This window comes from Phocoena sinus, chromosome 7 (assembly GCF_008692025.1).
Source record: "Phocoena sinus isolate mPhoSin1 chromosome 7, mPhoSin1.pri, whole genome shotgun sequence".
NCBI classification, from domain to species: domain Eukaryota; kingdom Metazoa; phylum Chordata; class Mammalia; order Artiodactyla; family Phocoenidae; genus Phocoena; species Phocoena sinus.
In genome coordinates, this window is record NC_045769.1 from 76,521,200 (window position 1) to 76,665,378 (window position 144,179).

Genomic DNA, 144,179 nt, shown 5'->3' on the forward strand with positions numbered 1-144,179 from the left:
CAAATTTCTTCATGTTTGAAGAAAAATGTGTTGTATTTTTCACTCCTTTACCTGTAGGTATTATGCTTGCTGAATAATTTAAAGGTAAAATCAAAACTTATAACCATCAATGATAAAATACAGCTGAATTGTGCTTAGTTTTACTTTGAACAAAGAAATAAATTATGGCTAAAAAAGGGACAAAATTTAACTATGACAAATTAAACAAAATTCCACATTAGGCATGGCTAAATAGATTAAGACAAGTGATTATGATTTTAGTATCTTTCTGATTAGAAATACTTGTGATATAACCTTCAGGAAATTAATTTACCAGAGCTTTACAATATTTGTGGGTTTTTTCCTCCTAAATCCAACCACCAAATGTGCTTTAAATATTATTAATGAAAGAACTTGTGTTAAGTCGTAGATAATAGCCTTTAATTTATCCTATTTTAGTCATTCTTAATTTTCTCAACCATAAAGAGAAGTTATGTTTCTAGATTGTCTCATAGGTTCTTCCTAAAATCAAAGTATTACATCTCATTCTTAATCTTTAGACAAATTCTGTTGCTTCTATTTCCATAATGCCTTGACTCATTTCTATAACCCCGTGCATTTTCTTAAGTTTGGGACACTTACCTGTATTTTTCAATAAATATTATTATAACTTATTTCCCTGTCTCCAGTATGCCCTCATTTTAATTGTACCATCTATTTCTAACACATTTTTGTTTTTAATACAAAAATTTGATAATATCACTGTTAGTCATTTCTTTAAACATTAATAGTGAAGTTCACCAGTTTAATTTAATTTTATCATGTAGGAAAATGACTACAATTCATGCAACCTTTTTAGGATTATATAATTTCTATAAGCAGAAATGGTAATGGTTAAAACATTCTTGGATAGAAAATGTTGTAAACTTCCAATTATATAGTCTAGGTGTTGATAACCAATATTCCTTGTAAATTTGGAATTACTGGGACAAAATCAATACCTAATTTTGATTAATAACTCTGGATAATATGAGGTTTCTGTTTTATGTTTTTCAAAGCTTAATGCAATAAATTTTCCACTTTGATGTTCTTTGACATTTTGCAAATTAAATGGAGCCTTAAATATGATCCTCTTCAGTACAAAAGTGGACAGAATCCTTTGTGACTACTTTATTAACTTCTGTCAGAGCGCTCAAATGATCCTACAAGACAACTGTTCGTTTGACAAATGATGATTATTGTTATTATATTTAAGATACATAGTGCTTTAAACTTTGTTTCATGGAATGGTGAATAAGCACACATAAATGAAGGCTCAGTAAGAGATTTTAAATGGAGGAAGAATAAAGCTTATTATGATGCTATCCTTTTATTAAAATTGTACAACCACTACTTTAAACCAGTTAGAATTGTACTTTCAAAGTGCAGATCAGGGCTTCCCTGGTGGCGCAGTGGTTGAGAGTCCGCCTGCCGATGCAGAGGACACGGGTTCATGCCCCGGTCCGGGAAGATCCCACGTGCCACGGAGCGGCTGGGCCCGTAAGCCATGGCCGCTGAGCCTGCGCGTCCGGAGCCTGTGCTCCGCAACGGGAGAGAGCACAACAGTTAGAGGCCCGTGTACTGCAAAAAAAAAGTGCAGATCATTCTATGATTCTGACATCCACAAATAATAATAATAATGATGATAATATAATAATAGTAACAATAATAACAAAATAGTCATAATGACGCAGTGCTTACTAAGTGCTACACATTATTCTGAGTGATTTACATGCATTAACTAGTTTAAACCTTACCAAAACCCTAAAAATTAGGTACTATTATTAGTCCCTGTTGCAGCTGTGGGAAATGAGGGGCAACTTTATCACGTAATATTTCCCCAAATCACAGAGCTAGTGAATGGTGGAACTATGTTTTGAAACCAAACGATCTAGCTACAGAATCCATGATCTTGATCGGTATGACATACCTTCTTGTAACTCAACTTTTAAGATCATACTGTGCAAAAGGAGTTATGCAAGACAATTGGGTATTGTAAGAATCCTACAACATGCTCTCTTAGTTTTAAAAACTGAAATCTAGTTTACGAAACGTCAGAATATCTGGCCATATAAATGAGACTAAAAGGTAAAAGATAGCTCTCCAAGAGTGTTGTGCATTTTTGCAATCTTTTGACTTTATTCATGCTACTCTACATTCTATATAGCAATCTGTATGTTCTCTATATTCTGTATTCTTTCTGTGCTATTTTCCCCTAAGAATCCTTCATGTATAATGACCAGTTTACGTAAAGTTGTTTCTGTTCCTCCTAATAGCAGAATGCACTCTTTTTTTGTGATCCCATTGTACCTGGTATTTTTGCTTCTATTTAGGACTTTGGGCCTACTATGTGCCAGACACCGTTTCCACAAATGAAATCTAGAAGTAGCAATAGAGCAACACATTAGTAATAATCCTAGTAGAGAAATTCATGAAAAGACATATTTGTTGGCCTGGCAGTTAATGGTGGCAAATTGAACACATTTATTAGCCTCCATTTCCTCCAATGTCTTTGGTAAAACGAGAGAAAGATGTTTCCCTAAATAAAGGGGGGGGAGGGGCTGGTGATGGATAAATCCACAAAATTAAAATGAATATAAAAATAGAAAAATAAATTTGAAACTTGAACACAGATAGATGAATGGTCACTGTCAGAAGATTCCAGAAAGATGAATCCAGTAGTCTCTTTGGTAAGAACCAAGAAGCCTATCGACACTTCCAAGGTTTACTAGCAGAACTTTGAATTCCCCTGCTCTTCTAGTAGCATAATAAATATAATAAATACATAAATAGTATAATAAATAATATAATAAAAATGTATTTTATTCCTATTTGTTCTAGAAATTCTGACTATTCCAATCACCTTAGCCTAATTTTCTGATTCTGAACTTAAACGGCAAATGGTTGAGAATTAAAGAAATAAAGTTTGTTAAAGCAAACTTCAAAATGTAGTAATGGGAATTTTAAGTAAACTATTCATATTTTTTGTGAATTCTCACCCTCTCTTTAAAAATTATTTCTGTTTCTTCAGATATTCTATTGCTATTTTTTCAAGTAGATCATTAATATCTTTTAAACCTTGTAATGTAGTCATATTACATTGTTATTAGGCATAAGTGCATATTAACACCTAATAACAATAGCAATATTGACAACAATAATAATAACAATATAGTTGTGAGTAGCATATAATACTGCAGTTCTGAAATACATAAAGCAAAAAATTGGCAGAAATGAAGTAAAAAAAATATAGAAAAATCCACAATTGTAGTTGGAGGCTTTAACTTTCATCAATAAGTAATTAATAGAACAAGTAGATAAGAAATCAATAAGAATAAAGAATTGAACAACACTATCAATTAAGTTGACCTTATGAATGTTTACACAAAAAGAGATCAGTAACAGCAGAATATGAAATTTTTCTCAAATGTGAATAGAACACTGACTAATATTGACCATATGTTGGACCAAAAACAATATTAAATATATTTCAAGTGAACAAAGTCATTCATACTGAGCATGTTCAAGGACCACCATTTGGTATTTAATTAAAAATCAATAATAATGAGATATTTGGAACTTAACAACCATACTGCTTACTAAGTAACCCAAGGGTCAAAGAGAAAAATCACAAGGAACTTTAGAATATAAATAATTAAATGATACCCAAAACACAACCTATAAAAATTGAAACAGATAGCTAGTGGGGACCTGCTGTATAGAGCAGGGAGCTCAGCTCCGTGCTCTGTGGTGACCTAGATGGGTGGGAATGGGGTGGTGGGAGGGAGGTCCAAGAGGGAGGGGATATATGTATACATAGAGCTGATTCACTTCGTTGTACAGCAGAAGCTAACACAACATTGTAAAGCAACTATATCCCAATTAAAAAAAAGAAAATTCATGGGCAGCAGCTTAAACAGTCCTTAGAGATAAACTTTGTGACAACATTCTCCAGGTCAACCAACACCTCTGAGAACTCCTTTTTATTCTCCTCTGCTGGAACCTACTTCTCCTCTATATTCTTCATGTATCTTGGTATGTTTTAAGCCTCTATCCTAATCTCTTTTTCTTCTTATACTCTTCAATATCTAGGAGATCCAACACATCTCCAGTTATTAAGGACTATCATTATTTTTCATTTACAATGCAACTTCTTGAGCTCTAAACCCCAAAACGATATTTTTGTGAGCAAATACGATATCGTATTTATTGATGACTTAAAAATTAAAATATTTTGAATCATTTCAATATATGTTTAAAATAAAACATGACATTTTGGCCTACAGTCTTTTTTAAAATAATTTTTCTTCCAGTTTTACTGAGATGTAATTGGCATACAGCACTGTATATGTTTAAGGTGTATAGCATGATGATTTGACTTACATCATGAAATGATTACCCCAATAGGTTTAATGAACATGCATCATTTCACATAGATACAAAAGAAAAGAAAAAGAAAAAATCTTCTTTTCTTGTGATGAGAACTCTTAGGATTTACTCTCAGCAATTTTCATATGTAACAGAGTTAATCATATTATTCATGTTGTACATTACATTGTAATTTTACATGATAATTTATCTTATAACTGGAAGCTTGTACATTTTGACTGCCTTCATCCAATTCCCTTCACCTGCACCTCCTGCTTCTGGTAACCACAAATCTGATCTTTTTTTCTATAAGTTTGCTTGTTTGTTTTTTAAACTATAATTGACCTTCAACACTATGTTAGTTCATGGTGCACAACACAGTAGTTAGATATTTCTATACCTTACAACAGCTTTTAATGTATCTTAACTAGGGGGTCTCGTAGCTCTCCAAAGTCAATTTATAATGAAACCTGATTTCACCATATTATTTATGTTTTTGTATTACCTTTATTCATTACTGTCCCTTTCATAAAACTGAGTCATCTATAATTGTATTTTCCCTGCATCTATTCATTCTCTTCATAATATAATCTCCAGATTAAAGGCAGGGTGATAATTGTAAAAATGTAAATCTGATCACCATTCTCCCTTGTTTCAATTATCACTGAGAGTTTTTTAAAATTCTGAGATAAGTAAACATTTGAAATGTTTAAGCAGAAATAAATCGGCTTTGCAATGCTAAATGGAAGAAGACAGAAGAGAAAAGTTTATTTCAGAGAGAAGTTATTTATGTGTGAATATTATAGAAATATTTATTTGAGCAGTAGCCCAGAAGATATATCCTATGTACTTTTAAAAAAAAGTTGACAATTTAATAGATAAATTAATATTAAGATTGAAAAATTAGAAGATCTTGCTATTAAAAAACAACTCTGAATAAGTATATAAAGGATTGAAAGGGTGAGTATACATATATTATATATATAATATATTATCAAAATATCATTTAGATACAAATAAGATGAAAATAAAAATGGGTATAAAATGTTTCAGAACAATATTGTAAGCTGATAAAAATAAAAATTGTGGTGCACACTTAGTTGTACGTCCCATGTCCCCATTGAGGATGGACTTGTAGCAGCTTCTGGCAGACAGATTCTAGTTGTCAGCTACTTCAGGATCTACCTTGGTGGCAGAGAGCAGCCTTTTGTAACAGCTCACACTTCCTAGGGTGATCCACATCCAACGACTGACAGAGAATATGGTATCAGGACAGCCATTCTGGAGAGAAACTAGGATGGGTCATATATGCCCCAGAGATCCACATGGAATTGCCTAAGGCATGTTAAGCTTATATCACAGTTCAGCCTCTCTCAATCCTGCTTTCCACCTTTCCTTCCACAGGTGTTGAGCCCTAAGAAATATCCTGCATGCTCAAGTCTGTATTAGTGACCAATTGCAAAAAGCCTAACTAACAAAAGAAGATTACTCATAATTATGAGGAAATGGGAGCCTTTTCACTTTTTATACACTACTGATTCATTTTGCAGTGAGCATATCTTTCCACTTTCCTTTTTACATGTAATTATATAAGAGGATTACATTAGTCACATTCTTTATCATTATGTAAAAGTTTGGAAATTATAAACACAACTTTAAGCAGCAAAGAAAAATCCAACCATTTAATTAAAATGATCAATTCTACCTGACACTTTGAACAGAAAGAAATCAGAACTGCAACTAAAAATTATTTTGAAAATAATTATAATGGGTGGCATGTTGTCTACAAAAAGTTATGCCAGTTCTTCCAAAAGTGCACCTCATAGCAAATTCACAGACAAAAATGATTTTATTTTTAAAGAACACAAGTTGAAAATAATCAACTAAGCATCCAACCCACAGAGTTAGGCAAAAAGCGTCTAAAAAATAGGAAGAAGAAATAAACTATAGAGAAATCAAGCCATCAAATCAGAAAAACGGAGAAAAATAACTATAAATATTTAAATAGACCCAAAATGTGGATATGATACATGGATAAATATCATCAGGAAAAAACAATAATAAACAAGCATGTGACTTAGGGCTGTATATATGAAGTGACTATAAACAAATAATTAACTTACAACTACATGCTAATAAATGTAGCAAGCTCTAATGGGCTTGCTACCAATGGGCAAAGGGGGATTTCTCTTGTGGCTCAGTGGTTAAGAATCTGCCTGCCAATGCAGGGGACACAGGTTCGAGCCCTGGTCTGGGAAGATCCCACATTCCGCAGAGCAAGCCCGTGCACCACTACTACTGAACCTGCGTTCTAGAGCCCACAAGCCACAACTACTGAGCCCGTGTGCCACAACTACTGAAGCCTGTGTGCTTCAACTAAGAGTAGTCCCTGCTCACTGCAACTAGAGAAAGCCCGTGCGCAGCAACGAAGACCCAGCACAGCCAAAAATAAATAAATAAAATTTTTTAAAAAAAAGACAAAATAGGGGAAACTAACATGTAATGTTACCAAGTCCAAGCTTGTACTGCTCACCACAAGACAGGCCAATAAATCAAGAGACAAGTTTGTTGGGGCAAGGAATAGTGACTTTATTCAGAAAGCCAGCAGACCAAGGAGATGGTGCACTAGTGTTCCAAAGAACCATCTTGCCCGGGTTTGGATGTTAGCTTCTTTTATAGAACAAAGAGGGGGAGGTGAGGTGTTAAAGTAAAAAGGTGACATGTTTTGCAAATATTTCCTGGTTCAGACAAACTGCAGAGGGGATGTGTTAATTTCTTCTTTCCTTCAGCCATTCACAGGTGGGCCTGGTCAGGATGTTTCCTGTGAGCTTAAACAAAGGTATTTTAGCTTAACACTCAGACATGGGAGCCAGGGTTCCAGGGCATGGGCCATTATGTATACTTTAAGCTATAGGCAACATCTCTTTAGTGATTAACTTGTAGCAAAAGCAATAGATAGAATACAAAGATTAAAAGAAACAGATCCAATATGGAGTCAGATTTGTGTTTTTCCCAATGACAGTCACACTTATGACTATACAATTACTGGGCATGCTGGCATCTATGCTAAGTAATTTACATGCGTTATACCACTTAATATGCTCAACCATCTGAAAGAGTAGGTTATTTCATTATCTCCACGTTACATAAAGTACTAAGGCTTAGCTAGTATGGACACTTGCCTAAGATTATAAGACTAAACTAAGAGTGAAATGGAATATAAATTCAGATTTTTCTGATTTTAAGGCTTAAACTATGAACTTCTGCATACTACTGACTCTAAATATCAAAAATATAATATAGTAAAATATCAAGTATCAAAAATATTGAGTATCAAAAGTGATGAAATCACTGTGTCCTATTTTCTAAAAAGAATAGTCCAACATTCAGATAGCTATTTGTATAATATTTCACATCAATATTTCAAAAGGAGAGAAATATTAACTCCACTTAACACATGCTAAGAAGGTTATTGGAAATATTTGAAATGCTTTTCTAATTTATACAAAATGCTATTATTCTACAAAGCTATCAGTAATCTAATTTAAGTTCTAGATAACAGATTATTTTAACCATGGGTTTTCTAGCACTTGACACAATAGCTCTTTATCATTTGCTCATATCAGATAATATTACCTGTATTGATAAAATATAAGTGAATTTCCTATTAAAATTTATATTTCTTATATTCCCATATTTATTGTTTAATATCAGATATATCAAAAAAAAGGAAAAAGCTATAATATTAAGAAAGGGAAATAGTATTATGATTATTTACAGATGATACAATTCTTATCAGGGCAAACCAAAGTAAATTAACTGAACAATTATTAGACTGAGTAAGAGAGTTTAATAAGATGACTGGTAAGAAAATAAAAGTTCAAAAATTGAGTTTCTTAATGAAAGCAATAACCATATAGAAATATAATGAAAATAATTTTTCACAGTGAAAAGAAAATCTGAAAATTCAAAATAATAATCAATCATGTGGAGTCCCTAGAGAAACAAAACCATCAAATTTTAATGAGGAAATTATAATAATAATATATATCTTACACATATAAGGTATATATTATATACATATATATAATAAAATATATCTTTACCCAAAATATTACTTTTAGTAATCTTAGATATATAATTATTCAATTGTACAACAGATTAGAGAAGAAGGTATAGAACTTCAGTTTGTGAGCTTGAGAAGGAACAGTTCTGTACTTCATGGTATACCCATCTTTATTAATATGTACATTGTATGTATATTTGTGTGTGTGTACACACAGACACAAACATATATGTATACAAATATACACACATGTATATATGCCTCTGATGTGTTTTTTTGCATTAACAAATTTTATAATTCAATATTATCTTTCAGTAACAAAATAAACGCTGCTGAAACTAGAAATAGTGATTTAGAATAGCAACAAAAGAATTTACCAAGAACAAAAAGTAAACAAACATTAAAACCATTAGGAAGGTTTCTTTTGAAAATATTATAAATGCTCTTTTACAAATAGTATGCAATCTCTTGTCATGCTTGCTTATAACCCTCAATGGATCCCCATTTCAGTAAAAGTAACTGCGAACCTCCTTATACTGGCCTTCAACTCACCTTATCTCTTCTTCAATTCACCTCTCCAACCTCATTGCTTTACTGGGTCGTCCTCACCCCTTCCTGTGCTTCACGTACACTGGCCTCCTTACTTTTCTTCAGCAAGCACTATTTGCATTTGCTCTTCTCTCTGCCTAGAATTTTCTTCTGCTAGATAGCCACATATATCACTTGCTCATCTCTGGGAAGTCACCTTCCAGCAAGGCCTGCCCTGACCACTGTATTTAAAAGTGCAATCTGTTCCAGTTCAAAGATCCTAAGGAGGAAGTATACTTGACATCTTCTAGGAATAGCAAGGAGGCACTGTGGCTGCAGAAGAAAGGAAATGTCTAATCTGTTAACAATTGTTATTACTTCATGAAAGGAATTGGTTATAGAGTAGTTATACCTTACATTTTCCTGTATACCTGTAAGGTATAACATTTTCCCGTATTTTTGAAATTTTCCATAATAAGAATTATTACCTTAATATTTGGAAAAAATAAAATTACAATAAACAAATACAAGTTAAACTGATAACACAATTAGGTGACCCCAGAAATTAAGAGTCAAAGACTATATACAAGCATTGATGCAATGTCCTTCTTCTCACTGTGGATGAGTATTTCTAATGGTGAAATGTCACTAAGCCTTTTCTGCATCTGGGACCACTTCCCAAGCTTTATGCTGCATTTGCTCTGTAAGAATCCTTGGTTCTACCTCCGTGTACTCTGGGACAAAAGAAGTGAGAGATCACTCCAGGAATCTATGCATCACTAATACATTTCTGTTCATCATAAAAAAGAATCACCGTATCATTCACAACTTTTTAATTTTATAATCATTTGATCTGTCGACATCAGGCATAAGATAGAAAGTAACCAAGGTAGCATTAGGTCCTTACAATAGTTTATAGAATAAACCCAGCAGCATTCTGAGGAGCGCACATACCAAAATATCCAGCCCATTCCAAAACTAAATGTAATTATCATTGTGCAACTTTTGGGAAAATAAAACTTTATTATCTGAATAAAATTTGATTTGTATAAGAGATGAAATGCCAAATAATGAATGAAATATTGATACTGATTACTATAGACAGTGCATTAATGTGTGGGAAATGAGTTTATGAGAAGACACATTGATAGATAGGTAGATAGATGATAGATAGATAGGTGATTAGATAGATACATAGTAGAACTCAACAGATTTCACACACAATTAAAAGAAATATATTATTGCCCCTATTGTCAAGGCCATTAAAAACTTTTTTTCTTCCTCAAGTTGGAAGCATAAATGAATATACTGAATATGACTTTTGCATTTGAAAATGACCAGGCAGACATATAAGAAAAAAGGGAAACTTTGTGTTTGTGGTATTTGCATTTGTTGACTATAGGTAAAAAGACGCCAGTGTTTTTCTTCTACTCTCCTCACTGAAGCCTTTGCACATGTTAATTCTCCCAGAATAAAATATGAATTAGAAAGACACTCCTCTCACTATGTAAATACTGCCTCTCATCACATAACTCATAGGATGCTTGAAACTTGTTTTTGAGAAGATTCGACTGTACTAAGTGTGTTTTTTGAAAAGTAATCCTGAGGTAAGTTTCTTTAAAAAAAATAAAAAGGTAAATAATAATTACCGTGAGAAAAAAATGACGCTTTTAATTAGGTTTTTATCTTTAGCTTAGAGCTTTATTTAAACTCTATTTTTGTCTCTTTTAAACAAGATATTCATACAATATTGCTAAATTCAAATCATACTCTATGTAAGGCACTGTACTAAAAGCTGGGCAATATTCTTAATCTTTCGTCTTGGTTTCAAGAGGAAACACAGAAACTCACACATTCTCAGAGTTCAATAAGCATTTCTTAAATGGATATATTTATAAGAAAAAAAAATGTCAGATCGTGTTATGAAGAAAAATAAATGAAGATAAAGGGATTAGAGAGTGCTGCAGTAGAGGGCAGGGATTTTATTTTATAGAGAATAATCAGGGAAGGACTCAGAGATCAACAACCTCTGAGCAAAAAAGGAGGGCTTGCGAGCGTGAACCAAGCATTTCTCGGGAAAAATCATCATAGGCTCAGAGAAAAGCATACACAGAGGCCCTGAAGCAAGAATGCATTTGTGATTTCCAGGACAGAAAGCAGGGAAGATAACCAGTAAGAGATTGAATGTGGACTAAACAGGGATTAGTCATGTAGGACCTTGTGGGCCTTGGAAGACTTGCAGTTTTACTCTGAAAGTCATGAGAAAGCATCAATGGCTTTAAGCAACAACAGTGACACCATCTCACTTAGGTTTTAAAAGGATCACTGGGTTTTGTATTATGAATCAACTATAGAGGAACAAGAGTACAGTTAGACCAGTCGGGAGGGTATTGAAAGAATTCAGGCAAGAGTCCATGATGGTCTAGACCAGAATGTCAGTCATGGAGGTGATTAGAAATGTCTGGATGTATTTTGAAAGGCTAACAGTGTATTGTGCTTATGCTCAAAACCCAAACTGGCTTCTCATCGGACCTTGGTCTGCAAGTTCTTCCAGGGGCAGTGTCCTGACTACTTCTCATGTCTGATTTCTGTTACTCTCTCCATGAATGCTCTCTTGTGTGTCAAATCTATTCACAAATGTCATGTCCTCAGAGAAGACTTCTCAGAATACCCTCTTAAATACACCTACATCATTTACTTTCTCCTTGCCCTGGTATTTGTCACTTCATAACACTTATTACTATCCATCATTATATTACTTATTTATTAATTCTCTGTCTCCCCTTTCAGAACATAAACATAAAAGAAAATATATTTTGAAATAGATTCAGAAAAATTCAAACAAGCTTGACATGAAATTGCTGTTAGTCTATAGATGTCAATTGTGTTACACTGCTGAAAAAAATCTAAAATCTTAGAAATACTAATTGAATTCTAGCTTCATTATAATTTGTGCTCCATACCTTATTCATTATGCTGTTTTCCACGATTAGATAATTACATTTTAATCGTCAATGTAAGGAAAAATTACTAAGCCTACATGTATTTTCCTTCACATTTATGATTCCATCACACTTAAAAAATAAGTACAATTTCTGTAAAAAACAAGGGTATGTAATCATGACATTGTTTCACTACATTAATGATCTAATACTATAAATGTCTTGGCACTGATTATGTTGCTGCAGTCCTAAATTAATTCAAAAAGTTTTCTGACGGCCAAATGTGCAAGGCTATGAAGTTAAATTAGACATTACCCTGCCCTTGAAAAGCTTATAGTCTAATAGAGAAAAGCACATTGCTATCAATTTGGAGAGAAATGACATCTTGACAATATTGAACCATTTCATCCATAAACACAATTTATTTCCACTTAGTTGGTATTCTTTAATTTCTTTAATGAGTGTTTTAGCATACAAATCTTGCACATATTTTATGAGATTTATATCTAAGCATTTCATTTTTTTGTGTGTGCTATCAATTTTATGGTTCTTGTCAACAGCTAGATTTTGATTTGATTGTATTGAATTTTTGTTATCAATTTCATTGATATATAATAGTATTTTAATTATTTTCTTCTTTCTGCTTGCTTTGGGTTTAATATAATTTGTTTCTAGTTTCTTAAGGTGGAATCTTAGATCACTGATTTAAAATCTCCCTCTTTTATAATTCATATTATCATTTATACTAATTTTATAATTTTACATTTAGTATAAATTAATATGTATTATATTTATATGCTATGTTATAGAATATATGTGTATATAATTATAACATTTAATTTACTTAATTTTTCTACTAAGCACTGCTTCAACTGCCTCCCATAAATTTTGATATGTTTTGTTTTAATTTATATTCTATTCAAAATATTTTCTACTTTCCCTGTAACTTCATCTTTAATCCATGCTTTTATTTTAAAGAAGCCTGTCCATTAATTTCCAAATATTTTAGGATTTTCTCAATATATTTCTGTTAATGATTTCTAGACTTGAGAAGAAGTTTCATCTGACTCTTTGCAGTGTTCATGCCCCATCTCTCCATGAAGGAAACTCTCTTTCTGTAGTTTTCAGAAAAGGTGGTTGCCTTGAGACTTCAGTTCTCTAATAGGTCCAACAAAAGTGATTTTGCAGATTAACTGGATTTTTCTTTTGATTAAGTTGAAAGATACACTCTTTCCATCTTTCCCTACTCTGGGTAGAAGCCAGAACTACTTTTGTTGTTTGAAATTTCATACTTCCTACTTTAACCAATATATTAATTTTTTTCTTCTTTATTTTCTTTGCATCTACTTTTTTCTCCTAGTTTCAATTTCCTTCTGTCTGAAGTAGATCTTAGTATTTTTATTTTTAATCTATTTTATGTAACTGATAAAGTCTTTCAGTATTCATTTGCATGATGTTGTCAATAAGCAGTTTAGGGATAGAGATCTAAGTTGAGAGTTATTTACACAGCAAATTTTAATGATACTATTGCGTTCACCCTTGCTATTTGTTGCTGCAAGGAGACATTCATTGCCATCCAAATTATTATTTATATTTTCTCCCTGATTGTTTTTGTAATCTTCTCTTTGCCTTTAGAATTAGAAATTCTATTACAATGAAACTGAGTTTTTGTTTTGTGTTTAAGTTGTCCATCTCAGTGCTCAGTGAGCTTTCTGAACCTGAAAACTCATCTTTTTTGCTGGTTTACAGTTTGGAAAATTCATAATCATTATTTCTTTCAATGTATCTTCTCAATTTTTCATCTTCTCTTTCTATAATTCATAAGAAATATAACAGTGGATTTTCTCATTCTACTTCCCATGCTCTTACTCTCTCATATTTTCTTTCATTTTATCTGGATTCTGTTTTATTTCCTCAAATCTATTATACAATTTGCTATTTTCTTTCAATTTGTATCTATTTTAATCCACCCATTGGATTTATTTTAATCCGTCCCCTGGGTTCTTCATTTCAATGAGTATACTCTAGTGTTTCTTCTATGCATATTTTTCATATTCAACATCTCTGAAATTTTATTCCCAATAACATATTAAAATTATCCCCAGGTGTGTGTTATTATGAAGTTGTCATTGTCTCCACATGTATAAGTAAAAGCATTAGTCTCAAAACTTGCAGAATACTTGTTAGTCCACTTATTAGAAAATCTTCAAGGAGATTTTGGATTTAAAAATAGAAATATATTGCCAGTAGCTAATGCCAAATAACTGGCCATGCCTCATATCTACCTCTTATTTTTCTTAGAGTTACACATGATAACTTCAAATGGTATTTGAAGGACTGAACAGATTATATTTTACTTTTGTTAAAATACTCAGGTTTTTAATATAAGCTAGAATAAAATAATATAATTTTCTATCAATTATCATTAAGCTGAAATTAATAAAAATCAACTAGTCTTTATCAAGCAGCTACTATGCATATGATATAAGGCACTATGTATACATGATGATAGTTAAGAATATGGCATTTGGTTCAAACAGGCTGTCTTCAAATTTAGGTTCTACCATTTAACAGCTGCATGACAAGCAAGTAGTAAGTCACTAAACCTCTATGTGCTAGAGAATACCAGATGACTCTTAAGTCATCTATTTTTCCAGTCTTCTTAATGATGCAAACCTGATGTTGAGTTTAACACATTGCTCCAAAGATTAAAGTCTATATTACCCAGCCTATATTATAGTTATATGAGGCCATGTGGCTAGGTTCCTGCCTGTGTGATTTAAGGAGAAAAGCAGCATGGAATTTATTGAAAGCCTTCTTAAGAGAATGGGGCAAATCCTTTTCTTCCCTCCTCACTTTTCATACTGGTTGGAAGATAAATGTAGTAGCTGAAACTGTACCAGTTAGCTCTGATTATGTGGTCATCTGCTGAGTAAAGCAGCGTGGAAAGAGGGAATTCTGACTTCTGATGACACTTCGAAGTTACCATGGCAGCTCTGGTCTTCTTTTATATGAGAAATATAAATGTGATGTTATAATATTGATATTTTTTTTCTGTAATATGCTGGTAAACTAATCTTAGCCAAGTCCTTGTTTAAGCTTTCTTCTCATGTTTCACATTTGTATAATTATAGTAACTTTTTCATTAGGTTATTTGTTGCAAAGAACAAATAACATATGAAATTGTGAAGGTCACTGTCTGGAACATAGAAATTGCCTTAAAAACATTAGCTATTTTTATTCACTGTAAAATAATTGATAGGTGGTTTCTTCCTTTGAGAACCTCCCACATAATGACGCCCACTTTTTCTTTTTATCTTCTACAATCCATGTACCAACAATAGTTGATTCGTAAATAATTTCAATATATAAAATTTATCAAACTAGCTAAGGAATATGTGAAAATCCCTTTAAAAGAATTTGATTAAATGTATTGCTTGAAAAAAAGTTATTTCTTGTATATGATGCATTTATCATCTATGATTATAGTAGAAATTGATCATTTCATGTATAAAGTCCACCCAGATATTTACAGAGGTAGCTAAGAGAAATTTATTTGACCTTTTTAAAAGTGTGTGTGGTAAGATTCAGACAAAGAATTCAATATGTATTCTGAAATTTTTGAATAATGTACGGTTCTTTAATGCCTAATAAAAAATTGTTCCATTTACATGTGTTGTACTACTATTTTCTTGAAAACATTCCTGGGAGATCAACCCCTCTTTAGATTGTGTGAAAAAGCTATAGACCTCAGAGATTTTGTTTTAGCCTACTTGAAAGCAATCATTGAAATTTCGCATCTCTGCCAGTTGTCCCAGGTTTACAGGGATCCAAGCTTATTGGCGACCCTGGAATTCCACTGTTTATGAGATCACATATTCTATTTGGACCAACAGGAGAGATCTGGATGTCAAGCATGAGTTGCACTGTTGTGATTAACTAAGTTTCCACAAGTATTGGAAGCAGGGTAAGGAGAATGGAGAATCCAGAAATCTTTTCTTTGAATCCATATAACAGATATGGTGTCCTCTGAATTAGTCTAAATCTCAGTAGGTGCTGAATCACAGAAGCTTCTGCAGCAGTTACCTAAAGAGACCTAATTTTTTTGAGAACAGAATATGCATGTTTTATTATGGAAGTTGTCTTATCACAGTACCTGCATATGTATGATGCAATTCTGCAATCCTAAGAAGTACTACTCCTTACTTTATTAAAAAACATAGTGAGTAGCCACATAAAACCTATATAATTTGCTGGTTTGTGAGTCAAAGCCTTGGGCAAACCGTTTTTTCTTTTGTTTCCTATACTCACAGGGCAATCCCAGTGTTAAATTGCTGTACATTGAGAAGACATTTTTACACTCTGACCCCCTAAAATAATAACTGTCAAACATGTTTTATTTTTTCTGTATCTTAGATTTTATCTCGATCCTATTTTTTCTTTATTGTGTTATTAATGAGTGAGGTGTATATGTAAATATTAAGATGTACGATTTGGTCAATAAAAGACATACTTTTAAAACAACAAAAAAGTAAGATGGAAAATAATGTTTTACTAACTTGGAAACTGAAAGAGAAAGTGTTAATTATTCTGTGTTGGAACAACACTTACCTTAATACTGATGTAGAGACAGATACCATATTTATCTTAAACTACCCCAGAGCAAAGAACCTGTGAAGAAGACAGTTACTTTTGGAACCATATTTATCATGTAAATAGCTCAGAAAAGGATACTGCCAGTTACATCTTTAAAATACAAAACTGCATGCATTTCACTATTTTGTAAATGCCAGAGAGATGCAGCATCCGTTAGAGTTAACGGTGCGGCACTTTTGTGTTCAGTAGCATGAATCATTAATCATGAGACAGGCCATATTCTTGTACTGCTTCTGCTTTCATTACTTGGCCTAATTAAACAGTTCTCTGAACTGGAATCTCAGATTCCTCTGTTACAGATTATCATTAATTATGGTGAAAGTGCTCAGAGATGTTGGACTCAATTATATTCTACTCAACTCTGGCACCGTGTGATTCATTGCGCAGCCTGCTCTGCAGATGTACTCTTTTCTTATCTCGCACTCTCACTTTTGTAAATTGGGCTCTGGCAGCCAACAAACTAAGAGTTATGTGCTGCGTTTTCATTAAAAACATGTTGGAGAAGCACAGACCAATTAAGGATTCTGTATTTTATAAGGAGTGATGAGATGAACAGTGGATTCTGGGAGAATCAGCTCAGTGAAGAAGCAATCTCAATCCCATTGTATTGCAAAATTCGGTGCCTATTTTCTGTTTGGGGTTCAACTGGTTAAGTCACTGGCTCAAAACTTTTTAAAAAATAATTTAAAATATATCAATCTATTGCTAGTCAATAGGAAGAAACTCAAAATTTTGTTTGGTGCTTGTGTGAGCTACTGGAAAACATTCCTAGCGACATATGCCAAGCACATTATAGCTCAAAAGATACTAATTTCATCAATTTTGACAGTCATTTTCCACGCTATGTAATGAAATCTGTTCAATAGCACTAAGTCTAGGCAGACTGGACTAATAAATGGCATAGACAAAGCCAGAGTATCAGGATTTGCAGGCTTTTGGTAATGTGAAATGTGTGTGAGGAAAGAGTGTATAATTTGACATATAGCACGTGCAAATCATATTATCCCAAAGTACTTCTACTGTATTTAGAATTTATTGGTTTAAGGATTCTCTTTTCTTCCTTCATTTGTTTACTCCTTCCTCCCTCCCCTCCTTCTTTCCTTCCTTCTTTATCTCTGCCTTCTTTTCTTTCTTCCTTCCTTTCTTGTAGGAGAATCAAAAGATTTTCCTTTTGTTTTGAATATTATGGAGATTGTGTGCACTTCAAACTGTATTTTAACAATTAAAATAAAACAAAGCTTACAACAAAATCATTTCTTCAGTTTTCCCATTGGCTACAAAACCACACACAAAATATAATGTCTAAAATCATGGGTATTTAAACATTTCATAGAAAGTTTACCTAATTTAAATTAAAACTACAAAGAAAAGAATGATATGAACTTTTCTTTGGAGATTGTCCATTAAGAAGTTGGAAGGACATTGAGACATCATGGCTCATAATTGCAGTGTTAAGTGTGCAAACACATTTGGGAAGAGCCTAAGAAGGATATCTAATTTTCTCTTCCTTTCCTATCATGAGTTTTAAATTATAATAGAAATTATCTGTTTATAGAACATCTGTTCTTAAAGTGAAATCCACTGTCATTTAATTTACTTCTGCTGTCATTTTTTAAAAATAACAAATTTTCAAGGTTTTTACCTGAAAATATTTATTTAATAAAAATGAGTATTGAGACTAATTTGTATAATGTGGAAAGTTTGTGTTATTGATAAGAAGAGATAATAATCTAGTTCAATAAGAAGTTATGTTGGTTTTTTGTGTTGTTGTTCAAACAATTATTATTGAAGGATATGATTTCACAATATCATCTCCAGGGACAAAAAAAAAGCTTTCAGAGCTGTACTTACAAACCAATCATTTATTTAAATACAGCAAATGGCTTAAAGCCAATACTTGCTACCAGGTAAACATATTATTCTAATCAATATATGAGAAAAATATATAAACATTATTTGTTCAAAATAAGTATGAGGTTATTTCCACTTGAAATGTATGGTGCCAAAGCAGTCAAAACTGGTGTGTTTGTTGCCTTTTGTTTCTCATTTGAGAGGTTAACAGAAATAACACACGGTAGTAACATATCACAAAGCTATGCTCAAGGGTGAAATATAAACAGCTCTGTAACATGTTTGTTACATGATGAGTAACATGTCTCATTATTGCTAGTTTTCTACTTTTACAGGCATCACCTTTGTTTATCTGACATTAAATTGTCCTCAACCTCATCTTAAAACCTATTTTCTACAATGTAAGATATTAACTGTGTATATTCACCCACAAAAGCAGCTCCAAAAATAAAGGGCACATCCTTTCTCTTACTTTCATATTTTCTAGAGTTTCTATTTTGATTTTTCCTAAATGAAATTTAATTTTTATATATTTCCATTGACTATATGTCCATTTCTCCTGAATGCGGTCAGGAAGAGAATAGAATTAAAACAATGTGGAGGGAAAAAAAGTTCTAGACGTAAGCCTTTTGGCTTAACAGTTTGTAGGTTTTCATATCCTGCAGTAGTTTCAGGTTTTAATATATATGAAAATCAGTGGTCTTGTATCTATGCATATGTGTCGTCTATAATATAATTTTGACAGATGGTGAGCTGGATAAATCTAGTCCCTGGCTTGTCTTGCACTCTACCAAAACTTGTTTAAAAAGGCATTCACATGTATTTATTTTTTAAATAAAGATTCATGTTTTTGGCCTGCTCTTATTTCTCATTGAGATGCTGGCATCCCGATCTTTGACGGTCCCATATACACATTTTACCTGAGCTGTTGTGATTTTTTTTTTTTTACAGGGTTATTCCATGCATAATACTGATGCCTATATTATTCTACATCTTCTCCTTATTAAAAATAAATATGTTACCTTGCCCCTGTTTGCACTATCTAAAATTCTGACAACAATATCTTACTTAAAAAAATAAAAACCTAGAAACCAGGAAGCAGTTTCTCCCACTAGCAGCCCCAGACAGACTGCTCATTGAAAATGTAATACACTGCTGCCATGTCACAGGTCATCTGGCAAATGGCAATCTGAATTTTAAAAGGAATATGAATAAAATTCTGTTTTATTTTGAAAATGAACTTTCTGCCCTCCATCATGAATCCAATATATGTCTTAATCTTCTATGTTCTTGAAGCCTGCGGCTCCTGGCTGAGTCCTTTGACTTCTGAACCTAATAAGGAAATAGGTTGTTTTCTCATCCTCGTCTCATTTTTAGAAGGGCTGAAACAAACAGTCCCCTATTTCAAATGTAATTGACAAAGCACAAAAACATGTATGTTATATAATTTTAGGTTTACAACCAAGCTCAGCACTGGGATGTTTTATTTTTAAATTTGATTAAGATGTTATACCTTTGGAAATGTGCTGTCAAGATTCAAAATCAAAATTTCCAAGTGTATGATTGCATGTTTACCTTAGAACCGTACATGTGAAGCTGATAAAGGGTAGAATGGATAACGGTACACTTCAATTGGGAACATTTTCATTTAACCTGGACATATTTATAGCCAAACAGAGAGCTGTATAGACAGAATTTAAAAAATATATTTATGGCTATTGTTCCTGCTTAAAAATCAACTGGCTGTGTACTGTGTCTGTATCTATGTTTTTTTTTTTCCTAAATAGAAGTTAGTTAATAATTATGCTCATACTTTTCTAAATTGAATGTTTCCACATTCAGTTAAATTTATGACTTCTAATTAAAGAATAAAATGCTCTTATTTTCAGAAAAACATTTTAATTTTTCAGTGTGTTTGTTCTTTTTTATTTAAAATCCTAAGAATTATATATTGCTATGCCTTAATTATGCTTGTTATTTTTTAATGAAATAATTATGGGAATTACTTTTTAAGAAGAAAAATGGTAGAATGTGAAAACACTTAAAATAAATGCAGTTAGGCATGCTATGCTGCAACTGTATCTCATAATCACATTTGTGCAGCATCATCACAACCTAACCGATCATTCTAAGGAAATAAATGCTGACATTTCAGTGAGTGTGTGTATGTTGTGTGTGAGATAGAGAGAGAAAAAAAAGAAACAGGTACACATACACACTTAAGCAGAGTTAATAGTTGGACTTTTTTAGCTTAAAACTTGTCCATGCTATTTTTCAGATCATAGTTACATTTTAAATTTCTTTGGGAATTATTTGGCCATTCTAAGCTTATAGTAATTAACATATTACCAATGATGCTCTAGTTATTAAAGTTCACAAGGACAGAAAACTTTTTGAAACTTTAATTTAAATAGCTGGTTTTAGTCTGCACTCCATTTCTTGATATTCTGATAATAGGCTTAAAGAAAACATGAACTAAAATAGAATCACTTGCAGTTGAATTACAGTTCAACAAATAATTATTGAATATCCAATATGGTCTAAACATTGAATTCACAATTAATGTACACAGTGATGGGATAACAACAAGATAGATCTTTTAGTTGGGTAAACAGACAAATAATATGATAATTGTCATAAATTGTGACAAGTGAAGCAATAAATGTGGGCAAAAAATAAGTTAGAAGCACAGAGGAGGGCAGACATGGCATGGGAAAAGAGGAGGCCGGGGAAAGCATTGTGGGTAAAGTGATACCTAAGAATATTCTTTAAGGATGATGTGAAATATGTTAGATGAAGTGTAGCTTAGATTATCTTCCTATAGATTGCGTTTACTGAAATGTGTAAACGAGGGGAGGGATTCATATATTTTTTGGGTAACTGAAAATATGGACTATAGAATCCATATTTTAAGTGACTCCTGAAATATCCATTTTATTGCTTCCTCATTGTATAGCAGCCATGTAGTCTGGAAGAAATTAGTGCCAGGTCCAGAGACACATGTTTCTTAGACTAAGCCAATTAAGATACATGCATTTCCCTAGAGAGTTACTGTTCCAGGAACTTAGGTTTACATAAAGCATCCTTTAATAGTTTATAGACATTTTTTCTTGGTTCACGTGAGTACATGACCTGATTGGCACAATCATACTACAGGTTAGTGATTTAATTTATATCACATCCACATTCCGAGTAGGAAGAAGAAAGACACAAAGCAAAAGTTATGCAGGCCAGCTGGATCATCTCCAATGAAGAACCTCCCCAGAAACCATTTCCAATAAATTGTGTTTACATCTCAGTGGCCAGAATTGTGTCAAATGTCTACTTCTAGCTGCAAAGGAGCAGGGCATGTATTCTTAGCTGCCATACATCCACTCCAAAATAAATTGGAATTCTGTTAATAAAGAAGAGGAGAGTGAATATTATGTAGGGTACTAACATTTTCTAATATACAGTTCCTGACCTCAAAGTGTTCATAGTCTGCTATGGGAAATAGAAACACAAAATACTTACAACCTATTTTAAATTCTACTTTAATAAATGTACCAACAAAGTATTGTTAAGGAGAGAATTATCTTTGCATGGTGCACTTTTACTTGTAAGACATACATAGATTACATTTTTCTGTATAGAAATTCAAGGAAGTTTCTAGCTTCAAAGCCCAACAAACCCCAATATTGTAGAAAAGAAACAAAAAAATAAACTAATCATTTTTGAAAACCAAGCAAGGATGTCATCTGTGGACTAATTCCTGGAAGCATTGTTTTAGAGGGATGAGCAAAAATAAAACCAAGGTAAAAAACAAGACTGTGGTAAAAGTTTGAAGCTTTTCTTAGAAGTACTCGTCTGCTTCACTGGGAAGATGGTGAAGCATAGTGCCTGGTTGTCTCGGTGGCTGAATTTTCTGGGGCTTACAAGGCACATTGTATTAGAAAATCTTTGTAGCCACCTTATAAGAAATATCCACAGCTGTACACAGAGAAGGGCAACCCAGTCTCCTATTGCTCCAGAGGACTAATATCTTCTGCAGAGTTTGCACAACCCTCGGAAGTTTTAAGCAATAGAAATATCACCAAACGTCTGATGTTGGAAATACCTTGATGTTAATTGAAGGTAGCAACAAAGAAAACATAAATAATAGGGAAATCTGAAAAAGATGTTTATTTAATACTTAAAACTCATACATATTAAATAAGAATAGATGAGTATAAAAAATCGGAGATTTTGGAAATGAAAAATTTTACCTATTGTAACAAAAATTTTAACTTGATATAAGGCCTGATAGCAAAAAGGATGTAGATAAAAGCTAAGAAAATCTTCCTGAACAACATAAAATGATGTAAAAATATGTAAAATATAAAATACAAGCCAAGAGACATAGAGGATATATTGAGACATTCCAATATACATCCAAGAATATAACCAAAATAAGAGAATAAAATGAATAAAAGAGAAAAAAAGTGTAGAAGATTGCCTGGAATTTTTCCATAAAACAAAATAATAAATGGATCTTTATTTTTAAATATTTACTAAGGAACATGAGATCATTTTTTCAGAGCACAGTTTTTATAATTTATATCCAACAGAATAATTTGGGCCACAAATTTCTCAGCAAGCACTAAGGCAAAATAAAAAAGATGTTTATTCATATAAGAACTCAGAAAGTTAACCTGTTATATATATTAGTGTATAGAATAGTAATGTGTATACTATACTATACTATACTATACTATACTGTACTATACCATACTATACATGGATAAACTAGACTAATAGGATAGTAGGGCATCAGAGAATGTACTTCAGGAAAAAAAAAAAGAACAAAACAGGATAAAAAGTCGGTTTCAGGGCTTCCCTGGTGGCGCAGTGGTTGAGAGTCCACCTGCCGATGCAGGGGACACAGGTTCGTGCCCCGGTCCGGGAAGATCCCACGTGCCGCAGAGAGGCTGGGCCCATGAGCCATGGCCACGGAGCCTGCGCGTCCGGAGCCTGTGCTCCTCAACGGAAGAGGCCACAACAGTGAGAGGCCCACATACAGCAAAAGAAAAAAAAGGTGGGTTTCAAGGAGCACTAATGAGCATACATATCAAGTAAACATAATGTTAAATATAAATAAATATTGATAATATTAAATAATTACTTTAATTACAGTGTGGAATTACTATTCCAGATTATAGTAACATGAGTATTGGTCAGGGAGTCTATGGGGGTAAAAACCAAGCAAAATAGGTGTTTCAAGATCCTTGCCTTCAGTGGAGTGTGTGGGAGGTGTAAAGTATTTTGACAGGCAAAGGAACAGGCAAAGATTTCTTAGGACACTAAAAATATAGATGAAAGAAATACGATAAATTGACTTTATCAATATTAATAACAGTTGCTCTTTAAAAGACAGTGTTGTGAAAAATGAAAAGACAGGTTAATAGGAAATATCAGCAATAGAAATGACAGGCAAAGAACTATCTAGAATATGTAAATAACTCATAACTAAACAATATGAATACAAACTAGCCAATTGAAAGATGAGTAAAAGGGTTTAATAGACACTTCACTAAAGAAAAACTTAACTGGATCAAAATCACATTAAAAAATTCTCAACATTAATATTCATCAGAGAAATGCAAATTGAAAACATGATGAGATACTACTATGCATCCATTACCATGGGGATAAAATTGAAAAGACCAACAAAACCAAGTGTTAGCAAAGATACAAAATTAATGCATTGTTGATTGGAATGCAAAATGGTACAGATAACTTGGAAAACACTTGGCTAAAAGTAAAAATAACAACTATGCCAATTGTTGAGAGGAACTAGAACAGGCAGAAATTTCATAACTTTTGATGGGAATGTAAATGGCAAACTATTTTGAAAAACTGTTTAGCCGGCTTTTTAAAAATAAATTTAAATATACACAAATCCAGTCCATTAATTGCATTACTAAGTATTTCTCCAATACAATAAGAAAATTACTACAGACCCAGCAGATATTCAAATGATAAAGGAATACTATGAACAACTCTATGCACATAAACTTAAAACTTAGATAAAACAATTCCTTGAAAAGCACAAACTATCAAATCACCTAAGATGAAATTGATACCCTGAACAGTCCTATACTATCAAAGAAATGGAAATTAATTTGTAGTTAAAAAACATTCCAATAATGAAATCTCCAGACCTGAAGATTTCACTGGTGAATTCTAACAAATATTTAAAGAACAAATAAAACTGATTTTGTACAATATCTTCCATAAAATAAAAGAGGAGGGAAAATTCTTATCTAATTTTATGAGAGCAGAATTATCTTGAATCAAAATTCAGATAAGGAAAGTAAAAATAAAGAAAAATGACATCATTAACTCTCATGAAAATAGACATTAAAAATCTTCAAGTATTACCAAATCAAATCTAACAATTAAAAAAGCAATGCATCATGACTTAGTGGAGCTTATCTCAGAATTGTAATATTCAATATTCAAAAATTAATCAATTTAATCTATTATAATCTACATGATCATATCAACTGATGCAGTAAAAACATTTCAGAAAATTCAATACCATAGCTGTTCATGATAAAACCCTTAGCAAACAAGAACTAGAAGGGAACTTCTTCAATATAATAAAGGAATCTAAAAAAAGAAATCTTACATCTAACGTCATATTTAGTGGGGAAAGACTGAATGCTTTCCCCCTAAGACAGGAGGCAGGGCAAGGGCATCCATTCTCACTACTCCTATCCAATATCTTACTGGAAGATCTAGTCAACTCAATACAGGAAAAAGAAAAAATAAAATACATACAGATTGGAAGAGAAAAAATAAAACTCTCCTATTCATATGGATATGACTGACTACATAGAAAGTCTCAAGGAATCTATGAAAAAGAATTATAGAACTAATAAAATTTGGAAACAAATTTTAAAAAATAACATTTATGATAGCTCTAAAAATCATGAAACTCATAGCTACAAATCTTATCAAATCATTTATAAGATCTATATGCTTAAAACTACAAAATGCTCAGAAAATATATCAATGAAGATCTAAAGAAATGAAGGGATATACTGTGTCCATGAATTTGAAAACTAAACTAAATAAAATAGTCAATTATCTGAATATTCACATAACATTTTAACACAATTCTTATCGAAATCCCAGCAAGATACTCCATACATATAGACAAGTTTACTCTAAAATTTATATGGCAAAGTAAAGGAATTAGAATAGCTAGAAGAATTTTGAAACAAAAGAATTAAGAGGAATCTTAATCTTAAATCTACATGATTTCAAAACCTATTGTTAGATAGCTACAGCAAATAATACTGTGTGATGTTGGCAGAGGGACAAGCATATAAATCAGTGGGGTGAAATAGAAATCACCCCACAGAAAATGGACAAATAACATTTGATAAAGAGCAAAATCAATTCAATGGAGGAAAGATAGTCTTTTCAACCCTTAGTTTAGAGAAATTCAATATCCATAGGCAAAAAAAAAAAAAAAATTCACCTCGAACTAAACCTCACATCTTAAACAAAAAATTTACTCAAAATGAAAATCACAGGTTTAAATGTAAATATAAACTTTTAGAAGATATTATAATATTTTTGAGACCTAGGGCTTGCTAAAGAGTTCTTAGACACCGAAAGAATGGTTTATAAATGAAAAAAATCAATGAATTGGGCTTTATTAAAATCAAAGACTTTTGTTCTTTGAAAGACCCTGTTGAAAGGATGAAAGAGCTACAGACTGGGAGAAAACATTTGGAAACCACATATATATGACAAAGGACTTGTATCCAGAATATATAATAATACTCAAAATTCAACAGTAAGAAAATAAATAACCAACTTTAAAAAATGGACAAATGACTTAGACACTTCACCAAAAATTATATACAAATGGCAAGAAAGCACATGAAAAATTTTACCTCACATGCCATTTAAAAAATGCTAATTAAAACCATGAGTTAGTACTACACACCTAATATAATGGCTAAAATATATTTCCAGAAAATATCGAAAAAAACAAATGCTAGCAGGAACTCTCATTCTTTGCTGGTGGAAATGTCAAATGGTACACTTGGAAAACAGTTTGGCAGGTTCTTACAGAATTAAATCTACTCTTTATGACTCAACAATCTTACTCTTGGGTATATAAAGAATACCCTAGAGAAAGGAAAAATTATATTCTCACCAAAACGTATATACAAGTATTTATAGCAGCATTATTAATAACCTCCAAAGCAATCTAAATGTGTTTCAGTAGGTGACTGGGTCAACAAACTATGCTGCATCCATACAATGGAATACTATATTATTCAGCAATAAAAGGGATGAATTAGCCAGATTATCAAGGTTAATATCAAAAGTGCTAAGCCATGTTAATAGTATATGGTATGATGTGATGTCATGAAAATGGTATTGTACCTTTGTGGTCTTCTCTCAAAAACCCATTACCTTAGTCTAATCATGAGAAAAACATCAGACAAATCCCAATTAAGAGACGTTCTACAAAATAACTGACCAGTACTTCTCAAAACTGTAAAGATCATCAATGTAAAGTAGTAACAGGAGTGAGATCTTGGTACAGAAAAACATTAGGCAAGATGAAAGACATATAAATAATGTATAAATTTTAGTTAATAATCATATATCAATATTGGTTCCTTAATTATGGCAAGTGTATCATACAAGATATAAGACAAAGTAGGTATGGAGTTTATGAGAATACTGTGTATTATCTTTATAATTTTCCTTTAAATCAAAAAGTTCACATTCGACTGAAATATTTTTTAAAATATTTTTTTAAGTGCATGGAAATAAACCTTATAATTAAGGTCAAAAGTGAAAGAAAATATAGAAAAACAAAACAAGAAGCTAACTATTGATATGTAAATTTGGACGAATCTCAAAGATGTTACTCTGAATAAGAGAAGCCAGTCTCAAAAAGTTACATACAGTATGGTGCCACTATGTTCTCAAAAACACTTTAGTGATGTAGACTAGCTCAATGATGGCCAGGAGTTAAGAGCTGGTGGAGGATTTGACTACAAAGTGACAGCAGCAGGAAATTTTGTGATGCTAGGGAACTATTTTATATCCCCATTCTGGTTATGGTTACACAAATCTGTACACGTGCTGAAATTCAAATAACTGTACATAAAAAGATCGTTTTATGTTTATTTTTAAAATAAAATAAATAAAAACATAAAGACATAAGTTACAGAAATATATATATAGTATGTTGCCTTTGAGGGGGAAAGAGAAGGAAAAAAAGGATTTACAGTTTTATAGGTTTCTGTGTGCATAACACTCATCTGGAAAAATAAAGAGCCCACTAATCATGGTTACTTGTTGGTGTGAGCTGTAGGGAGACATCATCTATGTCTAAAGTTTATACTAACCAATGATGTTAGATTTAACCTTAGGTATTTTACAGTCTTTGTTACATTTCTAATATTATCTTTATATTACAGCTATATTTTCTAATAATGTTTTACTGGCATAAACATGTAGTCATGATTTGGGATAACTTTTTGTATCTATTAATATTTCTATATATTTGCCTGGATTTTATAGGTAGTCAACTCCTTGTCGAAAACATTACCGTTTTTTCTTCTTCAATTTCCAAATATTTTTCCTTTTATTCGTTTCACTGTTTAGAATATCTAATGCAATGTTGAATAGAACTATGATAGAAGGTACACTTATTTCCTACATGGATTTAAAGGGAGCTATTTATTTGCTTTGAAGAATAATATTTTGTAAATTTATAGTATTAATAAATAACCTCTATCAACAAAATTGTATTTTTCTATTTCTAGAGTTTTAAAATGTTGTAAATTTTATCTAATGGCTTTTCCTTTATTTTCAGTGTTATATAATGTAAATATTATCTAATAGTTTTTCCTTCATTTATTGAAATTGTACTTTTACCTTGTACTTCTACCTTATCTTTTAATGTGATGTCTAAATGGATGTAGGTTTACATTAAATCAACCTTGAACATTCTGGTTTGGTGATTTTTTTTTAAATATATTTTTACCTATGTTCATAAATGAGGTTGGTCTTAATTACCATTTCTCATATGCTTTTGCACTGTTTGCTATAAAAATCTATACCACCTTTAGAAAATTATTTGGTAAGCACTGAAGTTTTTTCTTCTCTACATGAATTTTTATAATATTGGCTTTTATGGTGCTTAAATGTAAAATACAGCATACCTATAAAATCATCTACAGAAGTGTCTACTTTTTGAGGAAAGGGCAAGGTGTAGGTGTGTAGATATTCATATGCAAAAGCACTATTTTATCTTGAGTAGTTTTGGTAAGTTATCATTTTAAGGAACTCCCTATCTTTGTTTTTACTTTATTTCTTATATAAATATGCAAAATTTTGGATTTTTCTGTCACTTAAGCAACTTTCCATACTTACCATTTAACATTTTCAATATTGTATAATCCTGAGTGTTTTCTAATTTTCATTATAATTTCTCACGTGACCGCAAGTCATTTAGAAATACATTATTTAAAAGGTTATGGGGGTTGACTGTTATTTAACTCTATCTTAGTTCCTTCAAGGTTAGAGAACCTATTCTAAGCAACAGTTACTCCCCCGGACCTTTCTGTTGTTGTAAAGATTTATTTTGTGGCCTAGTATGTGTTCAATTTTCATAAGTGTATAATGTGTGCTTAAAAAAAATTCAAGTTCTCTACATGACAGTTATAGATATTATATACGTCCATATGAACACATATTTGCTCACTGAGTTGTACAAGTAATATATATTCTAACTAATATTTTCCACTCAATCTATCAATTACTGAAATAAGTATATTAAAATCCATAAAGATAGACTTATTTATTTCTCCTGATAATTATGCCAATTAGTGTTTGTATATATTTGGAACTATGTTAAATGAAAGAAAAAATCATAAGAGTTATATTTTTCTGGTATGTTCTTTCTATTTTATCTTTAAAGATCCATTTTAGATCTATATATTAGTTTTATAAGTATATTTTTATATTATTGGAAGTATATCATTTTCATTTAGATTAAGGTAGGTTATTATTTTTAAAACTACGTATTTAAAAACTTTTAAATACAAAGTTCAGTCCATTTATACTTGCTATGTTTACAGACTTTATTTCCACCATATTATTTTTGTTTTCTATTTACCATCATTTGCTTTCCTTTTCCCCTGGCTTTTATTTTCATGGATCGATCAAGTTTTCTCTATTCCATATTTTGTTTTACTACTATGGAAATTAATCATTTTGTTTCTCTCCTTTTGATATTTATCATCAAATTCTTAATATATATGTAGCAAAATCTAATGATACTAGTTATTACTCCCATTCTCACAAAAACCACAATTTTTGAATCCCCAAGTCCAAAAGATGCTTATATTTTACATGATATTCAGTATTCATTAGCCAATTAAAAGTCATCATTGTTACAACAAAAATTCTTTTGTATTGTCAGAGATTATTCAGATTTTCTCACATATTTATCAATTTTTATTGCTCATCTTTGCTTTATTTATCTCACTCCTTTCTTCTCTTAATTTCTTCTTTCTGATTTACATCATTCCCTTTTGGAAAGGGTGGGAGAGTGTTATTCTCCCTCTATCTCATTTTCTGAAAATGTCTCTTTTCCTCTCTCCAAATAATAAACTAGCAGTATATAGAATTGAGGCTTGACAAATATTTTTTCTCCACATTTTAAAGATATTTTCCCCCATCCATTTATGGTTTTATGTTGCCCTGGAAAAGTTACATATAACCCTAAGTGTCATTCTTTTACATGTAATCCTATTAATAATCTCTGGTTATGTTTAAGACTGTCTCTCCTCCTTTTAGTGAACTTCCCTACAATATTTTTAATTATCTTATTTAGGATTTTGTATATCCCACTTCTGAGAATTCATGGGTTAATAATGCTGGGAAATTTGCTTTTGGAACACTGTGTAGATATATAGAGGCTATTCACTACACTTAACATTTTCCATTACCTCTCCTTCATGTTTTGTATTTCATTTCATTTACTCTCAAAGCTACATATAAAATAATTTATAAAATTTTTATCTTTCATTTTACTAATTCTCTGTTCAACTCTGTCTAATTTGATGGCTAACTTTTCCACTAAGTTTTTATTTTTATTTTTTTCATATCTTGGCTTTATTTTATGTTGTCATGCTCTATTTCTGTTTTCTATTCTGCTGTTTTTCAACTTAATCAGTTTAAACATATGAATGATATTTTCTGAAGTCTAATCCTGCTATTATTTTTATTTGTACAGACTCCTAATCATAGTGTCTTTTTTATCCCCTCATGTGTCTTGTAATTTTTAATTGTGAGCTAGACTCTATCTTTTAAATTATTTGCCATCTTGCATGGAACATATTTGCTTCTCAAAATATTAGCAGTGAAGAATGATTTTTTCTTTCAAATCCATCACAGATTTATACTTTTCTAAATAAAATTAAAATGAATTGCTAGAAAAAATGAAATAAATGGAGACATAAAAGTACTAGGTTTAAAAAATATTAGACCAAATTTTTATTACTTACTCCATTAAATTGCTATAACCATTTCTAACACTTTCAATTTCTGTACTTATCTTGTCACCACTGATGACAAGGTAAGTCTCTAAAATATTTTTGTATTTGTTCTGTCTTGTACAGCATATTTGTTTCTGGTGTGAGAGAAAATTTTACCTCTCACTGTTGATTAAAAAAGACTGTCAGATTATGTGGATAACTAAATTTGAATTTCAAATTTACTTAAAGTATAGGCCAATGTTCACAAATTCTCAGGAGATGTTTGTTTGTTTGTTTCCCAAAAATAAACCAGGTACGGAAAGATAAGCTTCTTTTTCCATCTCTCATATTGAAGGATGGTTATTTTTCTCAATCATCCCTTTCTTCAGGGTACAGTCTTTTGAAGTTTACTGCTTTTTGTGGAGCTCCCAATGATAACAGCCCACCTTGTGTGGGCACAGACTCACAATCCTAGTCATACAACTACAGAATTAAGTGAAAAGCTTATTTCTTTAATATTGTCTTGTCATAATTTTTCACCTCTGCAATGAAAAGCAAGTTAGACATACTATTACCTTGCAATAAGTTCTTTATATTATTTAGTCAAAAATAATCTAGAGGCTGACACATCCCTAGGAACCTAATCTTGGATTTGAAGAGATTTCTTGGCTTGTTTGAGATTTACTCTTCAATGCTTATATTTTCTTTACAGTTTTTCTCTACTCAGAAAACTGGGTGATCTCTTGTTTACAATCACCCAATTCATAACTGACACAAATATATAATTTTGGAAAATTACCAGATATAAACATAAAAAAAAAATAGTAAAGGACAGAAAATAAATAGCTAAAAACTTATGCATTCTTCTAACTCCAACAAAGGTTGGAAATATAGCCAACTATGTGTTATGTACAGGAGACATCTAAAACAAAACCATACCATGGTTTGAAGTACAGAGGGAGAAAAATATATTATTTAAATTCTAAAAAAAGCAAGAGTTACAATATTAATAACCGATCAAATCTACTAAATGAAACAGAGAGAAGGACTACAATTCATTCAATTCAATTCTAGATATTGTACTAGGCATTTGGGTCACAAAAGTTATAATACATGGAGGATATATATTAGCAGAAAAAATAAACTATAATAAATGGATAAAATATTTTTGGAAGTGGTATGTTCTAAAAAACAAATAGATATCTATATTAAGGTTGAGGGCTCACAATGTGGAGGTACATTACATAATATGGTCAAGAAAGATTTTTCTCAAGTTATTTTTGACTTGTTATATAAGAACAGATAGGAGCCAGCATAGGAATAAACAGAGCAATATACCTCTTTCCCAGTTGCACACTGGAATTACTACAAGAGCTCTTATTTTGTAAAACACTTGAGATACACTATACTTGAAGATCTAAGTGAATTATAGGAATTTTTAGTAAAATATACATAAACATTTAATAAACCAATAAACAAAGATGAAAAATTATCAAAGGGCTCCCTATAAAAAATAAACAAGGTCTGGATTGTTTTGTTTGTAAAGTTTTTCAAATAAACAAGTTCAAATACTATTTAAACTTACCTAAAATATTACTTTCAGAGCAAAGTTTCTAAATATTTCCTAATCTATCACAACCCTGCTAGCAAAACTTGACAAAGATAAAAAAGCCAGACAGCCAAAATAACCTTAGACATATCTCACTTATTAAAATGATACCAAATTCTAAAAGAAAATATTATCAAACTAAATTAAGCTGTGTGTATAAAATGACATTCTGTGGACTGGTGGGTTTCATCCCAGACAGGCAAAGGTCATTTCCTTTCAGAAAACATACTAAAATAATACATTAATTAAGACACAAGCAAAGATATTTAGAAAGATTGAGATGATGTCAACATAAAACAAATAAATATTTAGTCACTTGCTCCTCACTCACACTACACAAGTTCTATGGGTTGCTGTATGACTGAACTCTAAAGAGCTCTGCTGGGCTATGTTGAGCTGGACTGGGCTGACTGTGTTTTCTAACTGGACCCAGTCTGAAGGATTAACCCATCTGGAGTATTCCATTCTAATGGCATAGGACACAGAGGTAGGGTTGGGCGTAAAAAACACAAACCCAATTTAAAGCTTCTTCATCCATGCATCATTGGTCAAAAGCAAATCACATGGTCAAGCCCAAAGTCAATAGAATGAGAAATGATGCAAAGTGTGAGGAGAAAAAGTCACTGGGAACAAACCATACAATCTACCACCCAAAATAACATACATAAATTAACATATAAAAAATGTTAATAGCCTAGAAATAGATGTGTTATTTTTGATATAATAATATAGAGATAGAGCTATAAAAACCCAAAAGCCAACATATATCTGTAGTTTAGCACTAAATACATTTTTATTTAAGTGTTAGAAACAGAACAGATGCTTACTTTATCAGTATTATTGAACAATATTCTGGAAAATCTAGCCAGTGCAATTAAAGAAGAGAAAAAAATAAGTAACACAAATTTGCAAAGAGAATAAAAATTTAACACTTTTTGCAGATGGTATGACTATATAAGCAAGAAAACTCAAAAGAATAAACTATAGTCAACAAGCAGTAAAATAATTCAGTCAAGTGGATGTTTTGCCAATTAATATAGAAAGTAGCTGTTCTATATACAAACAATGTCAAGTTAAAATATAGGCAAAGGAAAAATCTATTGTTTTATATTAACATCAATAGTAATAATAACAATGATAATAATAATTGAGTATACCTAACCAGATATGTAGTGAATCTATATTAAAAAAATTATAAATCTATGATCTATTTTATGCCAGACATCATACAAATTATAGATCACAATAGTCTTGAATGAATAGTAAAAAAGACAGTGTTCTTTGTTAAGAAGTATATTGTCCCTAAATTAAATTCATAAATTCTACTCAATACCAATTAAAATTCCATCAGCCTTTTTACATGGGGGGCATTTGACAAAATGACACTAGGGTTCATCTGGGGGAATAAATGTGTGACAATATCCAAGATATTTCAGAATAAGATCAGTAATGAGAACCTTATCAGATATTAAAAAGGCCACTAATGAGGGACTGTTTAGATAAATTTTTGGTCTTTTATATAATAATTAATAAGAAGCTATTAAAATAGATATGAATGTGTCATATGCAGAGTTCCATGATACATTATTTTAAATATATAAACATTTAAATTTAAGAACACACACACATCAGAGGATTATAACCAAACACAAACAACTATTAAGTGGTTACATATCCAGAGAGGCACTAATGGTTTTCCCCTAGGGGAAAAAATTTGCCTTTTTCATTGTCTGATTGCCTTTTTGCCATATGTGTGCATTATTTTAGGTTTTGTTCTTAATTTGTCAAAAAAATTCCTAATGCTTATGGCTTATGATGTGTCCAGGAATCTCAATGAAATTTATACCCATAGCAAACACTATAGTAAAACTTATTACAGAACAAAATGTGTTCAGATCATCTATGAAACTTTAATAATTTATTTCCTTAATGTGTTGTACTGTACTTACAATTTTAAGGTACACATTTGCCCCGCCGAATAGATTTCACATAGATTTCTCTGATTATAATATTAACCAGTAAAATATGAAGGGATCCCATTTCACAATAGCTGAAAATTATTTGAACTTTCCATTAATTTTGATGAGTTTCTACTCTTTTTACTTTGCCATGTGGATGTATTACTTTTCAAAGGAGACAGTCAAAAATATATGTAATATTTTAATTTAGTAAAGAGCTCAATAACATCATTCCTTTGAGACACTATAAGATTACAAAACTCCGAGTGAAAAGTGTCATAATTGGGTGTACAATAAATCTCCCCTCTTTGCTTAGGGGCCTGATAACTGCAGATTCTACCATAAAAAAAAAAAATCCAAGTATTATTTAAACCTCATTCTTCACTGGTGTTTCAAGACTCTTAACTAAAAGGATCCAAGCCATTGTGACTTTCAAATATGAGTTCTTCAAGTATCTGAAATGGATGAATGCCTGAAATAACTCCCCAAAAGAGATGGAAAAAGTTAGCAAAGACTTAATGCAAAGGAGATATACCACATTACGTTAGTTGTAGCTGCATCACTAAAACAACTTTGCCCAGGAATCTGGCCCTATGGAAACATATTTGATGTTGAAACAAGGTCTCTTTGCTAGTTATTTCATTGCATGTCCATCTGCTATGTTGAGATTTTGCCAGCTCACAAACTGGTCTGCTATTTTCAGTAAGCATGTGCCAAAGCAGCACATGGTTTAGACTGGCAGATTACATAAGGCTGTGAGTATCCACTATAATAAAAATGTGGTCTTTTGCCCAGTGTGTTTGATCCTTAAGTTGCTCACTGTGCATTCATTAACTCTCAAAAATTCCCTTGAAGGAGGTGACATATCATTAGTTTACTTTATAGTTAGGGAACCTTGACAGGAGATGAAGTGACTTAACCAGATCCACAGGTGAAGACTCAGTAGAATGTCTGGGTTTGTTTACTTGGAACTACATCTTCTCACCTGTTTTTGATACTTACATTGAGGGGAAAAAAGGTCATGTAATTCACTATGGTATAGACTGTGCTCAGCATGGTATGATACTCTTGAAAAAAGACAAAAACACGTATTACTACAATAAATTCTGATGTATTTATATGTCTAGAAATCCTTACTTTCAAACAAATAACTGACCTAATATTATATTTTCCTCTTACAAGTCTACTGTGGTGCTTACTTAGGCTTTATTGGACTGGTAGTCTCTGTGCCAGAAAGGCCATTTAAGAAGCTTTAGAAATATTACCTAGTCCAGGACTTCCCTGGTGGCGCAGTAGTTAAGAATCCATCTGCCAATGCAGGGTACACGGGTTCGAGCCCCGGTCCGTGAAGATCCCACATGCCGCAGAGCAACTAAGCCTGTGCACGACAACTACTGAGCCTGCACTCTAGAGTCTGCAAGCCACAACTACTGAGTCTCCGTGCTGCAACTATTAAAGCCCGCGTGCCGAGAGCCCGTGCTCCACAACGAGAGAAGCCACCACAATGAGAAGCCTGCACACCACAATGAAGAGTATCTCCCGGGTCTCCTCAACTAGAGAAAATCTCGGGCACAGCAATGAAGACCCAAAAACAGCCCCCCAAAATAAATAAATAATAAATAAGTAAATAAACCCATTCTTCTTCATTTAAAAAATATATTACCTGGTCCAATAGAATTGTTCAGAAACCTTTGAACATATCAATAATTTCTTTGGAAAGATGTCAAATAATGTTTCAAATTTTGTCAGCTTTTACAATCTTTTTAAAGCTTAAAATTATACAAGAAAATAAATATTTATGAAAATGCATAAACTATTTCTAAATATAAAAATATGGTATTATAACAAAATTTCAGTATCACCATAGTTAAATATAAGAGTTTTGATATTTTGGGGTCCTTTAGATTAATTGAAGCTTATCTTCTTGATCAAAACAAATTTCTATGTTTGTTAAAAAAAAATCAAATTAAAAATTTTTCTGGAATATTTTATTAAGGACTTTGATAAGCACTCAGTGTACCAATCACATCTGTGAAGGACCTAAGTCTGAACAAGATATAGAAAATATTCACTTGTCAATAACTAAAAAACTCTATGGGCAAAAAATAGACAAACCAATATAGTTATAATGGGGTACTGATTAGTTTAATGTCACCTTGCTTCAGAGTCTAAAAAAATCCAAGTTTACAAAGACAGAATAAAGAAGGCTTGCCTCGGAAAAACCTGTATAAAAATCACAGTGAAGTTTTAGTTTAGCTTCATAATCAGTGTGAGGTGACCAGAGCATCATACTCAGCTTGGGGCACCACATTTTGAGGGGAATTTTAATAAACAAGAATAGAGAGCACAAAGCATGATGGTGAAAGACCCAATGCTTCGTTTAAGGAGTGAGGTTATTTAACTTAGAGAATTTAGGCAAGACACAAATATTTAAAATTTTCTGAAAGTCTGCATGTGAACATTTATTTAGCCGTGATTTGTATGATTCCAGAGGCAAGAATAAAATCCAACAATTGGATATTACTGAAGGACAGATTTCAATTTAAGTTAAGGAAGAACTTTCTTTAAATATAACTACCTAAAAACTGAATGGGTTTTCTAAGAGAAAAATGGTTGAACGTCTCTTTGCAGAGGCTAGAAGACTATTTGTAAGTAGCATACAAAAGGGGATTCAATCATCTATCAGGAGTCGGGAAGTAAGGGATTTGGAGCATATTACCATCCATTTAAAATTCATACATGATTTAAATGAAAATTTTCTAGAAGCTAAGGCCAATTGGTTGTGCTGAGCTGATATGTAACACATATTATATATACATATATGATATATATATTACACTTATTAACATTTGGATAAAACCATGTCTGGTGAGTTTGAATTGCAAGGTTTTTATGGTGTAAGAAGTTAAATCTTAGTAAATATATATTACTTCTTTTAAATGAAACAAAATTTGTATTCTCTTCTTTTGAATCTCAAGCACTTTGTCTTTGATATCATTTGACTTCCTACTTAACTGTTATAATGATTCTAACCATTGACCAGAGATAAAAGTGACAGCTAGGACTGCGTGTACAAGGACAAAAAGGGGAGACAGAGGTTGGTTCCTTGAAGATGACAAGGGGAAGGCTGGATTTGCTGTAGGAGGCAAGAGGCCACGAGTAAACAGATTCAGAAGGTAATGGTTTGGTCTGAACAACAAGAAACGGGGAAATGTTAAGCTCTCAAAAGCTTTCCAAAATAAAAAGGACATGGAGAATACAAGATTTGATATGTCCTAACCCTGCTATCTAACTGAGAAATGCACAAAAGAAAGGGGCCAGATAACACTGGCATTTATCAGGAATGGAGCAGATACACCCTTTAACCTGATGACTCCATGGGCAGACTACAAGGAAGAGGCTTACTTGTTCTGGGAGGCGAGTTCAACATCGACGCGGAGGGATAAGACCTGAACAAAGAAACGCAGAAGTAAATCTAAGGACCTGAGGCGGAATCCTAATGGGATTGGGCAGCAATTCCCATTTCCTAGAGCAAAAATGACTTTTTCAGTAAGCCTTAGCAAGAGACTGCATTTTCGACGTCCCTGGGCTACCTCGTGGTGAGTCATGACGCAGCTGGATATAGAACACGCCGCGGATTTGCAGATTTCTAGTAGGGGCTACAAGTAATGCCTTTTTCTGTAGGGACAGATATTATTTTGAAACAAAAAAAGAGAGAGATTCTATTATATATGCATTTTTGCACACCAACCGGGTAAGCGATTTTGAAGGGCTTCAACTCTTCTATTTTTTTTCCACATATGTAATAGAATGATATTCACTTGAAGGAGTTCTTTGTTTAAAATGTTAATATTATTCAGATCTCTCTCTCTCTCTTTATATATGTATAAATATATATATAACATATATATATATATATACACACACACACACACAACACTATTAAATGAGTTCTATCAGACAAGTGTGTATTCAGGAAATAAAGTGTGCGATTACTCATCACTATTATTCAAAATATTGCTAGTAAATAGTTGACTAAGTTAACAGCCTTGATTCTATTAAGGTAACATTTCGTATTCTAAATGCTCTTTATTGAATGCATAAAAAAGCTGAAGTTCATTTGCAGGAGCCAAAGGTGATTTCAACAAACCTCACCCCAGAGGGGCTAGCTCCATGAAAGAAAGTAGTTCTTTGACCATCCTCCAGTTACCAGTTCTCAGTGTTCACTGTTTATGAAACATTGCTTTCAGGAAAGAGAGAGCAAGAGCGAGAGAGGAGAGAGAGAGAGAGAGAGAAAGAGAGAATTCCAGTTGTCTGTTCACCTTCTAGAGTAGGATACCCAGAGACAATTACATAAGAACACTGGGGAAGGGGTGGGCTATAAAAAAAGGGCATCAAGCTAATGATACAATGTAAGTAAGTGAATATAGACAATGTTCAAGTCCTAAAGTTATCCTGAAGAAGAGAGCAAGAGAAGATCTCCAGGTTGAAGAATGATTTGTAGATCGATTCTGGGTCTCATAAAAATTGTTTGATTGAGGGGAAAGTTGAATAACCCTAAAAACAAACCAAAAAACAAACAAACAAACAAAAAACAAACCACCTGAGATAACCCCACTACAAAGTAATGCTATTAAGGCCTTTTTAATCTCTTCACTCTTTACTTCTCCCTCTATAACCTCCATAAACCAACATAAGATAGTGACTGTATAGTAGTCTACGGCAAGTGGGTGGCAGGTGCCTGGCTCTCAACATGGGATTGTATAAATGAAAATGCCCTGATGGAAGGTGAGGGAGAATCCCATCAAACACCTGGGTGCATAGATGGGCAGATAATTCCACAGACCCACAATTTAGAGAGTGTCAAGTCAATTTTCCAAGCACTAGAAAATTCTGAAAATCCACCTGTTGGATGATGAACCACACCTTCTGCATGTTTTATGTGAACATACTGGAAAAAAATTCATATTTTTTCTAACTATAGGCTCTGTGCTTTATTTTTCCTTTTAAAGATTAGCCTAGATTTAAATTTTAAAATACATGGTCTACAGCATAAGTATTAATTGATTAATAAGACATCCACAGAGATAGGAGAAACACACATAAAATAAATTCTCATTGCTTCTTTATCATCATTTCCTTTATTTAATCACATTATCTATGGTTATACTTACAATCTTTAATTTTTAAAACATTCCTATGCCTTAATATTAAGTCAACTGAATCATCAGGCTTATCTTATTCTTAAAATACAACCATGTGGTTTGAGATAAATTTTTTAGTGAGTCTGTAAAAAAATTTTGAATAAAGGATCATTTATAAATGTATGTGCTAAACATTCTTTGACATTCATTTCTATTCATCTTGACAGTAAAAAAGTTTCAAATATGAAAATGGACAGAAAAGTACAATGAGCAAGTCTAACAAATAACCACTTAAACTTAAGTCATGCAAGGAACGTTTATTATAACAGAAGTACTTGAAATTACATGGGGAAAAGCTATGACAATTGGCAGATTATGGTTCAAGTACCTGTAAATTTTTTATGACACTGTAATGTTTTAAAAAACGTAAGAGTAGGGAAGCCATATGCTATTCAGTTTTGGATAAATTAATAAAATTCTGCATATTATTATCTACTTAACTGGTATTTTGTGGTACCTTCAGTTAAATTCAAACTACTGTAAGTCAATTCAGTAATATTTACTGAAATAACAAGAAAGAAGATAAAACCTTGAATAAATGTACCAAGAAAAAAACATTACAATCTTGTCATGTTTATAGTTCAACAGGATATTAAGTTAGCAATTCAGCAAAAAATGAGCCTTCCAAAATATTTAAAAGTACTGATTTATTCTTTCATACAATCAGCCTAGTGATTTCTTTAAAAATCTCATCCATATGTGGACATTTATTTCTTGCTGAAGCCATTGATAGTTTACTACACTTTAACTAGGTAACTCAAGACCTATCTTTTTTAAGCCAGCAAAACTATAGTTTTCCTCAAGATCAAGCATATGGTTTTGGCGGTTTTGCCGTATGAAATAAAGCAAGGCTACTTTTCCAGAGCCTGCTATTTATCTCTTTAAAAAAAACGCACTAAAGTTTGACTGACACTAATTTCCTGAACAAGATACCCTAGAAACTCCAGTTTATCTCATAACATCATAACAGACAGGGTTTGTGATGTCCCCTCTGCAAGATTCTTTATTCTGTCAGTTTATAGCATTTGAAATGACGGAAAGAGATGCGTTCCTTTCATATGCCATCCAGGAGAACAGAACCTGTCACCAGCAGTGTAACGTGCTGTGTATTATCACTCTGAGTGATCCAGAGGCCCAGAGACTGTCATCTTTTTAGACTGTACAAGTCAACACAAATAAAACTGAGGAGGCAAATGATAATGTCTGAGACAGAGCCAGGCTCATTCGGGCCATTACTTTTTATTCAAACCTTAGAGATGACATGATGTGAAAAATGAGCCTGTGTCTAGTTCAGTGCCCATTAGTGTGTGAGCACATTATCTTCCACTTTTCACATTGAATCTCTCTGCACTCCCTCTGCCAGTTAGAGCTTGGCAGCCTGTCAGCTTAAGGGAGTTTGACTCCTCTTTTTTTTTTTTTTTATTAATTTTAGGTTATTATAAATAAACAGTAATACTACCTCTCTGATGATAAGTAGCAGCCATTTGAGTTACTCTTTCAAAAAATTATTCACAGTATTTCCTAGAGCTTATGTTTCTTAGAGATTATTCTTCTGTACCTAAATAATTAGAGATGGCATCTGGCCTGTTATTTTGAACCAAAATACTCATGGAGGATAATTTTTTAAAAAAAACAATAGAAATTCCATTTAAATAAATAAGCTGAGTATTTTAATCTGTATTGAAAAAGCATTTTGAGATAGAATTGCGCTGTCATTTCCTACCTATGATAGAGTCCACAGTTTTCTATACCTAAATACCTCAGATATTTCCTATCAAAAATAGAATAAATACTATACTTTTGTGCTGTGTAAAAGACTCAGGAATAATTTTTTTCTGTAGAAACTTAGTGCTGAAGAAAAACCTGATGAATATTTTTACAATCCTGCCAGTTGCCAGAACTTCACATTGCGTTCCATAGACATAAAAGAAACATCTTTGTGTCTGGTGTTGTGAAGAAATCAATTAATTTATCATATCACTCTTTATGTGTCACATTATTTTGGCCAATGGTAGCAAATTGAACTATGAAAATGTACTTTTCAACAACTCTATTGCATTGAAAACCTGACAGCCCTCAAAGTGTAGATTTGCCATCTTCAAAAATAGCTGAAAGCACATAAGCACACACACACACACACACACACACACAATTTGAATATAAATCCATTCCCTGAAGGTTTTTTAACATTGTTCACTAGCATAATCAATAGTTCGTTAAAATTCCTAATTTTCTATTTGCAATCTTCAATTATCCCCAGTATCCTCAAAATACTCTTCAGTTACCTTATAGATAGAACTAGGCACATTTTAAAAGTTTTCTGAAGGATATAAACACTAAAGATGAGATTTCTGTGGTTCAATTATTTAAATTACAATGTACTTCATTGAAATAGAATAAAAAGTTAGTATTGCATATGACTTGAAAGATATGACTTGTGATTATTTTAATAGTTAATGAATATTTAGTTTTCTATCACACCATCACTTGCTATTGCCTTCACGTTGAATTATATTCCATCTTGTAGCCTGAGAAATCTGAGAATTTTAGAAAAAGAAGCTGAATTTCTTGTTAGCAAAGTTTCACATGTTTCCTGTAACAGGAAGTAATGGCATGCTTTATGATGAGCTTTGTTTTATGTTAGAGTCATCAGCCTTTCCCTTTTAGACTGAAGCATTGTTTGGATACCATAATTTCTTACAACAGAAAATGGTTTACAATGTTTTCAGTTCTTTTCTGAAATGTCAATGATAAGCATTATTGTCTGTGCAGAAGTTAAATGTTACAGCATTGGAACAATGGTAGATGAAGAGTATTTATTTTAACTTTGTCTTCCATTTTCTTCTGCATGGATTATCATCGTTGGGTTATTTATGGAGAAAATGATGGGGTGAATGTACAAAATTGTGTGTACTGCCTGAGTGAGATATTAGAACAACCATGATGACTTTCTATGGTGAATATTTTGTTCAGATATCACAACAATGTTGGTGGCATTAGTTGAGGTTTATTTTAAAATTTCAATTCAAGTAATAAATAGCTTTGCCTTCAAATGATGACCACCTTTGTGGGAAACCAAAACATTATGTTATGGAAAGGTGATACTGATATATAGTGCATGATAAAATAAAATATTTTACCTCTTTTGTTTATTCAATATTTCAAAGAGTTTTATGTGAACTATGTAACTATTTCATTTTATTTTGTCTAAAAGCCAAACCATCCCACATGGACTAAAATTAAATTGGAATATTTTATTAGGTTTTGAATTGTTCTCTAATGTCACATTTTTTTTTTTTTTTTTTTTTTTTTTTTTGGCGGTACGCAGGCCTCTCACTGTTGTGGCCTCTCCCGTTGCGGAGCACAGGCTCCGGACGCACAGGCTCAGCGGCCATGGCTCACTGGCCCAGCCGTTCCGCGGCATGTGGGATCTTCCCGGACCGGGGCACGAACCCGTGTCCCCTGCATCGGCAGGCGGACTCTCAACCACTGCGCCACCAGGGAAGCCCCTAATGTCACAATTTTTTAAGAAACAAAGATCGAAATAGTAGCAGTTTCTTCAAATGTTAAAGTTGTATTTCCTAAAAAAAAATAGCTTTTTAAAATTTGAGGATGCACTTAAACCCCAATTGAGCTATTAGAAGTGATTTTTTTCCCCACTCTTTATGATGAATCCTAATGCTTTTTACTTTCTCGCTGTGATGCTGTCCTTGGTACATATATTTTTTAGAGTAGCTACTAATACTAAATTAGAGTGATATATTGGTTACCAACAGAAAGATGGCCTTAAGTTTATTCAATTCATTGGCAAGATCAATTTGTTACCAGAAGGCATCCAAATTACAAATAATCACTAGTAATTTAAATTTTACTCCCAATCTCTTTTTTATTCAGAATGTACTTAATATATGTGGATTATTGTCATATTTGGTTTTCATATGACACTCATTGAATTAAACACTGCATTTCTATACTTTCAACCTCTGTGAAAATGGTTTGTCTGCCTCTTAAAATATTTCTAATTTATATATATATTTGTCTTGGTTTGGTCTTACATTTTTCTTTCATTCTTTCAATTTTCCGTGTTCAGAAAAATGTCAAGTACTTAATCCGTTTGTTATACTTACATTTTTGAAGGAAATATCCAACTGGTGACTTTCTAATCTTGAATAAGCCTAATTTTTTTTTAAGTGGAGGTCCAATATTCTTCCAGGTTTTTATATTCTCTTTGTTCTTTACTTAGTTATTAGAAATTTTGCAAATTTAATTTTACCAAAGAACATATTTAGAACATTGATTGATATTCTATAGAAATAAAATCAATTGCAATAGACTTTATGTATTTATACTTTTTATAAGGTTTTGATATACTCAGAGGAAGAGATTAACTGTTCAAAATGCTGGGATTAAAGGAGAACAGGAATGGGAGAAGGGATCACCTGTTCTAAGGGCTAAATTGTAGCAGAAATTCTTCATATCAGGAGCACTTATGACAGTTAAAGAGACCATCCCTTGGGGATACTTTTTTTTTTAATGTTACTAACTCTTACTCTAAGGTTTTTATTTCATTAACACTGGTTTCATAGATTCCTCAATTTCAAATAGATCTTTAGCTTGAATAACTTTATGCTACTAAAGTAAGTCATCTTGCCAAAGATTAATGGATAATAGAAGGGAAGGGCCAGTTTTGTGCATCTCAAGACTATTGTATTATTCAGGGCAGAGAATATCTGAACAAATCTTAAATACGTTTATGCAAATAGTCCAAAATCAACTGGAAAAGTTTATAATAAGTTAAAATTTTATTATTCTACCAGTGTCCACATGGGAAAGAGTGTTGAGTGGTATCTCCCTTTTCAAAGATGAAATGTAGGGGAAAAAATGATAAAATTAAATAACCAAAAGATGCAAATTTTCAATGCAAGTGTTGTCTTAACATAGTCTCCTGCCGGTTATCACAATAATAGTGGAAGTTCTATACTACACAAAGATAGAGAACCCATCAAAAAAATATTCATTAGAAGTATATATTTATAACTCTGGGGAATTCTGAGTCAGGACAAGATGATTTCAATGGTATTCCACTAATAAAATAGACAGAAAAAACAAAATAATAAGGTATACCTAGAAAATATAAAATATGAGTTGATAAGGTCCAATCACCATCAAATCAGAACCCACAAAATTTTGCTTCTGAAGAGTTAATAGAATAAAGTAAATGGGAATTGAGGAGTCTAAGAACCTGAGAACACAGCTATACCCAATACACAGCTACCTCTAAAAGGAGAATGGGATCCTCTCAGTATGGAATCCTCAGAAAATTGATCTGAGTAAAAGAACAGTAAAATTAGAAAATATTCCACAAGCTCTAATTTGCATGGAAGTGCAGAAAAGACTAAAAGGATTCACTACACTATGGAACTGTGAGACTATCAGAGTAGATTTGACATCAAGTCGATTATGGTACTACCCTGGCATTGGAGAAGAATGAACATTAAGTTTTGGGTGACCAACATTCTCAATTTGCCCTTGACTAAGGGGTTTCCATGGATGTAGGACTTTCAGTGTGAAAATAGTCCCAAGAAAACCAAGACAGTTTGTTACACTACATTAAAGACATTAGAAATATTCCAAAAATTCTTCTGCAGAAGGACAGAGACATAAGACTACAGGAGAAAAAAATTCTGAAATTTGACAAAAAGAGCAAAACAGGAACACTGGGTGTACAGAAGTGAAAATGTTCAGGCATAAGAGTTACAGAGAGAGTTTTATGAGAACAGGTCTCAGATGTATGAAAGTGTCTATGAGAGGACTCTAAAAATATTCATATTAATAACAGAAGATGTAGTTCTTAATCAGTGAAACTAGAAAATCTACCACTTTCTTTCTTCATTCAGGAAATTTCCCTTAAAATTTTGATGAAATGCATCTCATATAAACAAGGACAAATTAAAAGATTATTGTCAAGATGAATGGATAAAGAAGATGTGATATATATATACAATGGAATATTACTCAGCCATAAAAAAGAATATTGCCATTTGCAGCAACATGGATGGACCTAGAGAATATTATACAAAGTGAAATATGTCAGCCAGAGAAAGACAAATACTATTATTATATCACTTATAAGTGGAATCTAAAAAATAATACAGATAAATCTATTTACAAAACAGAAACAGACTCACAGACATAGAAAAAAGGTTGGGGGATATATTAGGAGTATGAGATTAACAGATACACAGTACAATATATAAAATAGATAGGGAACAAGGATTTATTGTATAACATAGAAAACAATGTTCAATATCTTGTAGTAAACTATAATTAAAAATAATCTGAAAAATTATATATGTATAACTGAATCACTTTGCTATACACCAGAAACTAACACAATATTGTAAATCAACTATACATTTAAAAAAAGATTATTGTTATACTCTCTAAAATATATATAGTTGAGAAAAAGATAATAAACTGGATAATGTAGTGCTAGATAATGAAAGATGAATAGAAAAAATTATGTCAGAAAAGTAGATGAGATTATTGCCTATAATTTTTAAATGAATTTAAAAGTGTAAGAAGACCAATAGAACCCCCAAACAAGACAAAAATAAAATAAAGAAGTTTAAAGATGAGATAACCAAACAGCAGCAAGATAAGAAAAGAAAAATGATAGTGTTCAGAAAAAAAATAAGAAACATTTTAGAAATCAAGTTTAAACTACAAAATATAGTAATGAAAATTGAAAATATAAAGAAGTTAAAAAAAAAACCTCCAAGTATATAAAGAGATAAAGAGATGAGAAATAAGTACAGAGAAAAAAAGTAAGGAAAATTTTAGAAATCAAGACTAAATTAAGAGCAACCTGTGTGAATGAATTTGAGGAACAGCAATGTGAGCAAGCAGGAGAAATTGCTGGAGGATCAGGAACCTTGGGTTCTAATCCTAACCTCTGTGAAAAATTACTGCATAGTATTAGGCAAGTAATGCAATCCTTTCCATTCCTCAGTTACGCCACTTACTAAATAGGAGTAATAATATTTTGTGCCTATTTTGGATGGTTTTCATAGCACCATATAAGATAGTAAGGGGTACAAAGCAAATATAACACAAGAGATTTTTTGTTTATTTTTTGTTTATTTTGCTTTTGAAACCCTTTGAACTTAGACTGCTGATCAAAGGAATAAATGAATTATCTAAACCTAAAAAAAAAAAGCTAAATTACAATAAGTAAAAGAGCAAACATACTACTGCAATGGAAATAGAAAGTGAAAAGTAGTATAAAAACAGGGAAATAAAGGATAATAAAAAGAAAAATGTTTGAGAAAAAATATAGATTATGAGGAAAATGAAGAGAGAAGACATGAAAAAATCCACTGTGTATAATTGAGGTCCTTGAAGAAAAAATGTCAAACAATTGAATAGAGCATATTCTCAAAATTATAATGCAACAAAACTTTCTGAAAAAAAAAATTGAATGTGCAAGTGGAAAGGACTTGCCATGTACTACAGAAAGGACACTCAAAACAATCAATGCCAAGGGCTTCCCTGGTAGCTCAGTGGTTGAGAGTCCGCATGCCGATGCAGGGGACACGGTTCATGCCCCGGTCCGGGAAGATCCCACATGCCGCGGAGCCACTGGGCCTGCACGTCCGGAGCCTGTGCTCCACAATGGGAGAGGCCACAACAGTGAGGCCTGCATACCGCAAAAAACAAAACAAAAATCAATGCCAAGACCAATTTTAGTCAATTTATTGGACTTTAAAGGTAGAGAAAAATAGTTTTTTAAGCAACCAGACAAAAAGATCAAGCCACTTATAAGTTCAAGCCAATGTTATGTACATTTATGAATTTAGGTAGCACTGTTCTGACAAGCATTTCCTGGAGAATCTTCAAGAGGATAACTATCAGACAAAAATATCACAGAAGCAGTCTTGGCATAAGTTTTGGTGTTGAGAATTGAATATAATTAATAAATGTATAACATTAAATGATGTAGGTAAAAATGATAGAGTACTATGCAAATGCCAAGCAATGAAAAATGTATATAATTTAACAAACAAAAAGATAAGGATAGAAGGTATGGGTACGTAAATGTAAAATAACCTTTATGAGAGTTATTCATAGATATTAACTGGAAGTAAATTAGATAACTGGTAAGGAAAGAAAGGGAAAGAAGATGTTGTTTATAAATCTAATTATTACTCCTAATAGAAAATAAAATATAAAATATTTTATAGAGAAGATTATAATAATATAATATTGTGTATATGATGTGATAATCTTTGTAAAAATGAACTTTTATTATTCTCTCAGGGACTACCTGAAAGATAGCATTGAATTAATAGAAAATATATTTTAATAAATAGGAACTATGCATATTATATAAAGGCACCCCTAGAAAAAGATGAAAATCTTCTGAAATATTGAAATATATACTAAAAAATAAACATGGAGAAAGCATGTTTATAGTATATTAATTGTATATTACATTATATATTTAAAAGTTTCACCTATCTTCTATAAATGAATATAAGCAAACAAAAATGAATTAATGAGTCATTTTAGTAATTAAGTGATCTATCTCCATAATTAAAAGAAAATCATGCTTAGATTTGCTTAAAATAACAGCAAAACCTAACTTGGCTGAATATAAAAATGCATATAAAGAAAAGGAGATTCAGAATGATTAAAAATGAAAGATGGGCAAAAGTATACTAGGGAAACACAAATGAAAACAGAGAATCCCAATCTTGATTTTGTAAAAAGTGTAGAACACAGGCTTTAAAAAAGAAGGAAGGAAAGAAAAGAAGGTAAAAGGAAGAAAGAGGGAGGGAGATGTGGAGAAAGAAAGATAGGGGGGAAAAAAGAAGGAAGGAAAAAAAGAAGGAAGGAAGGAATTATTTTGGCTAAGAATTTTCCTTTGAGTACTACTTTAGCAGTATATCATAGATTTTAGTATTTATTTCCTATTTTCTTCTAAAAACTATTAATGATTTTAGAAAAAATTAAAACTTTGACAGAAGAGTCATTTTATAAATGGCTTTGTAATGATCAGATGGAAAAAACTTGCTTAGGATTTGTTATTAATTTCTTGTTTACTTGTAGTGTTATTTATCATAGTGCCAGTATTTTTGCATTCAACAAAATTAAATGAGACTTTATATATGACCAAATATACCTTCAATGTTTGTATATTTTCCATGGGTTTATGAAAAGAAGACATGCTCTCTATTATGAATGTGTACAATCATATTGGTTAATTATATAGGTATTATTTTATAGGTATTATCAACCAACTCAGACTGGTAGTGATAAATTAAAGTCTAATATTAACAATACTAGTCTCTGTTTGGGTCCCATTTAACTTTCACTATATCAAAGTAGCTTCTAGGTTTTGTATGTATAAAATATATATTCATAATTGTTATGCCTTCTTTGTAAATTGTAACCTTTAACTTCATGTGCACTTATTTCCTGAATTCATCTTAATTGATAAATTCAAAATATATTTCTTCTTTCTGTTTACATTTGCCTAGAACATGTTACCCATAATTTTATTTATTTATTTATTTATTTATTTATTTATTTTTTGCAGTACACAGGCCTCTCACTGTTGTGGCCTCTCCCGTTGCAGAGCACAGGCTCTGGACGCGCAGGCCCAGCAGCCATGACTCATGGGCCCAGCCGCTTCTCTGCGTGTGGGATCTTCCCAGACTGGGGCACGAACCCGTGTCCCCTGCATTGGCAGGCAGACTCTCAACCACTGCGCCACCTGGAAAGCCCCCATAATTTTATTTTTAATGTTTCTAAATCATTTTTCTTTAGTTATGGTTCTTGTAAATAGCAAAGATTTCAATTTTATGAATCAGTTTGAACAATTTTTCTTTAATAGGTGAACTAAGGCTTATTTCCATTATTGTCATGACAGATATGTTTGGTCTTAGTTCTGTTGTATTTATATGTACATATATATGTGTATGCATAAAATACATATGTATATATGCATATATAACTATGTATGTAAGTATATATATACACCCCAAAATTTATATGATCTATGACTTCACTATTTTAGTTCTCATTGTTTTTTATTTGAAATTTTCTTCTAGTTGCTTATCTTCATACTTGTATATCATTTGAAAACATACTTTTACTTATAACAGTTCATTTGTCATCTTTATCCTTTGACAAATCTGTAAGTGTATTATAGTGCTAACATCCTCCCCTTTTCTCTCAACATATAGACTAATTATAAAAATCCAAGGTTAGTCTCTTTCAGAGTTTCTTCTTTTGGCCTCAGATGTGGTTTAAAGCAACAATTAAGATAAAGAGAAATGGGGACAGTTCATCTAGCACTGCCTGACACCTACACGTTAAAGCTATATGTTCAATAGGGCTCTTAATGAATATAACACAAAACTGTTTTTCCATTTAAAGTCCCTGGTCTCTCTGCCAGCAAATACGGAAAAAAATGCAAAAAAAAAAAAAGAAAAAGAAAAAACACTCTAAAGTCTAAAAAGCATGCATATCAACTTTCTTTTTTTGTATGTTTGACTCAGCAGTTTCTAATTGCTAAGGACTCAGAAAGCCAGTCTCGCGTTTGCTAAGGCTGTCACGTTCTAACATCCATGTGCTAAGATTGTAATTCAAGCAGTCATGAGTCCTAAGGTCCATGCCTACAGCTTTAACTTAAAATAAAAATACTGTGTAGAGAGCCATCAGAAGCTCCAGGTGTCCTGACAAGGTCTAAATCTCATACAACAATCCCTTAAACCAAATTCTGAATTTTAAAGTTCCCGTTAATATGGTTCAATTCCAGGTATTTTGCTTCCCAAATGGCTCTCTGTGCCAATTTATTGAAATTCCTAGTCTTTGCACTGGAAGTTGATAATATTTCCTTTGTAAATAACCAATTTGAAACCAATTAAGAGATAAAGTCAAGCAGATAGGGACTAATCTGGAGTCAGGTAGTTTAGTACATTATATAGCACTAGTGATGTTAAATGGACAACATAGCTTATTGTGTCAGGTCGCCTTCTTAGCTCTCTCCCAAATTGAATTTCCCCTCTAGTCAGAGAAAGTGCAGGGAAACTACAAACTTCTCTCACAGATGCCTACATTGCTTATATCTTGGAATAATAGAACTGGCTACGACTATTTTGCAGACAAGAAGAGCCCCAAAGGAAAGAAAGAAGCTGAGCCAAACACAGTTTATCAACATTTGAAAAACTCACCGATCTTGTAGCTCATGCTCTCACCAACTACTGGAATTGAGAGAATGAGGCAAAGGGCCAAGAACATGGTAGACGTCTGTCAACATGGAAACGTAAAGCATGAGCAAGAGACATCCTTTCATAATATTTGCCAGTTCCCCTCTTCTGCCATGCTTCCTGTTTCCCATTTCTTCCTTCTTGATTCATTTCTTCATGAAAGATATCCTTCAGAAGTCCATTTAATGGAGTTTCATGAGGAACACTCTCAGTACTTTTTTGTCTGAAAATGTCTTTATTTTTCCCTCACTCCTGAATAACAGTTTATAAGCATATAGAATCTGTAATATAATTATTATTTTCTCAGCACTTTATATATTACTGAAGAATCTTAAGGTATCAGCTGTGTAAAGACACTTGTTAGTATGATTGTTATTCTGTAAAGATAATTTAAAATTTTTTCCTGGTATTTTTTTTAACACCTTTATTGGAGTATAATTGCTTTACACTGTTGTGTTAGTTTCTGCTGTATAACAAAGTGAATCAGCTATACGTATACATATATCCCCATATCCTCTCCCTCTTGCATCTCCCTCCCACCCTCCCTATAACTCTGGGTGGTCACAAAGCACCGAACTGGTCTACCTGTGCTATGTGGCTGCTTCCCACTAGCTATTTCACATTTGGTAGCCTACATATGTCAATGCCACTCTCTCACTTCGTCTCAGCTTACCCTGCCCTCTCCCCGTATCCTCAAGTCCATTCTCTACGTCTGCATCTTAATTCCTGTCCTGCCCCTAGGTTCTTCATAACCACTTCAGTACCTTATTTCATTTGAAACCATGGAAACACAAAAGGCAACTTGCAAAACAATTTGTATATCTGTTAAAACACAACTGGTCTGTGCTGTCCACCATAGTGAACTGCAAATGATTCCACCACAGAACATTTTTCCAGATTGTTAATTCCCTTCCCAGATGGTAGTGCAGACAGCTTCATGGACTATATGACTTTTTTTAGCCAATTCAAGAAAAATTCTATTCTGAGAAGACAAGCTCTATTCTAAGTAGTGACATGAAATATAGAAGTCTTAGACTAGACTCCTTCTCATCACTCCATGACCCAATCTAGCTCATTATTCATCAACAGCATATTCTTTCTTATGGAAATAAAGGTGAAAGAAGTCCCTTATATTCATCAGCGATATGGCATTCATGAAACATAAAGTATATTTGTCAACTATTCAATTTTCTAATCCATTTTATTTATTTCTCCATCATTTTATTCTCTTTCTAAATATATAAAACATAACAAGAATGCCATATGGATACTAACATGCAAATACAATATATACCTGTCCACATAAGCTCTAAATATTTTGTATATTGGTTTCTGTTATAGAGAAAAAATTTTATTCATTTTTAATTGGGGGGGGATCCAGAAGATTATAAAAGGAGAAACCTTGACATTTTGTAAGTTCTAAAAGAAATACCAATTATACATATTAATACTCACTATTTTCCATTTTATGGAGGCTTAGCTTGGAAGTCAGTTCTTTGCCAGTCTCAAAAGAAAATTAGTAAATATTACTAGAATATATATTCTTTAAAAAGTAAGTTTGGTTCAACATTAAAAATAATATACTAAAAAATGTAAATGTGCACTTGTAGGTTTTAGATTAAAATATCCAAAGAAATGTTGAACTACAAAGTTGCCTTTATCTCCATAATCTCAGACCAAAGGCAGAGATGCAAGCAGCCTAGGGAAGAAACTAGGAAATACATACCTTAACCATTTGCCCAGTATTTTTCTGGTGTCATCCATTGGTCAAGAACAAGGAAGCCAAGAAAGCAAGGAAGTCCACTTTGCAGATCAGCATACCTGAAGAAGATGAGATGAGAAGGAAAACTAATAAATCAGAAGGGGCACAGAAAGAGTGAAAATGTGGAAAACATTTTTTGTTGTTGGCAATGAAAATCCATGAATGTTTCTAGTTGTTCTAGGTTTGTTTTCTATATTTTTGTTCAAAGTAAAAACCAGTTTCGTATGAGTCTGCACTTTATCAACTGTTGGGATCATATGACTTAGGTGTCAGCTCTAGAATATTAGAAAATAGAAGGAAAATAAAGAGGTATACAATTTGATGAAGAGAACTGTCTTGAATGTAAAGGTAGCTTGTCTGATCTGAAGGGAAGGGATTTATATGGAACACAGCATTATCCTCTAAATCAAGGGTCAGCAAACTTTTTTTTTGGTAAAGAGCCAGTAAATACTTAAGGTTTTGTGAGATATAAAGTCTCTGTCACAACTATTTATTTTTGCCATTATAGCCACAAAACAGCCATAGATGTTAAGTAAGCAAATGAATGTTACTCTAGGCCAATAAACTTTTATTTATGGATACTGGAATTTACGTTTCGTATAATTTTCATATGTCACAAAATCATATGTTTCTTTTGATTTTTTCCAACCATTTTAAAGTATAAAAAGCATTGTTAATTCATGAAATGTACAAAAATCAAATGGCAGGCCAGATTTGGCATTCACTCTATGGTTTGCTGATGCTTGCTATATATTAATGGTCTTCAAAGTCAGGTATGCACATTGTTGGGGTGAGAAGGGGTGTGGTGACAATCCACTGGAGAGTAAACAGTCATACATAATTTTTCCACACCTTTCCAAATTTCATTTTTGTATATTTTATAATATAAATATGTGTTTAATATAACAATGGATAATAAATATGTTTATTAAGTGTACTCAAAATTTGTTTTAACTGATAGAAAACACAATCCAAAAATTTGCTGACAGTATCACTAATATAACATCATCTATTGGTATAAGTAACACTTGGACCCAGAAATATGTATTCTAGATAAGATACAAACTTTTCATAATATTACCAACAAGTGCTGGTCTCTCAATCTCCAGGAAAATTGCAAGGGTGACACATGATCTTGAGCCTTCCTTGTATAGTTCACATTCTCCATCTCTGTTTCAGATTTTAGTTTGTCATTCAGTGTTTTGTTCATTATGCAATATCAGAAGTGTTTTAATATGTCTCTTCCTATCAACCCCTTTTCTAGAAATTGTCCACTGTGCTTCTCCCTTATCCATTCTCCAATTCCAGGCTGATTGGAAGAAGGCACAGTTCTAATAGATGCAAAATTTTTAAGAAATCCTGGAAATGCCTACTTACTTGCAATAAATGGCTTAGAAAGGTAAGTTAATGAGTTTTCTCTTTTACTATTTGCTTCAGTTTTATCACCCAAATACATGGTCTGAAAACAGCGATAAGGAAGGAGGTGTTGGAGGTTTGAATAGAGAGGAAACCTGTTATAGGACATAGAAATCCCTCACAGTACCTTGCTTAAATCTGAGTAATTCACCATGGAGCTTAAATCTGAGTAATTCACCCAGGACAATCCAGGGTGGTTCCTTTCATAATTTTGCAAGTGGTGCAATGTGAAAATATCTCCTTATTCTTTTATTTATATATAATCATCAATGCTGTTTAAACTTAGTTTACCTGGACCCATTCAAATTTCATTGAATGAAGCATAATACAAAAAATATTTTATCCCTTTCAGGAAGTAGATTTTAACTCTGCATATGTGTTGTGAATCACATTTTTAAAATTTTTCAATAGAAGAAAGACTCATGTTCTCCATTAGATATTCAGATTTCATCTCTCTTCTTTCCTTGTGTAGATCTTCTATGGTTATCAGAAAATCACCTCCCCCCAATAATTCAATGCTTTTACCCCCACCTCATAATTTTTTCTATTCAAGTGTATCATTCCCATCAGGCTGAAAATAAGGTTGTTCACACACACATACAAACATACACACACACACACACACACACACACACACACACATCAGGTACAATTATTTCTGCAAATTAAAATTGCTTTTTGCCACTCATTTTTTTGAAAGGGAAACTAAATTTGTAAGATAAATTTACCAAATTATTTTGTTTCAGTATTGACTATAGTATATTTGCTAAAATTATGCAATTACTTAGCATAAATCATGATTCAAAGTCCAATACTATGAAGGCTACTCCTTGATTTTATTTTTATGATAAATCCTATATTGTTGTTTTTATTGTATTATATTAAAAAAGATAAAGACCTTATTTTATTTCGCTGTTCTATGAATTATTCTAACTGTACAATGAATGAAATTCACAATGTTTTCCTTTCTCTTGGTCTATATTAGCATAGTTTAAATCATCCAGTACAAAATTTCTCCTAAGAATATTCTTTATATTTGGGAAATAAAAGGGAAGAGTCAAAAGAAGGAAGGAAGGAAGGAAGGGGACTAAATTTGAAGCTACTTTACCCAGTGATTTATAATCAGTTACCTTTTTTTCCAGGCCTGAGATCTCGCCAAGTCCATACACCATGACTATTCATCACTGCTGTTTAAACTCATGAAAGTTGAGAGCAATGACTTGGTAATTCTGAATTCACCTGCTGAGCTCATCTAGTCATTATTTGGAACTTTGCAATCTCCCACATTACACATGCATACGCTGCACCGTCATTTACAGATGCAATGAGAGAAAACCTGATAAGATGAGTCTCTGGGAGAAGAAAAGGCATATAACAAATACAAAAATTAAAACACTCGGGAATAAGGTAAATACTGAGAGTAAGAACTGGGAATGAGACAAATATTGGATTAAGACAAATACTGCTGCAGATTCCAATGTCAATTCTAACAGTGCTAGTAAAGATTGGGTTGTGTTGACTGTTGAAGATGAGCAGCTAAAACAGAAAGCAAGAAAAAATCTTCTAGGCTAGAATCTTATGTCACTGAAAGTTTTTGACTCAGGTGACTTAAATTATTAGATTATTAAAATAAACTTGAGCTCAGGTGGCTGTATCTTTAAAGGTTATCAAGCCTAATAAATTAATACAACAAAATAAATTTAAATTGACAGTTAATAATAAGTGAAAGTCCCCTGAGCCTCTAAAGTGTTTTTATTTATTTATTTTATTATAGAGAGCTAAACTAGCCTCAAATATTTCACACTTATACAGAATTTTAATTATAAAATACAAGGTATTACCACAAAGAACATTTCTGTTCATATAATATCAGCACTGAACCTATAAGCTCACATTATTCATTTTGTTCTCCTAATGTATTTTAATATATTCAGGTATAATACCATGATTATTGATGTTCATTTAAGAGTATTTCTATTGGAAGAAATTAGGCAGATTAGTGAAGGTCTAGGCTCTGAAACCAGACCGTCTGAGTTTAAATGCAGATCGTGCCCCCCCTTAGGTGTGGATCCATGGAAAACTTGAGTCAACTCAAAAGAAGGAGTACCTGGTCCTTCTTTCATTCTTGTTTTTTTTAACCTGATCTTTCTTGTCACAGCTTGCCTAGATGCAGGGCAGAAGGGAAGAGGTGGTGTGGGGCTTGAAAGTCGTCAGCCATCTAACATCGAAAATGGAGTCAGACTCTTTATTACCTTGGGTTATTTTGAGAATTAATTGAGTGGATTTTTCTAATGCTCACGACAATGCCTGACACTCAAAAAATACTCAGTGGATCTTAGCTCTTATATTTTACCAAAGATGTGGAATTGGAATGTATCTAACATGTATGGCAGTGAGGGAAAAATGAGACATAGTCATGAGCTCAGAGGTTAAGTGTGCTTGACAAGAATGATGGGTGTGAGCACGAAATACTGAAGGGTACAACTGAAAGGCATAAGATGGAACTGAGAGGGGGAACACATGGATACCTCTATTCCTCATACCATAGTTTCTTAGGAAATAAATTAATTCTAGCATGTATACTTCCTCTATATTGCAATCAAGTTAATGTGGTCACAGTTCAGAAATAACCTTTTAAGTGAATTATGCTCCTTTCAGTATAGAACTGTGGACAGTTCTTCACAAGCAGAAATGTTAAAGATGGAAAATCAAAAGAGAAAAATTCCAAACCAAAAATAGTTAAATACATATCCTTCATTGAAATCAAGACAAATATAGCTAAATTATATGTTGTACTCTCATACTGTCATGTAGGCACAAGTCGAAAACAGTGTTCTTTGGTCTCTGTTTAGTAGATTTGAAATACAAAACCATTTATGGTCTTTGTAAGCCATTAAAGCATGTATTTACTCTTGTTATCTAGGCAATATGATAGACTTGAAATAGTCTTTGTCTAAAAGACCCGATATCTTTGTCACTTCTAAGCCTTTCTAGACATTGGAATCTTCCTGTGTCCTGGAATTCTCTAGGCCAAAGAAGCTGTGAAATCAAGTTGATATTAAACTAGAGTTTCCAACATATGTTACCTCAAGAATCTGCTACACTCAAAGCCTTGCAGTGTAGACAAGCTCTGTGCACCACAGTTCATTCTTAACTCCCAGATTCTACCTCAGGTCGCACAGATGCACCAAGAATATATTTACAAGGAATAGGCTTGCAAAAAATCTATCTTTAACTTAAATGCACTAAATATTGGGTCAGTGTTCTAGGAATTTAAATGGGATGTAAATGTTTTTACTTCACTATAAAATAAATACATGTTATATCATATAGATACAGGTGACATTGTGAGGGATTTCCTAGTGATCCAACAAGAAGCAGTAGCTGTATTAATCATCACAGAGAGTTGAGGTTTTTTTATTTATTAAAGACTAGAAGTGTCTGTGTTAATATTTAGCACTCTATCACATCCGTGTTTCCATTAATAGCATCGGTCCTATCCCGTCAACGAAGCTTAAAATTTTGTATACATTTTTGCTTTATCCTAAACATTATTCACCATAGAAGTCTAGGTCGAAATTTAGAGATTAAATTTAGCATTGGTTACCCCCACTCTATGGGAATTATCTAAACTAATGTGAGTTTTGTATTTGCTATTGCTTCTTTAGCTGTTTTACCTCTCTGCCATATATAAAACACTTAAACACCCTTTTTCTTTCCTTTATTTTTTTTCTGGGACCATTTACTACTTGTGCTCTTTTTCGGTACCTTAACCACTCTTGTTATGTGGCCCATATTTTATTCTTAAACTTCCAAATTGTGGTGTTATTCTCAGGCCACATCTTTGTTTTTTACCTATTTTCTTTGATGAATTCATCCACTTTTATAGTTTGAACAAAGGTACTATTTCCAACCTCAAATTCTCCCTGGAAACTCAGTTATACGTCATTCAGTGACCAACTGGTTAACTATTGGAACTTCAAAGTCAACATGTGCAATTATAAATAACTTAGCTACATATCGACTCCTCTCTGGATTTCTTTATTTCATTTAACGGAACTATACTTCTCCGCTCAACCAACTTGAAATAGTATTTTTGATTCTCTCTCTACCTGGGAAACATGTCTGTTTACGCTTTCCGTTGTGTGCTTTTTGTAGCTGGAATATCTTTTACATCTATTCCTTTTTTACAATTTCTATTACTACCACCCTAGTTCAGTTACCAATAGCTTTTCAACAAGATCCCTCAAATAGCCTCTTCACTAATTCCACCCACCTAGAATCTGTTTTCTTTATCAACATGACACATTATGTCAAGTCAAATATTTCTAAAGAACAATCACCCTGCTGGAAAAAGTATTCACCATCAAATCCTGTTCTTCCTGAACTTCAAAGTCCCAGCTTGCTTTTCCACCTGTGTCCAACAACTCATTTACATTCACTAAATGTTGCCACCAAACAACACCACACACAGTTCCCTATACATTACTTGTGTTTTCCGGCTCCACAGCTTGTACCTTCTTTTCTTTTCTTTGTAATTTCCCATCAGTTATAACATCCTAGGCTGTCAAAATTTTAACAATCTCTGGCGGTCCAGATCAAATACTACTTTCCCAATAATGCACTCTTTTATGTTCCCTTCTAAATTGAAGTTAATCTCTTAATACCCATTGTATTTTATTTGCAAATTTTTAAGTAGAAATTGCAGGATTTTTCATTATAGTTATTTGTCTTCATAATGTTCTCTCTTACCAAAATGTTAGCTCCTCAAAACAAAGGTTGTGACTTAGTTATTCATGGCATTTCTCTCATGGCCAATCATGATGCCTTTCATGAAATAGGCACCCTTTATATATTTTTGTGAGTGTGTAAATACCTTAATGTATTCTAATTTAAGACATGAAAAGACTATTGTGTAATGGTGATAAAGTAACTGAACGAGGTCATACAGCTTGTCACTGGTAGAGCTGAGCCAGAATCCCAACACACAGAAGAAAAAATAGGTACAAAGAATAGATGGCTTCTAGTCCCTATTTCCAGTGCCATATTAGTTAGGATTTTGTTCAGTTATAAGTGAATGAAAATACAACTGCATGATAAGGCAGACAATAGCAATATGCAAATATTTAGCAAGTAAGTATAGAGATACTGATCAAATATTTAAGCCTGTCTTATTGGTACTTTTATGCTTGAAAACAAAATTTGAACAGATATAAATCAAGTATTTTCATTTTTCTGGAAATCTCAATTGCATTGCTGCTGCAGAGAATCACCAATTATCCAGGGACCAATTAGCCTGTTTGTGGATTATTTACACCCTGTGGATTCTTCCTTTTTGCTTTTCTCCTCTTCCCTGCCTTTTGACCACTTCACAGTTGTTAGACAGAAGATATTAAAGAAGCACTGAAAAGTAAAAAAGCAGAAAAAGTAAAATTAAGACTCTGTTACTATACATTAAACAGAATTGTGCTACTATTAGCTGGCTAAATCTTTTGAATGAAATGCCAGACAATTGAGCCAAAGAGTAATTAATTTATTACAAAAAAGTTTCAAATTTATTTTTTTTTTATATCTTAATTGGAGTATAATTGCTTTACAATGTTGTGTTAGTTTCTGTTGTACAACAAAGTGAATCAGCTATAAGTATACATATATCACCATATGCCCTCCCTCTAGAGCCTCCCTCCCATCCTCCCTATCCCAACCCCCTAGGTCATCACAAAGCATCATATTTGCAAATGAAGGAACTGACAAAGGATTAATCTCCAAAGTTTACAAGCAGCTCATGCAGCTCAATACCAAAAAAACGAAACAACCCAATCCAAAAATGGGTGGAAGACCTAAATAGACATTTCTCCAAAGAAGACATACAGATTGCAAACAAACACATGAAAAGATGCTCAACATCACTAATCACTAGAGAAATGCAAATCAAAACCACAATGAGGTATCACCTCACACCAGTCAGAATGGCCATCATCAAAAAATCTACAAACAATAAATGCTGGAGAGGGTGTGGAGAAAAGGGAACCCTCCTGCACTGTTGATGGGAATGTAAATTGATACAGCCACTATGGAGAACAGTATGGCAGTTCCTTAAAAGACTAAAAATAGAACTACCATATGACCCAGCAATCCCACTACTGGACATATACCCTGAGAAAACCATAATTCAAAAAATATATCTACCACAATATTCATTGTTGCACTATTTACAATAGCCAGGAAATGGAAGCAACCTAAATGTCCATAGACAGATGAATGTATAAATAAGATGTGGCACATATATACAATAGAATATTACTCAGCCACAAAAAGGAATGAAATTGAGTTATTTGTAATGAGGTGGATGGACCTAGAGTCTGTCATACAGAGTGAAGTAAGTCAGAGAGAAAAACAAATACCTTATGCTAACGCACATACACGGAACCTAAAAAACAGTACTGATGAACCTAGTGGCAGGGCAGGAATAAAGACGCAGACACAAATTTATTTTAAATACTCAATTGTTTCATTTTAAAAGCTCAAGCTAGCTGAATATGCTGATTGAGCAATAATAATACAAATCAAATTGGGGGATTATTCAATATTTTATTTTATGCTATCCTGCATATTCACAGTTTGTTATGAGCTTGTCAAATGAACTTTACTAAGGTTCACTATGACCTTTTATTGTCAATCTAGAATATTCCTGTGCAGTTTATTCCTGACAGTTCCCAATGATGTGCTTCTATTCATAGGGAAGTTCCCAATACAATTGGAAAAATCCATCTTCAACTACTAACATGCACTTTTCTATTTATGTACAATTGGAAGGGGTCCTAAAAATCAATTTGTAGTGTTGCCCATTGGGGAATTAATTCTTCATACTTGAATTTCATTTTGGCAGAGAATTTACCTGAGCACATTTTAAACATTTTTTATGCACATGCCGTGTCCTCTGTCATTTCGGGCCAACTCTATATTGGCAATCTCTGTGGAGTTTTCTCTTTTCCCTGGAGGCCTCTGCTGTGTTTCATGAACACAATGCAGAATTTCCCCTCTCAGTTGTCCTGGAACTATTCTTTTGTCTCTAAGAATAAAACTCTGTTCCTGACATGTAATGATTTTCTCTATACTTGACTGTGTAGACCCAACTTCTGATAGTTTCTCCTTTTGTAACTCTTCTATCACATACCTTGTTTTCATGAAATAACCCAAAATCATGAAGTATATGATTATTCAAACTGTTGCTTTATCCCATACTATTTTAAAACTTTATCTCATCCATTTTTACTTTCTTAGTAATTTTTTTAACCTAGTGCCTTTGGACATTTGTGCCCAAATAAAAGGAAGGGGAATCCTTGAATTAAATTGCAGATGTATTCTAATGTATTCTGTGCACTCGATTGTATCTCAAAATCATCCAAGGAAAGGAAAACATTAGATTTCCATGGTGAATCAGGAAACGAGAGTGTTTCAATCTGGGAACCATGAAATTTTGATAGTAGATATGATTGCACTTTCTTTTGCAGTGTTTTATCAACTGGGTAAAATTGTAATTACTCTCTTTTTCTTATCCTATTAAAAAAAGCATTGACGAAATACTATTACATATTTCCCTTACTCTTAGAAAGTTTATCAACCCGATTTTAAAAATTTTTGGTTTCAATCTGTAGAATTCTGTAGAGTGAAATAACAAAAGATCAGATGAAAGCTGTACTCTGATGCCAATCTTCCTACATGTTGGATTTCTTTATTTTTCATTCTTCAGGCTTCAGGTTAGCATATACATCACTCCTCTAGAAGTAAAAGTAAAATAATGATTCCTTATATGGATACAGTAGTTCACAGCTTACATTACCAAGTTTACTATATCACCTCCAAACTTGCAACAGTCCTGTAGGAAATTTAGTGTGGTTTATTCCCCATTTTATTGATTGAGAAACTGAGGCAGAAAAGAGGTAACTTGTTAGGGAAGCAAAGTTGAGAGGCCACTTTTGTACTTGATTCTTACATGTTTCTCTAAGTTAAGCTGCCTTTTGAAAATAAATAAAACAATAAAAACTTTATTTGCTTAGTGTTTTAAAATTTGTACAGGACTTTCATATGTATTCCCCTTTTATTTTGGCAGAGTGTAGAGGAGAGAAACAATTGTTCCTACTACAGAAAAAAATTGTCAATCTTTTTTTTTTTTGCGGTACATGGGCCTCTCACTGTTGTGGCCTCTCCCGCTGCGGAGCACAGGCTCCGGACGCGCAGGCTTAGTGGCCATGGCTCACGGGCCCAGCCGCTCCACGGCATGTGGGATCTTCCCGGACTGGGGCACGAACCCGTGTCCCCTGCATCGGCAGGCGGACTCTCAACCACTTGCGCCACCAGGGAAGCCCTGATTATGTCAATCTTTGATTAGAGACTGATCATATGAAGTAAGAAAGAACATGGAATAAGGTAAATGTTTTCAGAAGAGAAATATGTTTAAGAGAATGGTTGGATATTTTTTCTATAATATTTTAATTTTTCCTTTCAAAATAATGTTAAAATGTATAAAGAATGAAAAAATCACTGAGAATTTTTGTGCTTGTTTAAAGTGTTGATTTTCAATTGCTACTACATGTAATAAATGCTTTCATGTGTTTGGAAAATATAAAGTGGAAGTATTTTACATTTTCACAGGGTTGTCAATGGATAACTTTTTTAAGAGAGAAGGAGAGGTTGAGACACATATGTGTAAAATTATAAAAGACTTGGAAAACAATAAGAAAGTCTGCTTTTTGCAATATGGTTTTAAAGTGTGCATGAGGAAACCAGTCAAAAAAAAATTTCACGCGGGATTTTTTAAAAATCAAATTTAAAACATATTGCTTTGTTTATTAGATGGAAATCATCTTAATAATATACTCAAAGATAAATGGAAATGTATTATTCAGGATGAGGTTTAACAGTATGCTGCATCTGACAGAGTGATTATTGACAGAAATGGTAAAGTTCAAAACATCAAGAAGTTAAAATACTCTGCCAAAATACCAAAAATGGTGGAGAGGAAGTGGAAAATTATGTGAAATGTTAGGGATGTTTCATTCTAGTACCTTGACCTCATTATATTATCAGCTAAATATAAAATACATAGACCAGATAAATGTCTCATTAAGTATTTCACAGTTCTTTCTTGGAAATTGGTAGTGGTCTTGAAAATGAAAAAGAGAAGATTTTTTATGTAAAAATATGGTACAAAAAAGTATTTCACTGAAAGTTTTTATTAACTCACCAATGCATGGTGGTGGTTATTGTATTAATTGCTTTTACTTAAAGAAGACAAAGATCTGTGCTACATACAATTTTTAATACAAAATATCTATCCCATTTTAGATTTAGGTATATTTTCAAGTTTTCAGATATGATCCAAATTAGAAGCTCCCCACCTCCAATTCTGAGAAGGCTCTCCTCAGATAACACCATTTTTTTACCTTAATTTGACATTTATTCCTACCTACATATATTCACATATTAATGCATGGAATACAGAAATGGATTTCATACTGATATTTACTTATTTGTATTTTTTATCTAAAAAATTAATGTGAACACAATACACGAAGGTATGGATAAGAAAAATGGAATTACTTTTCAGGACAAAAATAAACTTTCTTTGACAATTAATTAATACATGTAATATTAATTATTTCATGTAATTAATATATCCAGTTCTTCCTATAAAATATTGGAAAAATTCCATACAATGAATTATTGCTGTATTTCAAATTCTGGTGAAGTTCCCATTGCTTTGAGATATACTTAAATATGACAAGGTGAATATGATGACACCACTTTTCTTTCAAAGACGTAGTCATGCTGAAAATATCTACCTAGAGGACAAGTCACAAAGCATAGAAAACATCATAAAGTATGCTTGTTAACAATAGAAAAAATGAATGGAGAAGAAAGAGAAGGGTGTCAGATGAGAAGTGCTCATAATACCTGCAATATATAAGCACCAGGCTTCAGTTTCCAAGACAAGTGAGTCTCAGATTGACAGATGGCGGATGATTGCTTCTGGTGGAGCGAATGATAGTTAGTTTGCAAGTAAAAGCAGATAAAGGAGCACATGAATAACAGTGAAATCTTTGGTATGTGGGTAAGGCTTAAATTATAAATGGCTTAAATTATAAATGGTTCATGATTGACTGGCCACAAGCAACTTATTAAAAATGCACATATGGTGAAGAAACTGCAGTAGTGCACAAACAAATGAATGCAGCTGATCATAAAAAATTCTATATTAAATGGAAAGGAGTACTTGGAAAACAATAAGTATGACAGAGACCTAACAGTAGAAGAAATCCAAATTAAGAAGGCACCTACGCTTCAAAGAGCAACGAAAAACGTTTGGAATTTGGATATGTTAAACTATGGTTGATCCAAGGACTAAGCTTCTAAATGCAATTGGTAAAATTCAATGATAAAATAATATAAAAGTGCTAAATTAGAGAAATGAAACAACTACCTCAGGCCTTTGCATGTGATACTAGACCCAAGTACTCTCCACAGAAAACCTGGCTGTCATCCACAATGAGATCAAACTCAAAGAATTAGAGAAATATCACCCATGGAATAAGGAAATGTTCCTTTTCAGAATTACCTGATCAAGTATGTCTCTAAGAGATGTTTCCAAGTTTATTCTATTACCTCTTGAAGGGACTACGCATATAAAATCTTGTACCATCTTAAATACAACCCAGGGAATTGGTTCTTAATCTATGTCTTATTTTTAAACCAATGTGTGTATGTATGTGTTTTATTATTCTTATTATTCTAGAATTGACAAGGCTATAAGAATAATTTGAATGAGTTATGTCATGAAATTTTCACTCTGAAATTACTTCTAGAAGTCATTTGCTTTAAATTCCCTGTCATTCTTCAGATTAAGAAAGTGGCTATTATTGAAAAGACAAGAAATAACAATTGTTGGAGGAGAGGTGTTGAAAAGGGAACCTTCATACACTGTTGGTGGAACAGTAAATTAGAGCAGCCACCATGGAAAACAGTATGGTGATTACCCAAAAACTTAAGAAAAGAGCTACCATATAACCCAGCTGTTCCACTTTTGGGTATTTACCCAAAGAATATGAAAACACTAATTCAAAAGATATATGTAACCCTTATGTTCATTGCAGCAGTATTTACGATAGCCAAGGTATGGAAACAACCTAAGTGTTCATCGGTAGATGAATGGATAAAGAATATGTAAGTTAGGTATATGCGTGTGTGTGTGTGTGTGTGTGTGTATGTGTGTTTATATAAAATGGAATATCACTGAGCCATAAAAAAAAATTGAAATTCTGCCATTTACAACAATATGGAAGGACCTTGAAGGTATTAGGCTAAGCGAAATAAGTCAAACATGTAAGAAAGACAAACATAGTATGATTTCATCCATATGTGGAATCTAAAAAAAGAAAACAAATGAACAAAAAAATAAAACAAAAACAAACTCATAGTTACAGAGACCAGGTTAGCAGTTACCAGAGGGGAAGGGGTGTGGAGGGTGGGAGAAATGGGTGAAGCGGGGGACAAATATATGCTGATTGATGGTAACTAGACTTGTGCTGATCACTTTGTAGTATATACTGATGTCAGATTATAAGTGCTGTCTACCTGAAACTTATGTAATAATTTTTTTAATTTAAAAAAGTGAGGTTCAAACTGTGTAGCTGAATTCCTCAAGGCACAGCTAATTAATTATCTCCTTAGCTAAGACTAGAAATCAGGAATCTTGATTCCCCAGTGGTGTCAAAGATTACTAATAACGATTTGACCAATGACAGTTTTTCAAGGAAAAGGTTTTTTCTCCCTTTCTAGAAGGAATAATGTCATTCTAAGAAAACTAAGATCTTTAAATGTAGGAAAATCACATTCAACTTTGAATAAAAGTTTCATCTCCAGTCTTGTTCTCCCCTCTAACCATTTAATATGGATTATGAATTGGAGGAAACTCTGGTCTTCCTTTAATTTCTAAATTCCACACAAACCACTTTTAAGTATCTAAGCTTATCATTTAATTTAAATGCTGACAGACCTTACTGTATATGATTACACATTGGAATAACACTTTGAATGTGTATGACATATTTTAAAATCTAATTTAGTTTACAGATTCTCTCTCATTTTCTCTCTATGCTAGCAAAGCACACATGGATAATTAATCTTAATCTGATTCCTATCAAGAAACAGAGAGGTTAAGTGAATGGCTCCAGGTCACACAGCAAGTCAATAGCAATTTTTTAAATGTCTTATTTAAATACAAAACCATTTAGATAATAGAATCATTATTTAAGGTCATCAATAGTGGTAACACTTGACATGTTGAGATAAGAAAAACATATTCTAATTCTCACAGGACATTTTGTAATGGTAAAAACTGGCACAGTGAAGGCTTCCCTAAACTTAATTTTTGTAGCATTTAACCTTGTATATGATAAAAAAGGAGAAATTCAATTCTAGTTAGTGAAAATGTTGAATGCTCAATATTATTATAATTTTTATGGCATTATATTTTTTGGCATTTTTTAAGGCATTTTATGGCATTATTTTTATTCATTCAGATAAAATAAGTTCAATTATTTTCCTTTTTAACTTTTATTAAACAATAAAGTCAAAATAGAAAACCATGTTATTAACATTAAAATGGTATTGTTTAGATAGTGTATAATATAAATGAGCAATATTCCAAAATTCTCTTGTTTTGGTGATGGAAAACACAGAAAATGTGTTAAATATTTTTGCTTGTTTTGATTATAAAATCCAACAGCATATGGACCAAAAGAAATTACTTTTTCCTTAACTTTTTTTTTTTTGCAGTACGCTGGCCTCTCACTGTTGTGGCCTCTCCGGTTGCAGAGCACAGGCTCCAGACGCACAGGCTCAGCGGCCATGGCTCACAGGCCTAGCCACTCCGCAGCATGTGGGATCTTCCCGGACTGGGGCACGAACCTGTGTCCCCTGTATTGGCAGGCAGACTCTCAACCACTGCGCCACCAGGGAAGCCCTTCCTTAACTTTTTAAACCACACCTAGAGTTTATTACAGAAAGAAGTGCTTCAACATTGCACTTGCTTGAAAGATTAAGGATTAGAGTTTAAGAAAGTTTTATTATGAAACATTCTCTATAAGAAAGATATTTTTACCAGTGAAAGTATATATTACATTTTTCTTTTGAGTTGCATAGCAAGCAATATACCTTACAAATATGTACTGTTAGCATATTAAACTATGCTATTCTTTATATTTTTCAAATGTTTCTACCATTTTAAAAAACATTCTGAACTATATAAAAATGCACTTCAAAACGAATAATTCCTTGAAAATCCAGACACCTTTTTCTCCTTGTAACTGATTGCCATATTAACTAAATATGTTATTCCAATGATTATACAATGATTAATGATTAATACAACTTTATTTGTTCCCTGATATTCAAACATTGACTAATTATCATATTTCCCTCACCTAGAGGGATGACCTTAGCATATATTCCATCAGGATGAGCTTTATACTTTCTAAAATGCTTCATGAAAATTGCCTATTTTGGTTATGCCCGGTGATGATGTTTCCTAAGAATTACAATAAAATTAAAAGATGCCTTTTTCAAACATGGAAGGGCATATAATCCATGTTTCAGTTCCTGTTGTACCAACGTGGAATATAGGCCCTGAACTTCACAGGAAGAGAAGATCTTTATCAGTAAGAGATCTTCACAGTTTATTGGGAACTACTTGAATACCCATTATTCTCTTACCGTCTACATTAGGAAAATAGAAAATTAGAGTTGAATACAGCATAAGTCATTTCTAAAGCAAAATCAACCAACAGAGACACAATTTCATTGTATTAGGAGAATTTTACTCAAATGGTTTGTGTGTATGGATAATTAAATATATCCTTAAGCTACAGAATAATGGAGATGGACCAGTTGGCCACTAAGAAAGCCATCAATATAGATAGGAAACAATTCATTTTACCAACATGCAACCAATGTATATAAGAAGATGTTAATATTCATTGCACAGAGGAATAGAAGGAATTATTATTAAGAAATTATTTTCTACTTAAAAGGAAAAGAGAGTCCAGCCTCACCACCCCAGCCTGCCACGTCCTGGCGCTTAGCCACCACACCAGATGCAAGCGCTGTGCTCTGGGAAATGCAATCCCAAGGAAACAGCCTCTACAACATCTCCAGCTTTGGGGAGTCGGTGGCATCCATGGCGGGAGCGGCTGTATCCACCTAGGCTCCTCACTTGGGTCCTTCCCATTGCCTCACTGAGAGCCTGTCCCAGCCACAGGGACACCTCTTTCATCCTCCCTCTGAAGCTCTTGGGACCCATGGATGGCCTCGGCGATCGAGGGCCAGACTGCAGACAGTGGCAAGAGGCCTGCAAGATGGCAGAGGAGTAAGATGCAGAGATCACCTTCCTCCCCTCAGATATATCAGAAATAACTCCGACAGGACACTTACTGAATGCTGGCAGAAGACCTCAGACTTCCCAAAAGATATATGTATTTTTTTCCTTTTTCTCTTTTTGTGAGTGTGTATGTGTATGCTTCTTGGTGTGATTTTGCCTGTATAGCTTTGCTTTTACCATTTGTCCTAGGGTTTTGTTTGTCCATTTGTTTTATTTTAGTATAGTTTTTAGTGCTTCTTGTCATTGGTGAATTTGTTTTTTGGTTTGGTTGCTCTCTTCTTTCTTTTTTCTTCATTTAATTATTTTTTAAAAAATAATTTTTAATGTCTTATTTTAAGAACTTTATTTTATTATATTTTATTTTATTTTTTCTTTCTTTGTTTCTTTTTTTCTCCCTTTCCTTCTGAGCTGTGTGGCTGACAGGGTCTTGGTGCTCTGGTCGGGTGTCAGGCCTGTGCCTCTGAGGTGGAGGCCCGAGTTCAGGACATTGGTCCCCCAGAGACCTCCTGGATCCAAATAATATCAAACACTGAAGACTCTCCCAGAGGTCTCCATCTCAATGCTAAGACCCAGCTCCACTCAATGACCAGCAAGCTACAGTGCTGGACACCCTATGCCAAACAACTAGCAAGACAGGAACACAACCCCATACATTAGCAGAAAGGGCTGCCTAAAATCATAATAAGGACACAGACATCCCAAAACACACCATTGGATGCTGTCCTGTGGAGCAGAAAAACAAGATCCAGCCTCATCCACCAGAACAAAGGCACCAGTCCCCTCCGCCAGGAAGCCTACACAACCCACTGAACAAACCCTATCCACTGGGGGCAGACACCAAAAACAATGGGAACTATGAACCAGCAGCCTGTGAAAAGGAGACCCCAAACACAGTAAGTTAAGCAAAATGAGAAGACAGAGAAACACACAGCAGATGAAGGAGCAAGGTAAAAACTCACCAGGTCAAACAAATGAAGAGGAAATAGACAGCCTACCTGAAAAAGAATTCAGAATAATGATAGTAAAGATGATCCAAAATCTTGGAAATAGAATAGAGAAAATACAAGAAACGTTTAACAAAGAACTAGAAGAACTAAAGAGCAAACAAACAATGATGAACAGCGCAATAAATTAAATTAAAAATTCTCTAGAAGGAATCAAAAGTAGAATAACTGAGCCAGAAAAGCGGATAAGTGACCTGAAAAATAAAATAGTGGAAATAACTACTGCAGAGAAGAATAAAGAAAAAAGAATGAAAAGAATTGAGGACAGCCTCAGAGACCTCTGGGATAACATTAAATGCACCAATGTTCAAATTATAAGGGTCCCAGAAGAAGAAGAGAAAAAGAAAGGGACTGAGAAAATATTTGAAGAGATTGTAGTTGAAAACTTCCCTAATATGGGAAAGGAAATAGTCAATCAAGTCCAGAAAGCGCAGAGAGTCCCATCAAGACTCACCAAGAAAAAAAGGGAGAAGACTCAAATGAACAGAAGAAATAAAACTGAAAAAGAAGAAGTAACAACTGACACTGCAGAAATACAAAGGATCATGAGAGATTACTACAAGCAACAATATGCCAAAAAAAATGGACAACCTGGAAGAAGCGGACAAATTCTTAGAAAAGCACAACCTGCTGAGACTGAACCAGGAAAAAATAGAAAATATAAACAGACCAATCACAAGCACTGAAATTGAAACTGTGATTAAAAGTCTTCCAACAGGGTTTCCCTGGTGGCGCAGTGGTTGAGAGTCTGTCTGTCGATGCAGGGGACACGGGTTCGTGCTCTGGTCCGGGAAGATCCCACATGCCGCGGAGCAGCTGGGCCCGTGAGCCATGACCACTGAGCCTGCGCGTCTGGAGCCTGTGCTCCGCAACAGGAGAGGCCAGAGCAGTGAGAGGCCCACGTACCACACACACACACAAAAAAAGTCTTCCAACAAACAAAAGCCCAGGACCAGATGGCTTCACAGGTGAATTCTATCAAACATTTGTAACACTGAACTAAAATCCGATAATAATAACTGTCACCCAAAGTTCTCTTTGTGTCACAAAAATCATAAGTGCACAGTAAAGACTCAACCAAACAAAAATGTTTGAGATTGCTTAAATGGTTTGTAAAACATATATAAATGTGTTGAAGAAGTCAGTTTGATAGCTGGAATGTAGTATTATTTCAAAGCCCACAGTAAATGCAATGATCTTCATCTTACAAAAGCAAATTAGACTCAATCTAATGAAAAAAAGAAAGTGGTTTTCAAATTGAGTCATGTTTAAAAATGGGCAGAAGACCTAAATAGACATTTCTCCAGAGAAGATATACAGATTGCCAACAAACACATGAAAGGATGCTCAACATCACTAATCATTAGAGAAATGCAAATCAAAACTGCAATGAGGTATCACCTCACACTAGTCAGAATGGCCATCATCAAAAAATCTAGAAACAATAAATGCTGGAGAGGGTGTGGAGAAAAGGAGCCCTCTTGCACTGTTGGTGGGAATGTTAATTGATACAGCCACTATGAAGAACAGTATGGAGGTTCCTTAAAAAACTACAGATAGAACTACCATACGACCCAGCAATCCCACTACTGCGCCTATACCCTGAGAAAACCATAATTCCGAAAGAGTCATGTACCACAATGTTCACTGCAGCTCTAGTTACAATAACCAGGACATGGAAGCAACCTAATTGTCCATTGACAGATGAATGGATAAAGAAGATGTGGCACATATATACAATGGAATATTGCTCAGGCACAAAAAGAAACGAAACTAAGTTATTTGTATTGAGGTGGATGGACATAGAGTCTGTCATACAGAGTGAAGTAAGTCAGAAAGAGAAAGACAAATACTGTATGCTAACACATATATATGGAATCTCAAAAACAAAAAATATTGTTCTGAAGAACCTAGGGGCAGGACAGGAATAAAGATGCAGACGTAGAGAATGGACTTGAGGATACAGGGAGGGGGAAGGGTAAGCTGAGACAAAGTGAGAGAGTGTCATGGACATATATACACTACCAAGTGTAAAATAGATAGCTAGTGGGTAGCAGCCACGTAGCACAGGGAGATCAGCTCGGTGCTTTGTGAACACCTAGAGGGGTGGGATAGGGAGGGTGCAAGGGAGACGCAAGAGGGAGGAGATATGGGGATATTTGTATATGTATAGCTGATTCACTTTGTTATAAAGCAGAAACTAACACACCATTGTAAAGTAATTATACTCCAATAAAGACGTGAAAAAAAAAAACAGGGTCTCATCACATGCTTTTTGAAGCTATATATAGTGTGTGTGTGTGTGTGTGTGTGTGTGTGTGTGTGTGTGTGTGTGTGTGTGAATTTTGATCCCGATGTATTTTGTCTTCGTGGATGTACACATATGCTTTCAGATGAAAGGTTACAATCCAATATGTTTTCTCTTTTCCCTTTTTTCAAAACTAACACACCATTGTAAAGCAATTATACTCCAATAAAGATGTTAAAATAGATAAATAAATAAATAAAATGTATATGGAGAAAAAAATAAGGAAATGGGTTTGTTATTTTAAATTTGGTAAATGGATAAAATTCAAAACAGGAAAAAAATGACTCATTATATCACAACCCAAATACATGCACTGTCAACATTTTGTACCATTTACTTCTAGTTTTAAATGTCAGTGTTAAATTTATATAGTAAAATCATAATGAGCATGGAATTGTGTTTCTACTTTTTTTATTAATTGCTTTTAAAATCAGAAATTCTAAAGTTTTTTTCTAATATCTACATATTAGTTTATTTGCTTTATTAGTCTATTTATTATAATCTGCATAGTTTTTTCCATTTCACCAGCCATTATTTTGAATCTTGTTTTCCTGTGTGACAAAAAATGATGTAATAAAAATGTGTCAGAAAATGATTGCTTTAAGATTCTCAGTATATATTGCTAAACTGATTTTTAAAAATTCTGATCAGTGTTTCTGGAGAAGCAGTACAGCATGCTGCTTAAGAGCAGAGTATCCAGAATAGCCTTTATGAACTTTACCACTAACTTTATGGACTTTACCACTAACTTTATGGACTTTACCACTAACTTTATGGACTTTACCACTAACTTTCTGCATGACATTGGGAAGATCACTGAACCTCTCTGTGACTCAGTTTCTTCAGCTCTAAAGTTTAGGTAGTGATAGTATGTTCCTCGGAGAAGCGCTGTAGTATTAAACATTAATATATGTAAATGCTTAGAATAGTTCTTGCCCATAGCAATGTGAACCCTGATTATAAGAAATGTATCCAGGTAAATTGATAGAAACTTGCTGTTCCCAACTATTAATTATGTCATATTATCCAAGGTTACCCCTTTCACAGGTAAGCAAAACTTAGAATAAATATCAGCTACAGTTAAACACAGCTTGTAACCCTTTGTGTAGATGTTTAATATAATATACTTGTCAACTATATATAAGGTTTTTTGGGGGGAAATTTTTACTCACAGACATTTTCAAGTAATTCCTTTCTTGTTGGCAGTGGTTGTAGTTTCTTATTAGTGAATTCATCAGGGGCAAGGTGAATAAGCCATTTCAGCGCATGGGTGCATGGCCTTAGCATCTGCATCCCTGCCCTAGGGATTCAGCTATTTCTGCCTTAACATTCCATTTGACTTCTGAACTGGCAACTGGTATTTTTATTTGGCATCTACAAGGCGCGTCTAAATTATTCCTCTAAATTCCACAGGGATTTCCATAAATAAGAGTCCCATATGAAGCCATGTTTTTTAGAAGACCCATTTGCCTGTATATAATCCAAGGTCATTGACCATAGTTTAAAAGCTTACAAATATCCAAATATTCCCCTGAGGCATGAGCCTAACTTCTCTTTTCCTGCATTGTAACTGGGTCTCAGGTCTGCCCACGGCAGGCTTTCCCTTGACTTCTTCCACCAAGGTTTTACCTTCTGCAGGGGATAGTGTCACTGATTTCCAAAAGGCAATGCGTCGCTTCAATTCAGGAACTCCCGTCCGCGGACCAAGCAGTCAGCTTTGCCTCGGCGGGGGAAAAGTCAGAAGGTTCAGACTACAAATTGAAAGGGGTGTGGAGGACCTAAGAGACTCAATTGTTGGCTCTGTTGGCAATAATCTGCTCATATATATGATGCACTAATATTTTTCTAATATTTTTCTGACTTCTCCCGGGGCATAATTATTATTTCTAGTCTTACAATTACCTGATGCACATCTCTGATGGGGGCACTTTTGACCAATGCCCAGTAACAAACTGGAATGTTCATTCAAATGGCAGCATTTGTGTTCAAAACCTAGAGGTCTCTGCGGAGTAGCCTTATTCAATTTCTGCCAAGTGCTCTAGTCTTCATGTATTCTAGTTTTAAACAGGTCTAGAACTACCTGCTCAGTTGAGCCATAAGGGCTGATTGGGACGGCCTATGTTGTCACTCTTAATAAGACTTTTAATGTTTGGTTTTGCTCAGGGCCCCATTCAGGTTCTGCTATTATTTTCTTAGCTTTGTGAAAAGGATTCCTGGATAAGGAATACATTTTTATCAAAGTCTGGACACTGCTAATCCCTGAGCTTCTTGCTTAAAACAAGTTCACTGAGAGATGGTAACTGAGTCCTCACATTTTGAAGAATGTCTCTGGCTGCTATCACCACATAATTCTCAGGAATTTCACAAAATGAATTGTCTTTGAATTCTAGGTGCATTTATTTCACAAACACTATTAGTCATATGAGTGACTACAGTTTTTAACTCCCCCTACATTTCCTCCTTTGAAGAGAGCAATTATTATTTTATCAACATAGGGAGCTAACTTGCTTTTTATGGTTATGAAGTCCAAGTGCCACCACACTAGATTATGGCATTATGGTGGTGAATTCAAATAACCTTGTAGCATAGTGGATTCCATTTCACAAGAATGCAAATTGTGCCTGGATGGGATTCAGAACTGGCATTCTAAATAAATCATTAACCATATCTATATTGACTGACCAATTCTGCTTGAACTGTTGTATTTCCTATACAGTACTTAAAATACTTTGTAAGGGGAATTCCCCCATGCTCCAGTGGTTAAGACTCCATGCTTTCGCTGCTGAGTGAGCAGTTTGGATCCTTGGTCAGGGAACTGAGATTCTATAAGACACGAGGTGTGGCCAAAAAAAAAAAAAATACTATGTAGGCACTATATGGGTATACTTCCGTACAACTGAAATGTTCAGAGGAATAAAGTTTTTAAACCTTGACAATCTACCATGAGTCTCCAGGAACTGCCTTAAAAACTGACTGGAAAAAACTGATGAAAAGAGAATTAGGGAGAATCAAACTCCAACTTCAGCCATTTCCTTAATTAGAACACAGATCTCCTGCTGCCCCCTAAAATTCTGTACTGCCTAATTTCTACTACCTAGAAGGGCATGGATAATTACAAAAGGTCCCATTTAGCAAGGCCAATTAAAACTAGGCAAAGGACAAGCTTAGTTGATAACTCCCATGAAAAGAGTAATGGCAAAAAATGCTCCACACTCCAAAATGTCCAATACTGTTATACCTTCAGGTAAAGGTGACTGGACTAGAGAATAATCTTTTCAATTTGTAACTTTAGTTCCCTTCTTTAGGTAATTGATATGCTCTGCCAGTTTAACTTGTACCTTTCAGAGTGCCATCTCTATTCCCTGTAAGGATTACTGTACACACAGCCCCATATCCATCAATCCTAAAATGATTTTACATAGTATTTCCAAGCAATACCATTCAAATTGTTATAAGGCCTAAGATGCTGCCCATGTTTCCCTCCACACCACCCGTAGATGAAGAAAGCAACCCTCATCCCCTCAAGCTGTTTTAGATTCAATAGATCTAAGAAAAAGAGTAAACTGACCCTCCCACCCCGTTCAAGTATTTTCCAGTCTAAATCCTGATTATCTTAATTAGATTTTAACTCCTTCAGGTTAGAAAAAAATAAGACACAATTGGCATGATGTTTTAATAGGTTGGGATTAGGTCAGAGTGGATCTCTCGTCTCCTTAGCATTAAAAATATGCTATCAATTTATTTGAAGTCTTGTCAGTGTTCTTTATTTCAACACATTCTTCAAAAGCCAACAGTTGAATAGGTTATTGTTACCATCATTAGTCTTTTCGTTTCTTCTTTTTGTACCATATCTCAGTTGGACCATGTGTATCATTTTCTCATCACACAACCCAAGCCACAGTACTTCCTGAATATTCTCTTAGCCTACTAAGAGCAAGGTACCTAAGTTGCTCAAGATAGATAGTTCTTTTATTACATTCTGTATCATAGTCTGTATCAATGGCATTAAGTTCAGTGCATTACCCTTGATCATGATAAAGCCAAGCTAGGTGGATGGTCAGTACATTCTTATCACTTTAGGAGAATTCCACTTGTGAGTCCGTGCAAGTTGAGGTAATTAACCCTCCAAAGGTTTTTTTCCAAACCATCATCTTCACCCACTGTGGCAACATAATTGCTATACCATGGAGAAACATCTATTCACAAAGGTCTGTGGCCACTTGGCCATTAGTCTATTCTACTTGGCAGTATCTTAAACTGATGAAGTGTCTATTGGCTGTTAATTCTTTTTACTGGTGTCTCTCTTTAAAATGTCTAGTTCTTTCACAGAATATCCTTGGAATTCTATGGTCACCTAAGTTTTGCTTCCAGGTACTTGTATAATTGTTTTAAGTAACCAGTGGTCTTAACTGAGTTATTTTGCAACTGAATATAGCATTTTTTGCTGAGCTGTTTAGTGCACCAAGGATGTAATATATGACCAGAAAGACTTCCCCAAAAAAGTCTGTTTCTTATTTTCTCATTTTTCCAGCATTGTGTATTAGAGATCTAACTTTCACCAGAGATGGTCACATCATCGAGGGAAAATATTTTTTGTACATTTTCCTTTTGCCTGGAACTCTACTCATTTAGCCCATGGTTCTAAGCTTATTTCTCCTGAATTCTTTGATAAAATTTGCCTTTCATAATCTACCTCAAGTCATCTTTCCACCAACAATAAGTAGGCATTAAATTATCCTAAAGCGTTTCTAATCCCTCTTTTTTCTTGCTAAAAATGCCTTAGCTATCATTATTTGTAAAAAATAAAGATAATTCTGTTAACAGCACTAATCTAAGAAACACAGAATGGGATTATCAAATCAGACTCACAACAATCAGAGAAAGACAGGCAAGTCCTGCTAAAAGCAAGCCATAGACAAGGACTTTCCTTTATCTTTCTACTAATTAATGCTGTCAAGTGTGGTGATTTGCATGTTCACAAGATTTAACCAAATCGTTTCTCCCTGGTCATTCTCCCAGTCCCAACTGGAATGACAAGTCAGAGACAAGTTGCTAACCCTGCCCCCCTCCTTTTTTAGTCCAAGAAAAAGTTGATGACAATTTAACATAAATAATTTTTAGTAGGTATGGAGAGAAAATGGTTAATTAAAGAGATACATAAGATGTATAAGAACTTGATTTAATTAACTGAATGTAGCACATGTGTGCTATGGTCTGAATTTGTCTCCTCAAAAGTTGTATGTTGGAATCCTAATGCCTAATGTGATGGTATTTTGAGGTGGGGCCTTTGGGAGAGAGTAGAGAGTGGAGTCTTCAGGTATGGGATTAGAACACTTATTAAAGAGGACTGGAGAGCTTGTTTGCCTCTTCCCACATGGGAGGAATTGAGGAGTCAGTGAGAAGTTCCAGTCTGCAACCTGGAAGAAGTCCTTCACCAGACCCTGATCATGCTGGCACCCTGATCTTGGACTTCTAGCCTCTAGAACGGTGAGAAATAAATGTCTGCAGTTTACAAGCCATCCAATCTCTGGTATTTTGTTAGAGCAACCCAAATGGAACAAGACGATATAGAGAACTATATCCCAGGCCTCTTGATTTTTGTTTGTTGTGATTATTTATTTATTTGTTTGTTTATGAATGAATTGAATTATCTAAATCTAGCTTTTATTTACTTCTGCTGGTTTTTCTGTTTGACTGAAGAAATAATATTAGGCTGATGAAAATAGCCAATTTTTTTACATGACTGAGATAGGCAAAGATAACTCTATATAATTTTTTTAACTAAATGAAATAAAAAACAATTTTTTTGAGTTTTATTGGCACACATTTTTTTTATAGAATAGAGATCCTGCAGCAATTTTAGCAAGTTCTCAGACATCTTCAAAATATTCTTTCTGTTGCATTCTCTCTCTCCTCTCCTTCTGATCCCAAGTACATTTATTCCCTAAATATCTCTCTGGTGCTCTGACTTTTTTTTTCTTTGACTTCAATTTAGATAATTTGTGTTTAATCTACTGTTAAGCTTTTTCAATAAATATTTTATTTCAGATACTTTAATTTCCAGTGATAGGATTTTAATAATTCTTCCTTAGAGTTAAATTTTATCCTCATAAATTCACCCCCATTTCTCTATTGTTTATGGCAGATACAATTCTAACCCCACTATTTCTGCTAAGTATCTCTATTTACTAACAACAGTGACGGTGCTATTTGATTCATTATTTTGTAGTATTTTTTTCTTGAAAATATTTTTTAGTCATCCAGAGTTTTGCTTTTACTCTAAAGACACAATTTGACACAAATGATTTGTCCTCAAAGCATAACTATCAAGCTTCAAAGTTATGATAGAATTTTAAGAAGACATTAGAATGATTTTACTAGTGTTGATAGTATGAGATATAATCATCTGTCCTTGTGATATTATCCTTGTAATTCTTAAAAAATATGTATAGGTATGCATTTCAAAACTTTCCTGGAGAATCCTTCTAGAACACCAGAAACATTGTATTCGAATTTTGGTTATACCTGCCCAATAGTAAGAATATTTACAACTTAAAATTCTTTTATGCAATGTTTCCTTTAAAACTTGTTAGTTACCTTTTGGAATTACATTCAGAAATCCATCTAGTCTCACTACCTCCTGAAGGTCAGACATTATCTAAACCATGCAATTAACAATGTTCATTCAACCTGGTTATTCAAGGATGAATTTCCTTTTGTCAGATTTCACACTTCTAATCCAGCATGTAAGGAGTTTAGAAATCACCACTGCCTCTTAACAACAAGGAAAAAGCTGATAAAACTAAAAGAATCAACAACTCTTTTTTTTTTTCTGTATTGGAAGTATAGTTGACTTACAATATTATATTAGCTTCAGGCACACAACATAGTGATTTGATATAGGTTACACACCACACAAAGTTATTATAATATTACAGACTATATTCCCTGTGCTGTACATTACATCCTGTGACTTATTTGTATTTGTATCTCTTAATCCCCTTCACTTATTTCATCCATTCTACCCACACACCTCCCAGACAACCACTAGTTTCTCCTCTGAATCTGTGAGTCAATTTGGATCTCCAGGGGGACCCAGTCATAGGGACTCCCTCATATTTCTATGAGTTTTACTTGCAGGAGTGGTACCATTTTCTTACAGCAAATACTGAGGAAAAATCCCCTCGAGTTTCCAGCAGGAGGGGGGGAAAAGTATTTTGAAATATGCCAGAGTATTCTGTTCTTTTTAACAAGTCCTGCTCTCAGAAGAAACTATTTTACTAAAGCCTAACCTGCAGAGATTTTATCATAATCTAACTCATCTGGGGGAAGGGAAATACCAAACTCTAACTCTAGACCCCTCTAATAATGCTGATCTGACCTAACAGAGGTGGAGAGGCAGAGGACAAAAAACAACAACAACAACAAAAACTGAGATGCACTGGTGAAGCTCACTGTTCAGGGGCCCAGGCTCACCAAAAGGTTGAAACCTAACCTAATCATAGGATTATAGAATGCTTCCCTTCCCCCAACACCTTACCACTACATTACCAAAGGCTTATGTATTGCAGTTCCTTTTACCCAGTACATGATGTCTATCTTTCAACAAAAAATTGTAAGACACATTAAAGGTAAAAAGCACAGTTTGAAAAGACTGAACAAGCATAAGAGCCAAACACAGACATGGCAGGGATGTTGGAATTAGACCAAGAGTTAAAAAAACTTAATATGGCAAGGGTTTTAATGGAAAAAGTAGATAACATATAAGAACAGATGGATAGTATAAACAAACAGATGGACATTTTAAGAAAGACTGGAAAAAATAGAACAGAATATCCAAGAATTGTGGGACAACTACAAAAGGTATAACATATGCATAATGGAAATATCAGAAGGAAAAGAAAGAGAGAAAGGAACAGAAGTAATATTTGAAGCAGTAATGACTGAGAATTTCCCCAGACTTATATCAGACACCAAACCACAGATCCAGGAAGCTCAGAGAATCTGGTTATTACATGTGTTGCTGCTATTAATACATCCCACAGTCATGGTATCTTTAATAATGTGGGCTGATGATAGAGATGATACACACTATTGCTAAAACAAAATGGTTACAGTTCTTCTTAAGGCATGAATTTAGAAAATAATTTCTAAACTACACATTTCACTCCTGCTTTAGGTGACAAAAATGCTGAGTCATCTAACTAATTGTGACAAAACAGTAAGTTTAGGGATGCACTAGTGTGTGATTGTAACCAAGAAAGCTTGTATCTAATCAATTATAGTTTACTCTGAAATAACTAGGCAGAATTAAAGATGGTCAGATTAGGAGCTAAAATATGTCTGTAAGCGAAGAAAGGATTTGGTCTTCTATATTTGAACTAATGGCTTAGGAGAAGAAGATTGTATGTTTTGGGGTCTAAATAACATTCACCTCAGGCTCTAAAGTTCTACACATTACATGCAACAATCAAGCAAAAATTATGAAATAAATAAAAGCAAGAAATACACTGTCAAAGACAAAACAATCAACAGAAAAAGATTAGTAAAGGATGTGTATGTTGGAACTATGAGACAGATAATTTAAAATACTATGATTACTCTGTCAAAATCCTCTTGGAAGATTTTGGCAGACAATTGGAAACTATAACAAAAGTTGAACGGAAATATGAAAGAAAAGATTAAATGGAAATACTGGAAGTAAAGGACACTGTAACAGATTAAGATTGCTTGTAACAGATTAAGATTGCTTTAGTCAAAGTTATCCACATATTCAACTGAGTTGAAGAAAGAGTCAGTGAACTTGAAGATAGATTGAAAAACATTATCCAAACTGGAATACAAAGGGGAATAAGTATAAATAAATAAATAAGCAAATAAACAAATGAAAACAAAAATTAGGACAGAGCATCCAAGATCTGTGGAACAATATCAAATGGCTTATGTATAATTTGTGTCTGAGAAGAAGGAAAAAGAAAATGGAGGAGAAAAAATATTTGTAAAGGGAATGGCTGAGGATTTTCAAAAAATAACAAAACATATTAAACCTAATATCTATAAGCTCAGAGAACTCCAAACAGGATAAATACCATAACACACACATAAAACATACAAACTACTGAAAACAAAAATAAAGAAAATTGAGAAGTAAATTAAAGGAAAATAGACACATTGCATGGACAAAAACAAAATAAGATGTGAAATAGAGTTCTCCTCAGATACTATGTAATACAGAAGATAATTAAAAGTCATCTTTAAAGTAGTGAAAGAAAACATAATACAGAATTCAAAACCCAGTAAAGTATCTTTTGAAAAGGAAAAAGATATTTAAGAAATTAAACAAACAGAACTTCAGAGAACTTATTAAGAGAAGATCTGTACTGCAAATAAAATGAAAGTAAGTTCTCCAAGCAGAAAGAATTTGAAAAATAATATTTTTAATAAGTATGTGGAGAATATTGATACCAATATTTATTTTAAAAATTAGATGTATTTCTATTTAGATAAGAAACAAGACAAAGAAGCCTAAAATCACTGCCACAATTTAGTATTGGTGGTCTTCGAAAACACTAGAAGTAAGAAAAGGGAGTAAAAGGTACAGGAATTAGAAGTAAAGAAATAGAAATCTCATTTTTTTTGTAGATCATGTAATTACTATTGTAGAAAACCAAAAGAAACAATAGGAAAACTTACAGAACTAATAAAAATAATTTAATAGCTTTCCTCTGTACTAGAAAAACCAATTAGAAAATGTGAGAAATAAAATATCATGTTTTTCTAGGAGTATAAATATGTTATGACAAAAAAATTAATTCTATTAAAGGAAGTAAGTGAATAAGTAAAGATATTTACCATGCTTATAGAAAGGACAATATACTAAAGATATTATATCTCAAAATAAATTTATAAAGATATTATATCTCATAAAATCATGGTCAAAATTGTACATATTTATATGGATTATGAAGATAAAGATCCACAGTATGGGTACCCATACCCATACCCACAGTATGGGTACACTGGGCAACTCAAGCAGAATAAAGAGCTCAAAAAGAGATCAATGTATATATTTTGGTATTTAATATATGATAAACTTGATACCACCAAGCAATGAGACATGTGTCCCTGGAACAAATAGATACAGTTATTTTGGAATGAAATCTGGTTCTAGTTAATGAAATTAACTATATGTTGATCATGCAGCTCCTGGTCTGCACCTCTAGATACATATCCCAGAGAGATACCAACATGTGTTCATAAGGAAATATGAACAAGGACACTCATCAAAGCATTGTCTGTGTTAGTAGGGAGTTATAAGCAACTCAGATATTCATCACTAGAGAAATGTACACCTTAAGTATACTATGAAAAATCTGTGACAAATCGAGCAATGGACCAAAAGAACATAAAACAATATATGAGTACGTCCTCCAAAGAGAGTGTGCATGCATGAAATTAGAAACAGAGTGAAATTTATGTAAATGTAAAAAACAAAGAAGCACTACATATTATATGTCGGTGGATATATATCTAAGGGCTTTTGTCAAAAGATGAGATGTTTATGAAGTGGAGAGAAGAGAGATAAAAGACAAAGAAATACAAAGTAAATACATTTAAAATGAGAAGATAGGAATTTTCTTGAGCATTATTAAAATTAACTAGAGCTCTAATTAAAACATAGAGCACTATGAAGCTATAGAGGGTTCTAAAGTAAGTAATTACATAGAATATGCAGATTTAATACTTGGAAAATTCTAATGTGTAGCTGGTAAGTACTATGGCTAATTATTACATTCTCTCTAGCTGACTTTTACTATTAAGATAGAAAAGCTTCTTTTTGTTTGTTATCTGTTTATCATTTTTCCTTCCTCTTATTTGATTTTGTATACATCCTTAAGGGCAGTATTTTTTCTCCAAGTGATATTTTTCACAGTGAATCTTAGGATCATGAATTTATTGTCTCAGTATACCTGTAACCTTCTTAAAGAGATTTGAACACTTAAAATATGTCCAGATCCTTTTATCAGTTCTACAGACGTGCAGTAAATGTGTCTTATTCAACTTTGCTCTGTGACAAGGACCTTGAGAACATATATAGTAGTTATACAAAGAAATGGAATTTTATTTAATATGTTGGTGACATTTCTGTCAAGACATTGACCCTAGCTGAGCATACATTAAGGACCATGTTGTTATTTCTAAATTTTTAAATATTATGGAAGAATTATACTTTTTGTCTGTAATAATTTAATTTACATCTATATTTTAAGCACTTCAGCCTTCTTTTTTTTTCTTTTAGAGTCTTCCTTCTGGACTTCTGGTGAGATTATAACCCAGTGTTATTGGTTTAATAATAGTAAAGTATGATGACAGGACACTTAGGAAATGCCACTATATGTGAAACAGAATGTAATGTGATTTTAGATCTGGAAATCACTGGTGGTGAGCAAAGTGCGAATAAATATCAAATGTCTTCTCTTTAGCACTAAATGTAAAATGTTCCAAATCATTTTATCCAACTCTAGATGTTAACTTAAATGTAAATGCACATATTGAATGCAATAGCAGCATAGCAAACAGAATTCATAGCAGAACAAGTAACGTGATTGGGGATGCTGTTTTACTGTATTTCTTAATGCCAAGAAACAGCAAATAGAATTGGTCTTTAAAAACACAAAGCATAGGGTGCTTCGGGTGCTATAAAAGATACAGCTGCACTATCCATGATCTAGACTGCAACTAAATTTCAATCTTGTAACATAGGAGAGTGAGGTAAAAACCTTACCTAGGCAACTGTACTAAAACAAAATCTAACATGCCACTTCCAAATGGTTAAAATATCTGCTTTAGAGCATACTTTCAAGTCTATCAATTAGCCTATTTTCTAAGACATTCATGCTGAGAGGAGTTAGCTTTCTTGATTTGGAGATAATACTGATTAAGACCAAAAAGTGAATCCTTTTATGCCTTGTGAGATCCAAAAATTCCATAATATCAATTATGTTTTGTCTAAGTCAAAGACATTTGAAGACTCATTGAAGACATACTTTTACAGGATCATTTAGAGATCTAAATTCTACTTAAGAAAATTATTCACTGGAATCTGAGGCAAAAACACAGTAATGAGAAACTCAAGATAATGGTTTGGAATTCCCATCCTGAACAAAATAAACTTACTCTTAAAGAGCTCATAATTTTTATTTTTTATTTGTCATTTGTTGCCCTAAATTGCGTCCTTATTTTCTCAAGTAAAGTTGTTCTCAGCAGGGTGTTGGGTATACAGAATTCATCCCCAAATATCCCTTGATACAGTCAAACTATGGTATATATTTGTACAACAGAATAATTTGGCATTAGTAAAAAGCACGTGTATATCTATCTGTGTTATGCAACATTCTCTAGAACTAGAGCTTAGAACAGTGCACATTGTATGATTTATTCTATTTTTTAAAAAAAGGATATGCATGTCCACCTATAGATAAACATAGGAATAGAGAGATTATTTTTACATATATGCTAGTACATGCATATTATTTTTCTGGAAAGGTGTAAAAGAAAAAAATTGATGATGAATAACTTTGAAAACAAAAAATAGGGTCCGGAAAATGGAAAGAAGACATATTTGCTTCTCATTTGGTACTGTTGTGTGCTGTTTGACCTTCTTGGCAGACTGTTCATTTTATTTAAAATTAATCACTGAGGGCTTCTCTGGTGGCGCAGTGGTTGGGGGTCCGCCTGCCGATGCAGGGGAGACAGGTTCGTGCCCCGGTCCGGGAAGATCCCACATGCCTCGGAGCGGCTGGGCCCATGAGCCATGGCCGCTGAGCCTGCGCGTCCGGAGCCTGTGCTCCGCAACGGAAGAGGCCACAACACTGAGAGGCCCGCGCATCGCAAAAATAGTAATAATAATAATAAATAAATAAATAAATAAAAATCACTGAGATTATCTGGCTGGTGAGATTATAGGCTATTTTAATTTTTTTCTGTACTTAAAACATAGTATGAATTAATTAATTAAAAGAAAACATAAGGCAGGAGGCAAAGAGGGAGAAAGGGAGAAAGGATGGAAGGAAAAGAGGAAGGAAGGAAAGAACAAATAGAAGAATGCTTTCAAAGCAAATGTAGCTTGCTTTCCCAATTGGTATGCCCAGCATGAGGAATGGACAGGAATGTGGAGGCAAATGCAGTGTGAAAAAATGTTAAGTAACTAATACCCCTGGCCTATTATTAGAACAGAAGTATTGAGTTAACATTTATCATTTCTTAGCATCTCATGTCAATGTGCTTAATCTTACAATGATTTCTCCTCAAAATTCTAAATATCTGACAATCCTTTTTTTACATGAGCTACATCAAGAAGTTTTACAAACCTTTAAATATAGAGTGCCAAAGCTTTTGTAATTAAATGTTCAGCATTGGTTAACTGGGCATAAACAACTGTGAATAGTGCAGATTTTTAAAGAACATTTTGCTTGTGAAATCACTGTTCAAGTTTCCAACCAGGTATCCCTTTTAAAAATGAAATTTGACAGTATTTGCTTAAGAAAGTTGAAAAATTACTTTTGCATAAGAAAACATACCAATAAGCTATGATGCCTAGTTTTGATGTGTGTAATTAAAAGATCACCCTCTTCCCTAACTTCTAAAAAATTTCACACTTGTCTATAAATTGGTAAGATTTTCTTAGGACAAGATATATAAAATGCCTTTATTCTGAGTATATATTTTTGATACTTTTAGGAATATATACTAAAAATATAATTAATTATATACTTTAAAAGGAATATGGAAATTTATTGGAGCATTGCTCATAATATTGAATATTTAGAAGTGACCAAAATATCTAACAAAATATGATTAGTTTTAGAAAGTATGCATTGAAAAACTATTCAATCTAAGATACACAGAGCTTATAAGTATTGCCAGATAAATCCATAATATATTTCATTTGAAAACAACCACAATACAAAATGCATAATTTCATTTCATTTGCAAGAATTACTTTATTTTTTTCTACATATAAATTGATATATGCATAAAAAATCTGGAAAGATACACATTGGAATGTTAGAATGTTTGCTTCCAATTCGTAGGATTAATGGAGCCTTTTTTCCCCCATATGTGTATTATTTAGCTATTCTACAAAGAACATTTAATATTTGGGTAATAGAAATAAAGTAAAAATAAACTATAAAATACCAAATTAAAATTACAGTACCACATGTCTCTGAATTATGATTTCTTCTACTCCACTCATGCCTGAAGTCTCAATTCAAACATCTTCTCCTCTGAGAAGTTTGCACGGAATTTTGCAGCTTAATTTGATCATACTGCTTTGTCTCCAATCTACTTGTCTTTATTTTTTTAACGTTACCTATCAAAATGACAGCCAGTATTTAATAACAAGCCTAATTGTCCACTGAATTCCTTGAAAGCGAACACCATATCCCCATTATCTAAGAAAAATCTATAAATTAGCATTTCTTCAGTGTGGTTTAAATCAAAAATATAAGAAAGAGAAGTTTTTAAATATCCATAAACCAGTCAATATGGGCAAACTTTGGTCAATCTATAGGTAATTACACATACAATCTGTCTGTAAATAATTCTACAAGGGAAAAAAAATTCTCCTTATGAATATATGGTACTTGAAAACCATCAGTCATTGGATAACTTCTGGGAATTTTCTCACGTTCAAAGTGGTAGGCTAGAAAAGATACAAATGTTTGTTAATGACTAGAGGAATCAAATTTCCTATATAATGGTTCAAAGCAAATTCTTAGTCAACTACATTAAGGAAACTCCACACATCTGTTTGAGTTAACCACTATGTAGATCCCGGCTATGCAGAAAGTTTAGGGAATAAAAATTTCTTCCATTGCTCTGCAGATATGGCCGATGCAACTTCTTGCTTCTCAAAACTTCTTTCGGTTCTTTCTGAACTGCTGTTATGGGCCAAGTTTAAACTTCTTAAAAATACCATTTGAGGGTGAAACGAGCATTTTCAAATAAGTGTCTGAAACAAATACCTTCATATCATTCAACAAATATTACTCTTTTGCCATTTCTTGTGAACCCCATTTTGCTAATATTACGTGTTTTAATATTTAAATAAATATTCCAACCCAAATGAAATGACTGAGTTATTAATAGTTTTACAAAACTCTAGATGTCTGATTGTGTTTTATGATGATTTTTTGGCAGTAACACACCAAGTTAGAAGTTACCATGTTATACCTCTAAACTTTTTCTATAAAACACCACCATTGCCAAATCTTTTCTAAGAATTACAAGTCTTCTTGGGCAAGTTTTCTGCACCTCTAGAGTCTTGCTAAATTTATCAACTTGGCAGAGCAACGTTAATGCCCTGGTCATCTTCTATGTGGAATTTGAAACCGTGCTATTCTACACCCCTGGAAAGATTGAGAGGGGGGGAACTTTCTGACTCCTCGGCAGCCTTCTCATGTTGCACGATTAGCTGTTTGAGATGCTAGTTTGACCCAACTCTTAGTTTGTGTCTAGAGGGAAAGTCAAAAAGACAAGTGCCTGATGAGTTTAAACCTTCACAGGCTGTCAACAGGAGTCATAAAACCATAAATTATACGTTGTAAGAACAGATTGTGATATGCAAGAAGTCATTCACACAGGAAGGAGCAGTGAAATTTGGAGCCACTGTAAATTGGGTGCAAGCCTCAACTCTGCCACTACCTCAGTGACCTTAGACTAGCAGGTGCTCTTTTCTGAGCCTAGATTTCATTCTCTGTCATGTTAGCACAATTGACATTAGAGCCATGGCATGACATTTGAAGATGAGAAACCTGGAAAGTCCTTCCAGATTCTCTTGTTCAACCATCTGCTTCCAAAATCCTTTACAGTTTGAACTTTTTTCTTAAGTCCAAACAGTTATGTGATGATGATGATATTCAATGATGACAGCTTTAGCAGGGTTGCTTTTCATAATTTGCTTAAATTTAAAGGTAAATGTAGAACATGGTCACACAGCAGATGCAGAGATAAACTCAGCAGAATTGTCATCGTTGCAGCAGGAGTTTTAGATGGATTTAGGTCTCTATTCTGAGGCATCTAACAGTAATTAAGAAATTGTACCACCTGAAATAATCCTGCAAAATGAATGTGATTTCTTGACCCCCAGAGACCTCTTACAGATTAAGATGTCTGGCCTGTAGTTAACTCCTTTATCATCTTTGTTGTATAGGGATCAGTTTTAAGTCACCACATTTGTCTCTAATTCATTCAGGAAAAATATTTCTCAGGTATGGAGAAAGTATCATCATTTTACAAGTGGATTTAAGAACTGATCCTGTCTTCTTTGTAGTAAAGTATTTTTTTTATTGTGGGTTAAATCTTGAGAATCAGCACTAATTTCATGATTTTTGTAGGATTACCTTTATCTGTGTGTGTATGTGTATGTGTGTGAGTGTATTTATATTTGCTGCTATGCCCATGTAATGACAAAACGATGTGGTTCGGAAAGAAAAATTACCTAAATGATTAATGGGATCACAGAGGCAAAAGATTATATTTATATACATATATGCACAAATATATTCAAATACGTATATTCCATGTATCTTATTATATCTATATAAAGATATTTAAATATCTTATAACAAGTATTGTTTCTAGTAGACGAACGAGTATGATTCAAAATAAAAGATGAAACAAAGATATGTTAGTAAAAATTTGACATCAAAGAAATCCAAATTGAAACTTTGTATAACATTAATTTTGAAATACTAACCTAATATGATTTCATTATAACCCCAGACTTTTCCAGATAAAGCATTTTTCCCCCTTTGTAGCATTTTTTTCAATGGCAGTAAGGAAGTCTTAAATGTATCATATTTCTTTGTTGAAAAAAACTATACTACATTTCAATCCATGTTTGCACATAGCTTTTACTTATCATTCAAGGAGAATTTTATGTTATTCAGTCATTTAGCATTTCTTCTATAATCATTAATTCAAATTTGACTTTCTTTGAAATGAATGTGCATGCTTCCTTATATATAGTTAAGTTTTTGGTGCAATGTACACAACCCATTTAATAATTTACAAAGTATTTCCAGTTCTTTCATTCACCATTCTAACAGATTGTTGATGGAAATCAATATGGAAGGGAAATTGTATAATCAAGTTTCCTTAAACGAATGTCATTACTAGTGAGAGACAGGGTGGATGACACAGAGGATTAATCTTAACTATGATATATACATTTCCCAGATATAAGAAGGTTGCTAAGAAGTTAAAATTATGAACTTCAAATTTTTTTTCCATATTTGAAATAGACAACCACTAGCAGTCAGGGTAAGAGGACAGGAGAACTCTCAGATCAAGTCATTTTGAAATAGTTTGCATGATTTTCACCTAGTTAGAATATAGAGATTGAAATAACATGAGAAGACTTGTAAGTGATAATCATGGATATAAATGACTAGCTGTTCAGGTAATTCCATTTTTGTTGTTTATAATTGTACAGTGTAAGAATGCTGCCAAAAACTACAATAAAAAGGCCAAAGAAAAATTAAAATAGAAAATACTTTTCCCAAAACCTACCAAATTTTATATTTTATGTTTTCACAGATGATTTTTCCATGTCAAAACACATACTATTACTTTCTATCCTGACACAGTTATACTTAATACAATGTAATTTGACTGATTTTACCAAATGTCCATTGTGTCTACTTATGTCAAATATCAATACTTGTGGACTTTGAAATTAGACCTTTTTTGTATAATAAATTCGTATAAATAGTTAAATATGCTTCAGTATTTTTGTAATTGATTGCCTTGCTTACCACCTAACAGGTGCTAGAATAAGTTTGTTTTGATTATTGTAGTATTATAATTCAGTTTCACTCTGACAGGTCAATCCTCCTCCAAAATTGCCTCATCTCCAATTGCTAATACATATTTCTCTTCAAAAATGCCCTGGTTATATCCACAGATAAACAAATTTTAGAATCAATTTGTCTATTCTTTTAAAGCATGCTGGATATTTGCATTAGAATCAACATATTTACTGGCTAATTTATAGTTGAAATGGTATAACTGTAGTCTTGAGTCTTCCCAATCTAGAACAGATATGGTGCTCCATAGAGTCTACTTCTTTTTCTTAGTAGAATTTTGTATCTTTATTGTTCTTGTATTGTATGGTTTCCATGAATTTATTGGAAATTTTGTCCCTAGGTGGTTTTCTGCGTTGCTATTAAGAATATCAACTTTTACATATACTTAGTGGTTTATTGTTGATATATAACAAAGTTACCGATTTCATACATCATCTGTAAGCTGGCTACTCTGCTTGACTCGTTTCAGTTTTAGCCATTGTCAGATGATTCTTTTTGGTTTTCTAGGAATATAAGCATATTATCTCCAAATAATGGTAGTTTGCTTCCGTTTTCCTATTATATCTTTTTGTTAATTTTTTTTCAAATAAATGTGGTTCAGCTGAGGCAACGGCGACGGCGGCTCCGGAGGCCGCAGTCCCGGTCCTGGCTTCGGCCCCAGCCCCACGTGACGACGCTCGCTGAGCTGCTGGTGCTCCGGGCCACCCTCCGGGCCACGGTCTCGGGCTACTTCGTCAGCATTGACGCGCATGCTGAGGAGTGCTTCTTCGAGTGGGTCACCCCGGGCACCAAGATGGGCCTCATCTTCCAGGTGGCCAAGGGCGGTTTCCTGGACATCGACGTGGAGATTGCAGGGCCTGATAATAAAGGAATTTATAAAGGAGACCGGGAGTCCAGTGGGAAATACACCTTTGCTGCTCATATGGATGGAACATTTCAGTTTTGTTTTAGCAGTGGGATGTCCACCATGACTCCAAAGATAGTGATGTTCACCATTGATATTGGGGAGGCCCCCAAAGGACAAGACATGGAAACAGAAGCTCACCAGAACAAGCTAGAAGAAATGATTAATGAGCTCACAGTGGCGATGACAGCTGTAAAGCATGAACAGGAATACATGGAAGTTCGGGGGAGAATACACAGGGCAATCAATGACAACACAAACAGCAGAGTGGTCCTTTGGTCCTTCTTTGAAGCTCTTGTTCTAGTTGCCATGACATTGGGACAGATCTATTACCTGAAGAGATTTTTTGAAGTCCGGAGGGTTGCTTAAAAAGCCTTTTGCTGATAATCCCAAACTCATAATTTACTGTTTACCAAGTGTCTTGGTCATAATAATGTCATTAATTTCAACATTTTTATTTTCTAAACTGTACATTCACAGCTTCTGTTTCTTTGTGATTAATAGATATTGGGGGAAAACACTTTTTTAGGAAAGTTATAGTGAATATTTGACATTTGATTGGCATGATTTCATATTTGAATTCTTCCTCCATTATACAGGTCCTTCCAGAACTCAAACACTGTAAGTGGAATACAGATGTATAGTCCTTTTTATATATTCTTTCCTTTTGCTTTCATAATAAAATGCAGCTTGTTCAGGATAGTACTTTATTGACAGTACTTTACTAAAAATGACTGCATTCTTGGGATCCCTCATCCTGCAGTTCAAGTCATTAAAGATTCATTTTGTTGAGTCCTTATCAGAAACAACTATCTGAATCTTGACATTTTCTATCCAGCCTAATGGCAGAGCTCTGTGACTAGAGGATGCTACCTGGTTGGTACTTTTATACTTTGTCTATCTTGTTTTTGCTTTAAAGATAAGACTTAAACCAACAACCTTTTTCCCCTTTAAAGTTTTACTTTGAACCTTAGAACTCAGTCACCTCCACTTAAAATTGTTGACACAAGCAGCTAAGAACCATTTTTTGGTTTCTGCCTAACCTTGTAAGAAGTCTCTATTAAAGCCAATTCTCTGGGTGTTGCAGTGAACAGTAGTTCTTTTTCTTTCTATGCTGGCACATCCACTTTCTCTACTCTTGGCACGTGGGAGGTATGCATTCACATAACTGGAAAAATCTGGATTTCTGATGCTGAAGGGTTAAAAGCCTCTTGGGTTTCTTTGCAGTGATATACAGCCATTATTTTTTTTTTTGATCAGTGGCATTTTGGCCACTGTTTAATTAGCTCACTGAACATTACTGTCAGTACTAGTGTGTTTGTTTTTGTTTTTCCTGGGTCTTTCTTTTGGTGTGGGGATGATCCAGGATTACATTGTGACTGATGTATATTACTTACTTGTACATTTTTTTTTTTTTGGATCTTTGCAAGGGAAAAACTACTAGTAAAGAGTTTTATATAATTAAGTTAAATTTGTTACAGGTTTTCATGTTCAGGATAAACAATTTTTCAACCTTGGGTGAAAATACTTGCAACAGTTTAAGGTGACTGTGTTTTACCTTAGAACAACTGTTGCATGCCAACTTGTGTGCATGTGTGTGTGAAAACACTTCAAAATTGATTTAAAAGATGTAAATTTAAAACTGGCTGTGTATCTAATCTGCCCCAGGTTTAGTAAGTAAGCAATTCTTTTTAAAAACAAAAACAAACAAACAAATGCGGTTAACATCAGTTTAAAATGAGGTTTAAAAATAGTTCCATGAAAGAGCCCCCTTGACTGCTTATGACATGACAATCTATGCAAAAGTTCACTGTCAAGTATGAGATTGGCTGTTAGTTTGAGATAAATACATTTGTTGTTTTAAGTAACATTCTATCTCAAAATTTTTATCAGGAATGAATGTTGAATCTTACAATATGTTTTCAGCAACTATTGAGGTAATATTATTTGTATTTAATTATGAATTTTACTAATTGCTTTCCTAAAAATACCAATCCACAAGTATTGATATTTGACATGAGTAGACACAATGGACATTTGGTAAAATTAGTCAGATTACATTGTATTAAGTATAATGTTAACAAGGAATAAATGTTAACTCCTCCTTCATAGTAAATAATCTTAAACTTCATTTCACATTTTCTGAGATGTTCAGTGGATTCTCTGGAATTTCTATGAAGTCTCAGGTGCTAATGTTACTTGTAGTCAACTTTGGTACTCATTTCCAACTTTTGAGGAATTATTTTACTTAACATCTCACTGTTTGCTTATTTGTTTGCTTTTATATCTAATTCCATAATGACCCAAACATGAAACTCTTAACATTTTGTTTCATAATTCAATTCTTTCTTTTATATTTTTAGGAATCCCCTTTCTTCCTGCTGCAGGACTAATTATTTGGATTTAGTTTTTCTGTTTTTGGGTTTTGATATTAAATGTTTGTGTTACATGACTGGGGTGTTCTATAGCTGTAAAAATACTGTTAAAACATTCCATGAAGCTTTTCCTTGGTCAGGGGACTTGGTTTTCCCTTCAAGCCATCACTATCCTAATAATTGTCAAAGTCATGGATAGGGCTAGAAGTGAGCCCAGGTTAACTTCAATTTATATAAAAGTTCAATTTCTATTGTTCCCAATACTGAATATGAGGTACTGCTCTAACTCTGTACTCTTTCTCATAATAATTACTTTTCATCTAAATTACTCTTATTTCCATTGATACTTTGTTGTTGTTCCATAGACTTTTATCTGTTATTCTTCTATCTATAATACTCTTCCACAAAATATTGGTGTGGCTAACTTCTCATTATTCAAGTTTCGGATCACTTCTCACTGCCTCAGAAAAGCCTTCCTTGAGAAAAACATCTAAAGTTTTTTAAGGTTCTCATCACCAACCACTGATTCTCTACTTATTATCCTTTTATTTTCTCCATAGCACTTTATCATTTTCAACCTATCCCATTTAAATAATCAATTGTTCACTCCCACCCCTCATCCCCACCTGACACTAGAACCTGTAGACTATGAGAGTAAGGACCTTATCTAAGTTCTTCACTGTAATACCCTCAGTTCCAAGAATATGGAGTCTTTCTTCACAAAGAATGAAAACTTTTACTGGATTTTGTATAATTCAGATTTGTTTTATTCATATGCAAAAAGGAAAGCAATGCGGTGTTATGTAACCTGGTTGCATCTCATATGTTATATTGATTTCATGGCAAACTTTGGATACTGCAGTATAAGATATTAATTAAATATCTGCTTATAATTTTGCTATCACATAGTCAGTGATAAATAGGAATATTTTGCAGGTTTGTGCTTTACAAGTTTATTTAACATGTTTCCACATCTCCTCTATGATGTACAGTATGAAAACAATAATTAAAGGAGCTAGAAAAGTGATTGTCAAACATACAAAAGAGTATTGTTACTTGATATAGAGGTCTATATGTAATACATTCAATTTAGAATATTAAAAAAGCTTGAATACCTTTAACCATATCAAAAGTTGGATTGGATTTAGAATGCATATGCCTATATATAGATATACACATATTTAGCTTTTTATGCAAAATTGATATTACCATATTTAATATATATATATCTATTATATTAAATACCTAAGCTCACATGGTTTTAAAAACAAAATATTAAAACACTTGCCTCATACTAAAACTTTTACTTTAAATGATGTTTAATATTATTCCTTAAACTGAACTTAAAAACTGATGTAAAATACTTTGCCTTTATGGATACAGGATGTTTACTTTAATTACATTCAAGAAGCAGTGCCTTGGGGATAAAGGCTGGAACAAACCACCAGTCATGGAGTGACTGATAAGTATAATTTATCTTCACCATTTCCCACCCTGCAACCTCCTTGGTAATCACAGAGAGAAATATTCCAGGATGCGCAGGTTAAATACAATAGTGATAGAGAAAACTAATAAATTTGCTCTAAGGCTTTAAGTAAAATAAAAGCACTTTTCAGAGAATATCAAAATGCTCAACGCTTGAAGATTTTGGTCAAACTACATTAATATTAGTGACATTTTGCCACATATTATTATTGCTTGCCCCATTTTACTTTATTCAGGTTTTAAAGATTTCCATCAAAATTTCCAAACACTTTGAAACTAAATCCATAGATCTATGGAGTGCTTGAAAAAGAATGGGAAAATCCATAAGGAAAATATTTTCTGTAACTAATATTCTGAATGGGAAGTAAATTTTATATTCTGAAATAATATATGTTCTAGCATATACTGAAGGGAATATATTAAAAGGGGCCTTGTTTGAGCTACATCCTGTTAGGCAGCTGATGACCAGAGAGGTTTCTCAGACCTAAATTCTAGGATACTCAACAAGTAGAGACTATTGTTTTAGATATTGTACTTACGTGCACTGTTGTATTTTATTATACTATTCTATTATCTCTTTAATTTTTATCAAGTCATGAAGAAGTTGTTCTTGGATGATCTTAACAAGTTGTTACATGCAGGGTGTATCTTAAGACCAGTGGAAAAGCAAAGCAGCTTGATCAGGGTTAGAGTAATATCATTTTTTAATTTATTTGTTTGCATGTAATTTAAATCATTTGATATTTATAACATGTTTTTACCAAAGTATCCATAAGAATTTATCACGTAAAGTTTTGAATAAATTTAGGACATAATGAAGGAAGACATAACAGAAAACAAATAAATAAAATATAAATTGTTTAGCTGCGTTACATTCATGCAGGAAAACCAATATTGCTGGAACTCAAGCTGAATTCTCATTAAGATCATCAATTCGCTCCTTAAGATCATCAATTGCTTGACTCTGTATAAACTGAAATCTTTTGTTAACCTTAGTATTTTAGCTAAAGATAGACATCCGTGGTTCTCAAACTTTAGCCTGCACTAAAATCATTAGGATTTTTAAAACACAGATGTCTCTTTCAGTAAGTCTGGGGTTGTGCCAGAGAATTTGAATTTCTAACAAGTTCCCAGATGTTGTTTATGCTGCTGGTCTAGGGACTGCACTTTGAGAAGAACTGATATATATGATATCATATACACACACACACACACACAAACACACACACACATACACGCAGCAGGACAAGTTTTTTCCAGGGATCAGATTTTTCTATTGCGAATCTAATTTTAAACATAATTGTTTTTGATTTGTCATCTTCAATGTTGTGCATACTTTTCTTATTTTGAGATATAAAGGAATGCACCACCATGTATTACCCAAATTTCTAAGGATAAGAGCATAAATACTACTAACTTAGTAGCATTGGATGGCCTCATAAAATTAGTAAATTTATCCAAGCCAAAAAAAAGACTCTGTTAATTTTTCCATATTAATATATTATTATCTGAATATAACCTTGGTTTAAATCAATGAAGGAATTTAAACAGGCAGTGCCATTGCTTCACTTGTTGTGAAAGAAATATCATTTTAGGACCACTTACTCTGTGCTGTTAAGTCTGCATTACTCTGTGCTGTTAAGTTAGCATTGTGATGTCATTGATCATCTTGATAAGAAGAGTGTTGATGAATTAGGGAGCAGGAAGCCATATCAGAATATATGTAAGAGAAAGGTGGGAAATAGTGACATTTCTCATCAACTGAGACTTTTTGCTGAGAGTGTGGGTAGAGAAACAGGGTGAAAACAAACAACAAAAAACTAGATTGAAGTCAATGAAAGTTTTTTTTATATAATTTTTTTATTTTGAATAAGTTTAAATTTACAGAGAAGTTGCAAACATAGTGCAGAGTTTTCTATATATCTCCCATTCAGTTCCCCCTTTTTTACCATTTTACATTACCATGGCACATTTGTAAAAACTAAGAGACTGACATTTTTACATTACTATTAACTACTATTCAGACTTTATTTGGATTTCACCAGTTTTTCTGTTAAGGTCCTCTTTCTGTTGCAAGATCCAGTCCAGAGTACTACATGTAGCTTTCACAAAGTTAGAGGAAATCATTAATATTGATATGATGAGGAAAGCAATGAATATATAAATAGTCCAAAAACAAACTACTAGAGATAAAAATTAGAATACCTGAAGTTACCTACCATATAAGCTTCCACCTAAAGAAATTAGAACAAGAACAAATTAAACCCCAAAACATGTAGAAGTAAGGCAACAACAAACAACAGAAATAGAACACAGAAAACGCAGAGAAAATGAATGAAACTAAAAGCTGGTTCTTCGAAAAGGTAAATGAAACTAATCAACTGCTTGCTAGGATAATCAAACATAAGCAGAATAAACAATTTACCACTAACAGGAAAAGGCAACGGGACATCACTACAGATTCTAAAGATAGTAAAAAGATAATAAAATAATGTCAAAAACTTTATAACAACAAATTTTAAAAGTTAGACAAATGGGCAAATTTCTTAAGTGACTCCAACTACTAAAGCTTATTCAAGATGATGTAGATAACTAGAATAGTTCTACATCTATTTAGGAAATTGAGTTTATAGTTAACTTTCCTACAAAAATATCTTTAGACCAAGAAGTCTTTACTGGTGAATTCTACAAAATTTTAAGGGAAGAAATAATAAGGAATCCCCACAATCTCTTCCAGAAAAAAGAAGGAACATTTTCCAACCATTGTAGAAGACCAATATTATTCTGTTATCAGAATCAAAGACATTACTCAAAAGTAAAACTACTGATCAAAATCCTTCATGAATGCAGATGCAAAAATCCACAAACAGATGTTTGAAACCATGTACAGTAATATACAAAAATAAAGTAGATTAACAAGTGGGATTTATCACAAGAATGAAAAGTTGATTTAACACTTGAAAATTTATCAATTTAATTCGTTATAGTAAAAGACTAAAATAGAAAGTTAATAAAATCATTTAACTAGATGCAAAAAGTCATTTGACAAAATTCAACATAATACAAAATTAGAAGGCAACTCGACTCCTTCAAAGTTATAAAGGATATCGATATAAAACCTAAACCTAACATTGTAACTAATGGTAAAATATCAGATAATTTCCTCCTAATATCAGAAACAAGGTGCAGATTTCTTTTCATCCCACTTCTATACAATGTGTCCTAGTCACTGGAATAAGATAAGAAAAAGAAATAATAGTACTTGTTACTCAATATTCAGACTAACAAATCATTGAACTGATACTTCATTAAAGAAGATATAAAGGTGACTAATGAGCACATGAATGTTTTTCAATATCATTTATTATTAAGAAATGCAAACTAAAACCACAATGAGATATCATTAGTATATAGTTGAATGTCTAAAATTAAAGACCAAAAATACTAAGTATTTTAAAATGTCAAACAAATGGAACCCATATATATTGTTGGTGAGAGTGCAAAATAATATAGAATCTTTGATAATTAGTATAGGTAAAAATATCATGTTATATAGGTAAAAATATTAATTTAATTAATTTACAATCCAGGATTCAATTTTTAAATAGTTCTCCAGGAGAAATAAAAGCACATTCTCACAAAAATACTATTACTCTAATGTTCCTAACAGCTTCATTCATAATAGCAAAAAACTAGAAAAATCCCAAGTCTGAATTAAATTAGATAAAAAAATTGTGGTACATGCATACAATGAAATACTACTCAGCAATTAAAATAAAAGGACTGCTGATATATGCAAACACATGAATGGATCTTAACAGAATTATGCTAAATGAAAGAATCCAGATGCAAAAGCATACTTACTGTTGAGTCATTTGAAGGGTAGTAGAATATGCCATCCCAAAATAATGACTGTAGAAATTCAGGACATGCCATTCAAAATATGCCACTTCAATATATTGTTTATTTTGAGCTGTAAGCACTTGAAAAGCAGCAAATGCAGGAAGAAGCTTTCTTTGACCTCCCCTTATCTGCCTAAATTCAGATCCTCCAAAAGGAACTTTACTGTCAATAAATCCATTTCTTGGGAATATCATTAAACCACAGAAGATTGACTCTTATCAAAGGAGAATCTAGACATTGACATCACACTCAGACAAACTTTGTGATTAACTACCATATCTTCCATCTATTCTTCTAAAGACCCATTCATCTGTCCTAAAAATTATTTACTTTCCCCTAAGAGACTTACATTCCTCCTTGCATGTCCCTGTTAAAATGGTAATTAAGTCTGAATTCTAAAGTCACCTCTCTGAGTTACTCATTTTTTCCCTGGTTATCTCTCATGCATATATAAGGTATATATGTTATTAAGTTTTGGCTTTTCTCTTTTTAATCTGTGTTTTATAACAGGAATCTCAGCTAAGAACTCAGAAAAACAGAGGGAAAATTATTTTTCATCCCCTACACCTTTCATATGCATTTTTAGAAAAGGCAAATCTACTGTGATAGTAAGCAAATCAGCATTTGTCAGAAGCCATGGAGTAGGAAAAGGTTAATGACTGCAATGGTGCAAGAGGAAAGTTTATGGAATGATGCAAATGCTCTATGTCTTCACTGTAATGGTAGTAGTTACACTCATTTAAGTTGATATTTTTTAATTGGCAAATCACCCTGTTTCAGTAAAGAGGTGTCGGGGAGCTGAGTCTAAGAATGAGAACTTCAGGGAAATGTGCAGGTTTTTTGATGTTGGTTTAAAAGCTGAGGTAGCTGAAAGGAATTGAGATGTTAAAAATTTAGGAGTCCTTGGTATGTAGTGTCAAAGAGAAAATAATGAAGCTTGTGATTCTTTATTTAGGCCAAGTACCAACTAAGAGTAAAATTCTAGGTAACCAGGGAGCACTACCATAAAAAAATTTTAAATGAATAAAGAATGTTGACATTGTGCTCTCAGAGAGTTACTTGGGATGGCATTGGATAGCTCAAAGAGAGAGAAGAAGAATCTCAAATATAAAAGTTATTATTTCAAAGCAGAGAATGAAATGTCCATGCTGAAAGACTTTCTCTTTGAACAGTTTTAGGGTTATTGCTGCAAACCAAAATCAGAGATTGCTTCCACTACATACAAAAAGATAATTTACCAAAATGTCTGGATATGAAATTAATATACAAATTCAATAGCTTTCCTATTTTAAAAATTTAATAACTATATTAAAAGAATTAGGCTCCTGAAAAACTAAACACTTGTTTGACCCAGTTCCTGATTCTCATTTCTTTAGATTGAGTCTGCCTGAATATCAGGACAAACTTCTAGCTTTGTAGCCTGCTGGATTTTTTTTTTTTTTTTTTTTTTTTGTGGTACGCGGGCCTCTCACTGTTGTGGCCTCTCCCGTTGCAGAGCACAGGCTCGGGACGCGCAGGCTCAGCGGCCATGGCTCATGGGCCCAGTCGCTCCGCGGCATGTGGGATCTTCCCAGACCGGGGCACGAACCTGTGTCCCCTGCATCGGCAGGCGGACTCTCAACCACTGCGCCACCAGGGAAGCCCCAGCCTGCTGGATTTTTAATGATATGATGACTTTTCTAGGAAGTATTTAACAGTTGATTATTGCCTAAATCAATATGACAATGAATAAAAGGCCATTTTTAATGGTTGAGTTAAAAATTAAAGGATGACCAAACCACACAGAAAGTGCATAGGCTCACCACGAGTAAATCTACCAACTTGACTCTAACACCAATTTAACTATATGCTTTCAAAATAAGAAAAACTGAACGCATAAGAGAACATATTTGTATAAACTATTGATGCTTCTTTCAAACAATAACATTAGAAAGTTCTTTAAAGCATAGAAGTGTTTTAGGTATCAGAACAACTTTTTCTTTTTAGTTTTGCCATCCTGAGCTTTTGTGACCCTTTATATTCATTTCCTATGTTCCAAATGGCCTAGCCTGCCCTTTTCCTCTATCTCACTTACATGGCCAGGTCTTTTACAATAGGAATGGTTAGCATCAGAAGAAAAATCTATTCACCAAAGATAATTGAAAATCCCTCAGTGTTCCCCATCTTGTTACCCTTCAGCCTTTCTTTTCTATAGCCATTATTTTAGAAGGTAAGTTCTGTTCAAGGCCGAGCTTCTCAAGTTTGATTCTCCCTTTAACCAGTGATCCTCTACTATTATGAACTACAATAGAGGTCGAATTACAGATGAAAATCTTTCACTTCACACATACAGTGCTCTCCATGAGGGGAAGTATTGTTAGAATTTATAGGAAATGTGGGAGAAAAAACCAAAACTCTCCAACCCTACTTTCTGTTGCCACAGGTACAGATATGCAGTACGTACATACACATATGTACATATACTATATATAAATTTTTATATAAACTTATAATTCACTTTGTCATATTTAGCAGTCAGATAGATGTAATTCCTAATATTCCAAAAATACATTCACTTATAAGAAAATTCCAGGATATTATGGCTTCAAGTTAAAGTGCTTCAATGATACTTGCTCAAAAAAATATATATCTCCATTTAGTCTTTTTAATGTGGTAAAAATTAGGAAATAATATTAACTTCCTGGGAGTAACAGTGTAAGCGACCTTTTTGGAACTAACTTAACCTTCATATAGGCAGAAAGGTTTTTAAGCAGCTTCCCATATTCTTAGGGTGTTCAGTGACAGGAAAACTGTTTGTAGATGATAAATGCATTATCAAATATATATTATTTGTATACATCCACTACTATCCTTATTCCAGGGTAGATGCACAATAGGGCAAGATAAGTTTATTGTTCTTACACAGTTATGACACAGATCAGGAGAAAATGCTACAGTACATGGAGTAATTATGAAACAGTAAAGTGCAAATTAAATTCAGAGAAGAGGTATTAGTGAGAACTGAAGAAGTGGTTAAGATTTCATTGACAAAGTTGCCAGTAAGGAAAGGAAGAAGGCATGGAGCTAGAAGGAGAAATGATATTTAAGGAACACAGACTATGTACAATGCAGTATTCTTGGGCACAATCACAGTGCCTGAACTGGGCCTAGAAGCATGAAATGAAAGAGAAAGGGCATTCCAAGAAAAAGAAATAGCAACTGTTAAGAAAAAGGAGTTGGCTGAAGATGGTAAATTCAAGGGACAAAAGTAATATCTGCCTTCCAGAAACAAGGCTATACTGAGAAAGAATGAGATCACAAAATAAAATGTAGATAAACCCAGGGACAGAACAAGCTACATAATTTGCTATACTATACGTGATTTCCAATACATAATTAAAATGGTGAGACTTCAAAATTTTTTAAGAATTTTGGGATAGTGATAGCAGTGTGTTAAGCAAGAATCAGGCCTTTCTACGTACATGGCCCTGAGTGCAGCACAGGTCACAGGCCCATGAAGCCAGCTCTGCTGAAGGACATTATAAAGGAGCCTGAGATTTAGGTATAAAAGCTTGATAACTGATGAGCAATAGGGGAAAACAGGCTCCTAAGCCAGGGAATGACTTGAAATTAGTTATTTAGGAAGATTTTACTGGCAGCGGCATATAGGCTGAATTGAGAAGACCTCAGACTGGAGACATGAAGAAGAGTTCAGAATTCAGAGTTCTGAGACCATTGCAATCATCATAGCCTGAGGGAGAGGCTTGTACCAGCCTGGTGGAGATGGAAATGAAGAAGAAAGAAAAATCTGACATGTATAGCATGATGATAGATTTTTACCCCCTAAAAGTCACAAACATGGTAATAAATTTTTGCTTCATTTTGGTTTTAACTGGAAGACTGAGAAAATGATCGTAACACATACAAAATGACCACACTGTGAAATGACACACGCCTTAGGAGTGAAGTCAATGAGACCACATAGAGAGCTGTCATCTGAGGTAACAGGTAGCTCTCTAGGTTAGAATTCAACTCAAGTTAAATTTCCTGAACATTTAAACTTTCAGTGGTGGAAAAGGCTAATTTAGAAAATGATAATTTCCCTGATTCTATAAGGGTTCAAATTTTTGGCCATAGTATTAGTTTCCTATTGCTGCTCTAACAAATTACCACAAACTTAGTGGCTTAACCAGACACTGTTGGTAAGGCTGCATTCTTTCTGGAGACTCTAAAAGGAGAATCTGTTTCCTTGCCTTTTCCAGTTTCTAGAGGCCCCTTACATTCCCTAGGTTATGTCCTTCTTCCATCTTCAGTATCAGTAGGGTAGCACTTTTAAATCTCTCTCTCTCTCTCTCTCTCTCTCTCTCTCTCTCTCTCTCTGCCCGCTCCAGCTCACACACACACACACACACACATACCACTCCCCTTCCCCCAAATATGCACACCTCTATCTCGGTCTTTTCTGACTTTCTTACCTCTCTCTTATCAAGATTCTTGTGATTACATTGGGACCACCTGATAATCTACCCATCTCAAGATCCTTAATTTAATCACATCTGCAATGTCCATTTTGTCCCATAAGGTAACATATTCAAAGGTTCTGGAGATTAGGAAGTGAACATTTTATTTTTTCAGGGGAGGGAGCATTATTCTATCTACCAAAACCACTGTTAGGAATTGTCATTTGTTGAGAGTTTGGGCTAATTTTCATCTAATTTTATTCAGTTCTAAAATCCTAAGGTTCTAAGAGACTTGGGGTTTTTTGTTTGTCTGTTGCTTTTTTTGTTTGTTTTTGTTTTTTGACAGGAAAGTAGGATTCATTGGTGGGCATGAGCAAGGAGGGGACAGCACCAAGGCTCTCATGAGTGCAGGGCCTGTCATTTGTCCAGGGGACCACAATTAGGGATGTATTTGATCCCACAGGTATCTGGGATGAGCCGCTCTTCTGCCACCATGTTTTCAAATTCATCCACATTGAACTTAGTAAATCCCCACTTCTTGGAGATGTGCATCTTCTGGTGGCCGGGGAACTTGAACTTGGCCTTGCAGAGGGCCTCAGTCACATGCTCCTTGTTCTGCAGCTTGGTGCCAATGGGCATTATGACTTGGCCAACGTGGACTCTGGCCACTGTGCCCTGGGGATTTCCAAGGGCACCGCACATACCTACCTGGAGCCTAGATTGAGGACAGCATGCCAGTCATGAATGCCCACTGGAAAGGGCTGTATCCAAGGTCCCTTAGGGCATCCTGTACAGGCAACAGGCTGCACACACTACTGAGGAGGCTGCTGTTTGCAGCCATTGCATGCTGGGCCCCCCACGGGGAAAAGACCATGGTTGGCTTAATTGGCTGATTCTCAGATGTATGCAATCAAAATAAATGCAAAAAGTACAATGTAAGTAGATATTTAATTTTTTATCTTTCTTTGAGTTAACTACATACTCAATGAAAATGTTGATCTTATATTTTCATGACACCTTTGTGTTACACAATATGCATATAAAATTCCTTTAGAAAAACTATAAGTTCTTGCATCTCCTCTCAATCATACGATTTATATAATTTTGAGAACACAGCAGCCCTGCAGCAAAACATTCAATGAATTATTAAAAAGTGCTGAGAACTGCTTTATGGGTATAAAGAGCTAACTAAGGATCGTCTAATTCTACCAGTTATTAACATATAAATTCAAAAAAAGGAAAAAGTCCACATACAGGTATTTTGTCCAAAATTAATGTTTCCTACTTTTAAGAAGGTCATAAGAGCAAAAATGACATAAACTTTGGATCCACTTCACTTCACACATTTATTTATTCATCAATATTTCCATAAGTAAATTTGTTAACCTAAGTGTAAATGTTTCAGAGGAAAAAAATTCAGAATAAATCAAGGAAAAATACAGGAAATTAAAAGGAATAATAAATATATGAATACACATAATCACATTCACTAGAATGAAAGCTCAGATAAAACAGTACATACCTTAGGGCATCATTCATTATCACACATACACATAAATGTATATACAGCAGTGACACATTTGGGAAAGATGAACAAATTGAAGAGTTCATAAGAAAGATTTGAGGAAAGGTTTGGAAAATGAGGAAAGGTTAAAAGAAGAAGGCATGTTCAGTCAAATGAACATACCAAAAGGAAATATGATTATTTACAAATATATATATAATGAAATGATAAAAAACAAGACAAAGACAGAATAGAAAATATGAACTAGGAAAGACATGCAAAAATTAAGAAAATCTTTAAACAATGAAGGATGTAAACCTAAAGAATATGTAACTCTTATGGTAATAGTGTCTGTCATTATTGAAAAGCCAATATTGAGGTTAGATGCTTATTAAGAAAGGCTCATAAATAATTAAGTTAACCCTGCCTTACTACAAAGGTGAACAGACATAAACCAAGACCTTCCTTCCAAAGTTGAAATCTAATTTTACTTTCTCTTTCTCTCTCTTGTTGAGATTGGGCTGCCTTCTAATTCATATGTGAAAAATATTTGAGTTTTTCACATAAAAATAGAATGAAGTACAAAATGAAGTGAAAATAAAGACTACATTGAAAGCAGGATTAGCTTGTACAAGCATGATGAAAAATGAATTGTGTTTTTTTTACTGGTCCTAAAGCTAAACATCAATTATTTAGTCAATATAAATGTATTGCTTTAATATGCCAGGCACTGTACTAGGTACTAATACAAATCCATTGCAAGCAGAATCCAAACATGGCTTTCTCTTCTTCAAGATCATGGGTGTCTTATATATATATCTTATATGACCACTAACCATCTCTCAAATAATGTGTTGTTGGTTGCAAGGAAACCCTTCTCTCTATATAATGGGAAAGAACATCAAATCAGAAGGCACTTCTTCCAATCAATAGAATCACCTTTACGAATGGAGAAAAATACATTAAACTTTTTAGCAAAACCTTGAGATTATAATTAGCTTGTTAATGGTAGAGAAAAAAAATTAATAATTGTGTTTCACTAATTCAGAATTCATTATTTGACCAGAGGCTGACAGGAATGTTATTTTTGCATTGATTAATTTATTTCTTTTTATAGAAGTAAATTAATAATGTAAATAAGATTACAAGAGGATCCTTCAAAATACTTAGTAGAACAAACTTTCTAAGCACCCTCAAGTACTTTAGAAGGAACCATTTCCACACAATTGATATGTTAATTACAAACCATTAAATCAAGTCAAGGATGTGTATTGGATAACACTTTGTTAGTTTAATGTGAGTTAATGTAGGTACTTGAAATAATGGAACTCTATTCCTTTCTGAAATAATATATTTTCAGACTTTTTTCTTTAATTAAAACTAAGCTTCCTCCAATTAGTACAGATTAATGATATTTTACAGGAGTCAATATTTAGGAACCAAGAGGTATTACTGACTCTTCTATAACCTAGTTGTAGTCAGAGAAGAGGGAAAGATTGGGAAAGTAATCTTAGAGTTGATGTCTTCCAATTGAAATAGTACTTTCACACATAATAATACGACAGATATGACAAATTTGGCTATGATCCAAATCAAAATCATTAACAATTTGAAATATATACATATATTCCTAGCAAATAAAGAGGAAAGAATACCTTTGCTAGCCAACATAGAAAGAAAGCATCTTTTAATATATAAAGAGGTTGTCTAAGGAAAAGTCAGTCTCATGTATCAATATATGTGTGAATATACCTTCCTCCTTTCTAACCCACATAAATTGACAAAGCAGTATTAAAATAAGAACAAGGTAGGAACCTAGCTAATTTACACATCATTAGAACCCATTTTTACTGGGGACGTGGGTGGAGACTGGCGGGATAGGATAATGTTGATTTGAGAAAAAAACAAGACAGTGCTTTTCATCAGCATTACTAATTTTTTGACCATCATAAAAATATATGGCACACTAAAAGTTATGAACTTGACTTCTTGAGGGATATTTATGGAAGGGGAATGACCAATATTTTCCTTTAAAATAACCCAAGAAATATACTCACTACACTTTAGTATATTTAACAGATGACTTAATATAGTCTTTAAAAATATATTTTGGTATGTGAAAGTTTCAAACATCACAGAAGCATAGAGAAGAGTAAATGAATCCGCTTTTACCCATCACCAGATTCAACCCTTATCAAGATTTTGCTGACTTGATTATCTAACATTTTCTCCAGCTCTGGCTGTCTTGCTCTTACTTTTCTCTTTCCTGAGGTATGTATGTAAAGCAAATCCCAGAGATTATCTTTCACCCAAACATCTTTTGGTAAGCATCTCTAAAAAAGTATATGGACAGTTTATCACAAACAATAGTACAAAATGATTACCACTTATGGTTCTAATTTGTTCCCCCATGTCTTTTCTCGTGACCCAAGTGGACTGTAGATTGCTCTAGGGCAATGATCTCTTTCCATTAAGAACATGGTCAGTGATATAATATTGGCAAATTTTACTTTTTTTTTTTTTTGTAGGTATGGGTTGTGATCTAAATGTTGTGTTCAAAATCTTCTCAGTTTTCATACTGCCTGATTTTTAAACACTTTAAAATGGTTTCTACTTAAGAGAAAATGGGAAAAAGTGTTTAAGAGAAGCATGTTTTACCACATCCTTGGTACCTGGTACCGTTCTGACTTCAATGGAGAAGGAACAATATAATCAAAAGTTGGCCATATTCACAATTGCTTTAACTCCGTCAAGATATGAAAGGTTTATCATGCTAATTTTTTATCATTTTTCCTTCTCTTCCATCATTTAAATTGGAAGTTTTAAAATCATATTTTCAGCTCATCACCAAATTTTATTTTGTAAGTCTTCTTTATTGGCTCTTCAGATAAATAAAAGCTAAAATAGCAACTGTACCTTTAAATGATTCTCTCTGCATATTGTCTTCTCTAAATATTTTATTTATTTAAAAACAATATAACCACATTAATATTTATTTAGACATTTTTAGTAATCATTTTCTTTTTCATATGAGAGATTATCACAAGCTAATTCAGTGAATGAAGCATTTCACATACAAATTTTTGCATTATCTGATAGGTTTTCATATGTAAATTACATGCATCTGTTTATCTCTGGTGAATAGTGTCAAATATCCTCAATGCAAAATGAACCTTAAGTAACATTATCTTCCTAATGACTTTTCTTTTCCCAATGAAAAATTGACTATTTGTACCAGGTATTTAGAAATTGTCATTCAAAAAGAGCTTTTTTTTGTTTGTTTTTACTGGGCTGCATCAGGGTAAAAAAAGGATAACGAACACTTTGAGGTAAATTACGTTTATATTGTCCTTCTACAAATGTTTTGGAGTTTTATGTTTAAGATTATGAAATCTCATCCATAAACATTTTGAAACACAGAAGGTGGAATGTTTCAATGAAAAAAAATTTCCGCTACATTTAAAGAATTTTTGTTATCCGTCAGGCACTTAAATCACGTTTACAAACATGGAAAGACAAATGCTCAAACATCTGAAATAGTCTCTCTCTACTCTCAAGTAGACCTGTCTTTGAATTCACCATGTGGGTGAAATCAAAGCACAGAACAAACACTGTTTTGATATGGCTTTGAAGTTGATAACAGCTTCTAACAGAGAAAAAGGCAGCTTTGGGTTTGCAGGAAAACGATGATTGACTTGACTCCCAGCCCAAGGAAGTTTACCTTTTAATGAGTGCTTGGTGAGAAGCTCTCACCCAGTGTTTGTGAGGGAAGCTGCCTAACTAGAATAGCTCTCAGACCTCTAGGTTCGCCATGCAAGATGTAACACACATCCTTATAAGCAGCAACATCTTTTGATCCAAATGAGCTTACGCAGGATCCAGGTGTGCACAGAAAATTTAGAGGTGGCCTAAGGATTAGAACTTTCCCTCTATGGTATATAAGCTTTCCTACCAATTCATGTAATCTGGTCCCCATGTGGAATGACTAATTAATACTCTTAAATATTAAAATAATGATCACAACAAGGAAAATATTTAACTTTTTTTTTTAAGAACTTGGAGTCATTGGTCTCGGTAATAGAAGGGTTAGTTGGTACCCTCACTTTACATCTTCCACTAAGAGTTTAGTCATCAAGAATCTTCCTATACTTTTGTAAATCTAGTTTCAGATCCATAGAATTTTCATTATTTTGGTTTGTTTTTGTTATATTATTGAGACCTTGAGTTCAAATTATCTTATGTAGACTCAAATCAAACATGCTTTAAGTTCATGCTTGTATCTTAGGGAGAAATTATTTTTAACCTATTAAGCTAATAAGCAAAATATACAAACACTAGAGGATATTAAAAATTCCAAGTAAGTATTAGCACCCCAAATTATCTTTAGAAATAATGACACTGTATTGAAGATAAACAGTTCGGGCTACATTTAATATTTTTTTAAGTATAGTTGATTTATAATGTTGTTAGTTTCAGGTGTACAGCAAAGTGATTCAGTTATATATATATATGTATATATATATATATATATATATATATGCATATTTTTTTCAAGAAGGAAATAATGCTATTTGTAGCAACATGAATGGAGATAGAGATTATTATACTAAGCAAAGTAAATCGGACTAAGAAAGACAAATATCTTATGATATAATTAATATGTGGAATCTAAAAAAAATGATACATTTAGTATTTTTTCAGAGATTGAGTAGATGTACTCTAATCCTGTTTTCTACTCTTGGGCACACAAGGGGTACATTTCTCAAATTCTCCTGCAATCAGATTGAGGCCATGTGAGTGGTTTCTAGCCAGTGGATTATGATTGAAAATAGGCTTGGAAGAAAAATTTCCTAGCAGTATGAAGTCCTACAAACAAATCTGACCTGACTGAATTATGGATAATAACCTTTGATAATTAAAGTTTTCTTAGAATACAACTATGCCTAGTTGTTTACAAATACCTGTGGCTGCTTTTATGCTACAATGGTGGATTGAGTATTGCAAGACACCTTATAATAGGAAATCATAAAATATTTACTATCTGACCCTACATAAAAAGTTTGCTGATTTAAAGAGTAGAAAGAGGCTCAAAGATTGACTACTGTGACTAGAAAAAAGAGGAGAGTTAGTAGTATTAAGGGAGACATTTCAGAGTTTAGGGCTCTGAATGGTAATGATATCCATGGTGTGGCTATACATCTTAGTTCCTAAAGTGGCATAGGGTAAATTGATGTAAGGACATGGGGATGTATAAACATATGTCTTCATATACGTAAATAGCGGGGCCTACCCTGCCAATTTGTGCTCCATATGTAGTTATAACTTTTTTTTTTTTTTTTTTTTTTTAGTTATAACTTTTTGATCTTTTTTCAATTAATTTCCATAGCCCACAATGCTCTACTAGTAGTAGGTTCACAATCTCTCTCAAGACTTCCCCACCACCTCATATTTGGCAAAGATCCTATCAGCTTACTCAGGGTAGAGGACAACAATTCTCTGATTGACAAACTGAGACAGAAGTAGGATCTTAATTGGCTTACTACTGTTAGTATTTCTTCCAGTCATGTAGGGGAACTTTTGGAGACTTTTCCTGCATAATCAGTGGGTGACATTTGTTAACATTGCTGGCATAATATGTTCTTACAATCCCATATTGTGATTTCAAGTTATAGTTTATTTTACCTTATATGTAAATTCAGCTTAAGTTCAGCCACTGTTCCTCTTGGGCAGGTGGTCTGGAAGAGATAGCACTAACCATCTAGCCAGTTCAGCACTAAACTGGGCTAAAATTCGTTCCCACCAACAAACTCTGAGGTTGTTTCTTGTATTGAAGGTAAACCACCTGTTTAGTTTCTTCTTCTCATCAACAAAAATTTTGTATCAGACATTCATTGTTTCATGCGTGGTACCTTGGCCAGAATGTACCCAGAACCATCATGCAAATAGGTTAATTCTCTAACCCAGAGCTCTGCATAGAGGTGGATTTTGCTAAATCACATAGGAAAAAAAATCTTGTTACACCCTAATCCCACTACTATGAGTTTCTTCTTGCCCCATATTTGCATAACTGAAAGGGTCAAACAAATGACCCAGAGCAGGACAAAGAAGATCTGCACCAGAACGACCTTCCATTTCTGCAAATTCAAAGAGCAGCTGGCAGCCTCTCTGGCTAATACAGAAATTTAAAAACAAAAAAACACATAATTGCAACAGTGAAAAATACACTGTCTGGCATACATGTATGTATGTGTGTATATATGAGTGTGTGCATATATGTCCATCATATGTACATATATGTCACATGTATACATATAAACACATGTGTATATGTTATATATGTACATAAATGCATATAGGTATATTTGGATACAGGTATATATTCATTGATAGAAATAACTTGAAATATATGTTTTAACAATTTTATCAAGTAAATCAAACAGTACTTAAAAGTTTATGTTGGAAAAAAAATGCAGTACCTTTCTCCACATCTTTCTAATTCCCAGCTCTGTTCTTTCAGCTCTTAATGTTAATTTTTGCTTCTATATTAGTGAATAATATACTTAAAATTAATTTTTGATTTATCAATTTTAAAAATAATCTATTAATTTTACCTTTTCATGGTTACACCATTTTATTCTATTTTTCCTTCCTTATTCTTCTTACTATAACTTGGGGTTCTATAAAGTCAATGTTTACATGTCTATGGCAATGTAAGTGCTGTACATTCCTAAATGGAGAATTGTATTCTTTTCAGAACTTTTTATTTTTACTGGATTAATAATGGCATTTTAAAAGTTTGCTTAGTTTTCTATGTATCTAACTTTAAAAAACTGCTCCACCAGATGTTTCAAATGACCAACATAATTTTTGAAAGCTCAAGCATATTGGCTAATCAATCAGCTATATTTTTTCCTCCTAACTATCTCCCAATTTTTACCTCATCTAATCTAGCCAGGTTGCTTTCTAAATTCAGATAATAGCTCTCATCTTGACACTTCCCTTTTCTTTGCTCTGTGTTGGCTTCTCTGTTTCTTGAGTCTGGTGTCTCTCTGTGTTTACTTCTCATTTTCTTAAAGCAGTTTCCCTCGTATTTGCCCAGAAAAAGAGCTCATCTTGCATTTTTAAAAAATGTCTTAATTCTACCCTTACACTTGATTAATAATTTAACTAAATTTAAATTCTGAGTTAAAATGCTTTTCTTTCATAATTTTGAAGCTATTTCTTTATAGTAAACAAGCAATAATGTTACATTTGAGAAATCTGATACCATTTTTCTTTCATGTTTTATTTCCCTTTCTATGCATGTGACCTCTGGTTCCCTCTCTCTCTCTTTCTCTCACTCAGCTTGTCTCTATTTTAATCTCTCCTTTGTTTTCTCCTCCACTTCTTCCACCTCTGGATACTTTAAGTATATTCTCTCATTTTTATTACTAAAATTTTTGAACACATACAAAAGTAGAAAGAATAGCATAATGAACTCTTATATCCCTTATCTACCTTTCTCCCAGTTTCAACAATTATCAGCGGAAGGTCAATCTTACTTCATCCTTCCATACTTCCCCCAGTACTACATATCCACCATCCACACTAATTTATTTTTGAACAAAATATTTTCTTTATATCATTTCATTCATTAGTATGTATCTCTGAAGTACAGGGACTCTTTTCTTCCTTTTTTGTTTTTTGGGAAAGAAGACAGAAGAAGTCGGAGGATCCAACAATTTAGTATTTACACATTCAACTAATCCATTAAATAAGATCAGAATGTATTTCCCTTTTATGTAAATTAAACCTGAAGGTAGATAGATCCAGGTACACTTGGAACCTTCACAAATCATCAGGGATCTAAGACTTAGTCAGTGTCTTTCCCTGTCCCTTCCACCCAGCCTAGAGGTTCATACAATTTCTGTAAGAGCTGACTGCTTCCTGTGCCTCCCTGCATTTTTTTCTAAGGCATGGGACTTATCCCCATGGTCCAAAATGGCTGATACAAATCCTAAATTCATGCTGTATTCCAAGCTGGATGATGGAGAAGGGGGAAGAAGAGTATAACACTTCCCTTTTGAAGACACTTCTCAGAAATACAGCAAAGATTTCTGTTACATTTCACAGACTAAACATAGTGAGCTGAGAGAAGCTGGGAATTGGATACATATAGATACATAGATACACAGATACACAGGTGATAGAAAATAGATACATAATGTAGATAGGCACATAGATACATAGATATATAGAGATTACCTATATATTTATATGTAATATGCACATATGTAATATGCATGTATTTAATGGTTATGCACATATCTCAATGGTTAAAAACCCATTAATTGGAATTACATTAAGTGGATTTTTGTCCATTTTTTAAAAATGCATTTTCAAAGTTTTTAATAAATCTCTAAATGTTAAGACTATAAAATCTATCTAAGATAAGTGATTTCCTGTGTGTTCTTTTCTTTCAAAAAGGTATTACAACACCAGATGCATAGTAGTAAAATGCCTCAAGCCTGGAGGTTGTTAATTAAATCTACTTCTTCCTTTGCCTACATTTTCACTATTTATGCTAACTGGTGCCAACTGTCTATTGAGATAATAATGTTAGTTGAATGTTTATGTTAATATTTTGAATGTACAAATTATATACTAATTTTTTAATGGGAAATTTTGTGATTGCCTTCAATGTGTCAATCAGCACTGATAAAATCTCAAGGTTTTATGGATCCTGACTCAAACATTTGAGAATTCTCAATTTAGGATACTTTATTGAAGACACAAGGCAAGATGCTTGGCCCACATTTGTCTTTCTAATTTGACATTTTAGTCCCAGAGCCTCAATACACTGGAACGTAACTTAAAATTATTCATAATCACTCAGGAATGCTTAGTAACAAAGGCAGTGCACAGTAATTGGAAGTAGGGTGAGTTCTTTAAAGCTAACATCAGTCTTTTGAAAACAACAAAAAAAAGAGAAAGTGAGAGCTACAGTGCAATTTCTAAGAAAACAAACAAAATCAATGCCTAATTTTGGACCCACACAAAAATAAGAATTTCCACAAAAAATTGATTCCTCTGAATTTAAGACATTTGAAACATTATTTTTTATTATGCTTTATTGAATATGCATTATAAATCAGGTCCTGCCCAAACTGATTCAAATTCTTTGTATGTTTGTTTTTTCTTTTCATTTCATCAGTGTCAATTTTTCATAGATTTACTACAGTTCTCATAGTTAATGGTAGATTATGATGTTAGAAGAAAAAAATAGGCCAAAGTGATAGAAATCATGTTAATTATGTTACAAATAAATATTAGGAGCTAAGGTCCAGCTTTTAAAGCTTAAAAAAACCTCCTCATCTTTATCAACTATAAATTACATACTAATTTAACATAAAGCAGTTTTCTAAATTTAATGTAGTATGTAAAAGTGCTTTAAACTTAAGGCAATAAATAAAATGCTATACATTTACTTTTTTTACTTTTTAAAGACTTCCCTTTGTATCACCTGCCCCCATACATGCAGAGCCTCTCTCCTTATGGACATCTCCCAGCAGAGTGGTGCATTTATTACAGTTGATGAACCTACATTGACACATTATAATCACCTGAAGTCCATAGTTTACATTAGGGTTCACTCTTGGTGTTACACATTCTGCGGCTTTGAGCAAATATAATATCATGTACCCATCTTTATAGTATCATACAGAGTACTTTCACTGCCATAAAAATCCTCTGTGCTACACCTATTCATCCTTATCCCTTCCCCCACCAAAACCCTGACAACTACTGATCTTCTTATTATCTCCATATTTTTTCCTTTTCCAGAATGTTATATACTTGGAATCACACAGTAAATAAGCATGGCAGATTGGCTTTTTTCACTTGGTAATATGCATTTAAGTTTCCTCTATGTCTTTTCATGCATTGATAGCACATTTCTTTTTTTAGCACTGAATAATATTCCATTGTCCAGATGTACCACAGTCTATCCATTCACCTACTGAAGGATATCTGGGTTGCTTCCATGTTTTGGCAATTATGAATAAAGCTGCTATAAACATACATATGCAGTTTCTTCTGTGGACAAATGTTTTCAACTCCTTGGGGTAAATACCAGGGAGTGTGATTGCTGGACCATTGGGTAAGAATATGTTTAGTTTTGTAAGAAACTACCATATTGTCTTCCGAAGTGGTTGTACCATTTTGCATTCTCCCAGCAATGAATGAGAGAGTTCCTGTTGTTCCACATCTTCACCAGCATTTAGTGCTGTCAGTATTCCACATTTTGGTGATTCAAATAGGTGTGTATCTCATTTTTTAAATTTGTACTTCCCCGAAGACACATGATGTGGAACATTTTTATATGCTTATTTGCCATTTAAAATTTTTCTCTAATGAAATGCCAGCTAAGGTCTTTGGCTAACTTTTTAGTTGGGTTACATGTTTCCTTATTGAGTTTTAAGTGTTGTTATATTTTGAATAACAGTACTTTATACACATGACAAAGTATTTTGTCCTAGCCTGTGACTTGTCTTTTCATTTTCTTGACATTTTCTTTCACAGAGCAAAAGTTTTAATTTTAATGAAGTCCAGCTTATCAATTATTTCTTTAATAGGCCATGACTTTGTTGTTGTATCTAACAAGTCAATGCTGTACGTAACATCTTCCAGTTTTTCTCCTATATTATCTTATAACAGTTTTACTTTAAGTATATGATCCATTTTGAGTTAATTTTTGAAAAGAATGTAAGGTCTGCATCTAGATTCATTTTTTTATGGCTGTCCAATTGTTCCAATATCATTTTTGTAAAGATTATCTTTGCTCCATTGTATTACCTTTGCTCCTTTGTCCAAGATCAGTTGACTATATTACATGGGTCTATTTCTGGGCTTTCTATTCTGTTCCATTGACCTACTTGTCTATTTTTTTGCCCATACTACACTGTTTTGATTACTGTAGCTTTCTAATAAGTCTTGAAGCCAGGTAGTTTCATCTTCTAACTTTTTTCTTCTCATTAATTATTGTGTTGGCTATTCTGGGTCTTTTGCACCTCCATATAAATTTTAGAATCAGTTTGTTGATGCCCACAGAGTAACTAGCTGAAATTTTGATTAGGATCACATTGAATCTATAGATCAAGTTGGGAAGAACTGATATCTTGATAATATTGTGTCTCCCTATCTATGAACATGAGTTATCTCTCCATTTATTTAGTTCTTATTTGACTTTATTCATCAGAGTTTTATAGATTTTCTCATATAGATCTTATACATATTTTGTTAGGTCATACCTAATTATTACATTTTGGGTGTTCTAATGCAAATGGCACTGTGTTTTCAAATTCTACTTGTTCATTGCTGGTATACAGAAAGACAATTGATTTTTGTATATTAATCTGTATTCTCCAAACTTGTTATAATCTGCTTATTAATTCCAGAACTTTTTTGTCAATTCTTTTGGATTTTCTGCATAGACAATCATGTCATCTGTGAACAAAGACATTTTAATTTCTTCCTTCCCAAATTGTATACCTTTTATTTCCTCTTCTTGTCTTATTGCATCAGCTTGTACTTCCAAATTGATGTTGAAAAGACACGGTGAGGTGAGAGGAGACATTGTTGCCTTGTTCCCAATCTTAGTGTGAAAGCTCCAACTTTCCCACCATTAGGTATGGTGTTATACATTTGCTTTTAATATTGTATGACACCACAGTTTATTGTTCACACTTACTGCATTCTTTATAATTCCTGCCTTATCTTCATAATGTTACTTGACTTAAGAAAGGCTAGTTGCTGCATATTTCTCATACTTAGAATTAGAATGTGATATGGAGCTATTTATTACTTTTTTAAAAAGTAGTCCTAGTTTCTCTATGTTGCAATTCCTTTTTGCTCACTGCCAGTTTCATTTTAACAATTTCATGGACACTAGTGCCTAAGTTTTATTTATTCTGTAGCCTTCTGAGATTTTTTTTCTTTCATGTGCTCAGCAAATTATAATCATGACTTCAATTGATGGCCCTCATAGAACATAATTAAAATAAATCACTACTCCACCGTTGTCACATAAATACAATGATAATTGATATTATGTAATATTTACACTTTTTCATCACTATAAAATTGTTCTTGTATGTGTTAAGCCATTTTTTGGTTCCAAAAGGCAGGTCCTAAAATATTTTTGTGTGTCTGATGAAATGATAAAATATTTTGTAGGTCATTGGAATTTTAAAAATGGTAAATTACTTGGTAGATCAATGATAAATCACTTGGTACATTCACAAAGTAATTTTAGGTGCCCCGAGGACATAAGTTTCATAGTCAAATAAGCTTAGAAAAACACTATATCCTAAATCCTATAATTGTTCTATCCATTTTTCACAAAGTACATTCACATAATCAAAAACTCTGAAAACATATAGCACTAGTTTTTAATATGTTTGCTTCATACCTTAATAAGTATCTCTATGATCCTCATATTGGGAAGGTACAGAATGCAAAAATAAAGCACAGCTACTCTGGGACATTTCTGATGATCTCGAAGGCCTGACACAAGCTAGTACTCTATAGTACTAGTATGTGGTTTCTGATGCTGTTTGTTTAACTAATAACTAACATTTTGGTGGCAGGCCTCCATGACAATAGAGTATAACAATCCCATTAACAATACAAAGTTAAGATATAATTTAAGCACAATTTTATATTTTTGCTGATGGCATCTTGCTAACTTAATATGCACTAGTCAAACAAGAACTATTAACACATGCAATTATTTCCTCTCTGCTTTCACCACCACCACCAACAACAATCAAAGATATCTAGAGATAAGTTTTGCAATTACAAAGTGGACATAAAAATCTACTTGAAAAAGAATCATGGAGCTAAAAATAATTAAAATAAGGATAATGGTGATGAAGAGGAGTAGGATATATATCTTTCTACATTGAAGAACTTGAAGACATATGAGTTACTCTGATATTATAATGAGAAAGAGACAGAGACAGAGAGAGACAAACAAAGATAGAGAGAGACACAGAGTAGCTGACTCTACCATTCTACACTTTAGAAAGCCAGGAACTTCATTTGTTCTGGTCTGTTGTCTGTTTCTGACAGCAGCTTAGCATAATAAAGATTTTCCATATTTGTTTTGCTTAATAGCTTGAAAACTTAAAAATAACTTATTTTCTTAAAAGTCAATTAAAAATTCAAAGGTTACCTCTTACCTGTGTGGTAAGACTGATAATTTTCCCACCTATTTCTTTGAATGATGCATGGGCACTAGAGAAAATGGATTTTGAAATAGTGTTAGCAGTTCTCAGGAAAAAAATATTTTAAGATAAATAAATGATTATAGTTATTTTTCTTACTTATATGTCTAATTCTTTTTAGATTAAGAAGCTGGATGTTTAGATTAGTTTAGATTAAGAAGCTGGATGTTTTAAGGATATATAAATAGTATTCCCTTACTTGGATCTATCATCTAAATCTTAACTGTATTTGTATATAACCATTTTGCAAATTTTCTCCTTTTGTTCTCCTCTATATCATGATTTTGCACTAATTCAAGAAATGAATATAAAAAATATGAATTATGGCCAATATTTTTAGTAGCGTAGTTGTATATATGTTCAAAATATACATTAAAGTTAAAAGTTTTTCAAATGCCTACTAGTAGTTCTCATAAGGAATTCAGTTTTAAAAAGTTATTGATTAGAGAATCCATACTCTTGATGAATAGACTTGCATGCTAAATAGGTAACCTATATTTCTCTATTTAATCATGATTTGATTATATAAGTATGTATAAATTTTACTGTCTGTTTAAAAAAACAAAAATGAAGGCTCTTGGGATTTCTCAACGCAAAGATATGGTCATCATATCTTTGATGACCATATGTACCCAACATGACAAAGTCTCATCATCTTGAACAACACCATTTAGGTACCCAACGTGACACCATTTAGGTAGCCAACATGCCAATGTCTGATCATCTTGAACAGCACCATTTAGATCACAAGCCAACCATTATAATAGGCTATGTTAAAAAAAAAAAATTGCTCATCATCAATGGTCAACTTGTGCTATAAGATATAACAGAAACCAAAATGTTGTTCTTCTCCTCTTTTTACCACAGATGTCTGAGATAAATTTTTCTCACCAACTATCATTACGAAAAAGCTGTACAGTGCAAGATATAAAAGCTAAAAATAATAAACTTTTCCCATAGTATAATGACATGGGCATTCACACCAAATTTGGGCATTGCAAGAAACAATATTTTGGGACCTTCCAGAAGAGAAAACAGAATCTTGGCAGTAGTAATGATTGCGATCACCAGCGGAGTCAGAAGAGAGAAACAAGAGAATGGGGTTGGGTTATAAATAAATATACAAAAAACAAGCCTGTATTTTGGTGATTTTGTGGATTATTATCAATCTATTGGTTTTCTCCCTTCTCTGAAATGAATACTTATAAATCATATTATTGTAACACCACATTGTCTCATGTGTTCTAATAATCAGTCCCAGGGAAGAAATGATGGACTGTGGGGAAAGGTACAAAATCTCACTCATGAAGCCCTGTTAGAATTGGCCTGAAATTGCAGAGGTCTAGAAAACTTAAGTGCTTTGATTATTCCTCCTGCCCTTTACATTATTCTGTGTTGGCCTCACCCTGAATGGGAGGGGTGGGGGAAGTGCAAAAAAGATCGTAGGAGTATTTCACGAATGTCTGATTTTGCTGTTGAACTGTGAGTATTGTGAGGGCAAAACGATGTACAAATTGTTTATCATTTTATCTCCAGTGTCTACTGTATGTTGGGCATAGAGTTAATGCTCAAAAATATTTTATGACTGAATAATTAAAAAATGAATGTTTATATAAAGTTTTAAAATTTAGGGGGTGTGAATAAATGACTCATGTTTCAGATCAGGCGAATTTTACATGCTTTAAAAATAGATTATAGAAAGGTGCTTTCAAATAAACTCAGATTTACTTAAAGGAGAAATAGAAAACTTTCAAAAAAAAGAAATTACATTTAAACTTGCATGTTATATCCTGTGATGCCTGAAAAATATGAAATACTGACTTTCAGATTCATATTTTTCCCAATTAAAGAGATTCATCAGGCATATTTTGTAAATGTTTAATTATGCATTTGAACAGTTCATTGGGGAGCAAATTATAATGTTTATAATATAATTGTCTGAAGTGTAAAAAATGTGAATTTTTAGGTTGGCTATTTTATGTAAGGTTCTTCAGAAAGCCTCCATCCAGAATAATTTTCTTAGAAAATCTCTACCAAAAATAATTTTCTACCTTTCGTAAGGCTTGAGTTTCACTTTTAACTCTCCCTGATGTAGGGAGGACTAGATAAACAAGCATAAGTGAAACACACATATTCCCAATGTAATTTTAGCAATTAGCTTCAAACTCTTCCACTACCAATTTCTATGAGAAATTCTTGCAAGTAATAATATCTACTGATTTAAGTTTTCACACCTTTTCCCTTTCCCTGCCAATCTCACTAACAAGCAGAGAGTAAAAATACTAACGAGGTGATAACTGTCCGAAAGGTGGACAGCAGGACAAAGAAAAAGGGGAAGCAAAATCCTTGAATAATTGACAACCTGGATAATCAGCCCCCATGTAATTACAGTCTCACTGTGTTCTACATGTAATTGATAAATGAGTCACATTATTATGAATAGAATTGGCTTAGGTATAAAAATGAATATTGGCATGTTACAATTGCAATATATTTGTGTTTACAAGAGTCATTTTTTTCTGTATAATTTGAATATTACTTTTTTCTCCCAACAGATTTAGTGTCCACTGGACTGTTGTATAAAATTTAAGCTAAGGTAATCTGTAATTCTTTCCTTGAATTTAACAAGAAGTAAATGAAAGATATTTAAGAATCTTGCTATTTTGGCAGAAACTCAAAACAAACATATGTAACAGTTTTCAAGAGAAATATCAAGCAGGCAGTGCCAAATCAAGGCATTATATTTAGTTTGCTGTAAATAATATGGTGTTTGCACATACTCCATTCTGAGATTTGTCCTGTGTACTTTCTAAAATTAGTAGAATACGGGACAACACCTTTTTCGGAACTCATTTTCTGGTTGAAAATCATGGTCAAGGCAAATGTAGATAAAGAACCTAGCCTTTCATATTAGAGCTCACCAAAGACAGGGACACATAAATACTTAAATTATTGAGAAAATTTTTCCATGATATAAATATGTAAAAATTACAGGGCCTTAAAAATAATCTGTTCTTGTGCTTATCCAAGATACCATCTGAGGTATACTTGTGGCAAAGAACATTTTATATATAAAATTAAAGACCCACTTGCTCAACAGGAGAATCTGCTACAAAAAATAAAAGTAGAATTATCAGAATTTCTTTCTTCTGCCAAAGAGATTTGAATTTACCCAATGTTTGGGTATTTATTTTCCACATGAAGAGAGGTGAAATTTTAGGGTGTGGAGGAGTCCATACATGTGGAATTTTTCTAATGATTTTATATTCACTCTCATGGAAATTCCTCAAATTAATGCAATGATTTAAGATTGGGAGTATACTGAAAACAAGCTAAGGAAAGACAAACAAATAGAGGGCTTAAAGTTGAATCTTCAGGAATTATTTTGCAGACTGACCAGTTGGATGCACAACATCCCCCCAGTATGAATCCAACTGTAGAGATAACACAAAACGGATAGAAGAAAAGATAGTGACAAAATTCAAAATTTTTTGCTGATGGGAGTTTTCTTCACTCTGCTAGCTCTCTCTCTCACTGAATGAAGGACTTTTAAAGATGTCCCTAATAATAGTGCATCCCTGCCCTCCCCACATTACACACATTTTTTTCTAAATCCATCACCTCTCTTAGCTGAAGGCACCTAGCAGATTACCTTTCACATGACATCAATTCAGTAAATTCCAGTTGCCTTCTTTTCATCTGCTCTGCTCAAAACACAACATGCATATTGTGCCGCTTTTTAAAATAAAAATAGCCAACCGAGCACGTTTAGAGTAAAGTTACTATGGTAGAAATTTCTCTTTGTTAGCTGCCCAGCCTCTGAATTATCTTCATAGAGTAACAAGATGTTAAATTGGAAACTTTGGCAAGAGTGATAAGACAGCAAAACGAGATACTAGACAAAAAAGGAGAGTTTCAAAGGACATGTATAGGACATTGGTTACAAGCTCTTAAGCTTTGCAATTTCATTGAGGATAATAAAGAAGGATTTGTAAATAAAAGTTTTAGAAACAAATTTTTGTGAGCCTAAGTTCCCCTCTCACAAAGGGGAGAAGATGAATGTGCCTAGTTATCACCTCAAATCTAATCAGAGAGAATTCAATGAGACTACTCAGCTAGCCAAATATGACTCTCTTATGGTATTGAAGGTTACACAGTAGACTGGTACATGCTTTCTCTCTGTAAAAGTCAAAGGCAAAAGATGGGCTATTTAACTCTGACTGACAAACCAAAAAGAAGTAGTTGTATTTGAGTAGCCTGCACTCCCCAGGTTTCTTGGAGAGAAAGTTCTGTATGTTTCCAATGGACCAGATGTTGGCTACATGAGGGATGTGTTAGGTCCTGTCCACCCAGAGAGGTAAACAGAATATAATAGAGAGAACCTGGAAGTATCAGCAAATTTCTCAAGGATTTGGAAGGAGTAAAAGAAGAATGCGTTATCTGCATTAAGGGAACTGAACGTTAGAAAAAAAAAAAAAAATCCCAGGGAAAGAACAATCTTCGTTCCCAGCTAGTTTGTGTGTGTGTGTGTGTGTGTGTGTGTGTTTTAATACATTTATTTATTTTATTTATTTATTTTTGGTCACGTTGGTTCTTCGTTGCTGTATGCAGCCTTTTTCTAGTTGTGGCAAACAGGGGCTACTCTTCGTTGCTCTGTGCGGGCTTCTCATTGTTGTGGCTTCTCTTGTAGAACACGGGCTCTAGGTGTGCAGTCTTCAGTAGTTGTGGCACACGGGCTCAGTAGTTGTGGCGCATGGGCTTAGTTGGTCAGCGGCATGTGGGATCTTCCCGGGCCAGGTCTCAAACCCGTGTCCCCTGCATTGGCAGGCCAATGCTTAACCACTGTGCCACCAGGGAAACCCAGTTAATGTGTTTTATTACTCCTACCAGGTTGGAATAATGGAGAGATATGTGAGACAAGGAAGTTTTATTGGACTGATAATGATTTAAGTTTCCAATGCCTTAGAACCATATGAAGGTCTTCTAAAAAGCAAAGACTGCACATCATTGTACAACTTGAAGAAACTGAAAGCAAATTCAAATATCTAAATTTTCAGACAAGTTTCAGATTGAAAACTAGGTATTCTCTATGACTATGCTAAAAAAACAATTGTGTATTTCACCAAGAGGGATGAAATAGACATGAGTTTTGGAAAAAAAAACAAAAACTCTATGCTGGAAAAGGACTTCCTGACTTCAGTAGGAATATGAGTATACCAAATAAAGAGTTATCAATTTCAAGGCTTGAGTCAAATTAAATAGCAAGAATATCTTAAATGATACCTTGACATAATGGTTCTTTCCACGTCTGTGCTTTGTTTCCGGTTTTAAATCCTGTTTTTCCAGCCTTCTTATTTGTGACCTACACAATACACTTACAATAATATTTTTCTCCTGATGTGTGCCAATATTAGCTCTTTTGTTTGCAAATGAGAACCCTTGCTACTATTGTGATTGAATTGTAAATAATTTTATCATGATGTTATAACAAGAATGATAGAGGGAAAAAAAGAGATAATCGGGAAGTCCACACAAAATGCTTTTAAATATTTGAATGACTGGAACTTGGAAGAGAGTTCAGACCTCTTCTATGTGGCTTCAGATAACAGGTCAAATGTAGTTGAATGAGAGATACTGTAAGGGAAATCATAGTTAATTGTTTGTATAAACTTTATAATAATTTCAAATATATACATTTATTAGTTCAATAAATACGTATTTACTAGCCACACTGCTGGTTGCTAAGGCAGCAAATCCCTTTAAAAAATCTCAGAGTCTTTCAGAGGAGACATGCTTATAAAGATATGAGTATATGCAAAATATCATGTAACAGGAGGTCCTGGGAAGGAATAGGTGAGGGAGTGCTTAATTTCTTGTGCCCATCTGGAAATTTTGACTTAAGAGATGGAATTTGCACTGAGTGTTGGAAAAAAGTTTTCCAGGTGGTTGATATGGATGGTAAGGTTACATAAGCAAAGTTAAGTTCTAGGGCTAAAGCACTTCTACTGGGTGTTAAGAAGAGGAATAGACAATATTTACCAGGTAGAACCAATTTACTTGGATTACTGGCCTGTCATGTGAAGATGAGATTACCTTGTTATTGGACATATTGAAATATTGAAAGGACTCCTGTCCTTTACAACTGTTTTTGAAGAGGAAATTTATCTTCTTACTGCAAGAAAATTTTAGCAGTTCATGGCTTTGTCACTTTAAGTTTTCAATCTAGTAATAAATAATATTTAGCCAATTATAACAATTAAACAATTCAAACAAATTAATGTGAACATACCTCCATTCTCTATTTGGGGACTGTTGCAGGTGATAATATGGGTAACTGAGGAGAAAAATCTTTTTCAGCTCAACAGCTCATCTCTTATCTTCCAGATAGCCCTGAGATAATGAGAACACCCTCCTCCCCATGCTGTAATAGGCAAAAGCCTGGAAATGATTGGATTTTGGGTATGTTTTGAAGATACAGCTGACACAATCTGCAAATGGGTTGGTGTGAGAGATAAAGAGAAGAATCAAAGGTGATGTCAATCCTTCTACCTGTACAATGGAAGGATGTCATTGCCATTGAATTTGATGGAGAAGGCCTGGAGCAAGGATCAAGAGGGCATGACCAGGGAATCAAATTTAACGTTCACTCTTGGAAAGTATAGTTATTTTTTAAATCCTGCTTAGTCACTACAATCTATTGCTTCATACATTTGCCTATGATTTGTGTGTCTCATCTATAATAATTTTGGTAGATTAATCAGGCTGCTGTCAGGTTTACCAACTGCTCACTGTTATCAAGTCAACAAACCTTCATGAACTGGCTGCTCCGATCCCCTGAGGGGCTCTAGTATTGTGGTTGTTTTACAAGATAAACTTGATTTTGTAAGATTTCAAGAGGACCACCTTTTTTCCTAGTTTTAGTATTAGTGATGAGAAGTCTACTGTCATTAATTCTGGAAGATTCCCAAACCAATATAATGTGTAAGAAATGATTAAGAGTTTCAGGTTCAGCTGGCTCTAGTTTGGTCTAAAGCTGGGTCAGCTCAATTGGTTTTAAAGTTTGATGACACTGATGCAGAGGTTGAGTGTTTGATTTCTGCAGAGGTTATTTTGCTTTGTTTGGGTCCAGAAGCACAAACCAAAACCCTAACCCAACCAGCTGCCTTACAAATGCCAACAGAGTACAGCAGATACTTCACCATAACTAGGAAAAGCCAAACCATACACCAAAATTCCAGCTTTACTTACCAAGAATAGCATTCATAAGTGTTTTTCCTCTACCCTGCGACTCTGATTCCAGCAAGACTGTGACAGCACCAACCATTCAGGGCATGGACTCTTTCAGATATTGTGATTTGCAAGTCAGAAGGTCATAGGAATGGATGGGAAATGAGGGGATTAAGCCCAAATTACTGGATTAAGAACAATTTCTGTATAAATGATAAGAAATCCAATGCAGTCAAAATTCCTGTCCCCTACGACAAGGTATATCTTCCACAATACAGTTTTGAAGCCCAAAATCAGTCCCATGCATTAAATTTCTAAGATAAAGATTCTAAGAACATTTGACAGAAGGTTAGTAACCTCTTCAGAAACAGGCCAGAGTCCACCACATATTAGAACTCATTCTTGAAAATTGGAGCTAATGAAAGATTTTCTGGATGTTTAGTGTGCCCCCATCTGTTGTCAATAGTTGTCTCCCAAATACACTTCCTATAAGAGCCCTAGTCAATTATCTCTAATAAATTTTGATGTCTTTGTAAATAGTAATTGATATTAATTATTCAATAGAACCTCTAGAAAAACCCTTTAATCTTAGGGTTGCATATCCACAAAAATCTTTCAAGTGTTCTGCTCCACCTCTCTACTATTCCTCCCCAGTTAAAGATATTTAAGTTTATATTTTCACAAGAAAGGATATTGGTGAAGTGTTTTTTTTCGAATAAAAATTTAACTTGAATGATTTCTGTAATTTGTTGACTGGGTCTTTAAAAATTGATGTCCCAGGAGGCTGTGAAACTAAATCAGAAGGAAGGAGACCTTGTTGCCTTTCAGAATTCCAAAGGTTTGGCCCATAGCTCTATGAGGTCAGGAGATGGGATTAACCTCTCACATTCTAGTAATGGTTTTAGAAGGACTCTGAAAATTCACAGTGATTTAAAACACCCAACTGACTGGCACTGAAGAAGAATGTGAAAAGTAAATTTCATTTGTTTAACAGCTCTATCTAACGGCACTAGGCCAAGCTACCTCTGCTACGACAAGCTACCTGGTTGAACATCCCATCTCTCTCCCTCTCTCTCTCCCTCTCTCTCTCCCTCTCTCTCTCTCTCTCTCTCTCTCTCTCACTCATTTCCCTACCACCAATCATATAGTCACAGAGGGCTTCTTTTCTTCTTTTCCCAGACCAGAAGAGTCTTTCAGAGTATATTATCCAAGTCCCTCATTTTTGGGAGGAAGCTAACACACAAAGAAACTGTGTGGCCCACACTTAGAAAATACATGGAATTCTACATTTAATTGTCTCAGTGACACTGAGCCTTATAAAGATTATATCAACTCTGAATTATCCAGGTTGTAAAGTATGTGGAAGAATAAGATTTCACATTAGATCTTCATAAATCAGTCTGTATAAATACACCTTTATTTTATTTATGCATTCAATTAAGAGGAAAATATCTCAGACTGTAAGTCTGAACTTTCCTTTTTGTGGATCATACAAATAAAAAAGTGATTACAGGGGCTTCCCTGGTGGCACAGTGGTTGAGAGTCCGCCTGCCGATGCAGAGGACACGGGTTCGTGCCCAGGACCGGGAAAATCCCACATGCCGCGGAGCGGCTGGGCCCGTGAGCCATGGCCGCTGAGCCTGCGCGTCCAGAGCTGTGCTCCTCAACGGGAGAGGCCACAACAGTGAGAGGCCCGCGTGCCGCAAAAAAAAAAAAAAAAAAAGTGATTACAGTAGAGATCTTTTTAAAGGTGACATTTTATTCTAAAATTTGGTAATAGGTGTACAGCATGAAAATAAAAGGTTGACCACCTCTAAAATTGCTTTTGTTTCTAGATGGTAGATCTTGAAGACAGGGAGAGGCAAAACTAATTATAATATTAAACATACCTAGTATTAGTGTATGACTCAGCTAAAGAAAGGTATCTGTATAAAAAATAAGCATCTTAGCACATTTCAAAAATGTACTAAAAAATATTTTAATTAGTCCTTGTTTTACATGACCAGAGCTCTTCTCTCAGAGGGTGGATCATACAACGTTTCCTCAAGGTAATGTGGCCATCCGTTACCTCTTTCCATCAGTGTTATGAAAATGACTATGGATCATGATGGGTATGGAAAACAAGAGCTATTCTCATTTTCTCATCATTCAACATTGTTTTATTCAGTCAATATGGATTTAACTTCTCTACTCTGGACTGCTGTGGCTTACTGCCCAAGGAGAACATTATTTTTTAACTGAAAGTATAAAAAAAAATCACTGTTTAAAAATACATATTTCTACTCTCTACCACTAGAGAATGTGATTTGGCAGGCCTAGGAAGGTTCTTGAATTGTGTATTTTTGATAAAAATTGATTTTTATACATCCCACCATTATGAATCACTAAGGAAAAATTTAACAGTGTTAGGGAGTTCTAGAAACAATAATGATAATATGAGTTCATCAATGATTAAAAATATATTTAATATTTGTCTTCTATCCTTTACTCCTGGCATTCAAGATGTTACTCCAAATACTCTGTGTAATAAATTAAGTAGTTAATAGTTAAGTAATCATTGCTCCACAGAAGCATTTATTTTCCAGAGATCATTGTGTAGGTATCAGAACCCAGGTATCATGATTTTCCATGTAGCACCTAAATCAGCATTATGGTACTGCTTTTAGATAAATTCTATTTGAAATAGAAAAATGGTAATTCAAACTATTTTTGATGCAAGAGGTCTTTCTCAAATTTATTTTAAAACCACTACAGCCTGCATTAATTTGGGCAAATACTCATTATTACCACTACACCACTGTGTTGCAAATATATCCTGACATAAGGATTATCTGGTATCATGTCAGCCCTAATGTATCAGACTCTCTGGGGGAGAGGCAAAAAAAATCTTTATTTTTAGCTAGCACCCCTGGTTATTATAACCAGGATACTCAGGGGAAAAATGAGGCAAAATATAATTTCTCAAGATTGAGAATGACCCAAGTTTCCCAATGCTATATATACCGCTATTTGTTTAACTGAAAAAAATATTAAAGAATCAAAAATGTATGAAAGATTGGATGAGAGAAGGAAGGAATGATGAGTACACAATTCTATCAGTATTAAATAAATTCTTGTCCCTTAATTTAGCTGGTTTATTTAGCCTTTGATTTCCTGAGCTACTTTTAGCACATCAAGGAGAGCAAATGGAAGCAAAGCAGGCCCATGTATGAAGAGATTGTGTTGGCAATGGGTCTTTGAGCCGATACGGGAAATAAGAGATTCAAAATCTTCTACCATTAAGTAGCTTTGGCTTTTGAGTAGTAAACAGTTGAAGTAGTCAGAGAAAGACCCAGCAAAGCTGAAAACTGTTAGGAGATTATATTATTTTGATGAATAAAGATTAGTTTATTAATTATAGAACTTTGTGTATGTGTATGTATTTGTGTGTGTGTTCACTCATAGACTGGTAGAAAACATATTCATTTTTTATCAATACAAATAATTTACCACATGAATTCCCTTTTCTTTAGCTTTGTCTACATATACTTACTAGAACTCTATAGTCTCTCAGAAACCTGAAAGTTATTTTTCTTTTTTTTAATAAGGATATGTTAAGAGTGTGGTAGGGATTTTCTCAGTTTGTCTAACAGAATACAATGAGAAGCTACGGTGAGATTAAAAAGACGAATGTGTGCACTTGTATACATAGGCACTTTTGAGAGTGTCTCCATATGTATGAAGGAAGTGGGGAAGGAAGCCAGAAAAAAGATAATGAAATAAATTGAGGAAGGAGAGTAGAGACGGTAGGACAGAGGGCAGGTGTGTCCCCAGATCATCAAACTAGGGTTAAGGAGATGAGAAATGAAGAGGCTGGAACATGCTACTGTAGTCAGCCTAATGCTTCCCTGATCTGTCCCTCTGCTTCAATCTCCAGGCATCACATTGCCTCAGGCCCGTCTTTCTCTCTGATGTGATTCCATGTAATAGATCCAGCATCTCCTATTCTGTGTTTCTTTTTTCTCACTGTCTGATGGCTCTTGAGCCTGCTATGCTGCCATGGGAACCTGTGGGAGATAGTAGGCACCCATTACATTTATTTCCTTTCATTCCTTTTTGAAAATGAATTAAGTGTTTTCTGTTTAGGTTGTCATGAAAACTGTGTCCTGACTCCAGAGTCCTGAAATTTGTATATTCAAGATGCTTAATTTAGCATTGGAAAGAAAGAAATATGTGACTGCTAACAGCGTCAACCTTGAAAACCTTACTGGCAGATCTTTGTCATTAACAGATATTTACATAAGTATGATGTCTATTAGTAGTCAGTTTCTTCTGCTGATGAAAAATAGCTGAGATTAAAATTAGCAGGTAATATATGCATCATGGTGAGTAAGAAGGTAAGCTCTTAAGTCAGACATATGTAGGTTCAAAGTTTAGCACCACCATAATACAGGACTTGGGCAAGTTATTTTACTTCTCTAAGCCTTGGTTTCTTAGGTTGGTGAATTGGCTTGTCTGAAAGTATGTCCTCATTGGTTAAAGGAAGAAGTTAAATCATAAAGTTTATGTAAAATGCTTATTACGATATCTGGCACAGTAAATATTCAATAAATTTTAGATATTATTTTTATTAACAAAATTATCTACCCAGCTGAAGATTAATGGGGATTGTACCTAAAGAAGGTAATTGTGGAGTCCGTGTTTTTCTACCTGTCAAAAATTGCACAAACACACCCTCTCTAATTTTTAAAACCATTAACCTGCAATTTAATATCTTATCAGTTTATAGTTGCGTAAAGCTAGTACATGTCTATGTTGGATCAATTTCCAAAGAATTTTACAAGGGAGATACCGATGTTTTTTAAAAAAATGAGGAGATAACTCTGAGAGGAAATCATTCTTTTTTAAGTTTCCATGTTGGGACCCAATGAAGTCAAATGACTTGGCATTTTTATAATATAATTCATGTGCTTTGAAGAAGAAATTAGTTTGTGTACATGGATATTACCTTGATTTATTCCAGATATCACCAATCTTAAAGTATTCTTTCATCAGAGTCTGTTCTCACACAGAAAATGAGTCTCCTGTTAAAATATGCACTGCACTCTTAAGGTTTTATTTTATATTTGATATAGATGGTAGTTATGCTACAAAAAAGACTTTTATATCATTCATAAAGAAGTGAACAGAGAAAAGTAGATTCTTTTGCCTTTTTAATGCTATTACTATGATATTTCAGTGCTGATACTTACTATATCTAATTAGTAAATTGCAGAAATACAACAGGAGTTTGAATAACATGTTATGAATTTTCATTTGTACACATGTGGCTTTTGGAGCGCTGCCATTTCCTGAAATAGGAAGATTGTTCTGAATAGTAAACAGTAAGATTTTCCGTTTTAGCTCCCACTTTAATTTGTATCTGGCTTGAGAAATGTGATCAAATTATCTAATCAAAATCTTTGACACCATCAATGGGCTTTTTAAAAATAAAGACAATATTAAAATGAAGCCTGTGAATTAATCTTGTTATCTGCACCGAATTGAATTGAGGACTAAAATAGGGCTTGTGCCTGACAAAGTTTAGTTTTCAGAGATGATGTTGACACACACATTTTTCTGTTCCATGGTGGTCCTTGGATTAATTTCAAATCTGATATTTAAAATGAAATAAAATGAAGACTAAGTATCTGATCCCAGAGCATTCATTTTCAGTTTTCTCCATCTCAGTGAGGTAGGATGATTTTGTGTGAGTGTGTGTATGTGTATACTTACCCATATATGTGTGTTACATGTTCTATATTGATATATATTCCTTCATAAAGATGTATATATCTTTATATAGAAACATAATTATATTAACAAACATTTCTGTAAGAATCTGTGTGAGGCTCCTTGAGAGTAAAATCCCGCTAATTACTGTCAACTTGATCTTCAGATTCTAAATGCTTGCCATTTTTGCCAAAATGTCAAATTATTTTTGGTGTAAAAGAGAATGCACTTCTTGTGAACTGCCAGATTGCATACCTGACTATTAGACACTGCCAAATTTTAACCCATCAGAAATATGTGCAGGGTAATAACACCTTGCATTTATAATAATTTACAGTTATCAAAATACTTTCATTATTCTCAGTAGGAAAGTCTTGTCTGAAAGTATGTCCTCATTGGTTAAAGGAAGAGGTTAAATCATAAAGTTTATGTAAAATGCTTATTACGATATCTGACACAGTAAATATTCAATAAATTTTAGATATTATTTTTATTATTATTCTCAGTAGGAAAGTCTAGGCAAGTTTTGGTAGTATCTTTTTACAGATGAGGAAAATGGGGATTCGTGATGTCTAAAATTTGGCAAAGGTGACATGGCTAATAAAAATGGCAGGATAGTGACTTCCCTGGTGGTCCAGTGGGTAAGACTTCACACCAGTGCAGGGAGCCCAGGTTTGATCCCTGGTCGGGGAACTAGATTCCACATACATGCCACAGGTAAAAGATCCTGCCTGCCGCACCTAAGACCCGGTGCAGCCTAAATAAATAAGTTAAATATTTAAATAAATAAATAAAAATTAAAAAAAAAAAACAGACAACAATTAATGGCAGAGATAGCAGCTAGGTCACCAAATTTCAGTTTCAGTTTTTCTTTCACTACGCCATCTTGCCCTTTGACATTTATGCCTACAAAGGAACCACTTACTTCTCATCATGAACCCCTTGAGAGAGCCTTGTGTTAACCCAACATGAACTCATTTTATAAAATCAATAACACTATTAATGCATTGTAGGGTTTTTAGTGAAATGCATTTATAAGCCTAATAATTAAAGACTATTTTCATCTTAACTCACTTTTTTGATGGAAAAACTATCAATGCCATTTATAAATAAAATTGAATAATACTTGTACCTGAACCCCTGTAATTTATAAGACAATACTTTTTAGTGGGGAGAGGGATGGGATTGGGAATTTGGGATTAACAGATGCAAAGTATTATATATAGAATGGATAAACAACAGGGTCCTACTGCATAGCACAGAGAACAATATTCCATATCCTGTAATAAACCATAATGGAAAAGAACATGAAAAAGAATGTATATATATATATGTGTGTGTGTGTGTGTGTGTGTGTGTGTGTGTAACTGAATCACTTTGCTGTACAACAGAAATTAATACATTGTTAATCAACTACAATAAAATAAATTTTTTAAAAACGACAATACTTTTAGAAAAATTTACAAGCATGCTAACAAAAGTAAGTTTCTAAAACCATCTGTTTTCTCTTGAATTTGTCTTTTAGTACACTATCTTACTTCGAGGCAATCTTAAAACAGAATTGTAAACATGTAGACTGAAAACAAAATGACCATTGTTTATTATTGTGATTCTAACAGGATTATTTACAGTCAAGAATTTATTTGTAAAAGTTCCATGAGAAGTTAATATGGAGTTAATAATCAAACAATGCAAGAAGTGGTTTGGTTTCTCATTTATTTTGGCTTCTTATTTAAAAACATATTTAGTCAGTGTGCTGAACAAAATTAGTTTAGCCAAATTTGATTGACATAAATACTGAAAATTATATTACATTAAAGTTTTTCAAGTGAAGTTCTATGCCATGGGAAGACACTCTCTTTTCCTTTGGGAACTGATATATACAGCTGTTTCAAGAGTTTTGATGCAATGTGTATCACTTTTAAGCTTCAGAGATAATTTTTAAATTGATGCCCAAGAAATAAAGAGCTAATGTTAGTTTGTGAGTGAAACAGAGAGAAAGAGAGAGAGAGAGAGAGAGAGAGGGTATACTGTGAGTGAACTCAAGAGTTACTCATGTGAGAAATACACTGTAGAGTATGTACACTGTAGGAGCTAGCATCATATCCGTATCAGTTCTCTAGGACTTTCAGGGCAGAACAATCGAAATATCCTTCACCAGATCAGTGTTTCAATGTAAATCAAGTCATGTTTCTTCTACAAAGAATAAACGTCCTTTTTTTTCTGTAAACAAGGTGCATATTTATCATAAATTATATTAAGAAGTGACATTTTGATTTTGGTCAAAAAACTAAAAAAACTTTAATTTGCTTCATGTACAATTTAAATGAAGGAGTTCATTAGAACACTGGTAGAATAACAACTAGGTTTCATTTTCAACATTAAAATTCATTAGGTGACACTCAAGAAACTATAAATAAATAAATATTGAATATATTGAAATATATGAAACAAATAGTGAAAATGAATAATATTGAAAAATTTCCCTCTTTCTTTCATAATTTTTGTAGTGAAACAGGCTCTCAGGAAATATAAATTAAATACAGACAAATTCTGAATCAGAAGCATTTTACTTTGTGGTTCTCAGATGCATTAAAAGGAATTTGAGGTGCGTGAAAACTAAAAGGGATTTTTGGAAAATGTTGGCCTGAATAAAAATGATTTCCTTGTAACATCTTAGTAAGCCTATATAACATATGAACAGATTTTCTGAATAAATTAATAAGTTTATAAGGTAAAAAGACATATTCAAGTTTGAGCTTAAAAATCTTGATTCTAGGCACTTTGTCAAGAAGGTTATCTAAAACCTTGTAAATTTACATAACATATTACTATAAATTTCAATACTATGATTGCTGAGAATTGTAGTAATAGGATTTACCTTTTCTTTCAGGTAACTGATGATTAAAGACCTAGACCAGCCAGTCATTTTTTTCCTGTTCCCTCTTGCCTGTTGTGACAGCAGTCTAACAGAAGCTTGCATCATATTATAAATTTCTACAGAACTTCTGTCCTCGGTACGTACTCATAGCCAAATCGAACTTGCATGTGCAATCCTAGTTTGTTTACCTCTTAAAGTAGCTTTAATGTCTACTACTTTGAAAATAGTTTACAGTATAGAGTTAATTGGGTGGCTTGTATTTGTGCACGCTCAACTCTCTGGTTTCTATATTCTCTTAATAGGAACTGAAAGTATGTGTTCAGAAGGTTTTTGTTGGAGGAATGCAAAGAGTTAATTTGCCACATTCATGTGAAAGAACTGAGTTGAGGGGAAGGTGGATATCTGAAAAAGAACAAAGTAGCAATCCTCATCTGAAGATGTATACTACAGTTGTATTGCAATCTGCCCAAACAATTGTGCCCTATGGCCTTAATAAAACAAAAATATCATTCTGTGATGTGGGTAGGTATTTCCAGCATCCCTTCTTGTAAACAGAAACCGCCACCTACAATGCACTGTACTTACTTCTTCTGAAATATGCAAATGTGATGAACTGTAATCACGCCCAGAACGTTTGGGTGGTATCACCTACGTGTGGGCCGGGTACAATTTACAATACATTTTAGAGTTGTATTCTTTTAAAAATAGTATAGTATTGATTTTTGATAACGCTCATAATGGAATGATTCCCTTCCTCAGTGGGTTTTCAGTTAGAACAGGAAAAGTGCTAGATTATGATAACATAGGAAAACAAAGCTAAGGACTATTCCAGGGAAGAAAATGGGTTCCTAGGCTTATTGAGTTGGTCTTGTTGATCTTAAGGAAATAAAGAAGTAAAGAAGAACCTCTTTCGATAGAAATGCCACTTAACTTGATTTATAATGTGCAGCATTAATGGAACTGAGTCATAAAAATATCATGTGTTAGCATTGTCCTGCGTGTCTCATGGCTTTTATTAGCCTGTAAGGAGGCTCCATGGAAACTTGAAAATGCTAACAGAAAATGACAGAAATCAGTTTTGCTGTTCTTCGGTTTTTTAAAAAAATAATAGTAATAATAACAATAATGATGATGATGATTAAAGTTTTGGTTTAGGCACTCATTTATATGTGGAAAGTGAAGAACACCCAGCTAGGCAGAACAACGATGCCAAGATACAGCAAGCAATGTTTAAGAGAAAGAGCCCGGGCTGTAAATGTGCACAATATTCCACATTATATACATGTCATTTCTGAGTACTGCTGGAACGATGCTGTGTCAAATCTGTATGACAGATTGAGGTGAAAGCTGGGAAGAGAGAGCTTGTGAAAAAACAGCCCTGACTGAGTGGGGCGTCCTATTGGACTTATCCTGCAGGCTATAAGGAACAACCAGTTTCATCACATAAAAGGAGGAGTAGAACAGGGTTAATTGTCTACTAATTTAACTAGCCCATTCAGTGTATTATTTAAATTGTATCCAAGTGTAACAATGCCATCTAGTGATGAGGTTCTAAACTGATCTTTCCACTGTTTAATCCTTAGTAAGGTTGGAAGGCAAGAGTTTGGCGATTACATAGCACTTTAACTTAATATTCTATGAAATAATAGAGCGCTTCCGATATCCATTTTAGTGTTAGATAAATTATCCATACAAGGTAACACAAAGAACAACATGAACATCCATTTTTTGCCTATTTTATACGGTTTCCTTTTTATGTGGGATGTTCATATTCAACAGTGAAACATCCTGTGAGTCTCCGTCAGCCTGTGACCTGAGTTTATAGAATCTCTGATATTTGTTCATTCAATAGATCTCTACAATCATTTGTGCTGAAGGCATACCTTTTATTTAATCTTTACTTTTCAAAAATAGTCTTTATAAAACTATGGCTAACCATTGCATTCTTTTCTCTTTTGTCTTTCTCAGCTTTTTGTTTCCAATGTAAAGCCAGGTCTTCTGAAGAATGAGGGTCGGAATTCTTCAAGATCATAATTCATGTTGCCCCAACCGCAATGATCATTTATCACATAGCCTGCCAAAACTTGAAACCATCTTCTAACTTTATTGGGAGAAATACGAATTTACAGTAATATGTATTTTGATTGTAATTGCTTGCCTGGAATTTGGGCAAAAGTAATTTGAGAGCAAGGACTTAAATCAGTAAGAATAGATTCTAGGATCTTTGCTACTTGTTAACTGTACAGTCTTGAACTTAAAAGACAACTTCTTGGACCTCAGTGTCCTCTGAAAAATGTGTGGATTGGACAGAATGATCTGTAATGTGTTTTTCAACTATAAACTTCTGAGATTCTTAAGCAGCTGATAAATAAGATTGTTAAAAGAGTGGAAAGAAGAGGTGAACTTGCTCCAGTGAGTGGCCTTTAGGGTGCACTGAATGACTTTGAGTTCTTCTTCATTGGATATTCAACTAAAAGTGTTTTGAGAGATTACCCAGATACTTTAACGTACCTTATATAGACATGGGGTAGAGGAGGGAAATGTATTCAGATATCTCAATGTAGAATAAAAATGGATAACATTCAGAATATTGCTCCATGTAAATTGTGATACTAACTACATCCTAAAGTGTTTAATGTAGACATATGACCAAAATGGCAGCAAGTAATGAAATGGTATAAAGATGTAGTATGCCCCACTTTCTCCCCACTCAATAATTACTAATTATATTCTCTTTTTTTCCCTTTCATGAAGAAAAACATCTTAAATCCCAAACATTAACTTTCAGATGATATTCCAAAATTTTGTCAACTGTTAATACATAAAATTTTTAGAACAGAAAAAGGTGCTGCTTGCTGCCATGGAAACCTAAATGTATTTTTAGTTCATATGTAAAAAAAAATACTCATACTTTAATAACAATAGTTAAACTGATACTGAATCCTCTTCCTTTCTGATAAATAAATTAAGAAGTCAAAATTATATTTTCTTAAAAAAACAAAGTGCATTCTATATACACAATATTTCTTTTTCTGGAAGTTTTAATATATCTCATTGGTCTTCTCTACTAAAGTAACTATACTACATTAAAAGTAAGCAGTAAATTTTTCTTCTGTTTAAACATCACAAAAGAAGTAATTTTTAGTATCTTGTGATTATTTACCTACTTATTTCCAGTAGTTGCATATTCTGATTCTACACTATTGGTAAAAGAATAGGTGACAACGAGTTAAAAGTGTTCATCACGTATAAAAGTTCACACTAGGTTGTATGAAAAAATTTAAAAACAACAAACAAAATAACACAAAAAATAAACAAAGCACATATAATCTCTACTTAATACTAATGAGAGCAGAATTGATGGCAATTAGTTTCCTCAATTCCAGTTAAAAGGCAAAATCAATTATTATAAAAGAAGATATGCAAATATGATACAAAAGCAGTGCTATAGGCATGTTGTTAAGCAGCTCATGCAGCTCAATATCAAAAAAACAAACAACCCAATCCAAAAATGGGAAGAAGACCTAAATAGACATTTCTCCAAAGAAGATATACAGATTGCCAACAAACACATGAAAGAATATTCAACATCATTAATCATTAGAGAAATGCAAATCAAAACTACAATGAGATATCATCTCACACCAGTCAGAATGGCCATCATCAAAAAATCTACAAACAATAAATGCTGGAGAGGGTGTGGAGAAAAGGGAACACTCTTGCACTGTTAGTGGGAATGTAAACTGATACAGCCACTATGGAGAACAGTATGGAGGTTCCTTAAAAAACTAAAAATAGAACTACCATACGACCCAGCAATCCCACTACTGGGCACATACCCTGAGAAAACCATAATTCCAAAAGAGTCATGTACCACAATGTTCATTGCAGCTCTATTTACAATAGCCATGGAAGCAACCTAAGTGTCCATCGACAGATGAATGGATAAAGAAGATGTGGCCCATATATACAATGGAATATTACTCAGCCATAAAAATAAATGAAATTGAGTCATTTGTAGTGAGGTGGATTGGACCTAGAATCTGTCATACAGAGTGAAGTAAGTCAGAAAGAGAAAAACAAACACCATATGCTAACACATATATATGGAATCTAAAAAACAAGCAAAAAATTGATCATGAAGAACCTAGGGGCAAGATGGGAATAAAGACACAGACCTACTAGAGAATAGACTTTAGGATACAGGGAGGGGGGAGGGTAAGCTGTGACAAAGTGAGATAGTGGCATGGACATATACACACTACCAAATGTAAAATAGATAGCTAGTGGGAAGCAGCCGCATAGCACAGGGAGATCAGCTCAGTGCTTTGTGACCACCTAGAGGGGTGGGATCGGGAGGGTGGGAAGGAGGCAGACGCAACAGGGAAGAGATATGGGGATAGATGTATATGTATAACAAAGTTTATTCACTTTGTTATAAAGCAGAAACTAACCCACCATTGTAAAGCAATTATACTCCAATAAAGATGTTAAAAAAATCTGTATTAAATCATTAATTAAAATCAAGAGACTTCTTCTATATTTTATGTACTGCCCACTACTTTCTCTACTTTTCCTTCTTTCTGCTGTCTCCAGTCCTCCTCTCTTCTTTTTCTTTACTGGTAATACTTGAATAATTCTATGAAAAATGTATAATTTTACTAGTAAATTATCTAATCTTATGAATTTACTGGCTTTATATTTTTGTGAGCTACAGCCATAGTTTTAAATCCCTACAACTTTTGCGTAACAAATAATATATACAAATAATTTTTAATTTCCTTGGAAGAAACATTATTCATTCAAGGTATTCTTAGATATTATCATTCTGATAGACCTGCAAGCACTTGAAAATCTTAATTTTCTTTCTTTTTTTTCTTTTTGCTTTGATACTTGTAAATTTATGTCTACAAATATTTCACAAGAATGAAAAACTGGCTGATAATATACAAGCATATTTTATAAATATTTACTATAATCATATTTATCTTCTAAAATCCCAATGTAAATTATATATTGAGATATTTTGAAGAATCAAAGCCTCTCTTTTACCTGTTTATTAAAGTAGTGGCTAATCACTGTTCCATTTACAATTTATTTCACCTAAACTTTTCTATGGTTACAACACAACCTTGATTAAAACAATTAAAATGTAGAAAAAGCAATAAAACAACTAGATTTTTTTTCAACATGGTTCCACAAAACATGTTTAACTTTCTGTTTTTTTTTTTTACAAAAAACCTGACCACTGTTATTTGACTGAATTATTAATACTGATTATTTGCATTTCTGTGAGGCAGCCTATATGTTACAGACCCCTCATTCTGTGCTTATACATTGCTAAACTACTCAATTGATTTGGTAGAATCAGCAAAGAAAAGAACCATGCATCTAATCTATTTGGTTTCAAGGATGGAAGAGGAAAGTGTTTATTGGACAAAATTTTCATTATGCAACCAGCTGTTATTTACATTATCTGTAAAGGTTGGTAATATATAACCAGAAAAAAATATTTGCTAAAAGAACTGACAAAATTCACTTTATAAATGTGAAATACTTAGTCAAGCAAGTACTTTGCCATCATCATTCTGAGACTCACTCATCTGCCAAATATCTCAAGAGCACTTTCTTCATTTATGTGAAGTAAATACATTTATTTAACAAAGAGTGTTATGAGTTTGTCAGCACATTAAATTTTTTGTGATTGACCTTTTAGGCTTGTACCTTTGGGGAAAAGATTTTTAAAAAGATATTTTAGTTTCAGTTTTATTTGTACATTAAAAATTTGTGACTTTCTATGATTTTGAAATAAGATTATTCCTAGAATAAAAAAATTACAATAGAAAGCACTTGTTTAATATTTTGGGTTTTGTTTTTTGGATTCTCTTAACTGACCATTCAGAAAGCCAAAAATAGTTGTTTGAAAAGCAAAAGGAGACCTACATTTTTAACTAATCATGGCATGGACAATTCAATGGCATGATATAGGAAACAGATATTTAAAAAAAAAAACATGTAAAGGAATAGTTAAAACTAATTATATTCTTTGTTTCTTTTTATGCTATTATAAACTAGTCTGATTTTATAACACACCTCACCATTTTTTCACTGTCATTTTCTCTTCCATCTTTTATTTTTTTTACAAAAAATAAAATATATATATATTTTAAAATATTAAGAGTCAACTGGACTTTTTGTATAAATTTTCAAATATATTATAGGTATAAAATATCTGAAATTTAGCCAATAAAAGATTCTAGAAAAATATCTGTTACATGAGGTTTATATACACAGAATTTTTCATAAAAAAATATGTGAATGAACCATGATTCAAATCCAAATGATCCTAAGTGAATAGCTTTAAAACTAAACATTCAGCTTCTTATAATTTTTTGTTGCTTTATTATGCTAGTAAAATTGTTTTAGCTTAAGAATCCTTAGACCGCAGAGCGTAACATGGACATATTTTTTATACTTTGGCTCCATCTAGTAGAGACTGAAGAAATTACTTGAAGGTGTGACTTTCATTACCATAGGGCTTAGAGTTGCATTTCATGGTCGTGGAAATTTTTTTTTAAAGATGACAAATAAAGTCAATTTCAATATTTTACAGTGTGTTACTATTGGATGATATGTACTACTATATTATTTTGTCTATGCTCTTTTCCTAGGGTTAGTCAATCGTTTATGGCATTAGCAAAATTCAGGATTTTGACATCTTAAATTTTAGGGAGATAAAGTTTTTAATTCTTGTACCATTACTTACTCCTCCAAGGTTCTGGTTTTATAACAGGGTAGTATCAACATGACAAGGCAGAAGGGAAAGGGTACTTTTACTACATTTCCAACTCACGTGTGAACTAGCTAAGATGTGCAGATGTTGAGGCATGTAAGCTTGTAAAAATTCACTTTGGCTGAGGAGCAAGTGTTGGCTAAATTTTAGTGATGGGAAAGCATAGGAAATTGAGAGAGTTTTTGACATTATTTTAAAATTTCCAGTACCTTAAAAATCCTTGGATTCTCATAAAAATAGTTTTTCTTCCTTTTTATTTCATTTTTCTTTCTTGAAGGTCACGCTAGTTCCTGGACTAGTAAGACTACAATATCTGCAACAGGAGGTATGTTTTCTATAATAGCTTTAAACAGGTAAACACCAGTGCTCTAATCAAAATGACCATTCAATGTAAACAGAAATTTATTTTTTTTCCAGGAGAACATGTAGCGTTTAACAAACAACATCCTTAAGCTTGTAAAGGAATGGATAATTTAAAGTAGCTAATAGGAATGACAATGTTAGTTGTAGTTTTTCAAATCTAATTGCCAATAAGAAATCCTTTGTAGATTTTACTACCTGAAATAAACTTTCCACACGGGCAGCTAAACTAGCTTGCAACACAGCGAATTCAATCATTGCTCACACTTTCACCATCAATGCTGATCATTGCTGCCCAACCAGTTGTGTCATGAGTAGCCAGTGATTTCAAGATAGCTAAACTGATTGGATCACCATGAAATTGTCCAACTGGTTAGTGCCTATACATACGGCCATTCTTTGCTTACCAGTGGGAAACTTAGTGAATTTCAGAGGTGTGGTCAGTGAACTGGTTTGACTATTTAAAATTGCAATGCAGTCTCCTGAATATAGAGAAGGTCATTTCTTTTGAAAGGAAAATTTTTTGAAAAATATAATGACTACATAAAGTTATGCCACCATCAATTTGATTTTCTGAATGACTGTTCAAAAAAACTTTTTTAGTTTGGAACAGTTTTAAATTTACACAAAAATTGTGAAGAAAGTACAGAGCTCCCACATATTGCATGCCCAATTTCCCCTATTACATTAGCGTGGTGCTCTTGTTAACAGTTAATGAACCAATATTGACATAACATTATTAACTAAAGTCTGTACTTTTTCAGATTTTCTTGGTTTTCATTTTTTCTGTTCCAGGATTCTGTTGAGTCATCGTGCCTCCTTAGGTTCATTCTGACAATGCCAGTTGAACAGACATCCCTTGTTTTTGGTGACCTTGTTAGTTTTCAGGCATAATGCTGAAGTGTTTTGTGGAATTGCTCTCAACTGGGGTTTGTCTGATGTTTTTCTCATGAGTAGACTGAGATTGTGTATTGTGAGTAATATCAGAGAGGTAAAGTGCTATTTTTAATCACATCATATCCAGGCTACATACTATCAACATGACTTACCACTGTTGACTTTGACCTTATCACCTTGCTGAGGAAGTATTTGTCAGGTTTCTCGTCTCTAGAGTTGCTCTCCCCCAACCCCCCAGCTTCCCATACTGGACACTTTGGAAGGGAGTCCTTAAGCACAGCTCACACTTAAGGAGTGAGGAGGAAAGCTCCACCTTCTTGAGGCTAGAGTATCTATATAAATAATTTGGAATCCTTCATGGGACAGTTGCCTATTCTCCCCCGTTAATTTATTTATCAGAACATTTATTTATATTAATATGGGCTAATGGATAACTATTTTCTTCAATTTGAACTTTAGGTTGTTTAACTGTAAGGAGTAAGTACTTACTAACTGTGAACCTGATGAACCCTTTGCAAGATACGTGATTGTTACAGAAATGTAAAAATACATCAGATTTCTATAATTTTGCATATCTTCTTGAATAATAAAGAGAATTTATAAAATAATACATAGACTGATAAAATTTTGTCTAATTTGCTCAACTGTTATTAAAAATCATCTAATTGAATATTATTGAATATGATAATTGAATTGACAATGAATATAATTATATTATTGAACATGATAATATTATAATATTATTGAATATGATAATATTGTTATTATATTATTGAATCATCAAATTGCATTTTTATCAAAAAGTGTTATCTGTGTTATTTTTCAAACTTTACACATTCTTTTTACATTTTGATACCATCCAATTTTCTATGAGATGTAATTTATGAAGTTATTTATTTTTGCAAGATATAAAAGCATATGAGTCATTTACATTTACAGTATACTGCCTTAAATAGTTAACAAAACCTAAGTAAAAAATACCTTTGAACTATAATCAGACTGGAAAAGGAAGCACATTTTAAATGAAATACTTCATAATAAAACTCTTTTATATAGTGCCATAGAGGTCAAAATTGATAATCTTCCATAAACACCCTTTTCAGTATAAAAATAGCATGCATATGTTGAAGTAGATTCTTCTGTAGATTTTCATCAAATTCTAAATACTAGATTTTAACTCTACTTCTGGATATACCTAAGGTAGACAGGATTTATTGCTTCGCATTAAAAAGATCATAGAATTAAGCGTATGTATAACACCTCCTCCATTTTGCTCATGCAGACATTTTGTTTCCCTATTTGTTACTTTTTCTCAATGAGTAAAATACTTAAACATGCATTTCTGAACCAGCATCTTTAGTCTATGTGTGTGAGCCACTCTGTTAGCCAAGGATTTAACCCTTCTATTCTTCACACCTGTTCCATTCCCTCCACCTCTTGACCAGTTTCAGACTTGCAATTACTTTAGGCTTTAAGGTTATAGCATTTATTATTTGCCTAAAAGTATAGGCCAACTTCAATCACCTGTGCTTATAGGCTGATTATCCTAAGTAAAAATGAATAAAGCATAGATAATATAAAGATAATTTGATCATTATTTACAGAAATACCAAACACTGTTTGACCTGTAAAAAAATGAAACATAATCTTTGTCATTAAATGTGTGCCATTCAAAAGAGAAAGTGCTAAGTCTTATATTAAAATGAATCTTTAATCTCTAATAACAATAAAATGACACTATGTTTTTACTTGTTTTGTAATAGTATTATGCTTTTATTGTAAGGTTTTCAATTTGCCTTGAGTTCTTTATTCTCTTTCTATTTTTTGTTTTTTTGGTGTGTGACTGAGTAGGCATAGCAAGTCATTTTATTAACCACAGAAACGATAACCAATTCTCAAAGTTTTTTTCTGGATGGGTCTATCTAAATTTTGATTCTAATTGACACCATATATATATATATATATATATATACCTCTCTATTTATTAAAAAACTTAATTCATAAAGAGAGAAGGTAAAAATCACCTACAAAGTTATCAATTATAAATTACTATCAGTCATAACTAATGTTACTATTTGTATACATATTTCCATATATTCTGATTGTGTAATCTGATAGTGAAGAGTAGATATTGATATAGAAATATCAGTAGATGGGTGTGAAATGTCAGTAGATATAAAACATCCCACTATATAATCGAGAAGCTTCTGGGAGGATAGAGGCAGTGGCAGCATAGTTCTTGAATGGTTCTGAATTCACACATACACACTCACACACAGACATACATAAACACATGCTCACACACACAGAGGGAAAAAGGACCATATAGAAAGAGAAGTGAAAACCTTTGGACATTTACAACAAACTAGGTGTCACAATATTGCCCATAACTACCCTCTACCCCCACAACCCCTGCCACCAAATAAACAGGTGAGACAAATCACAGTCACAGGACCATATATCAGAAAACGTAATTTACTTGCAGTTGACTAAATGGATAGAAAGTAGAAGAGCTAGAGAAAGAAAAGCCAGTTCAGAATCCTTCAAGTGAGGGCTTCCCTGGTGGCGCAGTGGTTG

General features: G+C 33.3%; 1 protein-coding gene and 1 non-coding gene across 2 annotated transcripts; one reads left to right on the forward strand and one right to left on the reverse strand.

The window, feature by feature from the left end:
• The first annotated feature begins 38,144 nt into the window (after nucleotides 1-38,144).
• LOC116756372 (transmembrane emp24 domain-containing protein 2-like) lies at nucleotides 38,145-91,101 on the forward strand. Its single transcript, XM_032636629.1, has 3 exons — nucleotides 38,145-38,203; nucleotides 89,255-89,273; nucleotides 90,420-91,101. The coding sequence occupies exons 1-3, from the start codon at nucleotides 38,145-38,147 to the stop codon at nucleotides 91,089-91,091; spliced, it is 750 nt and encodes a 249-aa protein (XP_032492520.1). The 3' UTR covers nucleotides 91,092-91,101.
• A 12,582-nt stretch (nucleotides 91,102-103,683) lies between these two features.
• LOC116757206 lies at nucleotides 103,684-103,819 on the reverse strand. The gene has a single exon (XR_004350860.1). It is a non-coding gene; the product is annotated as a small nucleolar RNA SNORA70 (small nucleolar RNA).
• Between the last annotated feature and the right edge of the window lie 40,360 nt (nucleotides 103,820-144,179).

Bases quoted from the DNA above. Each gene is read 5' to 3' on its own strand.
- LOC116756372 (XM_032636629.1), top strand. From the start codon at position 38,145: ATGACGCAGCTGGATATAGAACACGCCGCGGATTTGCAGATTTCTAGT.